At 40.8% G+C, this 140,799-nt stretch overlaps 11 protein-coding genes, 4 non-coding genes and 1 pseudogene across 26 annotated transcripts; 5 read left to right on the top strand and 11 right to left on the bottom strand.

Annotated features, from left to right (window-relative positions):
- Window positions 1-18,022: 18,022 nt before the first annotated feature.
- LOC142968111 (large ribosomal subunit protein uL13) lies at window positions 18,023-21,056 on the bottom strand. Its single transcript, XM_076107862.1, has 7 exons — window positions 20,975-21,056; window positions 20,249-20,321; window positions 19,912-19,977; window positions 19,589-19,690; window positions 18,936-19,021; window positions 18,667-18,726; window positions 18,023-18,277 (listed from the first exon to the last, which is right to left on the bottom strand). Exons 1-7 carry the CDS (start codon window positions 20,993-20,995, stop codon window positions 18,068-18,070), a joined length of 618 nt encoding a protein of 205 aa, XP_075963977.1. The 5' UTR covers window positions 20,996-21,056; the 3' UTR covers window positions 18,023-18,067.
- LOC142968747 (small nucleolar RNA Z195/SNORD33/SNORD32 family) lies at window positions 19,771-19,853 on the bottom strand. Its single transcript, XR_012959072.1, has one exon. It is a non-coding gene; the product is annotated as a small nucleolar RNA Z195/SNORD33/SNORD32 family (small nucleolar RNA).
- Window positions 20,046-20,127, bottom strand: LOC142968749 (small nucleolar RNA Z195/SNORD33/SNORD32 family). The gene has a single exon (XR_012959074.1). It is a non-coding gene; the product is annotated as a small nucleolar RNA Z195/SNORD33/SNORD32 family (small nucleolar RNA).
- Window positions 21,057-23,206: 2,150 nt separating the features above from the next.
- On the bottom strand, window positions 23,207-26,667 carry LOC142968112 (large ribosomal subunit protein uL13-like; annotated as a pseudogene).
- On the bottom strand, window positions 24,101-24,172 carry LOC142968750 (small nucleolar RNA SNORD50). Its single transcript, XR_012959075.1, has one exon. It is a non-coding gene; the product is annotated as a small nucleolar RNA SNORD50 (small nucleolar RNA).
- LOC142968748 (small nucleolar RNA Z195/SNORD33/SNORD32 family) lies at window positions 25,719-25,800 on the bottom strand. The gene has a single exon (XR_012959073.1). It is a non-coding gene; the product is annotated as a small nucleolar RNA Z195/SNORD33/SNORD32 family (small nucleolar RNA).
- Window positions 26,668-32,960: 6,293 nt separating the features above from the next.
- atp5if1b (ATP synthase inhibitory factor subunit 1b) lies at window positions 32,961-34,388 on the bottom strand. Its single transcript, XM_076108259.1, has 3 exons — window positions 34,225-34,388; window positions 33,517-33,629; window positions 32,961-33,276 (listed from the first exon to the last, which is right to left on the bottom strand). Exons 1-3 carry the CDS (start codon window positions 34,291-34,293, stop codon window positions 33,135-33,137), a joined length of 324 nt encoding a protein of 107 aa, XP_075964374.1. The 5' UTR covers window positions 34,294-34,388; the 3' UTR covers window positions 32,961-33,134.
- Window positions 34,389-35,554: 1,166 nt separating this feature from the next.
- zmpste24 (zinc metallopeptidase, STE24 homolog) lies at window positions 35,555-41,877 on the bottom strand. The gene is made up of 9 exons (XM_076108671.1): window positions 41,451-41,877; window positions 40,617-40,763; window positions 40,166-40,369; window positions 39,569-39,721; window positions 39,314-39,455; window positions 38,951-39,126; window positions 37,407-37,511; window positions 37,132-37,275; window positions 35,555-37,004 (listed from the first exon to the last, which is right to left on the bottom strand). Exons 1-9 carry the CDS (start codon window positions 41,556-41,558, stop codon window positions 36,780-36,782), a joined length of 1,404 nt encoding a protein of 467 aa, XP_075964786.1. The 5' UTR covers window positions 41,559-41,877; the 3' UTR covers window positions 35,555-36,779.
- A 2,284-nt stretch (window positions 41,878-44,161) lies between these two features.
- Window positions 44,162-56,368, bottom strand: rlf (RLF zinc finger). 2 transcript variants are annotated; one of them, XM_076108670.1, is made up of 9 exons: window positions 56,145-56,368; window positions 53,982-54,136; window positions 53,050-53,131; window positions 51,755-51,890; window positions 51,439-51,641; window positions 50,173-50,309; window positions 49,844-49,985; window positions 46,616-49,318; window positions 44,162-46,501 (listed from the first exon to the last, which is right to left on the bottom strand). In XM_076108670.1, the coding sequence occupies exons 1-9, from the start codon at window positions 56,322-56,324 to the stop codon at window positions 44,717-44,719; spliced, it is 5,523 nt and encodes a 1,840-aa protein (XP_075964785.1). In that variant the 5' UTR covers window positions 56,325-56,368; the 3' UTR covers window positions 44,162-44,716. The 2 variants fall into 2 exon arrangements, with proteins under 2 accessions (XP_075964785.1, XP_075964784.1); XM_076108669.1 differs by having other exon boundaries at window positions 44,162-49,318.
- Window positions 56,369-56,912: 544 nt separating this feature from the next.
- Window positions 56,913-58,601, top strand: znf593 (zinc finger protein 593). 2 transcript variants are annotated; one of them, XM_076108672.1, is made up of 4 exons: window positions 56,913-57,004; window positions 57,199-57,406; window positions 58,151-58,213; window positions 58,366-58,601. In XM_076108672.1, the coding sequence occupies exons 2-4, from the start codon at window positions 57,207-57,209 to the stop codon at window positions 58,490-58,492; spliced, it is 390 nt and encodes a 129-aa protein (XP_075964787.1). In that variant the 5' UTR covers window positions 56,913-57,004; window positions 57,199-57,206; the 3' UTR covers window positions 58,493-58,601. The 2 variants fall into 2 exon arrangements, with proteins under 2 accessions (XP_075964787.1, XP_075964788.1); XM_076108673.1 differs by lacking the exon at window positions 56,913-57,004.
- A 1,094-nt stretch (window positions 58,602-59,695) lies between these two features.
- selenon (selenoprotein N) lies at window positions 59,696-65,704 on the top strand. The gene is made up of 12 exons (XM_076107733.1): window positions 59,696-60,117; window positions 60,858-60,975; window positions 61,082-61,212; window positions 61,321-61,533; window positions 61,613-61,737; window positions 62,520-62,657; window positions 62,745-62,826; window positions 63,106-63,294; window positions 63,381-63,486; window positions 63,689-63,801; window positions 63,883-63,984; window positions 64,233-65,704. The coding sequence occupies exons 1-12, from the start codon at window positions 59,929-59,931 to the stop codon at window positions 64,398-64,400; spliced, it is 1,674 nt and encodes a 557-aa protein (XP_075963848.1). The 5' UTR covers window positions 59,696-59,928; the 3' UTR covers window positions 64,401-65,704.
- A 63-nt stretch (window positions 65,705-65,767) lies between these two features.
- Window positions 65,768-79,818, bottom strand: LOC142968019 (oxidation resistance protein 1). Of its 6 annotated transcripts, none has more exons than XM_076107729.1 (16): window positions 79,697-79,818; window positions 78,777-78,990; window positions 77,229-77,425; window positions 76,916-76,995; window positions 75,372-75,518; window positions 74,766-74,933; window positions 73,152-73,283; window positions 72,879-73,063; window positions 72,390-72,778; window positions 72,131-72,290; window positions 70,857-71,046; window positions 68,048-68,164; window positions 67,414-67,566; window positions 67,210-67,305; window positions 66,925-66,994; window positions 65,768-66,810 (listed from the first exon to the last, which is right to left on the bottom strand). In XM_076107729.1, exons 2-16 carry the CDS (start codon window positions 78,875-78,877, stop codon window positions 66,635-66,637), a joined length of 2,361 nt encoding a protein of 786 aa, XP_075963844.1. In that variant the 5' UTR covers window positions 78,878-78,990; window positions 79,697-79,818; the 3' UTR covers window positions 65,768-66,634. The 6 variants fall into 6 exon arrangements, with proteins under 6 accessions (XP_075963844.1, XP_075963845.1, XP_075963842.1 ...); XM_076107730.1 differs by having other exon boundaries at window positions 66,921-66,994; XM_076107727.1 differs by having other exon boundaries at window positions 72,131-72,778; window positions 74,766-74,930.
- Window positions 79,819-80,829: 1,011 nt separating this feature from the next.
- On the top strand, window positions 80,830-86,108 carry mtfr1l (mitochondrial fission regulator 1-like). Of its 5 annotated transcripts, none has more exons than XM_076107877.1 (8): window positions 80,830-80,957; window positions 81,760-81,864; window positions 82,034-82,141; window positions 82,251-82,360; window positions 82,616-82,827; window positions 83,462-83,834; window positions 84,012-84,173; window positions 84,391-86,108. In XM_076107877.1, exons 2-7 carry the CDS (start codon window positions 81,850-81,852, stop codon window positions 84,127-84,129), a joined length of 936 nt encoding a protein of 311 aa, XP_075963992.1. In that variant the 5' UTR covers window positions 80,830-80,957; window positions 81,760-81,849; the 3' UTR covers window positions 84,130-84,173; window positions 84,391-86,108. The 5 variants fall into 5 exon arrangements, with proteins under 5 accessions (XP_075963992.1, XP_075963991.1, XP_075963990.1 ...); XM_076107876.1 differs by having other exon boundaries at window positions 84,774-86,108; XM_076107875.1 differs by having other exon boundaries at window positions 84,012-86,108.
- Window positions 86,109-96,949: 10,841 nt separating this feature from the next.
- stac (SH3 and cysteine rich domain) lies at window positions 96,950-120,021 on the top strand. The gene is made up of 12 exons (XM_076108591.1): window positions 96,950-97,063; window positions 98,322-98,354; window positions 99,987-100,320; window positions 106,717-106,850; window positions 110,143-110,224; window positions 110,427-110,533; window positions 111,308-111,389; window positions 112,763-112,830; window positions 115,530-115,627; window positions 117,562-117,613; window positions 118,124-118,261; window positions 119,923-120,021. The coding sequence occupies exons 1-12, from the start codon at window positions 96,950-96,952 to the stop codon at window positions 120,019-120,021; spliced, it is 1,341 nt and encodes a 446-aa protein (XP_075964706.1).
- Window positions 120,022-128,389: 8,368 nt separating this feature from the next.
- On the top strand, window positions 128,390-130,087 carry nkl.4 (NK-lysin tandem duplicate 4). The gene is made up of 5 exons (XM_076108277.1): window positions 128,390-128,459; window positions 128,544-128,629; window positions 129,277-129,354; window positions 129,452-129,606; window positions 129,833-130,087. The coding sequence occupies exons 1-5, from the start codon at window positions 128,411-128,413 to the stop codon at window positions 129,906-129,908; spliced, it is 444 nt and encodes a 147-aa protein (XP_075964392.1). The 5' UTR covers window positions 128,390-128,410; the 3' UTR covers window positions 129,909-130,087.
- A 569-nt stretch (window positions 130,088-130,656) lies between these two features.
- tonsl (tonsoku-like, DNA repair protein) lies at window positions 130,657-140,521 on the bottom strand. The gene is made up of 28 exons (XM_076108530.1): window positions 140,182-140,521; window positions 140,002-140,097; window positions 139,201-139,343; window positions 138,903-139,086; window positions 138,653-138,782; window positions 138,340-138,511; window positions 138,096-138,210; window positions 137,854-138,005; window positions 137,580-137,732; window positions 137,357-137,482; window positions 137,013-137,211; window positions 136,862-136,917; window positions 136,656-136,745; window positions 136,385-136,457; window positions 136,133-136,296; window positions 135,781-135,904; window positions 135,430-135,671; window positions 134,554-135,040; window positions 134,263-134,456; window positions 133,764-133,870; window positions 133,398-133,554; window positions 133,218-133,296; window positions 132,830-133,137; window positions 132,435-132,606; window positions 132,067-132,242; window positions 131,850-131,923; window positions 131,433-131,566; window positions 130,657-131,227 (listed from the first exon to the last, which is right to left on the bottom strand). Exons 1-28 carry the CDS (start codon window positions 140,204-140,206, stop codon window positions 131,028-131,030), a joined length of 4,332 nt encoding a protein of 1,443 aa, XP_075964645.1. The 5' UTR covers window positions 140,207-140,521; the 3' UTR covers window positions 130,657-131,027.
- Between the last annotated feature and the right edge of the window lie 278 nt (window positions 140,522-140,799).

The following is a 140,799-nucleotide window of genomic DNA, read 5'->3' on the forward strand; positions in this document are numbered from 1 at the left end:
TTACAAAAAAAGAAAACAAACCATGGAAAATTGATAAATCTGCTGTCATAATTACCACAAGGATCAAACAAATAAAGGTTCCAAAAATGGTTAAAAATTGAGCTCAAACAAACATAATAAGAACACTGCTGTAGAGCCTGTTTGAGCCTCCATGTGCTCGATTTTGCTACTATTGCTTGTATTTGCAGGCATTGGAAAATGCCCTCAGGGTGTTGGGAGGCTTGGTTAAACATTTTCAATTGTATCGGCTATTTGCATGTCGAACCAGGATATTTCTTTGCTCTGCCTTCCTTTTGCCCTAAATATTGATGAAAATCAGGATATAGTGATAATAAGGAGCAAATAACTCCAAAATGAACCATTTAGCTTTATGCACTCTCCTGTGGTATAATGAAAAAGGACTCCAACTCCACCAGCGCAACCTATATTCAACCCAGACTCGCTGAAATGAATAGACTGAATGCAACAGAGAGATTGCACCAATTTTCACTGGGATTGACCCCTTGTTCCTCTTACAAATTTTGCCATTGCAACAATTTGAATAATGCTATAAACACATAAAAAGAGTAACTCCATATATTATTGGCTATATTATTATTGTAAACAAGTCGCCATTACTGCAATATGTTGTTTACTTTCAGTATTTTCCCAGAATCGTGGATAGTACTAAACTATAGGGCAGGCATCACATAACTCTGGATGATCCTCTGAGCTGATTATGTTTGTGTTGTGTCTTCTCTTCCTGTGTGTTCAGTATACTGTACGAGGCTCACTGAATCATGTATGAGGTTCATACTTAGCCAGTTTCCCACAGCAGGTCTGATTGGCAACCCCAATTTTGAATTGCTCGCACAATTACGCAGCTCCAGTATGACATTGACACTGCTCGTGTAAAAAAAACCTGAAGGTTCAAGCTGGATGCCTGTGGATTGAGCTGTCACATGACAAACATGTAACCAAGTGTCGGACTCATTAAGGCCTTCATTCATTCATTTTCCATACACACTGATTATATAAATGTATTCACTGGAAAATGAAGTCTTGCACTCACTGGCAAATGGAAAAACACATCCTCCCGCTCTATTCCAATGTCAGTTTGCTGTCCGTTTCCAGTACTGTCTCCTCTTTCATGGTGGGGAAGCGCAATTCTCTTCCTTTCATACACAGAGAACATGATTTGCATTTTAAGACATGCTCATTTCATGATATTTCATGAGCCTTCAGGCTGTCAGGAGCAGCAAAGAGGAAGCCTCCCAGCAATGCAAGCTAATTGGCCAGAGGGGCAAATATTTTTTTTAATTGCTATCAAGCTCAAACATTTTCTCTTTTTTGTTTTAAGTCTGTGGTTGGCCTGCTAGTAGAGAGGAACGTTGTTGCTCTATACAGCGCCCTTCCATTCTCCAAACGCATCGAAGTAAATGGTAAATAGACTGTACTTGTATAGCGCATTTCTAGTCTTTCCGACCACTCAAAGCGCTTTCACACTATTTGTCATCATTCACCCATTCACACACTGATGGCAGGGGCTAAGTGCCTATCAGACTAACTCATTCACACACCGTAGGCATAGCTACGGGAGCAATTTTGGGGTTAAGTGTCTTGCTCAAGGACACATGCGACCAGCGGATTCTCTGATTGAAGGACGACCCTGCTCTCCACTTAGCATTGCCCTCTAATGTACATATCCAGTGCAGAAAAACGTGATGCTTTGCACTAATGGGTGCTCTTAAAATGGCGAAAACTGCATTCAGTACCACCTAGCTAAGCTGCCCTATATGCTATAAAAGGTCCGGAACTTTTTCACCACAAAAAAATGTTATCTTGCCCAATGGAGCAAAGTCTATTTGTTTTTTTGCCCCTCTAAAAACTATTTTATTCATTGGTGGTTATCAAATATTCACTTGCGCTTCAGCTCATGAACCTGCCGCCATGATCGCAATCAGAGATGAGTAGGAAGTGGGATGGCTCATTACCATCATCAGTACCGGGGGGGGGGGGGAAATGGTTAATTCTTTTTTACCACTTGCACAATGCAAGATTTACTAGCCCGACATGGCATTTACTTGCCCCAGGCAAGCAGCAATCCTTATTGTTGAGCCTCGAACAATAACACAAATGTTATGCTACTATTCCTTTGTCCCTTCAATTTCATGGTTACATTTTGAAAGAAGAGAGGGTACATATACATGGGATGTATAAATATGTGTCAAATTCAACCTCGTGGAAACATTTCCCTTTGGCAGCGGTGAACTGATTACTTTTTCTTTTTGTCAGTCCCCCCTCTGTCACTGATTCCATCGTTTGAATTGTAAGATAGGAAATGTGGAAATAGGATTCTGTAAGAAAAGCTGCTGCGCAGCAGGAAAAATGCTAAAGTAAAGTGATTGACAGTGGGTGTCCATGTATCCCAGGTGGCTCCAATGTGCAGTCCAAGCCATCTTGTATATCATTTGTCAAACCTGTGTATAATGAAATCGGTGAAAAAAAATGATGGTATAGTCACAGTTCGTGCATCTCCTGGTTTCTCAGTTACAGGCACATTGGAGTTTAACAACTCTTAACTTTTTGTAAACTGCTTTAGTAGTGACTGCTGATATACATGCCTGTGTGATTACTACAGGGAGTTCTCGGTCTTGCCGCTTACACATTGCAGTAGTGCAAAGACAGTTTTTTCCCCCACTATATGTACAGCAGTGAAATTATAGTACGCTTGTAACCATAGAAGGTATGACTAATTCGATGCCAACTTCTTTTTTTATTTCCTCATGAAATTATAAGTAGCCTAAAGTAATTGCACAGATATCGTAATCTTCTCAAGTAAAAGGGCAAATATAGAAAGGCTGAAATGAAGCGGGAAGCTCTGTAGTGATTTGCTGAAAAATTAAAAACTAAACAGTCCTAGATCAAGAAGTCTTTCCTATCTGAGGATAAATGTATGTGGAGGAGAAGGTCACAGCTGTAGTGTCGTTCCTCTACGATTTCAGATACAAACAAAAACGGATCCTGACAGAGTTTCACCAAATTTGCGCAATCCAAGCTCTCATTAGCATGATATAAGCAAAACCAAAAGCAAACACCACACTTGCAGCCCCATGCATGAGCATGCAAGAGTCTTCAAGGACACGGGAATTTATCTGCATCATGTATGTGATAATCATTTCCGAAGCATGTAGTGCTTGCCCCTGGAGTTTCGTCACGGACCATTAAACTGTCTGAGGCTTGTGATGAGAGGAACTAATGTGATTTGTTATTATTCAAGGTCACCCAATGATCTATTGGGTGACCTTGATCCTTGAGCTAACAATGTATTCACCCTGCTTCTTTTCCATTTAGCGTTGGCTCCAGATTGAACTTGCGCCTTTGGTCACCTTAAATGCACTCACTTCAATGCTGCACTGACAATTGTACTTGTCTCCCGTTTCAGGAGATTTGCCTTCAGAGTACATTTTTTTTCATAAAAATTAATGAGATCTTTCATTGAAGTTTAAATAAAAGTGACACATTTTCTTTTCTTATGTGCTCAAGCTTTGATTTTACCCTGCCTTGTAAATTGCTGTGTTTAATCTCACGCTCAGTCATGTCTTGCTCTGGGATACGCTGTGTGTGCGCTTAAAAACTTTCAAAGCTTTGCTTGTTAACACCAACTGTAGTTTCAGTACTTGGGTCTCCATCGTTTGTATCACTGTAGATGACACTGAAAGTCCTGCCAAGCGAGTGTAATTAGTTTTTAACTACTGCGTTACTGACAGGGATTTATTGTACTGTATTATGGGGCAAAAAGTTGTTCTACTGGAAAGAAAGAAAAAAGATTATATAGCTTGTTGGGATCCTTGCTTACCAAATCAAGTCGCATACAAAGAAACAAGAAGGAGAGAGGAAGACGGTGAGAGAAAGCACCGCTAATGAGAATGTCAGAAACAGGAAAGCGATAGGAGATGTTCACAGCGCAGACCACAATCAGCTGTCATGATTTATGGTCCGAATTTCTTTTTCTCTCACTTCTATCTTGACTCCTCCCCTTTCTTGTCCACAGCTTAAATAAATATGTTTAATGTCTCATCCATCCAACCCGTACACCCACTGCAGCAGTAAAGAAGAAGATGTCGCCAACTTGACAAAACACAGAGAAGACTTTGTCTAAAAAAATATTAAATACGACGTTTTCCATACAGGGAAAAATAAATGAGGAATGTATACTATGCTCCACCATATGATGGGTGGATCATATGCTGATGAATTTTGCTCGTCAAATTAGGAAAATCATAACAATGCCAAATAAAACCAAAACTATCTGCATGGCGAGATAAAATAATGAGAAATAGTTTTTGTTTTTGTCATTTGAGTGAATAGACCCTTTAAATAAATTATGACCAGTTCTGAAATCTTGTAAACATATTTGCAGTCTGCATTTTTCAATGTGGGTGAAATAGTACACATAAACAACTAAACAAAGCATTGCTTTACTGTGATGATCCTATTAGTAGCTTGACTTGAAGCCAGAAAAGACCCATTGCTCCAGCAACAAACTCAGAATTTATCTATGCACTATACTAAAACCTTTGTGAAACAACCAACAATATGCCACCTTCAGCAACAGTCTGAAAACAATGAGATGACACTGTGTAAACCAAACCACCCTTCACTTCTATCTCACATCTGTCTCTCCAGGCAAGGGTGGAAAGCAAATTCAACAAAGCCAAACATGGAAACGCTTCTCCTCCTCTTTCCTCGCTACAGTTTCCAGTTGTTTCTTTCACAGACAGAACAACAGACCATTTGTTATTTTTCTCAACATTTTCCTGTTTTAAAGTGTAAGATCTGGCCAGATATTGTTAAAAACATTCAATAAGAAAACTAACATCAACTGAGTGTGAAGAGATTACAGTGATGAGGACTATAAGTCAAAGATGTTTATGCCTTGTGTTGCAGAGATAGCTACTGAAATTAGCATGCTAACCAGCTCGCTCCGGCTAACTGATGACTATACATTTAGAGTGTATGGACCCAGTGATAGAGGTGAAATGCTGCCCCCTGTGTAGCATGTGGCCAGATCTCACACATTGCATCATTACAGTAAATTGACAGTGGATGACTTAAATAGAGCTTGCCTCTCGGGGAGGCCAAACTAAATGTATATTATATAGATTGTATTCTAGGATTTGTTCAAATGCAGATGATAAAGTCGTCAGGGGGAATTTACTTTAATAAGACAGAATAAACTAACAAACACTTTTACTCATGGCACCAGTGTTCGTGTCTCGTGTGAAACCAAAACTTTAGTGATTGTTACTGAGGACATGATGTTCCACGACGTATTGCCACAAAGTCACATGAATCTACGGCCGCCGCGTTACAAGCGTAGCTATTTTACGCCAAACCCATGTTGTTTTTTCTAGTCGTAACTAAGTGGTTTTCTGTCTTTCTGTCACCTCTGTGTTCGAACAACCGCCACAATTCATAACTGGAACCAACAAAGGGCCAAGACTGAAAAGGCGGTCACACAGATGGCTTCGCACTAGGGAATGGGAAACAGGATCCAAACTATTTCATGTACTATAACAGGAAAAGCTACTTACGTTCTAGAAATGAACCAAAAAGGCTGATGCATACAAAATATAGGCTAGGTATCACTCCAGAAAAAAGTAAATACTTTACGGGCGGCTTCAATCGCATGCAGGTTGGCACGCACAAGCAGCCTCTGAACAGAACATAGAGTCCGTCTCAGCTTAACAGAATGACTCTGAAAACGTAAAATTTATGCTTTGACAAATTGGTTTGTTGTACAATAATAAATAATCAAATATCACGTCCATGAGGCTGTTCTCAGCAGACAGATCACAGGCAATTTCATACTCCACACAACTAAAGCAAAGTTCAAGCTGCGTGCAAACCTTATGTTATCAGTCAATCAGTATATATATATGTCACACAAAAGGTACAACTCCAGAAGTTATATATTATTGAGGAAAATATTAATTACACATTCTCTAAAATGTGAACATAGCAGACAGCAAAGCAGAGCTGCTGTCCGAAAGATGCTGTGTGCATGAGGACAGCAGCATAACTTCACTGATTATTTCAGAATCTAAAACTTTAGTTGCGTTTCTTTTCTTTATGTATTATTCATAATAAGCACACGCCGCCTGCTTCCCTTCTGCCAGAGTCTCCTCTCTGCCAGATTGGTACACAGAAAAAGAGTCACCAGGCTGAACTGCGCTGTCCTCCGGTGCTACAGGATACAGCCAAGTCTCAGCGAAACATAAGACACTGCAGCTCATTGTTATGTTGACTGACATACTGTAAATTACATTCTTCTGCCTTAACAATTATTAATACCACCAAAAAACCCACTAGGAGGTTGAAACAATGATCTGGCAGAGAGTGGATGTGGAACCGGGGTAGATATACTTTTGGGTGATGAGTAGATGGAAGGCGGCTGGGTTGACTGGGCAGGTGAGTTGAACGAATGTAATCAGGAGGGAGCCGGGAGGAGACCAGGGCGGAGCCACGCGCCAAGCACACACTAACACACACACACACACACACACACACACACACACAGACACAGGAGGCAAAGACTAATCATGACATGAATTGCCATTTAGTGCTGCAGAAATGAATCCTAAAACCCGAATTTATTTTTGCACAGGACACAAACAGCGCCCCCCTGTGTTAAAGTCCTGTTTTTGTTTGACCCAGCCATCTACCCCGACCTCTCTACACGGACATAATCAACTTTTATTTAAGACTCATGAGTCCATATAGTATCAAAAAAACACATACCGACTATGATCACAAACTTATTTGTGTTACTTAAAAAATAAAACGTAATCCGGGAGAAATTATGTTTCCCTCGAAAGAAAGTCTATTCGTTGTGATGTGAAGTCCAAAATTCAAATTGTATTGAAAAAGGGTGTAATCTTTTCAAAAAATTAACAATATGTTTTTATCTAGGGAAATCTTCTGCTTATCCACATTTCATGGCGGCGTTTAGTAGACATACTAAAAGATGACAACAGACATTCAAAGCTTCATTAATAAAATACAATAATAGCTTTGAATGACATTCCATACGGTCATATCCATGCCTCTAAATATTAATGAATTATACCTTTGTGCTCAAGGGTTCCATGAAATGTACTGAAGATTGAAATGCGGATGCATCTAACTGATCAAACAATATTAATCATGTCCATATTGACAAAAGTTTACCCGGCTCTAACGAAGACCTGCGTTTATTTGTCAAAATGTTTAGACACACCCAGCGGATAAAGGGGATTGAGGCTTGGCTTAATGGAGTTTTACGGTATTTTACGACACTGTCCCGATCTGTTCCACGAATGCAGGATTTTTTACGTTGTTTTGAGAGATCTATGTATGTCTTTATACTTGTATGTGTAAGCATAAGTGTCTTTGTTGCAAAAGAGCAAAAGTGTTTGCCTTCAAAGGTGTGTATAAATGAAATAAATTTGAAACTTATGAATTGTCCTGGTTCTTGAATTGGTGCTCAAGATGTGTTGCAATGAAAGCAGTTTTACAACATAGATTCAAACTTTGTTTTGTCAGCTTGAACTCAACTGAACTTCACTAACCTCAACTCAAAGTAATACTAAGATTTTGATCCATTTCGCAAAATATCTTTGCCAAACAAGAAATGGTTTTAATATTATTTTTATCTCTCCCACTTTCAGTAGAACACAAGCAAGAATAGTGAACGAAAGAGGAAATTGTAGACATCAAAAGCTCTGACTTATTTTGGTTTTATTGGTATTTGTGTTCAAAGAAAATAAATCTTATCTGGAAACTTTCTAACATTTTCATATATATTTAAGTTACACCATATTTTGTGGAAAACCTTGACAAAGGGACCGTATTCTCACGAAATCCACTGAACATTTTCTCATGTTGGTTCAAGGGAAAATCTGTACTTCCATTCAGGGGAAAAGCAAATACTGTTTAACGATTTGATGTGGGGAGGTAATTGGCTTGCTCAATATCTGACTCACTCTTTCTCACTCACTCACATATTTCCAATTACCTTTTGATCACTTCAAATATCTTTTTGTCTTTGCCTTTTGCTCACACTCTCTATGTCTCTCTTCATCGTAACAGTACAGTGTGTGTTGCTACTCTGCAAACATAATACTGGGTTTTTAATGAGGTTTGAAGCAACCAGTAGAACAATTTAGACACCATCATCAAAGAATAATGGAGAAAGAAAAGAAGGTAAGAAAAAAAATGAGGGAAAGCATGTTAGGTTGCTTGTTTGTTTTGTTTAAAATCAATATCTAATTTTAAAACAACTTTGATTTACTCTATTTCATACCCTGCCAAAGACAATCGGTGGTCAAACAAACACAGGACTTTTACGCAGGGGACCAGCGTTCGTGAAACTAAAAGTAAAGTGATTTTTGCTGATGTCACATAGGTCACTGAGTCACACGGCGTTACTTCCCTAGCTTGAGTTACATTACAAGTGTTGATGTTTTTAAAAACTCTAACAAAGTTGCTATGTTTCCTAAACCTAACGGCCTAACGGCCATCGTTAACCCCGTGTTACAACGTTAATCGCGACCATTTCATTATGTTAACCACATGCAACCCTTCTGCGTCTAGATACTGCATAAAAGGCGGCCCCTGGGGGCTTCTGCCCAAGAGGCACAATGTGACGATTAGGGATTAGATCACATTGACTATGAACACAAGGACAACACTGATTATCCTCAGGTCAGTGTGTCCACACCATCCTTGCTGTAACAGTGAATGATCAAAAGAGCAGTTATACTGTGGTCTCTGTCCATTCTTTTTCTACCCCAGTGTCAAATGGTATGACGCTAAACCCTTTTCTCTCAATGTTTTAATCATTAAAAAGAAGTAAAAATAAGGAACATCAGAAAAGAGGATAGGAAAAATAGAAGGTCTTACAGGCTGTTGCGAGACACGCCCTATGCTTATTGGAGAATTGATTAATGGAGGTAAAGCCAGAACAAGGAAAAAGCAGAGTCCCCTGTGACTGTACTGCAGTACACACTGGCGATAGAGACACTATTCTTTCGGACAATCATGAATGATTGTGAAGGAGAGGCTTCATTATGACTGGAGTGTGTTACAGGAGAGAAGATCAATACTGAATGCACAACTCAGTGAGCGTCTATTACTGATTATCACCATCAATTTACAATTCTCGGAGCGCTCCGTCGCACTTCCTTATAGATATCATGTTCCTATTTGTTAGAATCAAGGAAAAATAAACTGGAAAACATACTTTCAAAATCATTTTTGCCAGCTCGCAGGTGCGTATGTGGGAGGACAGCTAGCGCCTTGCTCCGAGTACAAGGATACAGCCTCATTAGAGATGTTCATCACTGTGTGGGTTTCTCTATTCAAACGTCTCTCTTTGCCTCTGTATGTGTCATCTGAGATTCCCCGACAATTTTTTGCAGTGAACAAAATTTAAAAACCCAGTTTGTCAGCAGCTTGAAGTCAGTTAAACTCTTCTCATTTAACTGCGAAAGCTCTCGCTGCTATTTTTGGTTTGTCAATGAAATGTGCCTCTTCTCCTCTGGTGCCTCAGCATCTAATCTAATTAAAATCCCATACAGGATTTAAATACAGATACAGCTCGCTGTCTAGTGAGCTTCTGAATGCCTTAAAGTCACAGTTAAACAGCAGTTAGAGCGTCTTTAGCTTCAGTGAAGTGACATTCGCGTCATTATTAGACACTCACAGCAACGGACAAAGTGTTAAGAGCGAGAAAGGGTGGAGGGGCAGTTGTTAGGTCAAACCAACACAGGACTTTCACCCAGGGAACTGTATTTTTGTAGCCTAAATCTAACGGCGACCGTTTCACAAGGTTAACCACGTGTTACAACGTTAACCATGTGCAAACCTTCTGAGTCAGGAAACTACGCAAAAGGTTTTCGCACAAGTGGCAAAATATTATGAGTAGGATTGAGATCACGTAGTGAAAAATCTTTCTTGCAGGTTTCAAAAAACGATTACTTTGTGAACACAGAAAAAATTACAACTCCCATAATAAAAAATTGACTCGCTCGTGGACTCGTCTCTTCTGCCGAACAATGATGTTCAGCCTGCAAAGGGAAATGCTTTTGGGAAACGTGGTTCATAAAAGGCTAATAAACGAATATATTTATTTTATCTATTAAACAACTATATAAGATTTTTTTTTTAAACACACCGCCATTATCTAAAGATATGAAGCAAACCCCACATGTTGGGAAAGGCTCGGTTTAGGATTTTAGATGTTAGCGTCTTTGCTTGGTATTGCTCTGTTTCCTACCCCCACACTACCGGTCAGGTGCACTTTCATACTGCACGAGTGCACTGCTTGTTCATGTATTCATATTAAACATGTCGATGTCCAAAATTGCACCAAATTTGACATTGCCACTCCCTCGGATCTCCAACAACACAACCACCAAGTGTGCATTTGATCGGATGAACGGTTCTCGAGATAAGTGAAGAACATACAGACAGAGATTCTTTGCTGTTAGACGACGGGCTGAGATTGGTTTTCATGATCACAATAATAGGATATATTTATATGACTGCCCCCAAGTTGAAGATGAGTTATCGAAAATATTAGTATGATTTACAGGAAAAGAGAAGGTTTTTGAAATAAAATACTACATATTAGCATCTAACAACAAATAAATTATTATAAATGAAATACAAATTCAATGTCAGTGTGTCTTGAAATAGCTTGAGGGATCCTTTCGGCAATTTTGTAATATATAAGCCACACGTAGTATATTCAACACCTGCACACAAATTATTTTCTTAAGACAATCTGCTGGCAGAATCCATCACACACTTGGGATGTTATGCAAATGATATGCTTCAAATGGTGTTGAGTGTTTTAGGGATTGAACTTCTTTCAACTGCAGCTTTCAGAAGAAGTTTAACTCTTAATACGTATAAGCATAAGGACGGTATAGATTGATGTCAACACAGAAGAACATCTGAAGTCCCTATCCATCCAGCGGACACAGATATGAGCTGCTTGAGCGGAAAGCAGACGGCTGGAAGTTATGAGGAAGATCATTATATTTGCTGTGGCTTATTATGACCTTGGTGAACAGGGAGTGTATATAAAGAGCTGTTGCGGGTATAGCGTGCTCTGGCAGCGGTGGATAACCAGTACACTCAGGGGGATTTCTACATTGACAGATTTCTTTAGAGCAATTCTATATCTTGCTCATATTCCCAAGTGTGTGCATATATGTTGATTAGTTGGGGAGTAGGAGGGGATGACTGCATATTTGTGTTCGTTGTTTATCCCACAATTCTCTCAAGACTGTTTTTATGTGGCACACATACAGTATGAACCACCTCAAAATCTTGTATGCGCAAAAATGTTACTTGTGTGTTGACTTTCCTCAGCTGGTCTGCACAACATTTGATCTAAACAATGGTGGGGTTTCTCTAGTGAGTAAGGACATATTGGTGTGAAATGTGTCCCCTGACATCAACAGCCCCACTCTGTATCTCTCATTACAGGTGATTTCACACACACAGCCTCTTCAAAACTGCAACAACCAAAATAAAAGTTTTACAGCCCACATTGAGCAGGGTTCAGATCAATTAATTAGAGGTGGAATTTGTTCTGGATGCGCTCCATCAGTCGGGGTGGTTCATGTGTGTGTATGTTTTTTTTTTTGCTCGGAGGTGGATGACTGCATCTGAAGCCTTAATGGGTCATGTGCTGTGCTGCTGAGAGGACCGACACATTCCTAAGTACGTGTTCAAAATGCCAGTTTTAAAGCCCGGTTCGTGCTGAAAGAGACTGAAGTAAGAATGCCTCCCAGATGTGTGTGGAAAGAAGCATTAACTCCACGTGAAATTCATTCGTTTCACGTATAGCTCCAGGGTAAATGCCTTCTCATTTCAAGATCAACCATTTAAGGCGCTGTTTTACAGAATATACCAGGATATTTATTTGAGCAAAACTCATTAAATGCATCAATCCCTTTAGATGTAATATCATTATATATATATTGCCTCTTTGTTTGCAGGTGTAAACAGAAAGATGCCCTTTATATACCCAACCAAGAATCAATACGCAGCAATTGTTTATCAAAGGGACCAATAATGAAAAATACGAGCAGCAGAGCAACTCGTGAGCCCCCCCCCCCCCCCCCCCCCCCCCCAAAAAAAGAATCAAATGTTTCCAAATGATGAGGAATTCAGAGACAATTCAGGCCACATTCTCCTTTTTTGCGTATACCAATATTGCTGAATTGAGAAAGCCATTCCTTACTTATTGCATTCTCATTTATTTTGTTTTTAATGATCTTGTCTTTTCTCTCGTTTATCTTTGTTCTTGTGTCTGTATGTGACTTGATATGATGTCAGCTAAACCTTTGAATCATTCAGCATCCATTTTTTGTGTTTTACCTTCTAAAACTGATTCATTTTCTTTGTCACATACATGTATGTATGTATGTATGTCTGTCATATTTCTTTGGATTTCTGTCAGTTGCAGTTCTTTCATTTGTGAAAAGGAAGGTTAAAGCTGTCCACAAGGCTTCTTGTGATATCTATTCTTTCCTCGGGTAACACCCATTGAATTCTAATATAATGTTAAGCGATATATAAATTCAAGAGGATAACATATCTAATAATTCTTAGTTTAACTCATTTAATGTTCATCTATTGTTTCAAAATACCAACTAAGATGTTCAGTAAAAATGCAAGGTATAGTTGAAACCAAAGCTACAACCAACAGGGCAGTTACACAAGTTCAGTAGATAGCAACATGTCTCAGCTGCAAAATGCCTGAGAGTCAAGCTATTTACATTATTAGACACCCAGAGGCAGTATAATCAATGCCCAAATTAGAGTTGCAACACTCAAAAAGCTGCTAAATCACCTTTTAAAAAAGCCCATAACTAATGATGAAGAAGAAAACTGCATCCACTTCACTGATAAACACAATTAACATGATAATAGATAAATATCACTAAAGACCTCAGAAATTACCAGTGACTTGAATCAATATCTGTGTGAGAAAGACTGCACATTGGGAACTTCACAAAGCTGCCTTTTTTATGTGAGGCGTACCTGGAATAAAGAGAATAAAAGCAGGAGCCTTGAGCAACGGAGAAAAAAGTAATGTAGTACAATAACTTATATTTCCTTTTTCCACACTCATAAAGGGTTTACAGCCAAAGGACGCCTTCAAGCCGTCGGAGGAAACAATCACGTGGGAGTCAGTCCGATCACTCCACTGTTCAAATATATGAGACTATTTTTCGGGACACGGTACACTCGTTTGTTCCCATACCCCAAGATGATAATGTGTTTCAAACTTCAGTGTTTCATACCCACCAGGATGAAGTCAAGAGTCAATCATCACATATAGAGAATAGAAGTATTTGTCAAGTTCATTTACAGGCTGCTCAGAGAAAGAGAATGGAAAAGGCCAACTTTCCCTTTCCCTTGTCGTTGGTTATGAGCTTATGTGACCGTTGTATTGTGTGTGGGCTTGCGTCCGAGGTGTTTCATTACAATGAACTTGATAAAGGTTCCCTGTGATTGGTCGTTCCCGGATCTCCATTTCTGAATTGGTGCCTCTGCGAGCCCAATTGCAATCTCTCACCGCAGCAGTCTTGTCTGAATTGTACAGCTGCTCTTATCTGTAAATAGATGTAATGACTTCAGCATGACTGAATGAATCGAGTTGCACTGCTGTCATTCTAAATCAATTCTATTACACTCAGAGGTCAGTGAATATAAACAAGGCGGGGACATGCCTTACTCCATCCCATGCTTCTAAAAATGCATTACAGTGCTGCACAAGTGCATACATCATGTAAAGAGGTTGTTTGAAAGGTGCTGATGACCTGCCGTCAACAGCTCTGAAAAATGTGTGTTTGTCTATAATGAAGGGAAAAGCAATCTCGTTTTCACATTTTTCAACATATGTAGGTGCATTAATGTTTGTGTTTACTATGATTCCCAACCGAGGGTCTGGTATCCCAGTTACTTCTTCACTTGCCAGAGGGTACATATTAAAATATAGTGTGATAGTACAGATAAACATGATTAAACCAACATTGTCAATTCAATGGAATGGAAAAAACATTGTGTAACAGTATCCACTTTGATATAATCAGTGGTATTAAATAGGCAGATCATTTTACAGAGGTGTTATTTGTGAAGAGTTTAGGTCAGTGCAACATCACAACAAGGAAATATAATAGACACTTTAGACATCATGATTGATCATCGTCATATCAAGGCTGAAGATGAGAAAGTGACAAAGGACTGTACCTCAGCGACCGATGAGGGCAATTCTCTGTCTCTTAATGTGAGGGAAAGCAGAACAGGAGCATGAATAAATTGTATTAATCTCCAGAACCCCATACTGAGGAGAAGAATCAAAACTATTGAGCTGAGTGCAGTGGCCGGTCTATCTATGAATGATGGGACTTGAATTCAATTCTTGTGGCAGTTTTTGTTTCGCAGATTTATGGACACCGGAAGTTTGCTTCTCAGTCAGGTCTGTAATTTTCTGAATTTTCTCTAAGGTCTTATTTGTGTGACCAAACTCCAACTCTTTTGCTCGTTATCTTTTTGTTATACTTTCTCAAAGCCAGTCTTCGAGACCCATTCAAGGGTGACATCAGCAGAGACCGGAAAAACTTTACTCTAACTGTTGAAAAGAGGGAGTCAGCTCGTCTGTGGCACTTCTTTATAGACCCACACACAGAAATTTTGCATATTTTCATGAGGAATAAATTAGATATAATATTCAAACTGTGCACCCCGATGTGCTTCTCTTCGCTCATCTGATTTTAAAGCTGTCTTTGGTACCATAATGGCTCAAGAGCTTAAGCTTGAGACCGACTCTGTAGTAATGAGACATTGCTGAAACATCAAATAAAGGCTTAAAATCTAATCAGCTGGCATGTGGGAAATCCTTTACATCTTGCCATTACTCACACCTTTATGTTTAGAAAGCACACTTTGTGGTAAAACCTGCATCAGATGTGGTATAATCTTTCAGGTGTGTCACAACAAGAGCAGTTAAATAAAGGTTAGTGTGGTTAGGCTAAAATGAAGAGACCTGAAAGTTAAAATTAGTCTTCGCTAGGAAATCAGTGTAGGCTGATGTGTAGGCTACTTCTACTTGATTACCCAAGAACAAATTTAAATTTTCTTTTCTTTTTTTGCCACGATAGTGTTTGACTACACACATTAGTCACTTCACGTTGCGATTCAAATCACAGAATAACAGGAGCTGTCACTGTGGGTTTTGACAGCCTTGAATGAAATACAGCTAATGCTAGATTAACCCCTCTTTGTATGATATGCTATAGGGCAAACACAGTGTGTGGGAGCTAACAATGACTCAGCAGGTGTTGATATAACATGAATGACTGTAACATCTGTTATGATTAGTGGTAATATTAGCAAGCTAGGCTAATTAGCCTATTCTTAGCCTAGCTTGCTAGCTTTTTTGAGTGAATTACAGACTGCACGAGCACAGTCTTTATATTACATATATGAATGTCGTGAAGGAACAGTCTTCAACTGCTGACAGTAGATTGTCAGCACTACGGGCTTGCTGGATGACAGATGCTGTTTCTACTAATATGAACTAATATTTCAAATTTGAAAAATATGCATCAGTATATTTGATATTATCCTTCAAGTTTCAGTTTGGCTTTTAATCTCATCCAAATACGAGACTGTCGTATCTCCCACACAGATGGACGCTCCCATTCTGGAACTGAACACCAAACACCAGCCAGTCAAAGGACGAGGAAGAGGAGGAAGAGGAGGAAGAGGAGGAAGAGGAGGAGGAGGAGAACGTCTCTAGCCTATGATTGTTAGAGCCCGTAACAGGCTGGGCCCACGGGACCAGTTTCAGACAATCATGGTCTTTTCAGCCTGTCTCAGATTGTGTGATTATAGAGAGCCATCTATTGAAAGCATCATCCAAAAATCTCATTTTTGGAGCCGTCACAGTGATTTCTCCATCTGTTTGCTGAAGACACAGCTTCCCTCCTTAACGCAGGTGGACAGGCGTCAGATTGGCCTCCCTCCTGATCCTAAGTGGGCCTGCTTTTAGGAAGAGCATGTGTGTTTATATAGTATATGTATATCTATGACACAGAAAGAGGGGAGACAAACATAGAAAGTATGGGATGTCTTGCCAGCTTTGGATAATACAAGCAATCCTCCATACAACACAGGCTTTAATCAGAAGATAGCCAACGTTTCGCCTCAGTTGGAGTCACTCAAAATGAGAAATGCGATATGACATAAACACAATGCCCACACATGCGCAACTAATTACTTTAAGACATCGCAAGATGCTTGGAGGAAGTGCAGAGGCAGGCGCATCGTGAGGTTTTTGTTGAAGGATGTCTTTCAAGCTTTCGTCTCAGTAGCAGAATCCAACTTTAACCAATAGAGAGGATACATGCTGGGTCTGAATGCGTCATGTTCGGATATATTAAAACGATTCTTCAGATCTTCTATTATGTCAAAATGAGATAAAGAGGAAAGAGCAAAAAAGGGAAAGTGAGGAGGCGACCTCAGAATACAGATCACCAATTTAAAAAGAAGTCTTCAGAGTTTATTGGGATAACATACTGAGCAGTTATGAAGATTGACAGTCAAAAGACAAATGATCTCAACAAGGCGTTTTACACATCAAAAAAAGAATTAGCTTTTTTTGGAGGGTAATCCCTAAAACATATCATTGTACATGTAGTCAAACACATGTAAAGTCCACATCATCAGAATTGTGTTTTGGATTATTTAACTCATTCATTTTCAAGCACGTTATTGAAGGATTGCATCATATTTCTAATTTCAAAAGTACACACTTTTTTGACAGCGATCAATCAGTAGAAAGCAGGAGAAAAACAGTCATCTGTGTTAGTTTCTTTAATTTAGTGCTTTTGTAATCAAATTCTGAGTTAATTTTCTTTTTTTTCCGAATGATTACTTTGAAGAGACTTTCTACAATGATCCCACCACATGAAGTTAAGTGCAACACTGCTCTCTGCTGGTAGGAAGGTTCAACTGCAGCAGGAAAGATGAGTTCAGTTCATGTCAGCTAATTTTGACTAAACCACAGTTCCCTTGAAAATGATTGAAATTAGTGTCATTATCTTGTCAACTGTCTTTAATGTCTTGTCATCTGTAAAATAAAACAATGCAGCAACCATATAACTGCAAAGGTCAATATACTTTGAACTTCCATAATCCTATTCTCATGTTACACTACATCTGTAGCAGATGGTGAAACTATTGAAACTGATTGAGCCAGATGGCAAATATTTAGAGATAGAGGGAACAATATTGATCAGTAATCACACTCAAAGCACCTAAAAGAATGGTTACTCTTGATTCACTCATTTTATTGCAATCATTTGAAGCTCAGATTTCTTAAAGAGCGGCTCTCACAGATGAGAATTCTTTACTTGCAGCCTTGAGAACTCAGCATTCAGTGAATCATTTTATTTCTGAAGAACATCAAACCCTCTCATGCCTGAAACAATTATGTTCACACATCTCATGATGCAAGGTTTCAGTCATGCTCCTCAGAGAATGCCTTTGGCTTAAAGACTAAACTAATTATTTCCTTTGCCAAGAGAGCAGAAATAAAATATTGTTCAGCCGAGTCTGGCAATATGAAGCATCTTTCCAATTACATGCACGATAAGGTTTAGAAAGAGTGACTGAACTGCTGCAGGGTCTCAAAAGTAATGCTGTACATTACACACTTTAATTATTCAAACCCATGCATGAGTGATGTGATCATGGCTCTTAATGCTTTGTAGCTTAATTGCAGGACAACTCAGTCAAAAGTGTTCTACATTTCTTAAGTATAACTAAACTGACAGCATTTTGAAAACTAGGTCCATGTTAAGTGTCCCCACACCAAGATCCAGATTTATATCCAAAATTGCTTTTATCATGCATGGCACTTTATATTCAACTTAAGTGCCATGTTTTTTAGCAAAGAAATAATACAATACACTTTTTATAAACATTTATTTATCTTTATTGGCCAAAGACAACCAGCTCAAACAAGGACTCCATATTGTTTCAGAACATCTGTGTATTTTGTAATTTTGCTCTCGACGTTCTTCTCTGCCACCTTGGTCAGCTTGATCTGTGTCTTTTTCTTGCCGTAGCGGAGCTTCGCCTTCTCCTTCCTCTTCTCCTCCAGGGTGGCTGTGATGGCCTGGTACTTCCAGCCGACCTCGTGTGCCAGACGCCCAAGGAGGGCGAACTGAGAAAGAAACGAGAGTCAGAGTCAGTAAGGGCACGGTGCGTCACTGGCAGGTCTAAATTTACTGCAGCAGATATTTCTAAAAGTTAAGGGGATAGGAATTCCACACAAAACCACATTCTTTGATGTTGAATTTAAAAAGTTTACGTTTAAAGATGTAATATATAAAAAGGCACAACTTGTATCCAACTCAACTCAGTAATCAGATCCGAAGGTTTGTCTCATCAAAAAATGATCAGTTTCGGTATAAAGTGCTCATCACCATCAAGAACTAACAGTTGTGGTAGGTAAATTTAGGCATCTCTCGATATTTGCAAATTGAAATCAAAGTGTGTCCCCCAAAATCATATTTATCAAGTCAGCACTGAAATCAGTTATTTGAGGCTCACCTTGCGAGTGGGTTTCAGGCGCACAATCTTAAGAGCAGCTGGAACAACCATGCGCTTCCTCTGTGGAACAAAAGACAAAATCAGACAAAGAAGAAACCGGCGCGTGTAGCCACTGATAGGGCAGCATGTCTCAGATTATAGATTTCTTTTCAGTCGTTTTTCAAATAAGGCTGGTAAGGGTAATATGTAACATCACAGACAGCAGAGTTTAACATGTATGGGCCAAACGGACATATTGTGGCCCTTTGTAGTTGATGTAGATTCATCACCTTGTCATAGGGCGGGGGAATCCCGTCAAACACCTTCAGCCTCTCAAGAGCAGCCTGTCCTCTCTTGGTTTTGTGGGGCAGCATACCTGTTAGCAGAGGAAATACTTGTAAGTTCAATACATTTTCAAATAGCAACAATTGCAGTTGTATTAAAACTTTAATTTGTCCAAGCACAAATGTCCCCACTCAGCAATCAGATCCGAAAAGATTGTCTCATCAAAAGCTGATCAGTTTTGCGATAAAGTGCTCTTCACTGTCGAGCAAAGAACTTGTGCCGGTTCAAATAAATCAAATGAAAATTTTAAATAAACACATCAACTCAGTACTGAGAATGATTTCAATCCAACACTGGATCATTGTTGGGTTCTCTTTAAGGCCCACTACTGGACCAATGGGGCATTTTAGCCACAGTTTTACATTACAGGAATAATAAATATTTCATGGATTATGTTAAATTAAATGCTCGTTCTAAATGCAGTCTACACTTAACAGCATTTTACTAATCTTGAACTGAGCTCTGCAAAGTACGTTTGAGCACAATCTACCAAGTGATGGTAAACTACATTTACACTCTATATGTATGCCACATGCTCTGTAAGAATTTTTTGTCAGTATTGCAATAATTAAATTTCCCTGCGAGTTCACAAACTCACCTCTTACAGTCCTCCAGAAGATCCTGCTGGGAGCTCTGAAGTGGAACGGTCCACGAGAGGGGTTGGTGTTCATCCTCTTACGCAGGAAGGCCAGGTACTTCACTGTAGATGGGCGCATAATAGAGACATTTAATCTGAGTTACAAATACTTTTAGGCACTAGCAGCCATTACTTTAGTATGCAATGTCTCAGATGGTAGTGCATGTAAGGTTGTCTCATGGTCATTGAAACTCGAATAAAACAGTGGTAAAACATCACTGACAAGCATATCAATCGAGGAACAATGAAAGAAGCTTAATTTAACTGGCATGTAGCCTACTTACGCTTGTTGCGGTAGAAGTTTCCAGAAATATTGATTCCTTCACATCTCACCACCACCACTTTGTGTCCTAAAAGACGACATTAGTTTAGCGTTTGGACATCAAACAAATCCAGTCATGTTAGTGATAACTGTCATCCCGTCTCAGATGGTAGTGCATGTGAGTTTTCTCATGGTCGTTAAACTCAAGCAAAGCTGTAAATGTATCATCATTGACTTCTGAGAATACTGTGATGCTCAGTTTTTTATTTCAGTATTCACATGGCCAGTATACACGGCTTTAGCAAAAACTGTTAATCACATATTACCGTTACACACGAATATTCATATTTAAAACTTACCCAGCAAAACCTGTTTAGCCACAAGGGCAGCAAGCCGCCCCAGAAGGTGGCCCCTGCCATCAAGTAGCAGAACCTGCAGGTTATAAAGAAATACAAGTTTAACTGTACAGTTGTGTTTTTTCACATAACGCTTTCAACTTAATTGGTTACATTGCCTAAGTCAGACGGGTGCTTCACACTGTTGCTCAAGTTCCGGGTCATATTTAATACAGAATGCACATTTAAAGCAATTACACTTTCAAGGACTTTGAGAAACGCGTGTTTCCTACATGAGCATTGTAATAACTGCCACATGGAACTTCCCGATGAGGACATAGCATTAGCTTAGCATCAACGTAACTGCACGACACGTTAGCTAGTCATTATTTAGATAACGAGGTTGAGCACAAGCGTTCAACAAAATGGTAAACAAAAGGAAAGCTTTACAGTTAATATTACATTAGCGCGTATATCACCCAGACCTAAACTTCACCAAGACACAAGTTTAAGCTAGCATGCTAACGACGTTGGCTCGCTAGGGAGGCTGCCATGATGAAGGCATGTACTCGGCTTCCACGAGCCGTCTCAAACATGTCTTGAAATCTAGTCTTAGGAGTAACACCGAAATAAACTAAGATAACACCAAGAAGTACCGTAGTTATCACCTCTAAATGATCTATAAATTACCGGATTCAACCACCACTAAATAGCATAAAAATACATTATGATTCCGCAGCGGTTGCACACCTTATTGAACCGGTCCGCCATGACGTGCGAAAAGAAAGACAGACGGGGTTGCCCGTGCTAAAAGGCAGGGGTAGACGGAAGTGACGACATATATATTTCTGTCTCGTGGGAAGTGTGGACAAACGTTCCATCGCCGCCGTTCGGATGGAGGGAGAAGTTTACATACAATATACTATATTTTTTATTAATGCAAGTTTGATGCTCTATTGATTCCCAACTGATAATTTATACTTTTCACTATTCCTAATTTGTGTTTTCAGATTTAAACCTGGACCTTTGGTGAATCGAGTTGTTCATGCTTGCCAATATTGGGCTACACTGCTTTCACACTTTAGAGGTCGTGCTTTGTTTCTTGTTGGCCATGAACTGTAGGTTATCATGGGTTCTACACTGACAGGTTTCACGATCAGCCTCTGTGGGCACCACAACACAAAATGGTCTTACGGTGCAGAAACAAGAATAGGAGACCTGATGTTCATTTTCTGAATGGTGCATATTTTTCATTGTGTCGGTTAGCAAACATTTCTGTCTTTTCATCTTATTTTGAGTGACAGTTTGCTTTCTTCCTGTTGTCATACAGCTGACATCATCCCTTAAAAAGAAAGCCTTTACTTTCTCTTTGCATTCAGCAGGTAATCTGTTGCTTGCCTTCCTTTCCAAGGTTATGAGCCCTCCACTTGGTCTGTGACCTCGCTTCTTTAAAAAGCCCAGTCACTTGTGCAGCCCTCTGCAAACTGTATTTCTTTAAAATGTGTCCAATTGTTATTTTTGCAATAATGTGTTTCTCTCATTCCTTGTTTGTTTTTATGTATTTATTTCTGATGTCCTCAATTATTGATTCCTGCAATAACAACCATCTCCTAATGGTGTTAACTGTTTGATTGCGCAGCAGTCCATCCACTATAGAATGTGCCGACCGCTGGTACCTCTTCTTCTATTTCTTTCTTTTTTTAATTTTCCTTCTCCAACAAGGCCTTTAGTTCAATTTCATTCTGCAGCCTCCTTCTCCCACGCCTGACGTTCCTCCGTCCAACAATATATTGTTACAATTTACAATCAAACAGATATTTGGTTCCGTAACCGCTCTACTACCTTTTTAATGTAAAACCATCCCTTTCTTAACCCCCTAAACTCCCCTAACCCTAAACCTTATTTATTCATTATTTTATATATATATATATATATATATATATATATAAAATTGTTAATGTGCTCCCTGTCTCATGTTGATTTCGCTTTACAGTGGCATCTAAAATAATTATAAAATATTATCATGAAAAAGGTTAGAAAGTAGATTGCATCTTTAAAGGCAGGGTTAAAAACATTATTTAAATGTAATCTTTACATCCCGACAGTTAATGCTCTGACAAATAATCTGGTGTCTCTCAGGACTAAGAAGCTCGTTCGATCATTTTATTCAGCTCGTATATAATGATCGGACGGCCACCTGACCCCTTCCTGCCTCCGTATTCTCATTGATCATACCCAATTATATATATACTGTATATACACTCACCAGCCCCTTTATTAGGTACACCTTGCTAGTACCAGGTTGGACCCCCTTTTGCCTTCAGAACTGCCTTAATTCTTCGTAGCATAGATTCAACAAGGTGTTGGAAACATTCCTCACATTTTGGTCCATATTGACATGATAGCATCACGCAGGTGCTGCAGATTTGTCGGCTGCACATCCATGACGCGAATCTCCCGTTCCACCACATCCCAAAAGTGCTCTATTGGATTGAGATCTGGTGACTGTGCAGGCCAATGGAGTACAGTGAACTCATTGTCACGTTCAAGAAACCAGTTTGAGGTGATTTGAGCTTTGTGACATGGTGTATATGATACAAAAACATTTTCACTCCGCCTTAAAGGTCAGTGGAGGTCCTCTTGATGCAAGATCATGTTTACTGTTCTGCACTTTAATGTTATAAGAAAAGTCCCATCTTTACAGGTCTTTGAATGTACTGAAAATGTAGTCAAACTCAACTTTAATTGAATGAAATGACATGAATTGATACAATTATTTTAAAAGGAAATAATGGACTCCCAACACTAAAATATGGACGTCATGTCAGTGACCCACATGCCATATCACATGATTGACATCTAAAATTCATCAAGGTGTAGGCCCATTACTGAAAATGGTCTTGTAAGACCTGAATTATGTAAACAATGCTCGGTCATGTTTAGATCCACAAGATTACTTATTTAAAATAAAACAATAAGGAATGCTTTGAAGGATTTTATTCAATGCAGTAAAGACAGTACACATTCACATCATACTCCAACTCATTTAAGTTACACATGTACAGGTATGGTTGTAACTTTATCGGCAAAAATATGCTTTAGAAAAAATAAAACAATTTCCCCGCAGTGCATGTAAAAAATGACTACGCATCTACATAGTTCCTTCGCAAAATTGAGAATTTGCGTTGATGACTAGATTAATGTTTTTACTCTCGATTAACCACTTTATAAGCCGAGTTCTAGCCAACTCAACTCTGATCAGCTTCGGGATAAAGTTATCACCATCAAGAAAGAACTGTTGCGGCAGGTACATTTTAATGTCTGTCCATATTTGTAAATTCTACATTTCAAATCAAAATGTGTCCCCCAAAGTCACATTTATTAAGTCTGCACTGAAATCAGTTATTTGAGGCTCACCTTGCGAGTGGGTTTCAGACGCACATCTTAAGAGCAGCAGGAACAACCATGTGCTTCCTCTGTGGAACAAAAGACAAAATCAGACAAAGAAGAAACCGGCGCGTGTAGCCACTGATAGGACAGCATGTCTCAGATTATAGATTTCTTTTCAGTCGTTTTTCAAATAAGGCTGGTAAGGGTAATATGTAACATCACAGACAGCTGAGCTTAACATGTATGGGCCAAACGGACATATTGTGGCCCTTTGTAGTCGATGTAGATTCATCACCTTGTCATAGGGCGGGGGGGATCCCGTCAAACATCTTCAGCCTCTCAAGAGCAGCCTGTCCTCTCTTGGTTTTGTGGGGCAGCATACCTGTTAGCAGAGGGAATACTTGTAAGTTGAATACATTTTCAAATAACAATTGCAGTTGTTTTTTAAAAGTTTAATTTGTCCACGTGCGAATGTACGTCCTTCTCAACTCAGCAATCAGATCCGAAAAGTTTCTCATCAAAAAATAATCAGTTTCGGTAAAGTGCTCATCACCGTCAAGAACTAACAGTTGTGGTAGGTAAATTTAGGCGTCGGTCGATATTTGCAAATTCAAATCAAAGGGTGTCCCCCAAAATCATATTTACCAAGTCAGCACTGAAATCAGTTATTTGAGGCTCACCTTGCAAGTGGGTTTCAGGCGCACAATCTTAAGAGCAGCTGGAACAACCATGTGCTTCCTCTGTGGAACAAAAGACAAAATCAGACAAAGAAGACACCGGCGCGTGTAGCCACTGATAGGGCAGCATGTCTCAGATTATAGATTTCTTTTCAGTCGTTTTTCAAATAAGGCTGGTAAGGGTAATATGTAACATCACAGACAGCTGAGCTTAACATGTATGGGCCAAACGGACATATTGTGGCCCTTTGTAGTCGATGTAGATTCATCACCTTGTCATAGGGCGGGGGGGGATCCCGTCAAACACCTTCAGCCTCTCAAGAGCAGCCTGTCCTCTTGGTTTTGTGGGGCAGCATACCTGTTAGCAGAGGGAATACTTGTAAGTTCAATACATTTACAAATAGCAACAATTGCAGTTGTTTTTTAAAAGTTTAATTTGTCCACGTGCGAATGTACGTCCTTCTCAACTCAGCAATCAGATCCGAAAAGTTTCTCATCAAAAAATGATCAGTTTCGGTAAAGTGCTCATCACCGTCAAGAACTAACAGTTGTGGTAGGTAAATTTAGGCGTCTGTCGATATTTGCAAATTCAAATCAAAGGGTGTCCCCCAAAATCATATTTATCAAGTCAGCACTGAAATCAGTTATTTGAGGCTCACCTTGCAAGTGGGTTTCAGGCGCACAATCTTAAGAGCAGCTGGAACAACCATGTGCTTCCTCTGTGGAACAAAAGACAAAATCAGACAAAGAAGAAACCGGCGCGTGTAGCCACTGATAGGGCAGCATGTCTCAGATTATAGATTTCTTTTCAGTTGTTTTTCAAATAAGGCTGGTAAGGGTAATATGTAACATCAAAGACAGCAGAGTTTGACATGTATGGGCCAAACGGACATATTGTGGCCCTTTGTAGTTGATGTAGATTCATCACCTTGTCATAGGGCGGGGGAATCCCGTCAAACACCTTCAGCCTCTCAAGAGCAGCCTGTCCTCTTGGTTTTGTGGGGCAGCATACCTGTTAGCAGAGGAAATACTTGTAAATTCAATACATTTTCAAATAGCAACAATTGCAGTTGTATCAAAACTTTAATTTGTCCAAGCACAAATGGATTATGTTAGAAGTAATGCTCGTTCTATGTGCAGACTATATGTAAGAGCATTTTACAACTATCTACTGAGTGATTATAAGTATGCCACATGCTCTGTAAGAATCTTTTGTCAGTATTGCAATAATTTAATTTCCTTACGAGCATCACAAACTCACCTCTTACAGTCCTCCAGAAGCTCTGAAGTGGTACAGTCCACGAGAGGGGTTGGTGTTCATCTTGCGCAGGAAGGCCAGGTACTTCACTATAGAGAGGCGCATAATAGAGACATTAAATCCGAGTTACAAATACTTTTAGGCACTAGCAGCCATTACTTTAGTATGCAATGTCTCAGATGGTAGTGCATGCGAGTTTTCTCATGGTCGTTAAACTCAAGCAAAGCTGTAAATGTATCATCATTGACAGACTGAGGCCACACAGCAGCTTCTGTGAATACTGTGCTGCTCAGTTTTATTCAGTATTCATATGGCCAGTATACATGGCTTTAGCAAAAACCATTTCCAATATTCCCATATTAATATTTAAAACTTACCAAGCAGAACCTGTTTAGCCACAAGGGCAGAAAGCCGGCCCAGAAGGTGGCCCCTGCCATCAAGTAGCAGAACCTGCAGGTTGAGGAAAGATATTTTACTGTACAGTTGTTTTTACACAACTTTAACTTTCCCTAGCTTTCAACTTAATTGGTAACGGAATGCAAATTTAGCGCAATTACACGTTCAAGGACTTTGAGAAACGCCTGTTTCCTACATGAGCATTTTAATAATTGCCACATGGAACTTACCGATGAAGACATAGCATTAGCTTAGCATTAGCTTAGCATCAACGTAAAAGCTCGACACGTTAGCTAGCGTCATTATTTAGATAACGAGGTTGAGCACAAACGTTCAATAAAAAGAAAACTTCAGTTATTACATTAGCGCGTATATCACCCAGACCTAAACTTCACCAAGACACAAGTTTTAAGCTAGCATGCTAACGACGTTGGCTCGCTAGGGAGGCTGCCATGATGGAGGCATGTACTCAGCTTCCACGAGCCGTCTCAAACATGTCTTGAAATCTAGTCTTAGGAGTAACACCGAAATAAACTAAGATAACACCAAGAAGTACCGTAGTTATCACCTGCCCATTATCTATAAATTACCGGGTTAAACTTCCACTAAATAGCATAAAAAGACATTACGATTCCGCAGCGGTTGCTCACCTTATTGAACCGGTCTGCCATGATGTGCGAAAAGAAAGACAGACGGGGTTGCACGTATTTAAAGGCAGAGGTGGACGGAAGTGACGACATTTATATTTCTTTCTCGTGGGAAGTATGAACAAACGTTCCACCGCCGCTGTTTGTATGGAGGGATAAGTTTATTTACATTAAACCATATTTTAAACCTAATCATTTGATGCTCTATTGATTCCCAACTGAGAATTTAAATATTTAACTTTATTTCCAGACACATGAGTCCATATAGCAACAAAAACAAAAACGAAATACAATACGAGGACACCAAGATGCAGGTATAATCATTGCAGCTCAAAAGTCACACGTGGTTGAGTTAAGGCCTTTATGATTAGGCCTACATTTTTTGATTCAGTCAATCAACATTTAAATGTAATTCCTCAACACAGCATGAAAGGTGGGAACATTACGAGTCACAAACATATTACTAGCACTTGTCCATCTTGGCTTGAGCAAGATTCTAAAAGCATCATTAAATGCCACCTGAATCTTTTTCATTTTTGCTTTACTATAACTGCACCACAGGTGGGCTGTATAGAGTGGAGTAGCCTACAGTAGTCTCTGAAGAGAGCTGTTTTAACATCATCTGTACACATATGAAATTTACGTGCCAGCATGTTTGCTTGTGCATACAGTTTGCAACACTGGCGCTGCACATCGTCATCATCACTTAGGTCATTCCTGATGATGTGACCCAATTATCTCATTTTGTGCACCACATTTAGCTCTTGGCCTGCCATATAAAACAAAGGAAAAGTTAGCTTCTGATCCTCCTTGGTTTTAGTGTGAGAAATCTATGTTTTAAAGCATTCCTAGTGCTGGATATTATGTGTCACAGTGTGTTTACTTGTAGAAGTTTAAACCAAGGAGTGTGGTCATTGCATGTATGAGTGTCTGTGAGAGGGGGGTGAGGTATGTGGTAAGAGCGGGGGATGGACGAAAGTGGCTGTAAGGAGGGGTGTCTGACCAGAACAAGAGGTCAAAGGCCAAGGAGGAGCATATTGGATTTCAGCCAATCATTGAGCTGATCGATGGGCTAAAGAATGTGAAACATGAGACTTTTCCATGGGACAAGGGGACTGTGAATTGCCGGACTTCTTCGGACTTCTTCTGGGGGCCATCAGGCAGACACACCATTCTGCCGGGTGCCCCGGATTGGGCCTCTATTTCATGAAATATTATGTTATTAATAGTTTGATTCGGTTTGTAATTGCTTTTGCGTTTGTTAGTATATTAAATTCCTTTTGATACCGTGAGCAGACTCTGAGCAATTGCTGTAAACCAGCGCTATAAGGAGACAGGACCACTAAGTCATCAGCGTACATCAGATGGTTAATAAGACTTTCCCCCACCATACATCCTGTCTTACACTCTTCTAACCTTTTAGAGAGATCATCCATATATAGATTGAAAAGAGCAGGTGGCAGTATTCCACCTTGTCGGACCCCATTGGTCACTAGGAAGGGTGCAGATACACTCTTACCCCATCTAGCTCGGGTGGTTTGATGCGAATACCAAAAGTGCAAAATCCTTATCAAATATGGAGGGACCCCTTGCTCTTGTAGTTTGAAAAACTATTTAGAATGATTAATTCGGTCAAAAGCTTTAGATGCATCCAGGAAACACATACATATTGTAGTGTTATGTCTCCTATACTTTCATATATACATATGTCTGTACTATGTTTATTTAAAAAAAAACGAATTGATTGTCAGTGGTTATCATGTATTCTTTAAGCCTATCTAAGAGAATGTGTTCTAATACTTTAGAAAGTACGCTAGCCAGAGCAATTGGTCTGTAATTTTCAATGCTGGATATGTTACTGGTTTTATCTTTGATTACTGGCACTAATAAAATATTCAGAAGAGTCAGGAAGTATGTCAGGCATTAACAATTGTGATGGAAGATTTCTATGTTAATCGGGAGAAGAGAGAGTTGTTCACAAATCGATAACAAAGTCTTCAAAAGTTTCAAAGTTGTCTTTGTCCATTTATTTGCTTGCAAGGGAAGAGTGCACCACAGATACTCATTCAGCAGTCTGTGGTGTGAGCTTCAACGAGATACAACATTCAACATCCTTTTATACCTACAGAGGCCTCCGCCCCACATGACTCCCATGCAGGAAGTGTCTAGTCTGGTCTTATCTGGTTCATGCAGGTAGCTCAACTGTGAGTCGGTTGTGGTGTCCATGTTGCTGTTTTAAACTACCCTTCCGAGAAGCTGCTCTTGTTTCAAACGACCTTTCCGAGAAACAGAGTATGTGAACATGTCTTCAGGTCTTTAGGTGCAGACATCTGTGTCTTGCAGGGCCTGTTTTTACTTCTCCATTATACCAAGATGTCACACTATGTTCTTTGAAAACGTTCCATGATGCTAATACATATTTTACCATTACACAATCCAGAAAAACACACAGCAAGTAACACTAGATTTCTATGGCTAGCATGCTTCAGATGTTCTGCTGTTATTAGGTCAAGGCCACATGCTTTGTTCACTGCCAATTTCTCAATGGCATACAACACTTCATCAGGTCTAATAAACACACCACCATCATTAGGAACATCACCAACATTAAATTCATCACTGTTAAAAATATCCCTATAATGTTTACTCCACAGATCTGCAATACTTTCTGAACCAGATGGGCTCATCAATATTGGATAGCAAGGGCATCTTAATGTTATTGGCAACCTTAAATCATATAGACATTATTCTGCTGAAGCTTTTTGGCCATGGAGTTTGCCCTCATGGCCTGCTCATTTCTTTTAATAAAGCGCACAGCATATTTAAATCTAGCATTTGCGTGTTTCTTGTGTTCACTCTCTGGACCATGTCTTGCTTTTCCTGATAAAACCCAGTTTTTAAAAGCTTCTTTATCCTCTATATCAGTGATAGCCAACACGGTGCCCGCGGGCACCCTGTCGCCCGCAGGGACCACGTGAGTCGCCCGCAAGACATGTTCTAAAAATAGCACTAGTCATTATGGAGCTCCATCTAAAATTGTAGTTGCTGTTCTTTTTTAATCAAAAACGCTTGCAGAGAGTTAAGAGAGTTGGGTACCTCTGACTTTCAAATGTTGAAACAGATTAACAGAAATAAAAGTTGCATGTTTAAATATGTATGTGTAGCTATACCATCATTGTTGTGGAAATCATTATTAATAATTATTGTGAGGAATAATTAACTGACATGTGATCAAACAGTCTCTTCACATATATTATTATTATTATTATTAAGGTGATCTGTGCAATTTTGTTATTCAGGAAGTTCGTATCAAATAAGTAGCCCTTCGTCCTACTCGGTACCCTTGAAGTAGCTCTCAGTTTAAAAAAGGTTGGTGACCCCTGTAGTAGAGCATGTCGAAAAGTCAAAAACTATACTGACCGTTTTTGACTTTTTTACGACATGCTGATTTTACTTTTAAAAATAAAGTAACTTAAAAAGTAACTTAAAAAATAAAGTAACTTAAAAAGTAACTTAAATAATAAAGTAACTTAAAAAGTAACTAAAATAATAAAGTAACTTAAAAAGTAACTTAAATAATAAAGTAACTTAAAAAAGTAACTTAAAAAATAAAGTAACTTCAAAAGTAACTTAACAAATAAAGTAACTTAAAAAGTAACTTAAAAAATAAAGTTACTTAAAAAGTAACTTCAATAATAAAGTAACTTAAAAAGTAACTTAAATAATAAAGTAACTTCAAAAGTAACTTAAAAAATAAAGTAACTTAAAAAGTAACTTCAATAATAAAGTAACTTAAAAAGTAACTTAAAAAATTAAGTAACTTCAAAAGTAACTTAAAAAATAAAGTAACTTAAAAAGTAACTTCAATAATAAAGTAACTTAAAAAGTAACTTAAAAAATAAAGTAACTTAAAAAGTAACTTCAAAAATAAAGTAACTTAAAAAATAAAGTAACTTAAAAAGTAACTTAAAAAATAAAGTAACTTAAAAAGTTACTTCAAAAATAAAGTAACTTAAAAAGTTACTTCAAAAATAAAGTAACTTAAAAAGTAACTTCAAAAATAAAGTAACTTAAAAAGTAACTTAACACATTAAAGTAACTTAAAAAGTTACTTCAAAAATAAAGTAACTTAAAAAGCAACTTCAAAAATAAAGTAACTCATTGAAAAAAGTCAAAAACAGTCTCAGTATAGCATGTCGAAAAAAGTCATTCAATCAGGAGCAACTTCATTAGAATTTCACAATCATTTATTACACATTGTACAAATTTGAATAATGCAACGTCTTTGACGATTGGACTCCATCCTGAAGGAAGGCAATCGAGGGCTGATGATGCTGAGGTCAGATAAGGCATAATCCCGCTGGAGTCCAGCCACTGGTCGTGGTGTTGATGAAGGGAGTTGCTGCAGTTATAAACGTCATAGTAGAGCAGAGGTAGCCAACACGGTGCCCGCGGGCACCCTGTCGCCCGCAGGGACCACGTGAGTCGCCCGCAAGACATGTTCTAAAAATAGCACTAGTCATTATGGAGCTCCGTCTAAAATTGTAGTTGCTGTTCTTTTTTAATCAAAAACGCTTGCAGAGAGTTAAGAGAGTTGGGTACCCGGAGGCGCACGGCGGACAGCCAGGACGAGGCTGCTGCACCGCACTAGGTTTTCAGGTTCTGAACGGCGGGCGCATCCCGTTGGTGCCAGACGCGCGCCGCGAGCGCACCCCGTCGTCAGGTCCGTAATTCCTGGGAACAGGCCGCGGGGCAACAACTCAGGGGTGGCGGGGGTAGTAGGCGAGGCAACGCAATCCGACCGAAAAGGCCCAGACTAGAGGTTTGAACGCGGGCGCCCGAAGACGCTCGCGCGCCTCGGAGGGTTGGATCCCCCGCTCGGCTATAGACAAGACTGGTTACTAGTTTCTTCGTTGAGAAAAAGGTACCATTGGAAAAGCTGGTGTCGGTGACTACAGACGGGGCTCCCGCGATGACGGGCCGGCATGCAGGCTTCATTGCGCAATGCAAAGGTGACCCAGACTTCGCAAAATGTCTACATTACCACTGGATCATTCACCAGCAGGCGCTATGTGCAAAAGTAACCGGCTTTGATCATGTGATGATACAAAAATATCAGAGATGTGATACCTCTGACTTTCAAATGTTGAAACAGATTAACAGAAATAAAAGTTGCATGTTTAAATATGTATGTCTAGCTATACCATCATTGTTGTGGAAATCATTATTAATAATTATTGTGAGGAATAATTAACTGACATGTGATCAAACAGTCTCTTCACATATATTATTATTATTATTATTAAGGTGATCTGTGCAATTTTGTTATTCAGGAAGTTCGTATCAAATAAGTAGCCCTTCGTCCTACTCGGTACCCTTGAAGTAGCTCTCAGTTTAAAAAAGGTTGGTGACCCCTGCTCAATATGGAGTTCAGACACATATTCATTCCATCCTGGCCTAAGATTATGCTGTTTAGCCTTTTTTTGTAGAATGATTCACTGCCATTATTTAGACAATTCACAATTGTATCACACATTATGCATAGGTCACTACTGTGGGTTTGGTTTTTAAAGTTAATGTTGCCACACAGAATTGCATCAAGTGGTATATCAATATTACTTAGGCTCTTATCAGTTAGTGAGTTGTAATGTAAATCATCTTCTGTGAGCTTTGACCTACTTTGTTCATGGTTATCATAGCTGGTCAACTCAGGTAGACTCTCAACATTAAATATCATAGTGACATCTATGTGATCTGTTTTAGCCAGCTACTTTTCACTATTCTTAATTTGTGTTTTCAGATTTAAACCTGGACCTTTGGTGAAACGGGTTGTTAATGCTTGCCAATATTGGGCTAAAATAAATACTTGTATGGGCTTTTGCTGAATTGAGGAAACGACTTTCCTTGTCTTGGGTCATGTATTTATAGACCATGCACACTGGAGTTATACTTCCGTGTGATTTATCCAGTGTATGTGACCGCTGAGCTTCAAGGACAGATTACTACTCCAGGGGCCTCACTGGCCCCATATTCACTGTGCAAGTTAGTTTGTAGTTATTTGATTAAATTGACATTTGGTTTGCGGTATGCTCCACTAAAGCAGAATATTAACTGAAATGAAACACAATCACATATTCACAAAATGCACCAGAGCACTAAAAGATAGAGCTATCAATGCCATTTACAAATGTATTTATACATCACACAAGGAAATAAGTTGTTGCCATGTGAAGCATTAAAATATTTAGTTTTCTTCACTTTGGTGTTTTGCATGCAACATACATCACACTGTTCCACCGACTACCAAAAAAGGGAAACGGCTTGAAGAAGTTGTACAACTTGATTCACAGCATGCCATGGAAACAATAATCAGTCTATGAACGGTTTTAATTGAATTGAACTCTCAAGCATTTACAGAACAATTACCCATAAATTCATGACCGTCCTGGTGACACAGTGCATGCAGCAATCGGAGTAAATAACGGTGTCTGGCTGTAGGTGAGCACACTGGAACTTTTCTTCCCCCCCCCAGAGGGTTTCACTCAGTCGTCGTGCTTCAACTTCCTGATCTTTCCCTTGTGGCGGTCGATCTCGCGTTGCATACGTTCAATCTCCTTCTTGTGGTGGTCGATTTCCTCCTGGTGATGCTGCTTCAATGCAGCCAGCTGCTCCTGCTCCTTACGCCTGGTGTGCAGATGGACGGATTAAGTGGTGGGTGACAACAGAGGAGCAAAAGGATAAAGAGTGAGAAAAGAGAGGGAGGGAACAGAGAATGGACAAAGAGACACAAACAGAGAGAAATCAGGTCAGTAAGAGATGCTCTTAATAAACAGACCCTTATACGGTTGTGGTCAATGATCAATAAAAAGATAGCAGAGCTATTTTAATCCGCATTTTGTTGCCGTAAAGGAAAGAAATGCATACTTAAAGTACATCTCCTCCTCAGCCGCCTGCTTCTTCCCCATGGCTCCACCTGCCTCTCTGATGGAGCCTCCACCGCCACCACCTTTTCCTGCACCTTTACCCAGCTCACCCAGCTGAAACAGGGCAGGGAGAAGTTTAGTACATGAACAAATGCTCTGTAGAGATCATTTTAAGAGACAGTATAGCTTCAAATGACACAATTACAAAGTTGATTTCTTCCGTGGGGTTTGTTAACAAGACTTGCCTGTGTGATATTAAGGCAGAGGCAGTTGGACCATGTGAAAATGACCCTATTCTAAAAGGTCAGTAGTGCAACAGGATTCTTTGTTTACTAATAATAGAGGCACTAGGAACAGACCAGAAACTGTTTGTGTAACAATGCAAAAACATCAGAGGACAAAAACAAATAACAGAACTGGATTCCTTTCCAAATAAGGTAGTTTGACACAGTTACTGGTGTTATATTTAGACAAAACTTGCTATGATCTAAAATAATCATTTGTAATTGAGGCCATTGTTGTAAATCGGTCCCTGAACTGCATTGCTACAAAAGTCTTCTGACCTACAATCATGTGACCAACAGTTGTTTCCCTACATGTCAGGCAAGCTTTCAATTAGCTGAGATTATTAGGCTAATTTATTTAAAACGCTTCTCACACAGCAGTAGCCTACGACGCTCAAATGATGTGTTTCCAGGTCGTGTTTTACCTGGTCGGACGACATTCTCAGCTGTGAGGTGACAAAACTCCTGATGTTAGGCCTCAAAAACCTCGCCATGTTTAATACTAACGTGTGAAAACACTTCTGACAGTTATTTTTCAACGGATCGTGTCCTTGTCCTCAAAATACGCCACAGGACGGCGCCATTATTAGCCAGACAGGGGGCGGGGCGACACCAGCAATAGGTTGGTCTAAGAGGAAATCGAGAGAAGCAACAATTCATATTTTACCATACATACACCACGTAACCAAATACATTTTAATATGAGTAACAAGTCATTTAATATAGTGTAAGGGAAAACACGCTGTCCCTTTTTCGAAATGGTATGGTCTCAAAAGTGGGCAGCGTGTTTCCGGAAGTCCGCACTGATGACATCACGTTGATTTGGCGTTTCATTTTTTTTTCATTACCTTGTAGATTTGACCAAATATTACCATAAACATATCTAAAATGTTCCTGTTTTCTTAAAGCAATCAATATATTAAAACCACTGAACTACTGAATCGTCTGTTTATTTGAATGAATGTCTCTCATCTATAGTTTTATGGATACTTTTTTTTTAATTTTCAACAATAAATTCTTATTTTTGTCTACATTACGATACTAATAACTGTCACGGACTTTGATTTTACTTCTTCATTATGTTCATTATTTTTCCAGGCTTTTTTTTTTTTTTTACGTTATTTGTTATAATTACATTTTCAAATAAAGTTGTGGGGACAAAAGAAAAACACTGAAAGAAAAAGAAAAACCTTGGATTTTGAAAAAATGATGTCTTAACTTGTAATTAGTTAAATATGAAAAAGCTACAATGAATTCAGGAAAAATAATTTCAGTTCACAGGCCTAAAGGTAGATGAGCCTTAAGTAGCACAAATAGTGCATTCATTTAAAAGTATATGCCATATCACATGATTATTGACATTAAACTAAAATTCATCATTTAGTGAGAGACTCAGGATGCCTGTGTTCTGCTGAACGACTCAGAAGGTCTTTCGTTCCAACAGTTCGATTTTTTAATGAACACCTTTAGATGTGGTTTTTAGACTGAACATCTTTCTGTCAATCATGTTTCATATGGCATTTTCTCATGTTTTTTGTCTGTTGTGCACTGTGTCTATTGTTGTCTATGAGTTTTTGGTGGCAAATTCGTTTAATAAAGTTTTCTGATCTAATCTAATCAAGGTGTAGGCCTATTACTGAAAATGGTCTTGGTAAGAGCTAAATGATGTAGCAATGCTCGGTCATGTTGAGATACACAAGATTACTTTTTCTTTTTATAACAATTTAAAAAAGAAAACCATGAAACAATCAGGAATGCTTTGAAGGATTTTATTCAATGCAGTAAAGAGAGTATGCAGTCCCCTCCCTGAACAAACCAAACACTGGCTTATGTGGTGAAAGGAACCTCGCGGACCCCCTTCCCCCCCCCCAAAGTCCCCTTAAAGACTTTGCTTGCCAGGCAACTCCGGCCCAAAACCAAGAGAAGAAACTAAAACACAGCATCAACTTAAAATTTCAAACCACATTCAACAGTTTTCACAATTCACATCGTACTCCATTACTCTAACTCATTTAAGTTACATATGTACAGGTATGGTTGGAACCTTATCGGCAAACATATGCTTTAGAAAAAATAAAACAATTTCCCCGCAGTGCGTGTAAAAAATGATGTCTAAGCTAAACTCAAATGAAATATTCTGCACTGCTCTGTTCATAATGCGTCCATCATCTGAACAAAAACAGATAATCAGAGGCACTCACATTTGTCTCACTAAGCATCTACATAATTCCTTTGCAAAATTGAGAATTTGCGTCGATGACTAGATTAACGTTTTTACTCTTGAGCTTGCCCGGAGATGCTTTTAAAGAAGCAACGGCTGCACTTGAGAGACAAATCCAATTCTGGCCTGTGTATTTGCAAAAAGCATCGTCTCGAGTATGTTTGTAGTTTTCATGTCTGTTTGTTTTTCAAATCCACAATAAATAAAATCTCAGAATTCTGTAGGATTAACCACTTTATAAGCTTAAAAATAAACTGATGACTTTAACAGTTGGATGTCATGAACACATCACAACAGAAACACATAATTCTGCAAGTTAAATTTCAGGTTTTAGACTTTTTTTGTATTCTAAAAACGAAATGTAAACAAATGATACAGAAATAGAATAATTTCAGAAACTAAACCTTCAGGTCAATCTGCAAAATGTGACCTGTGCTCAAACAATAGCTTTTTGCTAAACGCACATTGCCCAGCTGTATTGCTCTCAGCATGTGCAGACTTAAGTTCAGGCTTAAGATATATTTTTAGGCTGGCTTGTGCTGATATGTTTTGGTTTTGTTTAAAACACAGTTTCAAAAGGGAACAAAACAGAAATTAGGGCAAGTAGAGAAATGACTAAAACAAGATTGGGTGGGGCGGGTTCGGGTGGGGCGAGCGGGCAGATGGTTAGAAAAAGGCCAGGGTGCATCACAGGGCCAGGAGCGGTCTGCGGAGGCCCTTTGGAGGAGGCAGCAGTCGGCCCTCCCCCTTCCAGCCCCGTCAGTCCTGCTTGATGCTGCCCAGTGCTCTGAGGCGCTCCAGCAGGGGAGGGTGGGAATAGTGCCACATGGAGAACAACCAGTCAGCCACGGGGAAGCCCAGGTTGTCCTTGTTGAGCTTGATGAGGGCAGAGCAGAGCTCGGAGGCTTTGCCCATGCCGCGTGCAAAAGCATCTGCCTGGAACTCGAACCTGCGACTCAGGACTGTCAGACAGAAGGACAGGAGCTGCGAAGAAAGATTATATAAAAATCTAAATTCGCAAGGACCTCTTTTGTGAAACAATATATATATATATATAAAACTCAACAGCTCAGAAATGGACGGAAACAATGTAGATAAATGCCACACTCACCTCATTGTACGGGGAGAAGATGAACTGGAAGATAATCATCAAGCCTATTAATGTGGGTTGGCTGTCATTGAAGCCAAAAGCTACAAACAGCTCCTTGCGTCCAATCAGAACAGCAAACAGGGAGAAGCACAAGAAGGAATTCATCTGCAGAAACAACAGAGTCAGCAGATGTTATTTGCATATCAACTGACGTCTAAAATGTCTGCATTTGATCATATGTAATCAGGCCAACTTGTAATGTTGGTGCCAAAAGAAATATGAAGAAAATGAATCACCTGACTGATGACGATATTCTTGACCATGTGGCCGAGTTTCCAGTGGCCGAGCTCATGACCCAGGACAGCAAGGATCTCAGAGTTGTTGCATCCTTGTTTCTTGTTCTGTAAAAGTAAATGTTAGGGAACAACTGTTCAATTACACAGACAGACATGACAATCATATGACTGCCAGGTCCCTACAACATGCAGATTGAACATTAATAGCTATATGTGCTGTTGACTCAGCGTTAATAGTAAATGTAGTCGATTGAGACAATAAATTCCTCAGTGTGCACTTCATTGAGAGAGAAAGCAGAGTTTGCAACTGCAAAATGTGCTGGCCTCTCCACCTCTGGGTAGATGCTCTAGATCAGTGGTCCCCAACCACCGGGCCGCCGACCGGTACCGGGCCGTGGATCATTTGGTACCGGGCCGCACAGAAAGAATAAATATTATATTATTTCCGTTTTATTGATTATCAGAGTCTGAAAGAAGTTTTATTTTGAAAAATGACCGGATTCTCTCGCAATTTCATCCGCCTGTTCCTCTTGACACATGTCAAGACGCTTGTCTCGGTCACGTGATACGTTACCTCAAAAATGAAACCCGCAAACTAGCGAAAATGAGTAAATTACTTTTGGAGAGCTTCTTTGCAAAGGGGAAAGGGCCACTAAGGAGACAGAAGAAGAGCCGACAACTTCCAAGAAAATGAAAGCTTCATTTAACAGACAATATCAGGACTCTAATTAAATATCAGGAGTAATTCTGACGCGCCAAACCCGCTCTGCAGAATATGTGGCGATAGAGGAAGATCAGCTGCTGGAGATTGTAAATGATGGTGGCCTTAAAAGTATGTTTGAGACAACAACTCTGCTGGTGTTTTGGATTAAAATCAAGGCTGAATATCCTGAGATCGCCACTAAAGCACTGAAAACCCTGCTTCCATTTCCAACATCCTCTTTGTGAAGCGGGATGTTCTGCAGTGATGGCAATCAAAACAAAATGACGGAGTAGACTGGACATAAGGAACACACTTCTGGTGTCATTGTCTCCCATTACCCCAAGATGGGACCGTCTCGTTGCAGAGAAACGAGCTCAGGGCTCCAACTGAATCAGCGTTATTGTGAGTTGTATTTATTTATGCATTTTATATTTGTTTTCATGCCGATCGTATCATTTCATTTCGTCGTGTTTTTCCTCCACACCTTGAAGGCCGGTCCGTGAAAATATTGCCTTACATGAAACCGGTCCGTGGTGCAAAAAAGGTTGGGGACCTCTGCTCAAAAACAGAACTTCCAAACCTGTTGTAAGTTCCATTGAGGGCATAAAGTTAAAAAAAAAAATAGAACTTCCTTGCTCTCTTTGCTTGCATTGCATGACATGGCAAATATTGGATGGAGAAGTTCAAAGAGTCGATGCATGTCAATTAGTTTGGGTGCTGTTTTACAAAAATACCAACGAAAACCAACAATTCCTAAAAACCCTTTCCGTGGCATGTACAGAGCCCTGGTTCGTAAGAGGGCAATAAGAAGTGTTCTGAATAAAGTTCATGGATATGTAACCTTGGGCGTGGCTTTGGATTCGTTGGACGTGTCCTCTCTCTCCTGCTGCTCAGGGTGTGGCTCTCCAGACTTGTTAAGCGGCGAGTAGTCTTCCAGCAGAGTGTCAAACAGTACAATGCGTTTGTTCTTGAAGAACCCATAGAAGTATGCATTGCTGTGTGACGAACGCTTAGAACCTGGATATAGATTAAAAAAAACATTCAGGACAATTTAAGAGCGGTTCATCTACAATCATCCTGTAGAAATATTCATCTGAAAAACAAAACATATTTATAATGTGATAATGACAAGTTCTCAAAGAAGAACATGAAACTTTGATGATTTAACAGGTATGTAGCTCGAGATGAAGTTGTCTTACTTTACCTTCAACTACATAGACCTTAGTGAGGGGGAAGCTGATACTCTTGGACATGGACTCAATGTCCGCCTTCAGCTCTCCTTCTGGCAAAGGAGCGAACTTGTCAAACAGGGGAGCAATATAGTCCGCGTAGATTGTGACAAGCACCTGAGAACACAGGAGGAGAGGATTGAGGAGTTTTTAGTACCAAACAACCAGCCAAAGTGCAATTACAGAGCGAGTCCGTTATCACAGAAGAACACTAGTTGAACCCCACTAACCAGAGAAACAGCCAGGGTGAAGAGCCAGGCATAGATGAAGAAGTAGTCTCCACCAATCTTGATGATGTAGAGGAGCAGCGAGGTGACGGGCAGCAGGATACACTGGGTCACAATGAACTTCTTTACAGCATCCTTAAAGAAGAACCCCAACGTCTGAGAGGAGCACAAGACATTCATATTAAAAAGGAAAAAGGTGGAGAGTAGAAAAAGATGTGTGCCTGACTGACTGTAAAAAGTTTTTAGTTTAGTTCCCTGAGAAAGCTGCTTGAATTGATATCAGTTACAATCACTTATAATGGTGAGAAGCTTTCACAGTTAAAAATAATGAGGTCCTGTAGCATTATTTCATCTTTGCTCTCCATCTGCATGCTTTTTATGTTTCCACTATTCATTGTTTTGCCTAATTACAGCTAAAACACAACTTCCATTGCAGCGTTGGACTTCATAAGATGATAGTGTGACACATCTCAAATACATGTTGGTTACGATACATTATAGCTGATGAAACCAAGATGATCGCAGCTGCTGCTCTTCTTCCTGAGAAAGGAAACGACAAACATTTAACAACCACATGTCAGGCCTACAGAGTCAGTGTACCTGCTGGTTAAAGCCATGCTTCTCCTCGATGACGAACGTGTTGTACACACTCCATGGAAGTCCGGTAAAGGCACTGAACAGGGTGGCAAGCGTCAGAAACAGGAGCGACTGGGTGATCTCGTACTCTGAACCAAATCCTACGCGAGTCATCACAGAACCAGCAACGTCCCACAGAAATGGGATTCCACCCAGGAGCAGGATCAACTGAAACATGTTGAGAACAGCATAAGCCCATTACATATCAAACAAGGGGCATTAACATAAATAATGAAAATTGGTGACATAAACAATCTGAGTAATCTGTCCCATTCGATGTCCATTTGAAGTGACATAAGTGACGCACAAATGTGTTGAGACTCACAGCTAACATATATTAAACACATCCTCAGTAACCGACTGTGACAGTACAAGTCAAGCAATCGATAGCTTTCTATTTAAATGGTTGTATTACCGTCCCCTCAGTCTCAGAATAGAGTCCAGACCAGAAGCTGAAGTTGCTTTTATCCAGCTGATACAGACGCGACTTCTCAAATGTTTCAGAATCCATGATCTTCCAGAGTTCCTGTGGCACACTTGTTGTCGATCTGTATGTCCTCCTCTGTGAAGGGGGAAGAGATCAGCACCAACGTTACACATCAGTGTATTTATACGGTTGGCTCAAGATTTATGGGACATCGTGAGGAAAAATATTGTAAAATGACCTCAACGAATATCCAACCTTCTTCTTAATCTTTCTTCATTTTATGGGTTAATATATTGTTGAATTCATTACCATCCAATATTACTTTGCAAAATACACGAAATTAAGCAAATTGCAAATAATTATTGCTTTTTTTTTTTCATTTAAAATGACTTCAAACTGCACTTTTGATTCAGCCTGCCACAATATCATGTTTCTTGGGGAAATACACTTAAATCAGGAAACCACTGCAAATATGCCATTTTATTGTGTCTTCACCAAACTTGGCAAAGAAGAGACTTCAATTACATCATTCAGAACGTGTAGGGTTTCAACGTGTATTGTAGTAGAAACATAAATGTCTGACAACATCTGTCTACAGGACAACACGGATTTAATATAAAAGAGGTGAAATATTACCAAAGAGAACTGTGTGCAGAGGAAATGTTATTATTCATTGTCATAGAGAAATAACATAGCAAAAAACTGCTGATCATTGGTGAACTGACAACGTGTAAGTTTATCTTGTACAGTCACAGTATATTTACACAGGCTCGTGCACAGGCTAGCAACAAAGCAGGAACTTTGAGAGTGATGCTGTCTTACCTGTCTGTAAGAAAGGTAAGCCTCCCATAGATACACCGTCCACGAAAATCCCAAAACAGCATAAAATATCTGCTTCTCCACCGGCAGGTCCAGTATATGTTCAACCATCTTTGCTCTGTTTTTGCTCTATGTTGTTGGAGCAGGGCTGACTAGCTCGCAGGCTAACGATGAGGTTAACGTCACCTAGCCTGACTGCTAGTTTTAGGCTAGCAGCTATTTAGCTTCCACTCTACACACAAACAAACAGACAACTTTAAAGTTGAATAAAGGGAACACCGTTTCCACGTTACATCGACAGATACCGACTCAAAGTGCAAACTACGACATCCATACATCCAGTTTCCATTCCTAAATTCAGGCTTTTACAGCTATCATTCCATTCATGCGAGATGCGACTCTGACGGCGAGGTGCGTCAACAAATTCTGCCCCTGTGGAAACGCCTACTACAGCTTTAGTTCCGCCACTCATTTATTGTCGTTACACATTTGTAAGTAGTGTTAATACGAACTCATATGAGCAGATAGTCAAAATACATTTTTGTTTGATACATGGACTTTTATTTTCGGTGTTAACCAAAACGTTAAAAGACGTTATCCAGAGTCTTGTCGAATAACTTAAACAAGAGAAGTGTAAACGACAGTGGTGGGCCGTCAGGGCCAGCAAGGCCTTCTCTGCTGGCCTAAACAGAATCACAGTTATAACTATTTTATAATTTAATATTTTTTCTTAAATACACTCCATGTATTATAATTTATAAAAATATTTTTCCCATTATCTTATTTTCTCATTGCACAGCTCCTGTCTTCCTCAGTTGCTCTGCTTCCAGTGCAGCTTGTTTTAAGTAGAGCTTTTATCCTTTCAGATTTCACCTCTGTGTCTCTAGGTAAGAAGAGAGGCCCGAGGCCTTCAGACTCACAAGTGAATCCCTTTGCAGTTTAAGTGAATGGGGACGATATTGTTGATTGTCATAGTCTTCAACCAATCAGATCTTTAGTTTGACATGTTGGGCATATTCTTTGACGTGTCAGAGCCTTCTAGCTGGCCTACAAGTACTTCAGCATTAAAGGGCAGCTCAGTTTTAAGGTGCAGCACTGCAGTAAGGTGCAGCGTGTGCTGTGATTGGTCAGTGGGCGAGCACGTGACTATTTTGAAACAAAACTTAAAGCCACCAGAGGCTTAGTCGGAGTAGTAAAAGTTCAAATTGAAAGATATGGAAGAAATTACATTTTTTTTGTATTTTGCTTGGTGTAGATTATTATTTTTTTAACACTCAATGGCTAAAGGAGGAGAAATGGATTTGTGAGTTGGGATTTAACTCTGTCAACAAAGGAGGATGGAGTTTGTCTTTAAATGAACAGCATTTGGTAAGTCAACTGCGTTTGTTTTTTTACATCTAATATCTGAATGGCCCTCGAGTGTATAGCAGAATGCGTGCTCCGCTGCTTTGTTGTCATATGAATATATGCGACTAGTTCTTGTGAGTTTGTTGTCATTGTGTTAATTATATAGATTTGGACGATATGCATTGTCCGTTAATTACGAAGCATACCGTCATGCGCGGAGTTATTGTTTGTTAAGCTAGTTTAGCGTAGCCTCCCAGAAGGGCGGTGCCTCAGCTGTCTTGTTTTGGTTTTTTTTGTTCCGGGTTCAGAGGTCACAAAGCCCGTTGTCTCCTACGTGACTTCAGTCCACCGAAAACATATTTCCCACAATTTAAGCTTCTGCATTTTCCAAATGCACTAGTATTATTCAAACGTATTGTTCGGTTGGTAAGCCTCGTACCGAACTGTTCAATACGAATACGTGTATTGTTACACCCCCTAGAAATAAATAACTGTAGCTGTGGCGCCATCATAAGGTTATTAGGTGGTGTTTCAGCTGCAGGACAGCACTGAAGGCCCAGGTATAAAATGCACGGCCCGCCACTGGTAAACGATTAGGTCTAGTCGCAATCCACTTATAAATTTCAGTTGCTAAACTTCTCTTGGGACTGAGCCACCAAACAAACATATGGCTGGTGTTTTGAGAGCAAGTGTGGCAGAAGTCGTTCACTGTTCAAGGCCTCGATCGTTTCGAGAAAAAAAAAAAAATCCATGTTGAAGGTCAGTGAAGGCTATTATTACCGCCCCTAGAAAACAATCAATGCAAAAGACCAAAAAAATAACCTGCAAGGAGCCTGACCTTAACTGAAAGGTTAATATATGTGTTGGTATCTTATCAGAAACACTGCAGATGATGTGAAATCAATCTCCCACTGTGTACAATATTGCACTGCATGGCTCCAATGTTATATTACATTACAGTCATTTAGCAGACGCTTTTATCCAAAGCGACTTACAATTCAGAGTCTATCACATTTCTACACCGTAGGCACAGCTACGGGAGCAATTTTGGGGTTAAGTGTCTTGCTCAAGGACACATCGACATGCGACTAGCGGAGCCGGGGTTCGAACTGCCGACCCTCTGATTGAAAGACGGCCCTGCTATCCACTTGGCCACAATCGCCCATTATATGTAAAACATTAATTCCACAGAGATACTCTCCTCTGATAATAGCACCTCATTGTGTACCATTAATAGTAAATACTATATTCCAGGCAGTGGAATAACACACACATGATATTAAATTAATTTAAGTGTATTTTAGCAAACAGCTCTTACAATGCCATTCCAGAGACTTTGTATATAAAAAAACAAGTCACTTACACAATTCAGAAACTAAAAGGGCTTTATATTCGTTTCCACATTTATTTATTTAGAAAGTTATAGATACATGTCAACATCTGTCCACTGCATCCCAACACTCATTTCATATAAACTGAAGTGGAAAACAACCAAACATATTCCTCACTATTTCTTTAGTAAGGATATGATTTTTTTTTTTTTAAGTCACATTTTTACACAACTGAGAAGGCCTTGCAATACGCTACTGACCATTTCTAACGATCTGAAAATCTGTACATTGTCTTGGGTAACTACAGTATATACACTTGTGATCATAATGAGTGAACATAACAGGTGTTATCTGAACGCTCTCATTTAACAGACGTCTAAAAAAACAATCCACTTGGATTCAATGTGCACTGTTTAAGCTTGTTTGTATCTTAATGCTAATAACATTTCTATAATTATTCAGTTTGGCAACAAAAAAACAAAAAAAAAAAACAGCCAATACTAATATTTTGGGAGAAAGAAAAATACTGGTACAGATTGTGAAAATACAGAGTCATTTGACATAGCTATGTTAAAAAGGTGCTCAGTTAAACTAACTTCCAAGAAGCAGTTTGCTGCTGTTGGTGTCTGATGGGAAGAGGTCAGGCAGGGTGGTGCTGCACACCGGCCTCCCCAGGACCACCACAGGTCTGAGGTACTGAAGCTGCTTAATAGCCAGGTCCCCACACCCAGCCAGGGCTTTGTCCAAGATGGACTTCAAGTTTAGGATTGATGTGAAGTCTCCCGTCATAGCGTGGGGCTTCAGCAGTGGGGAATGAGTGCGCCTGCTGCGGGTGTGAGAGATTCCCAGCTGGTTGTTCTCCTTAACGGAACAACCGCGTCTGGAAGAGTCTCGCCGTTTCCCCGACACGGCGTTTTTGTCTTTCGGGGTCGTCTCTTGTATGAACCTCAGGAACGAGGACTCGAAGCCAGTCGGCTTGTAGGCGGCGGTGTCGAAAGGGCTCGGAGAAGGGCTACGAGAATGAGTGTCTTTCAAGTTCGCAGGCGGTTCGGACAATTCGTTTTTCCGTTTTAACGGCTGCCGAACAGGAGGTGGGGGCAACGGAGGCGGACCGTTCAACATTTTACCGCCGTCCTTGGTGCTCGACACGTCCTGGAAGCCCTCCTCGGCAGTGAAGCGCAGTGAGCACGGTGGAGAGAGGTCAACGGTGAGGGGACGAAGAAGAGGTTTGATTTTATCCAGGCTTAATCTCTCCTCCGCTTTCTGACTGTTCTGCGGCGCTGCAGCCGTGTCTTCAGGGTGCCCACCGGTGCTCGGCTCGCCGTAGAGCACCTCATCCGCACCAACAAGGACTCCGTTTCTCTCAACGAGTGGTGGCTCCTCCTCTTCCTCCTCTGGGAACCCCAGTGGATCGTGATTAGCCTCCTCCTGTAGGTCTGCCTTGATGGAGTGTAAGCTCACGGGTGCTGGCAGCCCCCCTGTGTTTTCTGGCTCCGCCTGATACTCCATCTTGCGAACTCCATTGGGGGAACACGCTCCCGTGACCGTTGGTCTGGCCGACTTCCTCTGAATCAATTCCTCCAGCTGCTCGGCGTTAAAAACCAGCTCATCTCCGTTCCTAGAAAGATATTCCCGCCGCATGCGGTGAACGCTCAGGTAGTGACGCTCCAAGCTCTTCAAGTACGTGACGACAGAATCGCAGTCCTGAACCATGCATGGGTAGGCCACGCGCATGCAGCGATCTTGGCACATCTGCAGTGCTTCTTCATGAGACCTGAAGACATAACGGATGTGACTACTTCTTCTCTCTCCCTTTTTTGCTCCCGACACCTCACCGTTCTCCTCCACAGCCACCGCCTCCTCGCCCATTTCCTCTGACTGGGGGGTCACTTCGGGCGTTGGACTCGATCCCTCTGCCTGCATGGCGGCTGAACCGGGTTCTTCTTTCGGAGGACTCTGTGGTGCGACGATGAGCTTCTTTTGGCATCCAGTTATTGACTTTTTGTGAGTGCTCTGCAGACGTACCACCAGTGAATCGTAGTACTCGCAGTGACTATAAAGTGTATGTTTCTTAAGTGCATCATTGTGGCTGAACACGCTTGTACATCCTTCAAAGTTGCACCTTATTAGCTCCGGTGGCGGCGAGTGTGTCTCCCGAGTGTGACGCACTAGGCTGCTTTTCAGGTGGTAGGAAGCGTTGCAGTTGGCAAAGTGACACTTATACTGCGGCTGAGGTTCATCGGAGTTCGGGAGAGGCCTCTTCTTGGCGGGCTCTTTTCGGACTTCTGGACCGGGGTGCGCATCAAAGTCCTTTTCCAACAAGAGCTGAGAGCGATTGTAATGATGGATCAGCTGTAGGTGGCGTACCAGGCCTCCCTGGGTGGAAAAAGCAGCGTCACAGTTTTTTGCTACACAATGAAAGGGTTTACTGAATTTATCCAATATATAGCAGAGATTACTTTTGGCTACCACACGCCTCGTAGTTCTGACCTGTTGTGTGCTCGTATCCTCACTCTTTCCCTTCTGCTCGGTGTCCTCTTTCCCTTCTGCTTCGTCCTCTCCTTCCTCCTCAGACGGACAATGATTGTCAAGGTTTTGTCCATTTGCGGTTGAGTTTTTTTTCTCTGGTTGGCGTTGCAACTTGGGGATCTCTTTCTTCCATACTTTCAGACCGTGGTTCGCCAGGTGCTGAGATGTATGATTTTTAGATGCACAGCTGATTTTGTTCACCAAATTCACACTCAGTTTATGCATCTGAATATAGTGAGCCCTCAACACATGTTTTTCTCTGTGACCCTTGGAACAAAGGTGGCACACGTAAGGCTTAAAAGACGTAGTTTTCAAAGAAGTCATCGTTCTGGCCTCCTCTACACTGCGGCCATGTCGGGTGTTATAGTGTCGCTGCAAGCTGTAACTCTGAGCCGTCCTGAAGCCGCAATCTTCACAGACATAAGGCTTAAATGTGGGCATTGATTCAACGCCGTCTTCTTCATCATCCGATGTCGCTTGTTCAATTTTGACTTTGACCGTCTCCTCAGGAGGGGGCTTCTTCTGAATCAACACAACCGGAGGCTTTGCCATGATGGCCTGATGAAGAGATATTTGGGATGCGGTGGACTCTGGGTTGGACTGCTCGCTTTTCACACTGTGAGGCGATGAAGAATTCAGGTCCAGTTTACCGAGCCCAACAAGGATCTCACTCAGAGCATCGTTTTCAGTTTGAAGGCCTAAAGAGTTTGTTCCATTATTGTCGGGATGAGTGGCGTCTTTGCTTTCTTTGGCAGCCTCCATGGGTTCTAACTCCTCTTTTCCCTTCTCCTTACTGCCCGGCTCAGTTTCAGTCTTTATCCCTCTGGACTTGGAGCCCCGCTCTTTGTCATGCTTGTGCTCTCTGTTCTCCAGTTTAAGGTGTTCTGGGTGGGCACATTTAAGATGTCTCTGGACATCTCTGGCTCTGGAGAAAGTCATGCCACACTTCTCAAAACCACAGGTGAACTTACTTCCATCAAAACACACCGCAACTAAGGTCATCGTGGCTTTGGGCTCCTTGCTGTCAGCTTCTTGCAAAGATGAGGCACAACTTTCTGCAGAAGCACTTTGGTCTTCTCCATTCTCAGTCTCTTCTGCATCGACGGACTTGTTAGGGCGGATTGTTGCTTCAGTAACCATCTTGTGAAGTTTCCGCTTCGCCTTCCTCTGAGCCTCAAAGTCTTCTTCGGAGAAGGTGATGTTGTGCGTGGATAAATGCGTCACGAATTCTTTTTTGGATAAATAGTATTTACTACATTCGGCGCTAGAGCAGGTAAACGCTGCGTCTCTGAAATGCTGGGCTTCGTGGTGATAAATCTGTCCCAGGTCGGAGCACGTGACATAACAGTCTTTGAGGCCACACTGGTAGTTCAGGTGGTAGCCGTGGACCTGTTTGTGTGTGACAAGTTCATTGGAAGTCCTAAACTGAGCGCCGCAGCTCATAACCGCACATGTGTAAGGCCGATCGCCGTAGTGAACTCTTCGATGTTTGCGGTGATGGTATGCGGAGAGAAAATGGCGTCGACAAAAAACACACTTCTCCCGCTGGTCCCTCACCTGATGAAAATATTTCACATCGTCGTCGCCGTTGTGCTCCGACTTTAAATGTACATACAGGTACTTGGAATGTTTAAAAGTCCGAGTGCACCCGGTTCCTGGACACGGGTACTCGTCCCGGTTCTGCACACTGAAGTGTTGGTCGATGTATTCGAATGTCACATGCTCGTCATTGTCCACGTTCTTCTCCTTCACCGTTTTGGCTTGTTGCACGATGTGTTGCAGCACTTCTGGATCATGTGTGGATTTGTAATACTGCATTAAGGAAGGGTCAACGGTGATCTCACCTGGTTCTATATCATCGTCCTCGTCCGGCCGCCTCTGCCCGTCCTCTTTCTTTATGTTGTTTTGGTTACGGTGCGTTTCACTCTGCACATGGTCTCTCAGATGAGGAACGAGATCCTTTCTGCGCCTGAACTTTTCCAAACACAGCGGGCAGGGGTGGCTGTTGTCCTCTGCGTGTCTTTTGGAGTGGCGAATGATTTGGGCGTCAGTGACCGACCTCTTACAAATCTGACAGCAGAACCTGTGTTTCTTTGTCTCTGATTGGCCGGGGATTTCTGCCGAGTCAGAAGATTGCTTATTATCAAGCTGCTCATGACCATCAACACTTCCATTTATCCTCATTTCATGCTCAGATTCTACTTTCACCGTGACTCCCCGTGGCTCATGTTGTCTAACCTTCTCTTTTTGGTCTACCACCTCCTCTTCTTCTTCTTCTTCCCCCTCGGACTCCGGCATCACCCCCAGAAGGGAGATGCAGTGACACTTGAGAGTTTTCCAGTCCCAGAATTCCGGGTCAAAATGCCAGTATGCTTTCAGAGCGAGTAGCAGCTCGCAGCGTAGCGAGTTGGGAATGACCTCGCTTTCCTGGTCGTACTTTTGGTCGGGGCGTAAGTAAAGCTCCCGAAGGGACCCGAAGACGTCCTGGCTGGGGCCGAGCAGGAACTCTGTGAGCAGGCAGGCACGCAATACTTCAAGGTCCACTGGAAGTAGGCAGGACACCGTCTTACAGACGGAGATCCTGGATTCTGAGTCATCCTGCTTTGGAAGTTGAAGGGCTTTGACACAAAGTTCTACTGATGCAGGTACCCCCATCGCCTCCGTCTGAAAATAAAGGGATATATTGTTAGAATTAGTCCCTTTAAATTATCATTGGGTATCCTTTTTATTTTAAATCACACACCGTTTAACATTCATCACATTCTGCAAAAAATAATCAGCACATTCTGTGCGGACCGTCGCTCTATATGCAGGTTCACAGCTTTAAAACGCAGATAATCTATTGTGAAGACAGGACGTTTTCAGCCTCCCTTTCCACCTTTTTATGTCTCCCTCATCATTATCCCCAAACAAGCATCAAACAGCAAAGACTCGAATGTGTGAAAATTGTGTGACATTTTCTAAAATAGTTCGCAGACTGATATCTTGACATCTTCAGATGTGGTGGAAACACAAACAGGAAGTGCTTGATAAGAAAGCTTTTAGTTCCTGTGGTCTCATCTTGCGCTAGAGACAATTCTGACTGAACTGACCTGGACAGCCTGGTGGAAACGCGGCCTGACTGGTTCAAAGGGAACCTCATATAACCAAAGCACCGAGTCAAATAGACAGCATGGCTGTTGGGCTCACCTCTGTCTGAATGACGCGGACCAAGCAAAGCAAATGGTGGACGGTTTTGGCAATGGCACCTAGCTGAAGGCATCGTTCCAGGAGAGACATCGATGAGGGGTCGATCCTCTTCTGAAGCTTACTCCACAACAGAGTCAACTCCCTTTGGGTGGAAAAAAGAAGAAAATAAAGTTATTTTCAAATGTTCTTTTTCTTAAAACTATACCCACACCTGACCGACTCTCTGATGACGACAACAATAACAAAAGAAACAACGTATTAGTTCAGACACCTTTCATTTGACCGTAGCCATAAATACATAATGGACTTTTCATGCAGTCACTACTCACCAGGAGCAGTAAAGGCTCTGCTGCTGGAGCTGCTGTGTCAGGAAGGTTGTGCACAAGATGAAGGCGGTGTTCTCCTCCCCCTCCGTCTCCAAAGCACACGTGATCTCCAGCACATCCTTACAGTCAAGTCTGGATATCTGTTCACGGAGGAAACACAATGCTGACAGCTTAGAAAACAACAGGAAAGACAACACACCCAAAATACAGATGACAGCAGCGCAATTCTCCGTTATTCAAGATTCTTCATAATGTGAAGTAGAAAAGACAATATTTAAGCTTTTATATTTAGATATGTATTTAACTCAATGTATTTAACTGTATTTATAATTCAATATATTGGTCCATTATATGCTTTAAAAGTAAGGAAAGGTTAGAATACGGTGTTGACGTGTGATCCTTTAACAGCTCTGAAAGCACAATCATTTAAAACTGGACAAACAAGGTTTTTAACTGATAGCATACCGAGAGATGTGGGGAAGTGGAGACAGACGTTAGTACAGAGGCGAGACCACACCATGAGTCAAACGAGGACTTATAGTGCGAGTATAAGGACAAGTATCTCTGGTTTAAACTAATAACTCCATAAAAACTGCACAGATCGGTGCCTTATGATGAGAAAAGCAGTGGCGATGCTGTGCCTCAGTCTACAGACCTCTTAAGCCTTTTTAACAGAAACCTCCATTTGCATGGGAATTGGGGGCTCTATTTTTGGAGACTGTGCATTGTATAAATAGACACCTTTTTAATAGTTATCTTTAAAAGATTTGACTCGCAAATATGTCCACATTTGAATAAAATCAATGTTATATTACCAGTACTTCAATTGCTTAAGTATATTTTTGCTGCTGTAACAAACTAATGTCCCCTTGCGGGATGAATAAAGTATCTATTCATCTATCTAGGGAGAGAATTACAGTCCCTGTGGGTGTGCGTGTGTGTGTGTGTCTCTGTCTTCTGACAATAGATGCTGCTTCATCTGGACTCCGACAGACTCTGACAGCCTAATGAAACCCCTCAACACATCCTGCCAGAACCATGTGTCTCTTCGTGCATGTTGAGCAGAAGACATTTAAACCATTTAACCGTCACTAACTGTTTAGACCTCTCATGCGATCTAGATCAAAAAAAATGTAGCGAGTAGCTTTCACAGCCAACTCAGTGTGTGGATCCATTTCTCTTCGTTTGCTGTGAGAGCATCACGCCTATAACTGAAGGTCTAGTGCAAGTATTCCTCTCCCTGTTCACAAACACAAAGTGTTGGAATACCTCCATGATGGCCTCTTCATTGGGCAGCAGGTGACAAAGCAGGGAGACAAATGTTTGACGAAACGTAGCTTGGTTGGAGATGACGCTGCATTCGGTGCACGCTTTGGCCAGCACCACTGCCTTGGCCACTTCACCCATCTTCTCCAGGTGCTTCACCCGCATCTCCATGAAGCCCTCGCCCTCCAAGCTGATGTATGCATCCACTGGCGACAGAATGCAAAGAAGATCCGATTAGCAGACGACCATGACACGGACAATAAGCGCTAAAAAGGTAAAGCAGTCATGTCCAAATGAAACGAGTTAACTATGTTCCAACCTTCTTCGAGGTTGGTGGGCTGGCCGGTGAGGAGAGATGTAAGGACAGGGTTGCTCCACGCTCCTCCCTCTCCTGTGATCTGGAGTAAAGCTTGGAGGTCTGTGCTTCCATACTGAAGCAAGGTATCATGGGCAATCTGCAGTGGACACACAATCAATGTTAGAGCTAAACACGACTATTTGTTTAGCTCCTTCTAGGAAATTAGACAAATAATCCTAATACATTTAGCCATATTTTGCAAGCCCTGAGTTTCTCTGCGTCTCTTACAGAGACAGTTTTACTTCCTCATTGATTGCGTCCGTGCACGTATCAAAGGTTCACTGTATGTCACAATCAAAATCCTGTTTCAATAGTTTGTTACTCGGGACTATCTGAAGCTACCGCTTTTATGTGTTGTCAGCCATTTCTTTGAAGGTTTTTTTTGTCATCACATTCAAGTATTACACAGCATCAAGTCACTCTCAGCTGAGACTAACATCTCTGCATGTTCTTTTTGAGAGTGGACGTTGTTTGTTTATATAAACATAAAACGCTGTGACTCTGTGCACACAGACATCTGTCAGTTGACGTCAGCAGTCACTGTCGGAACATAAATACTATATTATTTGAGATTATATGTTAATATTTCTGAGTGAGCAGGATTGTAGTGCAGCTGCAGAATGTAGTTGTAAAGTGAGTTTTATTTAAATAGGCCGTGTGAAGTCTGAATGTGTATTAACAGGATTTCGTTAACTGTTTAAATTTACTACATTTGAAGCTGAAATAAAGCCACTAAATGCCGTTGAGCCAAGATCCAAATAGATGCTGACAAAAATGCAACATCTTCTTATTTGAAATTACATCAAACTATGTAGTTCTTGTGGATAATATACCAATATTAGCACTGTGCTTTATTTCTTACAGCGACCCAGAAGGGCACAACCTAACAGCAAAAAACAGTACATTTTCAAAACCTATATTAATTAGATTAATGTCCGTGTGGCAATGAGTTCACATGGCTCTTCATAGTATGTCACAGTTATGTGCAGGAAGAATGTCTTCATATATAACTGTCTACCAAGGATAAGTTAGATGTTATAAACACTGGTGGTTTAGACTCAACAGAGAGGAAACAGAAATGAAACACCGCAATCTGCACCAGCTCGGGGCAGTTTTCCTCAGCCTGCTATCAGAAGGCTTTTGATAACACCTGCTGAGGCACGAACAGGCTTTTTTTTCTTTGAAACACATTATTTTTCCTCGAGGAAAAGTCTGCAACTCATCGGCAGACAGTGTTTTGACATAAGTTCTTCTACCTGAACAGAGTGGTGGAACTGAACCCAGGCTTCATACGGGATTTCAATCTCAGGCACTGACAGCAGCAGTTCAAAACAGCTCCTTCAAGAAATGACAACAAGATTACAGTCATTTCTATTCATCATCATTCTGGACAGTTTTATTCCTAACCCATGAAAAAAGAAAAAGTGCATCTATGAAGTCTGGACATATTAATCTGATACTACTTAAATGTCTGGTGGTACAACAAAGTGTCCTCTAGCTCTGTATCAACATTTCAGAAGAGTCAACTTCACATATCCAAACATTAAATATGTCAAAAAGGATTGTTTGAAAAAGGAATGAACAGTGGTGACATGTTGTTTAGGTTGCATCACATATACTTTTCACAGCTGTCAGCAGTAGTTAAATTTAACCATTACAAGGCAACTATTAAAAGATCCTTCATGTAAGACTTTGTATTCAGATTAAAACAATAAAACAACCAACATTCCTCACACCAAAACATCTGCATATGTTAGGAGGGTGATGGTAGCAGTAGTGTGGGCTCAGCGATGAACCAATAGACATTATGAACATCTGGACGACCTTATCGGTAAATAATCATTTGCAGCATGAACCCTTCAATGTACAACAAGAATCACATCTAACCAAAAGTAAAAATCCATCACTGTCAGTCTGTGCATGTGAAGAACAGAACCATCTATTATCCAATGTACAGATAAGTGAAATGTTCAAAGCAAATGAATACTACATTAGGTAAACTAATGATTGTAGGCTGGTGTTGCCAGGCTATTAAAGACAATCTTTTATCCTTAAATCCAGATGGTGAACAATTAAAAGGCGCCACAACACAAACTGCTAAGTATGCACATAAGATAAACAATACTCGCTATAATTAATATGCTTTTTTTTTAAAATTTTTTTATTGGATCCATTGTTCAGTACTCACAAAGCTAGTCTCTTCAAAACGAGGGCCACTCTGTCCGACTCTGCGGTGAGGTGAGATCGGGCCGCAGCGAAACAGTTTATGGACAGACAGTAGACCTCCAGAAGAGGCAGACCATGCTCCATGGAGTTCCTGCTCCCAGCATAGTGCATCAGTGCCTACAAAACAAACAACAATGTCACAAAATGTAAACGATAAAGAAAAACAGTTATGGTAAAAGTAAAACGCAGTGAGATCAGGTGAGCGAGACATCTGTCCAGATAAACAGGGCTTCTCCACCTGAGGGAGAAAGCAGTCTGCAGCTGATTGATCCCAGCTGGCACTCAGTCTGGTGTGAGAAGCTGCTGATTGGCCTGAGGGGACTCGACTGTACAGCATGTGACACACCTGCACCTTCAATAGTGAGCCAACATGCACTAAGAATACTCACGTATACGAACACAAAATTAAAAATCTGTTACAGATCACAATAAATAGTACAGGACAGAAAATGTTCTCTTATTGACACTTTACCTTTAACAAGGAGCACGATGCTGTTTGTAGTAAATATTGTCTCAACTGTCCCCAAACGCAGAAGAGTCCACATACGTGTCTCCTGTTCGTAGCCTGCTGCATCACATTAAATCATCATCACTATCAATGTCCCAGGAGTCCTGTTTTCCAGACAGCAGAACCCTCGCTGGTTGCTGCTCGTGTCCACAGAGGCACTACATGAACTCCCTTCAGTCTAAATATATGGTGCCCTCTCAAAGGGAGCCAGGAATAAGGCCTCAACCCTGGAGACCCGAGTCAGTGTGCTAATTACATCCAGACTACTTCCGACTTCAGCAGAAAATGAATACAACACAAACTGTGTTTAATATAAACAACAAAAAACACATTTATCCAAGTTAGTAAGTTACTAAACAATAAGATGTGTCTATTTAAATAGTTATTGCTGTAGAGATTCCTTTCCAGCATGACTCCAGTATATGACTGTACAGTGTAAATGACACTATTTGATATTTATTTGTTTATATCACTGCCAGATATAAATCTAAGCTGCTGTACGTACTGAATAAACAGTGTGCAAGCATATACTGTACATATCCTACTATGTCATTCATATAAAGCAACATTAGTCATTCAATATATATTATTTCTGTGTATGTACAATGAGAGCAAAATAACCAATCCACTTGTTGTGTTAGTATATCTCCACTTCAGCAACAACACACTGTCCAGGAAATTACAAAGTGAGAGTTATCTCAGTAGAGATCAATACCTCTTTCAATAAGTGCATATTTATGCAGAAAGTATCAGTTTAGGCAAACGTAATATCCTTTAAACAACAGCCACCATCCTAACACAACTACCACAGTGAGCTGGCTCATGAAGAACTATTATGTCCTGTCAACTTTGGCTGGTGACCAAGTTCTATTGAAAGACAAGTACGTCGCCTTCAGCAGTGGGAATGAAAGAGCTTTGTTTAATAAATCAGGTAAGGGTACCAGAGGAGGTGGAAATCAAGGTACTTCCCCCATTTTCAATGGGAATTTGTTTTGACGCTACTCATGATGTTATGTTAAAGAATAAGAAAGTCTCCATTGTTATCAAGAGAAGAATCACGTCAGATCCACAACATTAACACTATAACATTTGACACGATGACTAAAGCTAGAGAATGCAAATGATTTGGTAACAACTTCTGAAAATGACCGAAATACCCTTTTGAGCGTTTGCATAACGTTACGCCGCAACTAGCGAGTAAATTTGGATAAACACGCCGCCCCGCCCCACACACATGCGATCATGCATGATGTACATGCAACTATGTCATGTGTAAACAAGCATCTGTCAGGTTTATGACAGTGTGTTTTGAAATAAGACGAAGCTACGCGAGTTAACGTAATTTCACTTAGCTTACCGTAGTAACTTAAATCATATTACTCATCTGACAATGTAACGCTGCATTATCATTAGCCCAATGCTATTGAGTTATAGTGTTGAGGCGTGCTATTACACGCATACGTGAGTATGAATAAAAACACACAGTGCAATAGCTCCACGGTTGTAGACCAACCCTAAACGTCGCAGATTAGCTGCGATAAAAACACAACCCCGGGTGAGCTAACGCTAAGCTAACGTGAAGCTAACGGTAGCTTTGGTGCTGCTTGTATACATTACCTGACAGAAGTTGTCGCAGTACTCCGTGGAAGACGCCACGGATATCTCCTGTTGCCTGAGCACGTCTTCAAAGGCTCTCAGTGTGGCCAGCAGAGTTTCCATTGCAACCAGAGTGTCGTCGGCCGTGTCCAGGGCCCGGTCGCTCCATTCGTGCTCCGGTTCGACATTACTCTCCGCCATCTTCGCTCTCCGCCACGGCGCGTATGCAGTGCAGTCTGACGCCGCCTTCAAGTGCCGTCGGAATATTTTATGTGTGTCAATTGAACTTCGCTCAAACATAATGGGGAAAGGGGGCGACTTGTATAACTGGTTGTGTTGAGTTTATTTGGTATTATTTGTTGTTTAGTAAACATTTGTTTCTCATTTAACGCAACCCATGGTCCGTAAACAACCATATACACTTCTGTTACATATATATTTCTAACCATAACAACACCTACATTGGAAAAATAACAAAGAAAGAAACTTAAACTAAGAAAATAAACTTACTTAATAGTCCCATATACATTATTGCACTCAGCAAACGTGTGCAAATCAGTTTGAACAAACACGATATAACTATAAAATCGTCTTCCTAATTTAACGCTTTTTCACTCAATATGTACCTAATTGAATATGAGAGTGAAGAAACATAAAGAGTAGGCTCAAGCAAATGGTAATGTATGTATTTTGTGGTTTAATTTAACCATTAATGTTGTTTACTACTCATAATTCATGATTATAGCACATGATGTTTCTTTTCTTTTTACTATCTTGTTTACTAAATAGTGATGTTTGGCGCCCCCTACAGTCGTTTTTATTATTGTTACTTTCCTTGACCCGGAAGTACAATTCAGTCCTCTCGGCCACGCGTGTGAAAGGTAAGGAAAGCTAATCTTGATATACGAAGGTGTTTTTAAGAAGGAAATCTGCTATATCAACTTGTTTTCTTGAGCTGATTATTTCTGATGGACACACATTTTACTCCACAAGACCCGATTTGATGGCGTAAAATAGCAATTTCGTGTTTAAAGCGTCTACATTGGCTGATATCTGGATGTTTTCTGCTCACCAGGATCTACCATGGGGAAGTCCAGACAAACGGGAAACCACAGTAGTGACAAAAAGAAGCACATTGCAAAGACATGGAAGACCAAACGCAGGACTAAAGACCTGGACCAGATCCACTCAGACATGAAGCCCGAGACAGCAGCCAAGCTGCTACGTCAGGAAGTGGACGTCGATGTGACGGGATGTGCTCAACACTACTGCTTACACTGCGCGTAAGTTGAGATGAATAGTACCCGTTTGTCTTAAAAGAGAGGTTGAATAGAGTCGTTTCCTAAGTTAACTGAAATTAGGCGTTTTTTTGCAAATCCAAGAACGGCACTGATTCTTATCTGTAACAACAAATGATCAGGATAAGTCTTGTTATTGGTAATTTACTCTCATCAGTACAAACTGTATATGAGCTGAACTGACCTATGGTGGAGGAAGTTTTAATTCACTCTGCCCCAAGTAAAATTGCTGCATTCAAAATATTAATAAAATAAAAGTACATGAGCATTAAAATCTTTTTAATGTACTGAAAGTACTCATTATGCAGAATGGCACAAAATAATGTGTATTATTAGACGTTAATTACTGACAGTGTGTAAGCATCACATTTTGCAGCTGGTAAAGGTGGGGCTGATTTGAACTACCTTAGATACTACAGGGTACTACTGCAGGGTTGCTTAATCCTCAAAAACACATCATAGTTTATTAATTAATTCATGTTTTGTATTAATAAGCAGAATAACAAGCAGCACAGATATTGGACTTTCTGAAACGGACAGAATGTTATGCAGATCCTGAAAGAAAGTTTCTGTGTGACTGGTTGTGATTTGTTGTGTGTCTTATCTCTGTTATTATTTCTCCTTCTGTGCTCAAGACCCATTGAGATTGCCCGATATATTTTTTAAAGGCTATAATTAAACTATATGTTGCAGTTAACTTTTAACACTGTGCCACTTCATGTCTTGCAGGAGATATTTCGTGGACATGAGATCCCTGAAAGAGCACTTCAAAACTAAAGTGCACAAAAGACGGTAAGGCCCCATATTTCACCCATGCATTCTAGTATTATACACTCACGTTTCTGGGCTGAAAATGGTTTACCTCATTTCTGTCCCCTATAACTGTGCAGTGGCCAAGTGTCCCTGCGATCTTCAGAGAGTCCCTCTTCTTTTTCTCCATCCAGGTTGAAACAGCTCAGAGAGGAGCCCTACACACAGGCAGAGGCAGACAGAGCAGCGGGTATGGGCTCATATATCGCTGCAAAAAAAGTTGAAGTGAAGACACAGACTGTGGAAGAGGACATGGACTGAGAGCTGCTTACTTGAACCACTAGACTGATCGAGTCAATAGATAATGCTTATGTTACCTCTTGCTGTCACAGATGTTGAGTGCATCATTAAATGTTGTTTTTGTGACACACTTCATTTGTCTGAGTCTTTTCAGCTGTTAGACATCTGGCTATTAAAATAATCAGGAAAGGCTTATCTTAATCTGGTTAATGTCATGCAACATGTGCCTAAATATTGAGTATTTGTGGAATACTAATAAGCTATAACAGTCAATTTTGATTGCATTCATATGGGACTACAATGTTTGATTAAAAGCATTGTTTCCTCAGTTGTTGTGTACATGACTGCTGCGTACCCTGTGCTCATAACTTGAAATGAAAGGTCACACATACACTTAATTTTAAGGAATCACGAATCATAAAAGGTTGGGACCAACAGGGTTAAAGATAATTTAGTTGGAGGCCTTGGGTCCATGTTTTGTTATAGGCAACATCACATGTATGGATATATTAATTTAGCATTGTAATGGTCAAACACACATGCCAGATAACGACAGAAGTCTAAATCTATCTTGGAATTTTTATTGCATATGGCTGATATACCCTTTGTTTATGCCCTTATTTATACTGTATGCAGAATAAAAACATCCAACCTACAGTAAATATGACATCAAGTTATTGTCACTACAACATAACACGGCCCCATTGTGGACGTATTGGAATTCTAAAGACTAGTCGAGCAGAAACGGAGCCTTTACTTCCACTGGTAAACATGAAACTACAAAAATAATGGCAGTGTACATTGGCAGAGAAAAAAATATAATTGAGGCTTTTTAGCAGACATTCCTGGGATGAACAATGCAACACTGCCCCTTTAAATGTGGCTTCTGTGGCAGTAACTGTCGCAAAGTTAGAGGGAATGTAAACGAAAACTTCCGGTTAGTTCTTTCAAAATAATGTAATCTAGGTTGAAACGTCAGAAAGCGGGAAAGTTAAGGAGTATGCCTGGCCCAAAACAAACGTTTAAGTCCTTTATTTCCCAAAAGAGGAGAATATTGCAAAGTTGTGAGCTAAGCGATACAATGTGTGGTAATTTGGGAATTTAACCGTTGAATCACGGCGTTCAGGTGTGCGGAGTAAAGCATAGTGCTTTTATTTTGAGCCCATATCCGGGGGTTCGTCCTGGCTATATTGCCGTCATTTGGTCGCTTGACGCATTTTAACCACATCCATATGGTTCTAGATTAGATGTGGGAAATAAGAAATCTATGCTGCTAGCTAACATTTCACAGCTGTTGCCAGCGACTGCAACGGCCGGAACGGACGCGGAACAGAAGTGCCGCTAGATTCTAAACACTTTACGGAGAAAGTTTATACCGTTAACGATTCCTGCTGGTTGCTTTTTTTTGGACGTTTTGGACCATGTCCTCGTCCAAATAGCCGCGTTGGAGGTCGAGGATGGCCGCAGACGTGGATAAAACAATCCCCGAGGATGAGAGCAAAATGTCACAGCGGAATGGGCATCTGAGTCCGGGCTCTGGATCCTGGATCTCCAGGGGGATCTGGACGCTGCTCATAGTCGCCGCTGTCCCTCTTCTCGCCTTCGGGATCAAGTCTTATCAAGATGCCCAGCTCCTCCAACGTCACGTGAGATCTACATCTGTGATACCGTTACACACGTCTTATAATGTAGCAGCGATCTTAACTTGTAAAACAACTGAAAGAAATAAAGGTGCTCAGAAACCTTAAATTAATTGTAAAATGCATGTCTGTATTAATATAAAGTTTGCATTAATTAACCTTTAAGGTACATTCTATGACCTATATTACTGTAACACTACTGTAGGCATATTTAGTTGTTATATTTCAATGCTATTCTCCCAAAAAGGTGTGTTCAGAGTCATTATTTGTCGCCACAAAACACCACATCTGCAGTTTTCCACCCATGGTGTTTTATTAGGGGAGGTGGATGTGAGTCACAGCTGGTGAAACTCAACCCCCTGTGTAAATCCGCTCTTGTTTGGCTACAGAGGGTCTCCTAATTGTTCTTGTACTTCCCTCCCCCCTCTCCCTCCATTGTACAGGCGCCAGTAGGCACGCATCAGTCAGACAAACACATGCTCAGAATCTGTGGCCTCTGGGCTGATCTTTATTCAGGACACTGCTGAGGTTGAATGAGGGACAAAACACTATAATGACACAGATATATATTTATAGTACTCTTAAACGTAAGACCATGCATCTACAACAGGGTTTTCATTTTCTCAAATATCTGTGTTTTATGTGACGAGACAGCTCATTGTCCTATTTTTGATGATTCGTCGAAAATCCCTGAAGCATGCGAAATCACAATAATGATCCGTCTAACGCACATGCTCCACCAATAGGAGGAGAGTGTTCGAACCCTGGGTGCGGAGGGCCTTTTTCTTTTCTCCTCCCTGGACACCGACCATGATCTTTACCTCAGTCCGGAGGAGTTTAAACCTATCGTTGAGAAACTCACAGGTACATCATGTTGTCATTTATTCAATACCTTTTTAACAAAAACCTCCAAGTCTCACTTGTCACACATAACCCCATGTTGCCTGTGATCCCTATGGCTTCCTCGCAGGAATCACACCCCCGGTGGATTTTGAGGAGGAAGAGACCCACGACCCCAATGGAGAGACTTTGACATTGGAGGCCAAAATGCAGCCTCTGCTGCTCGACTCTATGACAAAAAGCAAAGATGGTTTCCTCGGGGTAAGACAAGGCCAAACGGTTCTCTCTCTCTCTCTCTTGACGACTTGATCACAGATGAGTCTGCATCAAGGGTTTTAAATATAGTCACACATTTACTGGGTCTTGCAGGTGTCTCACAGCTCTCTGAGTGGGCTGCGCTCATGGAAGAGCCCAGCAGTGCCTTTTTCCTCCTTCTCCGCCACCCAGTTTAGGGCCCTCTTGCCCCCAAAGAACAAGGTGGGAGTGGGTGACACGTGGTGGGTGATTCCTAGCGAGCTCAACATCTTCACTGGGTACCTGCCCAACAATCGCTACCACCCTCCCTCACCGAAGGGCAAAGAGGTATCCTAAAAACGAATCGTTGTTTAGAGACTTGTGACAATCAGGCTGCATATTGATAGCTGTTCTTCTCCTGCTGCAGGTTCTCATCCACTCATTGTTGAGAATGTTCCACCCGCGGCCCTTCATCAAATCACGCTTTGCTCCTCAGGGCGCAGTCGCCTGCATTCGCGCCAGCAACGACTTTTATTATGACATTGTGTTCAGGTGAGAAGCAATTTAGGAGGAGACATAAAAGGCCATAGAGGTGCTTATTCTCATTTTAGCCCATTAGCTACAACATTATGCATACTTCACATTAGTGCTGGCTAATATCCAGAACACATTATACTTTTTAATGTAGTCCCTGGCAGGCAGCCACTGCTTTCAGTTTAAAATCAGCATGCTCAGCCTGAGTGCACTTTACTTTGTTGTCAATGTTACATTAGTATTGCGTGCTAATGCAGTTTCGAGTACTTTGTTCTTGTGTGTTTTGAAAGCTTTTTCGTTGTTGGAGGCAAAACACAAATGTGAGATTTTAGAGTCAGCTGCTGGAGAGCAACTTTTTTTTAAATGCAAGAAACTTCCAGATCCATACTGCATGCTGAATTTCATGTTTGATCGTTCTTTTTTTGCACTCAAGTTTAACTTTCTGACAACTTGCAATGCTTTTTAGCTGCAGCTTCAAATACCAGATGTCCGAATTTGAAGGCGTTTAAAAAACAGTTCTCACTCACAACTGCATTTCCATGTGACAGTAATGTAGCATTAGCAAATAGAAAGCTGTTTATGAAGCCTATAACTTGCCCTGGAGGTTTGGAATCAATCTAAAACTGATGGTTTGCTCTGGAAAATGGTCAGCAGTAATATTAAGTATAACATTATATTGACATCAAATGGCTGGTTTGGTCTTTTAAAAGGCTACACCAAAGTCTTCCTGTTACATATTGACAGAATACCTTTTGTCTCGCGGTACAAACTCAACTCCTCGTTCTGTTCACTCTCTGCAGGATTCATGCAGAATTTCAGCTCAACGATGTTCCAGACTTTCCCTTCTGGTTCACCCCGGGGAAGTTCACCGGCCACATTGTTCTCTCTAAAGATGCATCTCATGTCCGTAACTTTCACCTCTACGTCCCCAATGACAGGTAAATCCTCCAAACACGCACTACGTTACCTTTGTGCACGCAGTCCCCACTCAGTGTCGTTTAGCTTTATATCCTGCTGTGTGTCAGGTCTCTGAATGTGGACATGGAGTGGCTGTACGGGGCCAGTGAGAGCAGCAACATGGAGGTGGACATCGGATATCTGCCACAGGTACAGCTGCAGTGATTCATTGACACTTCAGAACTATACTTACCGGTATATACAATATTTCCATCCCTCATAAGGACATTTTCCCTTTTTCTGTATGGACTTCTGCCAAAGACATATCGTATTTCACAGGTGATGAATGGACTCATTTCCCCAGAAATATATCAAAGATTACAAAATCATTCCTCAGAGAAAAAATGCCACAGCCTAAAAAATGTAATAATAAAACAAAAAGATGATATTAGAGACAGCTTGTATGAAAAGTCCTGAATGTGTTCACAGTTGGAGCTACAGTCCACGGGCCCGTCCACTCCCTCCATCATCATGGACGAGTCGGGCAACATCATCGACAATCGAGACGGCGGCGATGAGCCGATCCAGTTCGTCTTCGAGGACATCCACTGGACCTCAGAGATAAGTCGGCAAGAAGCCACCCGACGCCTCGAGGTCACCCTCTACCCCTTCAAGAAGGTAACCGTCCACGAAGCATTTAGTCCGACACGTTAAATTCTGTGGTTTCACAACTTTTACATTGTCCTCCTCTTACTCCCTCCCAGGTGTCCTACCTGCCTTTCTCAGAAGCCTTTGAACGCGCTGAAGCAGAAAATAAACTGGTGCATTCCATTCTGCTTTGGGGGGCGTTAGACGACCAGTCCTGCTGAGGTGAGATCATTAACATGGAGCTGATTCCACAGCATTGTACGTCACTGCTAGAATGGACTACGTCCTAACAATGGCATGTTTATTGAAGGAGCCTGGTGGGGAAATATGGAGTTACTGACTCACTCTGCCGACTTTATGACTCTTACTTTAGTTAATATTTTTTAACTTTTTCAACATCTGTCTCCCCTCCGCACCTCTGTAGGTTCGGGGCGAACTCTCCGGGAGACAGTCCTGGAAAGTTCGCCCGTCCTGGCCCTGCTCAACCAGAGCTTCATAAGCAGCTGGTCTCTGGTCAGAGAGCTGGAGAACATGCAGGTGAGCAGTTACGCGCCAACGAACTCAGCAAAAAAAGTTTAATTCTCCATTTACAGTTTCAAATGTTCTGCTTTTAAACAGGCTGATGAGCAGAACCCCGTGTTGAGTGAAAAGGCCCGGTTACACCTGGAGAAGTACAACTTCCCTGTGGAGATGATGGTGGCACTGCCCAATGGAACTATTGTAAATATTTGACTCTTTTATCAGCATGCAGTTTATGAAACATTCAGGGCTCAGTTAAATTAGATGTAGGAACACTCCTGCTGACATGAGTATAAAGTCATTTAGTTTATGCAAGTACAGTTGTGGTTAAAATCATTGTTTAATCTTTAATTTTAAAGAAGGAATGCCTTTCTGTTGGTGGTCACATTTTCGGTGTGGTAAAAAGTCAGACTTAAAAACTTGCATCTACTTCCTGTGTTTGGCTTTAGGTCCACCACATCAATGCCAACTTCTTCCTGGACGAGACGGCCATGAAACCAGAGGAGGAAGGAGCAACTTTCAGCTTCTCTGGTGGGTTTGAGGACCCCTCTACATCCACTTATATCAGCTTCCTCAAGGAGGGGTTGGAGAAAGCCAAGGAGTACCTGGCACAGTAATTTGTGTGTGCGATAGAGCATGAGAGACTAAGAGGGAGGGGCATGATCGTCATTCCTCTGGGTAACGATCAAAGATAAGGAAAAGCCTCCAGCAGTTCTGTAGAGAAGCTTTCTCATCGGTGTTGGCGGCTGCAAAAATATTGTTTGCCTTCTGTCCTCTTTGTTGCTATTTATTTGGGCGTCTCTCTCGTCATATCCAGTGACAAACATAACAGGGAAATATTGCTTCTCAAACCTAATGATACTGTCGATATCGTATATATTTTACTGAGATACAAAGCAGTAACAGATATGTTAACACGTTCAGATCAGCTCTCTGTAGCTGCTGATTAAAGTTTATATCAAATGTAGACGGAAGCTCATCATAACACACCGAAAATCCTATATTTCTTCTTTTACATCCCAGTGTCTCATGTGCAATATTTAATGACTTGAGTGTGGTTTCCTGCTGCTGAGCGTACCCAGAAGCAGCGGGGGGGCTGGTGCAGCTGTTGCCTTTAGTTGTGTTTCAGCAGTTTGTGAAGACGTTGCCTGAAAGCTCTCTTCTGGGCCGGGCGACGCCTGATGTTATTGCTGAGGCTGCTGGAGGGAACACCCCTCTCTGACTCAGGGGACAAGAGCAGCAGGAAAAACTAAACTGGGGTGTGGCAAATAAAACTATTAATTCTGTTGTTTTTTTAAATTTTGAAACCAAATGTTAAATATTTGGAAGAATTGTATTTTTTCTTTTTTTGGGGAAGTTGTAACCACACCAAAGAGCATTGTTTTTAATATGTACAGAAGCTGGCCTGCAGCTAGAACAGCTGTGGAGGTTCATATTTATATAACTAAATGGAACCAAATGGTGTACTGCTGTTTTTCCGCTTTAAGGATCCACTCAAAACAATGTATTTGCTCATGACTTTAGCTAGACAAGAGGAAATCCTTGATGTTTTAAGAAAAAAAAAAGGTGACAATCTGGATCTACCATTAGCTATTTTTTTTCACAATGTCTCATTTTCACTTTTTTCCAGTCATAAAACAAACTGTTTCCTCTTCAGGTCCTAGTCTCTGTTTCTATGGTGAAAGCCCTGAGCTCGGGGATCAACAAAAGTAATTTTAAATAGTAACAGTGAAATTTAATAAATGAGTAACATTAAGTCCGAATGTGACTTTGTGAAAGTTCGTACAAGGTCCTCTACATGTGAAACATCTGACTGATTGGAGCCTTTAGGGTGGAAACACCTATTCTGTAACCTCCCGGTGCCATTTGTTTCCACAAAGGTGAAATAATTCAAATGTTTTGTTATTTTGTACAAACTGAATTGTGTGTTTTTTGGCAACATCTGCAACACGCTGCACAGTTAGACAACAAACCATGCAAAACCTTTTTAGATGTTTAAATGTTCACTTTGTGCTGATTTTATTAACTAATCTATAACACTGTACAATGTAAGCAAATTAGATTTGCTTTGTTCGAGCATGGAGCAAGTTATGGATACAGTTGAATTGAGACAACATTGCGTAAATTCAAAGCTTTTTCTGTCACGTCCAGAATGAGTCAGCACTTGAAATGAAAAGAGTTCAGAATAGTCATGAATGAGACTCTATGATCCATTACAAGTACAGTTTCAATTGAAAAGCTTTTCTTTAAGCGGAGCTCCAAGTATGTGCACATGATTAATTCCAGTATTCATTTATGCCGTCTATGACACTAACTGATGAAAATCCATAGAAATGATCGGTGTCCGATGACAAGAGCTTGTGTTTGTAGGACTTTGGGCTGTGTGTGTGCGTGTGTGTAGTTTGGTTTTCAATAGAGAAATCTATTCATAAGAAGACGAATGTGTGTTTCAAACTTCCAGCATTAATTGAGCAGAGTTATATGAAAGCTTTAAAGACAGGTGTACCGTCGTGTTCACATGTTAAATGATGAGATATCATGAAGCTACTCATTCACATTTAGAGCAAAGTGCAGTTTCTGGGACTCAAAGAATCCAATTCAGGTCTACTCAGTTCACAGTTTTTCTGCCAAACCAACAATGAAACAGTCCACCATTAAACCCCCACTCCGGGAGATCCGGTTGCCTTGTTCAGTTCAGTAAAATCCTCAGCACTTAATCACACAGATAAATCCAGCAGTTTGTAAGTTTTTTTCTTTTTTTTTTTTTTACATGGATGTTACCATGAAATGAATGAGTGGCTGTATTTGTTTCTACCCGGTGATACAGTAAATGCTGTCTTGATAAAGCTGATCAGTGGCAACGCGAGTCAAAGAGAAACTCGGCGACCTTTTCAGGTGAACGTCCACACCTCCAGCTCCATGACCCGGAAGTCGTTGGTTTCTGAGAGGCAACAGTTGTTGAAGGTGTAGCAGGGGCTGCTGCGACCCAGGTACAGATTCTCATCCACCCAAAGACCAAAGTGACCGCTGCGGAAAAGGAGACATAGAGTCGTAAAGGAAAAGAAATGACTGAAATGCCTATCCAGTTTTCTTTTTCTCCAGACAAAATAGAAAGGAAGTTGTAAAAAATGCATTACCTGCCTCCACCAATAGCAAATGAGTCCAAGTCTCCTTTAATAAAAAAGGAGTTCTCTCCAGTCCATCTGAAGCACTACAGAGAAAAGGCAGAATCAATCACCACAAAACGCTAGTATGTTATTGTGAGGAACTTGTCTCACGCAGGCATCAATACCCTTTCTTAATGACTTTCTGACATTTGACCACACACACACAAAAAATGGAATTTGTGATATTTAGCAGGTATTTTACAAATTGGCTGAACTAACAACAGAACCACTCGGTAGGGCTGATTGTTAGGCGCCTCACCTTGAAGCGAGGATGCAACATGAAGAGGAACGTTTCTCCTGTGCCGTAGAACGTCTCACTGGGCCTCAGAGGGTGAGAGAGGAAGGCCCCGAATATCTAATGAAGAAAGGTCACAAGAGAGAGCAACAAGACACAATAAATTAATTAAAAGACATTACAACATCCAAAATTAATATTAGAGGAAACATACAGTGTTTTTTTTACCTCATCGAGTGCATCCTTGATGACAACAAGCACAGGGGAGTCCGTGGCACTGAGTTTCCTGTAGAGGGACTTGAGGCTGGCGCCGTGACGGGACGTACTGTAAGTCAGCTGCCAGCTGTAGCCAACTGTCCTCGGAGGAAGCTCCTTACATAGCTGAGAGAAGATTAAAGGAGGAAGGAAGGAGCACCAATATGAACAGTGCCAGATGCTGAGCTCTAAATCTGCGCAGTAATCAGCGTACTCTTCGACTCTGGCTCTTCTGAATACATGTAAGTGTAGTTTTGAGCACAAGTGTTTACAAAATGGAGATCTACTTATCTCTAAATTAAAACAAGCTGCATTGTGTTATCACTTAAAACTGTTTTATTTTGATGTTGCATATTTATGTTACAGCCGGTAATGTTGCAGTTACTCGATTTATACATTACTAAAGTCTCAAAGTACCATTGAAGTCACAATTAGTCATCTCTTTAGCGGTCACAAATTCCTGTCAATGTGATTTTCCAGTTCATTATCAATATTTGGTAATTGTTAAAAGTAAGAAAGTGGTCTCGGGAGAAATATCAGAAAGAGCTGGTGCATGTGTGTGATGAGTGTGTATATTGCGGTGCGTGTGTGTGTGTGTGTGACCCACCTCTCTGACATGCGAAGCCTCTAAAATGTGGCTGCTCTCTACGATATCATTGAGCCCGTCAGGTTCCCGGTCGATGACCAGCATTGGCTTGTCCCCACTCTCTTCCATCAACACCATCTGCAAAAAATACATTGATTAATTAAAAACAAAGAGAAGGGCTGAGCGTGTAACACTCCCACCCTAAGTTTGTGATTCTTTTTTTTTTTCCATACAAAAAAAACTAATAAACAATGCAACCTAATTATAAGCATGACAATGCATCAGCTATGAGGGAGTGGGCCAACACAGTCAACAACAAGCCCCCTAAAATGGCCAGGATTGGATACAATGGTGCAGGCGGGACCGTCTGATTTGTCTTACCAGTAACCTGACATGTATGACATAACTTACAGTACCGCACCACATCCTTCTTCAGGCCAGGCCAGAAGAAATGGTGCAACACCCGATCATATGTCTTATTTACACCAAGATGGCCAGCGAGCTGATGCTCATGAGACAGGTTCAGGATGTCACGGCGGTATTTAAACAAGACCACAACCTGTGTGACCACAGTCACAAACCGGGGTTGTAAAGGGGTCTCCGTTTACATATAAGCACCCAGTGTTCAACAAAGTGTAACGACGCACCGCCGTTACCTATGCTGGGGACAGTATTTGAGATGTGATGCGATGAAGGTACCAAGGAAAACACACAGGCACACAATTTTATTGGATATATTTTAGTGCTGGGCAACGATTAAAATATTTAATCTCTATTAATCGCATGGATTTTTTGCGATTAATCGCATTGTTATGGCAAAGTTCAATAACTAATTCAAAAGTAGTGTATTGCGCACTTTTATTTTAAAAGTACTGCTATATGAACAAAAGGGCAATAACATTTGATTTACAAACACTTTAAACACATCAGGTGCTTTTTAACAGCAGTATTCCCTTTACACAGTAGCGATCATATTTCTTATATTATATCATTCTTATATCATATGTATATTTTCCCTTTAACTCACGAGATGCAGGTAGCATGTTTTATACTTAATGTGAATATAATTCATACTTTGTTGGCATCTTATTCTGAAAACCGGATGTTCATCTCAAGAAACCGGATGTTGTCTCACGTTAATCTTTCCGCTAACTGTCTCCTTCGCTCGCTCCCGACCTGTGCCGTTTGAATGCGTTTACTGTGAATTTCAGCATATAGGTGCACTAAAAGTGTCTGCTGACTTTACCGCAGCAATGTCCGGTCTCCAGGGAGAGCAACAGCTGGTGCACGTTGTAACGCCGTGTATTCCGTGTACTCCCACACGCTGCATCAACATAGTCTGCTGAAGACTTCCTCCATGGACTTTCAAAATTAAAAAAAATGCGTTAACGCGCTATAAAATAATTGTCGGCGTCAATTCATGAATGCGTTAACGCGATAATAACGCGTTAACTTGCCCAGCACTAATACATTTATTGTTGGACTGTGGATGCTGGGAGCCATGTGCACAGCTGGGACACACAGAGATGTTCCTTTTGTTCTCCCTACGAACAAACAGACAACTGCAATGAGTGACTGATTGAACAGGCCAAATTGTAATAATGTCTAATTAGTTATGTGGCAGAACAATAGTGTATATATATATTGCCAAGCTAAAGATAAGTTAGTATAACTATTGCAACAACTCACCTCTACCTGTTTCCTCTTCCCAGGGTGTTCAGGCAAAATAGTTCCCTGGGGTCTCGAGCATCCATTTATAGTTCCGGGAAGTACCAACCACAGGAAGTGGGTTGGGGGGGTTTGTAAATTATTATTGCTATCTTTGGGTTGGTGAAATCATGTAAATATTAATTGTACATATATTGTATATACTTACCCGTAGATGGTATGTCTGGGCTAATTAGAGTGACAAAGTGTATATAATGAGATAATTTTGTTTGGGTAGAGAGACTGGTGCAGACTGGTATGAACTTTGGTGTGATGTTAGAGTATAAAAATAAATGAAGCTTCATCTGAAACCTCTTCTGGACTCTTGATCTGCTCATTTGCCTCCATGGCCGGTCGGGCATCCTAACACAAAGTACCCCTACTTCTGCCCTACTGGACACACTGGGTTGAGACGGCCCGACCGAGGCTTTTGAACCGGTTGTCACTAAACCTGGGTTGCGTAACAGACCACTCACCAAACACTCATGAATGAGTACATGTTCCTCTGCAAGAACTGCAGCGTCAGACAATTTTACAGCTTTCTGCTCCTTCAGATAAGTGGCAGCTCTCTCGGGCACACAGTTTTTAAACTCCTCCATAAGGCCTCAAGATCTGCCAGAATTTGAACCCCTTGTGCCGAGCACCATCGAGCAAACAATGACTCTTCCTCACGAGAAAACTGAAAATACGATTGAGATTCCTGCCTTCTCTATTTGCAAAACATTCTGCCGATAAGTCTCGGGCACGAGCCCATATGCCTTCAAAATGCCAGCCTTGGCCTGCTCATAATCAAGGCTACTTTCAGTTCACTCTCTCCTGAGCTTTGCCAGTTAAAGTTGTCCCAACACGCTCAAAGATAATTAAATATTAATCCACACCTTCCTCACAGATGACTGGAACACCGCAAATATCTACTCACATCCTAAATCAAGTGATCGTCCATCTGATTGCAGAGCCTTTAGTAACACTGTTGCATTAAGTTCTAATTCCTTTGAACACAACACACACTTAGTCTCTTCTTCAAGCTTTCTCATTTTAAGATTACAGTCAATGTCATTCTCCTTTAAATCTAGTGTCCAAGGAACCAAAAACTGTCCTGTGAGACTGAAATGAACCTACTCACCTCCCAGTCGTCCCCCGAGCTGCGGTGCCTCTGGAACACCTCCTCGTCCCCTTCCTCTTCTTCTTCCTCTCTGTCCTCAATGAGTACAAACTCCTCTTCATCACGGTCCGCCTCCCTCTCCTCCGCCCCTCCCTCAAGTATACACAAGTCTGGTCGACAGTGTGTAAGGTAGGCGTACAGCTCGTCAGAGCTGCAGGTGGAAAACAAAGCAGTCACTCAGACATTTTGAAAAGACAAACAATCCCAACAGCTGCGTCAACAGAAGAGACATAAGCAGGAGGAGCTTCTGAATGCTTTTAATTAACGTTCATGAATATATTCTCAAATGAGTAATTCTACTTTAACTGAGGTAGAGTTTTTTATCTAAACTGAAGCTGTGAGTATGAATAAGCTGTGAATATTTTCCTGAAATGTAGTGGAATAATATATTAAGTAACTGTGTTTAGTTACCTCCCAACAGTGTTAAATAGTTACTTTTTGGATGCCATCTCCACCCTTTCACTAACCTTTGTACTTTTACTGAAATGTTCAATGAATGACAAGAGATTAGTAGTCAGAGAAAGTAAATATTCAACTGAAGTGATCGGTTTGAGCATCACAAGTAGATGGAGTATGTTCATATCAGGCTGAAGTGGACAAGTGGTTCAGTTGAGCACCGGCTGTGAAAACTTTTGTTTTTTTGTTCTGTGTCTCTGGCAGAGCTTTCCAAAAAATGACCCAGATGATGTCATAGTGATGTCGTCAGGGTTATTTTAGCTTGGGCTTGAGACGTTAAATTCATAACCAGAGAAGCTGAGGTAACAACTGGATATGTGGGGTTTGAATGAAGTTTGTATTTAATGGTGGGGGGATTCTGATGAAAAATGCCACCAGGTTGCATTGTGGGAGATGTAGGATTAAGTGTTTTAGGATACTAGAGGTGTCTCAGTCATGGTTGCAAACAAGGGTAAAAGCTTTAATCTGACATTAGGGGGGACCAAGCTACATGAGAAGTACGTGGAATCCTATAAAACAGGTACAACAACAAATCATTCACAATTATTTAAGTTTCAGATGAGGAACACCTAAACAACAAAAAATAAAGCACCAATGGTCAAAGATACAGTATGGGAAATGAGGAAAATATTCTGCTACACAGCAGGTCAACTTGACGCTGTATGAAAGTAGCCTCAGCTCACTGCACATAAAATTAGGCTCTTCTGAGTCCCCCAACTATGATATTAAATCGCTGGAGTATCCCTTTAAATCCCATTAGTCATTAGTTACTGCAGTACCTCTCTTGTGAAAGGACAATCCAGGCATCCCTTCTAGGTAAAGGTTTTGACGACCCCAGCTGAAGGCCTCCTGCACCCTTTTTCTTTGCTGCAGACGGCTGAACCCGCAGCCGCACAAACATCAGACTCCCAGGATTTCCTGCTGATGACCTTTGAGGCACTGAATGTAAACAGAGAGCAAGGGCTGACTCGTGGCGAAGACAAATAGAAACAAAAACAATAAGCCATCTTTGAGAAAGATCCCGATTCACATCCGTACCTGCAGTCCGACTCTTCTCAGAGGACATCCCTGTTTCATCAGTGTGAAGCGGCTCCGTCTTCACTTTACTCACCGCCTCTTGACCTCCACAGCAGAAGGTTGCAGCACCGCTCAGGTCAGCCACTCCCAGGTCGCCCTCAGACGCCTCCGACAGCACCTCCAGAGGGCTGCTATCGAGCTCCACTTCAGCCTCCGCCATGTCTCTGCTCTCTGCCTCCTCCTCCTCCTCCTCCCCAGAGACCTCTTTGGTCAGGCTCAGGGCCAGACGGGACAAATCTGATGCAGCCACAGACACCCGAGCCGGGAGCGACTCCCCCTTTGGGTTTGGGAACCCGCCTGCTCGGCTTTTGGCGGTTTTCAAACTCTGGAAAATGTTCTTGTCTTTTCTCCTAATAAGAAATGAATAAAAAAATGCTTGTACTGTCTTTTCATGTAATCTGTGTGTGTGTGTGTGTGTGTGTAGTTTAGGAACAGTGAATCATTGCTGACCTCTGCTGGGACGTGTTGAATCGAACATGTGAGATGTCAGAGAAGAAGGAGACAGATGCCAGATTGTCAACAGAGCAGGACAGGAGGTATTCCTCACAGCCATGTTCCTTCACCAGAACATGTGTCTTACATGGGTCAAAGAAGATCTTGTTAGACGTCACCAACAGGATTCCTGAAACTACACCCTAACAGAGACAGAAAGGGATGATGTTAGCGTCCAAATGTCTGCTGCTGTAGAGAACTAAACGAGACAGAAGTGCTGTTTACACCGACCTTACGGTCTGTGATGTAGCGGCAGAACAGTTTGAGGTACCGCATGGCCTCTGGTCCCTCCCCCTGACAGCACTCTGGTGGCAGAGCCAATAAGCAGAGCTGTCCATCGGGCATCGGCACCGCCTCCACATCCTGTCAGCATCACAAATCATATCAGAGTTAACAACAACAAAATGTGCCTTTTTTCTTTACTATTTTCTGACATTTTAGAGCCCAAATGATGAATCAATTAATGAAGAAAATAATCGGCAAACTAGTCAACAATGAAAACAATTGTTAGTTGCAGTCCTTGATAAAATTCAAATATAAAAATCAAGCTAGTAATACAACTGTAGCCCAGAATAAAAACATAGAAAGTTCTGTTTTTCTTAATTATATCTATCTACTCTGCCTATTAATTATTGTGACTTTTATTTATTCTAACATTGTTCACTGTTGTAATGTTTAGTCTTTATTTTGTCTGTGCTGTTTTAATCTTGCTTTGTGAAGCACTTTGAGCGGCCTGATTTTATGAAAAGGTGCTATTTAAATTAAGTTGAGTTGAGTTGAGATGTGATGAAAAAACGTCTTTCTTTATTCATAAAGGAGCGCCACACTTCCATATGTATGTGCAGAGAAGTTATAACACTAAAGCTAAAGTCAACTTCATTATATTTCGGTAAATTTAGTCCTAACACATCATTTTCAAATGTCAAAGTTTGTTGCTTGTTCGCTGTCTATATCATTTTGGAAACAAAAAGATTCCCGTGTTCCTAAATTCAGTCTGCCCTCAGCGCTGTAATGTTGTGATAACAGTTATTTACATGAAACCATCTGAGAAGTTTAGAGGTGAAATCTCTTTAGTGAACTAATAACAACAGTCATGGTTTGTCTGTCCCTCGTCCTCATTCCCAGTGTCCCCCCCTTCCTTGTGTTTCTTGTTTTGTCCGCTGTTTGTCCTTCCACTGCCTGTCTGGGCGTGGCACTCAATCTCTCTCCTGCTGCCAATCAACCTGCACATCAAGCTCCTGTTGTATATCTACAGCAGCACTACATTGCAGTCTTCTGCCATATTGTTCAGTATATCAACATGGTTCAATGGGGTTTTCTAGTTTGTCTCTAATAGGCCCTTTCCACAGCAGCCTGTTTTGACATGTAACTGCAAGGTAAACACAGGTGTAATTGATTAGCCTGATAAAGATTCTATTTAGTGTCACAGCCATTACAGTGAGCCAGCATGCACAATACCAGGGCCCAAGCCCACCTAAATGGAACAGGGCCATCATGTATTTATTTAATCACACCTGTGTTTGCCCTTCAATTACATGTCAAAATGGCTGCTGTGAAAAGGGCCTAATGATCCTTGTGTCTGCCTGAATCCTGTGAATCCCTGTGTCTCAGGTCCATACTCTGGCTGCCTCGTTCCACCGCAGCCTCCGGATCTACTTTCACCCCTTATTTACTCTGATAAAGTTGCTTATAGACTTTGTTCAAACCTGTGTCCGGATTCTGCTCCGAAATCCACTCAACTTGACAACAACTCAAACTCATTTTTTAATGTACGTTTTTAGGCGCTCTTCACTTCAATTTGAAATGCAGACCATGCAGTAAAGGAAGATGTTTTTTTTTTCTTACCAGTAGTTTGTCATATTCTGCTTCTGGTGAGGGAGGCTGAGGTTGAGCAGCAAGTGTTTCCAAAGTCTCTGGATCCGCCTCTCGCTTCGGTTTAAGATCCGAGTCCAGTTGTTGTTGAGACGATCCTTGAACGGTGGAAGTGTTTTTTCCCTTCGGGACGACCAGCTGCTTCAGAAAGGAAGCCATGATAAGAATAGCTCTGACATTGAAATAGACACAACTCTGTGACAGCAGTGACTACTTCCTCTTTCTACAAGCCAGCATTTCCCTACCTCTCTTTGTTTGTAGTCAAATCTTAGCTCCATGTCACACATGAGGGTTGTGGATGAGGAGCTGGAGGCATATTTTTACAGCTAAAGAAGAGTTTGTTGACAAGGATATGTTTCGTGGTGAGGTATTGATTTCCTGACTTGGTTAAATTTGAAGCAACGCACTTCCTTCCTAAAGCTAAATATTTGCAGCTGAAGTCATAAGACGGACAGGGGAAATGTTTTGTTCTGCATATCCAGTCAGCAACAGCAGGAAAAAAAAAACCTGTTTAATATCTATCTTTTTCCACACGTAACATACACACTGTGCCATCATCTGCTTACAATAAACTCTTACCTCTCTAGGGACGAGGGTAGCAGACGAGGAGTGTAAATCTGAAGTGCAAACGGAGGGACGGTGACCAATTCTGCCCTCTTCTACTGAAGATGTGCCGTTACTGTTGAACTGAGATGAGACGCTGAACACCGTGTCCCCGGGGAGACCCTGAAACACAAACGCAAGAAAAGATTCAAATCTGATCACAAACCAGATCTCAAGAAGTTTTTCGTCACTCGTGCACAATATGGTCTTGCATCCACCTTTATGCATATCAGTTGTGCAGGAGCAAATAATATAGAAGAGCTCTAATAACGGCTACTTTAATATAATTACGGGCTCAAATACCCACTGCTATTTGTTTTGCAGATCTCACTGCATTCACTCTAAATCAGTTCATGTTTCAATCTGATGTGAACCTTTATATAAAATGGATCATAGCTGGTGAGTTGAAGAGTTGAAACAGTGAAAATTCCACAACTGTCATCCACTGACAGATGGACCCATTGACCTAAATTAGATTACTGGCTGCTGACAGATTATGACTACAGAGAAACTGTGTGATTTGAATGTGGCTGCGAGCATGTGGATGTATCTGGAGCTGTGTGTGCGCTTAGGCATAAACTATGTGTTTGTGTGAGTGTACATGTATATGAATAAATGGATGAATATTATCTTAAACATAAAAACATGCACCCCTGAGACAACAAACAAACACAAGCTGCTCAATAGTTAAAAAAGGAGGATTTGCAGCTGTACTCTACTGTCAACCTCAACGTACACAAAATACTTGAAGTTGAATAAACACTTCTCTGAAACAGCTTCAACAAAAACTGGACATTATAACCTTCATGAAGTTAAGACATACTGCAGGGCTGCTGTGTTAGAGTACATTACTTTTAGCTTGGTGTAGCTTGGAACTAAATGGAAACCAAAATGTTTAAAAAGGTTTGTTGACTTTAGGGAGAAGAAGAAGACGGAAAACAAAGGAAATTCAGTAAAGAAAGAAAAGGCAATGATGAAAACTTCCATGCAAAGGTCAAACAAATTAGACGGGAACACTTAGTTATAAGCATTAACGCCCTTTCCACATTCATGATAAAGACAGGGGTTATCTCAGGCAGACAGAAAAAAAAATCCAAAATCCAAAAAAACTTGCTTTCATATTTAGCAGCTCCGCAGAAAAATAAAAAAAAACCCAGCAGAGAAATACCTTTGAATAAACATCTGAATCTACATTCCTCCGTCTGTATTTGTTGTAGAGGCTCTGAAAGAGACTCTGCTTTCCCATGGCGTTCGGGAACGCCATGGCACTCAACTCTGAACCTTGGACGCTCTTTATCAGACTTGTTCATGACCATAAATTGTGAAACCAATTACCAGCCGCAAAAGGCTTGCTCTAGCATACCTCATCAGATGATCTATAGATGCAGCAATAAATCCGTCATCTGTCTGTCGCTTCCCAACTTCCCATATTTATGTCTCACTTGTTCCCACAAGCTGTGTTCCTCAATGCACGCAAGAAGTCAAGAGACAAAGTCAAAAACAAAAAAAATGTGACTCACCCTGCTGCTTGTGCTGTCATCTGACGGTCCTCTCATATGCTCTTGCTTCACTGCAGTATTGTTATGGTCCCATGAAGCCTCTGAGAGAGGAAAAAAACTATTTCTGTCACACAAAAGAATCCTGAGCTCCGATGCCTTATCACCTTTTCCCTGTATGAAAATAACTTTATGCAAAAACATGAAATTGCCAACAGACTCAGTACGAGTGTGATAAAATGTAAATTCAAACTAGAAATCATCCTGCACTTTGCCTCTACTGAATGCAAACCGTCTGTTCCCTGCCCAGGGGATGTGTCAAACACTGTAAGCGCACCTTGCAGGTAGTACTGTCGCAGTTTGGGGTTCCTGATGTGGGGGGTGTGGTTGAGAGGCCGGCTCACGGTGGGTTGGTGCTGACGCTGGCCGCTGGCTGCAGGCCCCTGCATCACTCGCGCCTGAGGTTGAGTCTCCCAGGGCCGCTTGGCAAACTGTGGAGGCTGAGAGACACCGGGAGGAAGCTTGGAACCCAGCCTGAGAAAGAGCAGAAAAACAAAAAAACTGATTATAATCACGCTATATTTATTAAGAAGGTTACACGTCTGCTGAACGTATTCTAAAAAACACTGAGAGTATGTTATAAACTAACTAAGGTAAAAAAAATCCCCCTGAAACTGAATTTGCATGGTAACTAACTATTATTATCATTATTATATTATCATTCTTTGTTCGTTTTTTTTATCAATCAATTAATCTTTTAGTCTAAAAAAAGGTTCCCAAGTTCACCGAACCCGAAGTGATGTCTTTAAATTCATTGGATCATTTACATGTTTTCCAAAAATGCTACCGCAAAGCTCTTGACTGTTGATCCTCAAAAACTTCTCATGTGACTCCAATCTTGATTCCTTGTAACTTTCCATCCAACTATTGATTTTATGTAGCACACAGCCATATATCATAAAATGTCCTCTTGTTCCAGTACAATCACTGAATTATTGCACTGGAATAGCATGGTGATAGTATCATAGGATTTATGTCTTTATTCACTGTCTATAAAGCAGCTGCTAGAGTTCTATATATGATATATGATCTCTGTTGCAGGTTCAAACTCACGAATGGATGCGAGTACTCATTTTCTCAATTCATCAATTATTTGTTGGTCTGTAAAACAAAATAGTCACAAAATAGTGAAACATGTCTATCACAGTACTATGAAACCCAGGGTGGCATCTTCAAAGTGCTTAGTATGTCTAACAACAAGTGAAAACCCTGAAGATATTTAATTTAGTATCATACAAGACAGGAAAAATAATCTAAATTCAAAGGTCCTCTTACTTGTGTTTGTAGCTTTCCACCAAATTGCATTTAATTCATTAGGTTTCCATTATTTCTTGAGTTCAAGATTGAATTGCCACGCTGAAACATAAATATTTCAGGATGGATTCCCCTTTAAAAGCAGAGATCGAGGGATGTATTGGTTTTAAGAATTTGAAGTGTGATTGACTGAACAGAGCAGCGCTCACAGTCTGATCAGAGTTATTTATAGGGGGAGTGGGTGTTGTCTGCGCAATGGATAGTTCCTGTTGTAGCTCTCCCCCACATGATGCTCTTTGATGCAGCGTGGAGTCCTTCAGTGACAGAGGATGAAACCAGCTGATGACAATGTGCATTTTGTGCTCAACAAGCATTACTATTTGTATCGTAGTCTGGCATGACACATTCTTCATGTTTACCGTGACAGGTTACCCTTTTTATGAGAATATTGAAAGACTGAATTGTATCGTGCTTAAATCTGAGAAGCAAATGCCAGCCAAACTCGTCACATGTCTGCTTAGAGCTTTCCCCTTGTTTTCTCTCCAGTAATCCATGTATTTAGAGGCCTGACCTGGTCTTGGCGTTGCCAAAGTAGCTGGTCCTGGTCTTGTCCCTCTGGGGCTCATGGTCCATGGCTCCTTGAGTTTCCGGCATCCTCACGGACTGAGCCATTTTCTGTCTTCCTTTAGTTTGACGCTGGCAGTGGTTGCAGAGGGACGAGGGACTCAGCAGGCATCCTTCCTCCTCCTTTTATTCCCCATGCCTACCTTTTGCCCCAGTTACACCTACAAGACAGGAAGTCATATGACGTGGTGTCATTTTACAAATATCTAGGCAGTGGGAGGGAGAAGGGATGGTACAACTTCTACCTGCAGCCACATGACCGCATAACGAAGTGAGCTATACATCTTGCAGGGTAATGGAGCCAGGTTTTCAATCAATCCATAGAAGCAGTGTGTGTGTCTACAATCAATTAATGAGAGCTTGTGGTCCAAGGTTGCTGACTAGGTACAGTTTACACTTCCCAATAGCTTAATATTTCTGTAATAATGCCTGATATACACATCAATAGGCCTAGGGTGCTTTAAAATGGATAACAGACTGTACTTTAGCTCTTAGCAGCGCACAGCTCTGTTTAGAAATGACCTAAGACTAAGTTCCTATGAGCACACATAGGAATGCATTCTGGCCGCATTCCTGTTTCGGCATCTCATCCGGCATTACAAGGCTCACACCCAGTTATCTCTGAATTAACAGCAACATGCTGTTGCCCTGCATCCTTCACATTATACCCATATGGTCATATGATTAAAAGGACCACAGGCTGCTTCCTGTTAATGCTGGGCGTGCAATAACCACCGTGAAGTAAGCATTTTAGACGACATCACAGAATGATCGAGTCTGCTGCAGAAGAAAATATGACATCAGCGGCTCAACAGAGACGAATAATTCATGGGAGCATCATGTGAACTGAGCAGTATATTTACAGACCTGTGCCTTGCCCAGGGATGGAGACGGGTGGCGGTCATATGAGCGTGTCCTCATATTGCAGTGTTGTGATATCACTGCAGACAACAGTTACAAGTTCAATAATCAAGCTCCGCCCAGTCAAGATGCATCCCGGTCGGTCTGCTGACAGCAGTGAAGGCGGAAGTAGATGGGAGTGATACATCTTGAGTTATATACACTCTATGTTGAGGACCTCTTCTCTTTTATTTACTTATTCTTAAGTTATTCATTTGTTTGTATTAGTTTGGATATTGTGCACTTTCTTTATCTATTATCAGATGTTTTTTTTCCTATGTGATAACTTTCTCATGTAATGTGCCTTGTTGTTTTCCATCAGATCGTTTTCTTTTTTTCCATGCTTGATGTTTATAGATCAATATTTTTACTCTGTTATTTTTATTGTATATATTGTGCATTTTTATACTTAATATATATATATGTATATATTTTACTCTGTTACTTTGATTGCTTACATATATTTGTGCTGCTGTAGCGAACAAATTTCCCTTTGTGGGATGAATGAAGTATCTATCTATCTATCTATCTATCTATCTATCTATCTATCTATCTATCTATCTATCTATCTATCTATCTATCTATCTATCTGTCTGTCTGTCTGTCTGTCTGTGTGTCTCTCTATCCATCAATTACAGAATAGAAAGGTGCTTCTTCTACACGTAGAGCTCCACAGAAGATGGGTCATTTGAGGGTTTACAAGCATAGAAATAGAGATTATGTATTTTATATATTTTCAGAAGCAGCATCTTATGCTGTTGCTGAGGGGTAAAATTGACATTTATTTTTGTTTTACCTAAAATAACAATAATAGTTGATAAACTATGTATTTAATTCATTGATGTATAATTCGGTCAAAATAACAAAAAATAATAAGTTAAAGTGAGGCAAAGATTTTTTGTCATATTTAGTGGATCAAAATAAAATATTTTCAAAGTAAGGTTATAGCCTTTAAACAAAAAATGTTATTTTAAATGTGTTATTTACAGTTGTTTAGTATTCATCATGTAGTATCTGCTCACATCCACCTCTGGGGGGCGCTGTTGTACAGGTTCAGATTAAGGAAGCTCACGGGGCTCCAGCCAATCGGATCACAGGAAAGGGAGGCACAGGTTTTCCGGCCTGATGAGCGAAAACACACAACTCCAAGCTGAAAGACGAAGAGGAGAAGCGGCTGCTCGTGAATAATTTAACCGTTTAGCGTTCCCATTTGCGGGCATAATCTACCGTAAGTTGCGCTTTTTGCAGCGTTGATTGCATGTTCGTGAGGGAAAGGAAGACACGTTGAAAAATAGTGATGTTAGGGTCCGTTGAGGGTCAACCAGGGGTCCGTTATTGGTGCTGCTAAAGCTAGCTAACGGTCACTGTGTGTCTGACACCCGTAACGTTAGATACCGACTAACGTCTAGGTTAACTGAGCAAAGGTATCCACAAAGTACCGCACTAAAGCTGTTCTTCTGTCTGTCATCAGTCTCCATCAACGGTGTCGTTGGTCAAAGCAGCCTGTAGCGGCACCGTCGATACCATTAAAGCTAACGCTAGCTATGTTAGCACGGATGATTGTTACCCTGCTCATTAATATGTTTATGTAGCATTAGTAGTCACAATGAGGTGACAACATGGTACCAACACTGGTTAGAGTTGGTTTGCCAAACATTAGCTAATCATTTCATGTTATTAAAATATGAACTAACCATTTATTTTTAATTTGGACACGTATGTATCATGCTTTTTGTATCTAGGCCATGTTTGTTGTGAAGCCTACCTATTTATTGTCCAGTACTCCGGCCTCTCTAATTTATAATGATAATTTATAACAACAACAAGCTGTATCGGTCCACCTCATGCATTTTACTTGAGATATGACCATAAAAAAGTCACCTGCAACCAGTCATCAAAAACATATTTAAGTTTTGCAACGCTTAGTTATAATTTGTAAGCAACTTCCTTTATGTTGTGGGTGAAATAATGCTTGTGTCTCTCAACAGATGCTCTAACTAATCACTAATTTATATCCTACGGGTTGACAGTCGCTGTGACATGGCATCTGTCCTCTGAACTGCTCTGTGGTCAGCCACCGTCAGCACCGAGCATTGGTGTGCAACTGGACCATCACCATCATGGAAACGGATGCAGTAAGTTTGCTTCATTGGCTGTTAATGATGTCTTTCTAACACTGTTTAACTTAACACTGCCTTTCTCACACATGACTGTGCAGGTATGCAAATTATAGACGAAGAGAATGACATTAAAGTATTTATACTTTGTGTCGAGACTGTGTTTTTTTTAATATATGCTTTACAGGAAGTTATTCCTATCTGGCAGAATAAGCCTCATGGATCCACCCGCAGTGTTGTGAGAAGAATAGGTTCCACTCTGCCACTCAGACCTCCACAGAGGGCGTGTTTCCAGGTAAATATCACATCCTAGAAGTCCTGCATGTCATATTTCAATAATATTCCCCTTTTTTGCAGTAGAAATGCTTGTAAATGCAACATTAACTTGTGTACTTGTGCATCAGGAACTACCAGGCATGCCCAGTCTCCGGCCTATGGATGGCCCCATTGTTCCTACCTTGGCCGACATAGCCTGGATTGCTGCAGATGAAGAAGAGACGTATGCCAGAGTGCGGTAAATATCCAGTCACGCCCTAAGAGACGACCACTAAGGTTATGGAGTAGTGCCAAGTAACTGATCTATAACTGCATTATTCTGTACTCTCTGAGCTGTAGAATACAGCCAAAAGAAATGCAGTGCACTATTCAAGTCTATGCTGATTTGGTAAAGGGAGACATGAGATAACGTTCAACATACTTCAAAAGCCGGACTCAGGTAGAATATAGATTCATGTACAGTAACTCTTATCGCCCACTCTTCTCTTTCCAGGAGTGACAGTCGACCTCTGAAACACGAATGGCGGCCCACGCCTCTCCTGGTGCTCCACAGGAACTCATCTGTACCCAACTTCCGCCGCGAGGGCAAAAGGGTGGAGGTGCTGAGGAAGCCTGGGGTGACGGCGCTGAACCGGACCACCGCCCTGCAGGACGAGCTCAGCAGACTCCGGGCACAGATCGCCAAGATTGTGGCAACTGATTCTGGTAGGAAACCAAAGCAACAATTAAAGTGTACCCACAGCATAGATTTGTCCGCTGTAGATCTTGAACTTAGAATTTAAGTGATAAAAGACTCAGGGACATGAGAACTGGTTTCACACTTAACTCTTTATTGAGACTTCAGACTATGATACCTGAAGCTTCTCAGAACAGTTGTTTCACTGCTGAGCTACTGTCTTTGTGTCACTGTGATCCTTTTGTTGCCAAGTCAGCTGCCCTGATTCTCCTAAAGCCCTTTTGTACTAAGATGTCTTGGCATCACTTTGTAGGTCAGTGGCAAAAGATAATCTCTGCGGTTCAGTGGCAGTTGTGTGTCACTCATTGAAAATTGAAACAGTCATGAGAAAGCTTTACATATTCAAAAACATTGTCTTCCCACTGGTTTTAAAGATACTTTCTGATGTCTAAAAGAGCCACACAAGGACGATCAGACATCAGATTAAAACACTTTTGTTAAACGAGCCTGCTCCTTAAATTCTTTTAATTTTAATGGCATTTGAACTCTGTGCTTTTGATAATTAGATCGGCTCTGTCTGTTTCTCTCAACACTGTCCAACACAAGCTTCATCAAACAACCACAGACTCTTTCTCTCTTCGCTGCTCTTCTTCTCTCCTTCAGACTCCAACCCCGTGACCCCTGACCTGCTCTCCCCCGACGACACAAGCATGAGCTTCTCCATGGCCCCTTTCGAAACGGCGCCCTACCAGCCGGCCGCCGAAGCCGCCGCTTCCTTTGTCATCAGTGATGTCACAGAGGAGGAGGAGGAGGAAGAGGAGGAGGAAGAAGATGTGGTCTCTGTGGTGTCGGAGCTCGTCCCCGACCCTCTGCCGCCTATTTCCATGACGGCATCGGCCACCTTTGACCTGGACAGACCCAGCATGGACTTCCGGGAGGCGGAAGAGGATACGGTGTCGCTATCAAAGTCTACCAGCTTTGCTGATGTTATGGACATCCTGAAGGACATGAACCGCATGAAGATGAGCAAGGACAGGTAAGAGTTGTCAGTTGGACTTTTAATATGCGTTTGTCTTATAAAGTCATGTTTGCCATACAGACACGAGAGTGGTATCCGTCTTCTAATTTCACAGTATTCAAATATTTCTTTATGAATCCAACGTTGTACACCCTCTCAGACGTGGTTTGTGTTTTTTGGTGGGCGTCATTGCAGGTACAACAGAGGCTGTACGTCCCTCAGAGAGGAGAACTCCGCTTCTCTAATTTCAGAAGCTTTGAGGAAAAAGTTTGTCCTGAAGGAAGAAGATACCGACGCTGTGAAACGGAAGTAGCCCCATCGCGTGTTTATCATCAATACCCGATCCCGCTGCTCCATGTAAGTCAGGACAGGGTTGTAGAAAGTCGTTTTTTTTTTTTTTACATTTTGTATAATGAGCCCTTGAAGGCATGTGGTAGGTCATCATTGGTAATGCGTTCAGTGGCAGAATATTTTGGCTCACTTGTGGGTTCTTAGTTGTTGTTTATTTTCTCTCATTATTTTCGGCCTTTGCCTGTGAAATGTGTACCCATGAATCCACAACTTTGCTCCTCAGGCCCAAGGCGACAGCTGTCGGCCAGAGCTAGAACAAAACACTCAATATCTGCTGGTGCAGTGAGGCAGATCTGACAACTCTTTAACAATAATCTCATATTGTATCCACTTTATTTCTCCCTGGAAAACAACACTTTTATGTTAAATATATTTTGAATAAGTTCTCAACGTACTCTGTGTCTGGGCTTTTTAGATGTTAAAGGACATTGTGGAGGGGCTGATATCCAAACAAACATCATAAAGTTTAAAGACTTAAATTCAGGAATGTCCCTTTAAAAAATAAATTAAAAAAAGCCCTTTATCCATCCAGCTATAAAGACAAGTCTTTGTTCCTTTTCACAGAAGAGAAGCAAATAAACTTTTTTTTTTTTTTTGCTTTTTCAGTGTCAAGAAGCCCTCTAACATACTTGAAAATACTTGCTCTACAAATGAAACGGATCTCCTGTACAAGCAGAAATGTACTGTCTTGTATCACATCGTGTGTGTGCGGAAAACGTCAGCTCTTTGCTGTTGATGTTTGCATCACAGGTGTGAGTTTGCAAATGTGCACAGCATCGTGTACACGGTGTTGCTTGCTCCACTGCACCTCTTATGCCTGTCCTCTTGTTTGTGATTAATATACAGATTGATAAGTCACCGAACCACAGGACTGATTTTGAAACCCAAACTGAAATTGTATATAAACGAGTTGGTGGTCGATGGTGTGAAGATCGACGGAAGTGTGTGAATGAAATGTGCACCCATCGTCGTCATCTGTGTTTCCAGTTAAGGCAATGACCGACACAAGCTTACGCGGGTCTTTTTAGACACACATTTCCAGTTTCGCAACCCGTGTACATTAACAGTACTAGCTGAAACCACCTTTTTTATGATGCAGCATTATAGAACATTCTGCCTGCAGAGTTTTGACAAAGCCATGGGTCAAGTGCTCGTGTGAGTCTCGACGATAACGATGAGTATTCTTGTCGACGCCTTACCGCGGATCTGTTGCCTGTTCCAAAGCCTGATTTTATTCCCTGTGCCATGGGTTTGTTTAACCAGCCCACCCCTCATTGCTTGCCCTCTCCTGAATGTGACCTCCATCCTCATCTTTATTAAGATTCCCACGTTTTCCTCTCACAAACAAACCAGTTGTATGTGTGTGCGGTGCTAATGCTGAATCTTTGTTTAAAATGACCCCTAACAAGCGAGTACTTGCTCTTAAGTCACTTTTACCTCCACATGTCACTCTGTTTTCTTTATCTGTCACGTGTATGCATGCATGACTGGGGGTCCTTTGGTGTAGTTTTGCAGTGTGAAAAGATAAGTGTGTGTCGCTGTATGCAGTGGCGTTAAAGTATGTTCTGTCCTGCTAGAGTCTGCCCTCAACGTGTCCTAGGGGATCGTCTCAATAGTTAATTTCCTCATTAAACAGAGTGAAGTATAAAGTGGCTGGATGAGAAAACTACTATATGCAAGTTTAACTATATTAACCGTGTGTCTTTACCTAAGATGTTAAACCTTACACAGCATACTCTGCCAACTGCTTCATAGTCCTGCTAATAAATAGAGAGAATTTAGTTCCACAGGGTTTTCCACAGAGAATTTTTGACTTTGTTTCTCTTGACTTTTCACCATTTTACTTGTGCAGGGTTGAACCTACCACCACCTCATGTATGTGTATTTTATTTTGTCATATTAGGACTTGTAAATAAAGATTGGCTGATGTTTTGAAACTGACCATGTTGTGTCTGTGAGAAAGGTTCATTTGTCTTTGCAGTGCCAACTATCACCACATGGGGACACTGCAGGTGAACCAAAAGAATATTTGCTTTTATTCATTTGTTTCCGTAATAGAGTACTGGGCAACTTACAATGTGTGTGTGATCAACTTTTAAAATTTATTACACACATTTGACACAAACGTCAAATTAAAGCAGTGTTTTCTGTCAGTGACTGGGATTATTAGAAGCGGTATAGAAAGTATGATGGGGATAAAGGCTTTTACTTTGAGTTTAATTATTGTTAACCCACATTCTCTCCCATGATGATCTGGCCCTGCAGTGAGTCACAGTCTATTTTCTGTGAGAGTCCTTGGCCTACTTTTTCACTCTTTACCTTCCACAATGGACTTCCTACCTGTTTTAGATGGAGGGAGCTGTCTGTGGAGAGCTCAGTGTCTTTAACGAGGCTTCATTAAACCTATAAATGCAGGCGTCTGAATATGACACTGAATGATTTACATTGTACTCACTTGAAATCGCGGTGCGTCTCAAACGCTAAAGAGTACCTTGTGTGTCGGTATCAGAAGCCGAGGAGCATGATGAAGCGTCTGTATTTGACGCCCTGTGTTTGGGAAGAGGCTGAACAGACTGACATTGCCATTAGAGCCACACCGCCAGTATGGCTAAAAAACATAAATAATTTCTGTTTTGTTATTGTATCTCGTTGTTTGAACATTTAAAATGGAATTAAATTTGGCAAATTAGTGACTTTATCATTTGACTTTGACTTTAGATTTGACTCACTAATATTTGAGACTTACTTTGTGACCACCTGATGTGTCTCCACCATGTGGGCAGTCGCTCCAGTCGAGTTCCTGCTCTGTAATGAGTGAAGCAGCAAACACACCAACAGGTAGAGTATCTATCTTACTGACTGGTCAGTGTGGCCACTCTATCTCCCTGAGCTTCTTCTTTTTTTTATCAATGTCTCCTTATGTTGCTGGAAGCTCTTCACAAGGAGACACATAAACTTCCTTCGATGTTTTTCTAATGCTGCCCGGAGACTGCTGCCAGGTTTCAAGCCCATTTGTATGATCAAAGGAATTGCTTTTTTGGTTTCCCTTCGTGGAGGGAGAATTGTCTTGTGTCTTGAAGTTTTACTCTGGACAGAAACATTGTTGGGGTTTGTGGTTTTGATTAATCTGCCTGACAAATGTTTTCGAGCAAGGTGGTTGATTGTGAGATACAGCTGAGCTGAAGCGAAACCAGGGGAGCACAGATCACTCTATCACTCTCAAAGAGCAGGTGGTACAGGGAACATGTCACGGTAGGTAGCCTATTATTTATTGGCACCCTTCTGGGAGTGACAGGAAATGCCTTTATTCACGGTTCACATCTTAAAATGCTGCATTAGCATTTTCCGATTCAAAGTAATAGTTGAAATTGCACGGAAATGTTTTTTATCATCAAAGAGAAGCAACTGAACAAAGTCTTATTTAGGAAAAACAAATGTGTTTTTCCAAGATAATAGTTTTACTTTTCCAGATGGCAAAATAAAAAATGAATCACCAGTGAAATATTTTCAGGCAGAAACTTTAAATCTATACTGACGCCTGATTGAAAACAAATTGAAACCACTAGTTTTCATGACCTTTTATTTTATTTGTGCATTTGAACAACGTGTTATTCATCATTTCCCTTCATAAACAAGTCGCATGCATCACAGTACTGTATTTAAAATAGATATTTCCAAACATTCCTAAATGTTTTTTATTTTGTTGCTAGTGTTATAGATTGAGATGACATTGATGAAATGTTGAAAACGTTTGCCTTTATATAATATATATAACATAGAAACCGCTCTGACCATATCTCAATGTTGAATTAACACATTTTGATATCTGGCTACAAGTTTAGAGTTAGTTTCCCCAGTGTGGTTATGAAGTTGTACACTTTTTTTTGGAATAAAGAAATAAAGGTTTTATAGACAGAATGGCCTTCAACTTTGGAAGAGGAAATACCAGAGGCAGAATGCACTGAGCTTCATGATGTTTACACCAGCTCCCAAACTCCTGTCGTCCTCATCATCCACGTGAGATGAAGTGAACCCGAGAGCCAAGAGCTGCCCTGATCACCCAAAATACAACTCATCATGCTCTCCATTTGACCAAAAAATGGCCATCATAATATGCCGACTGCTGCAGCAATTTGTTAAGTGTTCACAGCTAAATGTTTCTGGTTTGACTCTACGCTAAGGCCAGACATTTCAATAGTTTCAGAAATATTATCAAATAATCTCAAAATGTGTAAAAACGTGACAGCTTTTGTGTGTGTGTTTGTCTTTGTGTTTGAGTTTGAGTGTCATCTCCCATGTTGTATCGTAGCAACAACCGGCTGAATGAAGCCGAGACTGAGTGGATGACAAGAGGGTCTGGGGGAACGCAAGCGATGCATCTGCTGCCCCCCCCCCCCGACACCCGCCCACCCATCCCTCCCCCACTGTCACCCACGCATCCGTCCGCGTCATCAAGACACAAAACTAACACTTATGACTCACAACAGGAACAGCGCCTCAATAGCGTCTGCTGCTCCATTGAATTCACCCTGCTGTTTCTATTTTAGGACCTTTGTAGTGTTTCTGTCTTATTAGTGGGTTTGCCCTCTAAACAGGATTGCTTTGTGATGCAAAGTAAATTGCGTCCATAAGTGGAGCTGCTGAAGGCACCTAAGTGCGGCTTTACTCTGCCTCTCACTGGGAACCTGTTGCTGCTATTTTTAGTGCTTTGTTTTAAGATCAACATGTTTCCTGTTAAGCAGATTCAAATATCTGTAATTCAAACATCAGATATGAAGTGAAAACTTTAATTTAGCTTAAACTGCTTTCCTTAATCCTAACACTGTATGTTTAATGAAATACAGTATAGTTTTACATTTTGGGAACTATACTTATTTGCTTCCTTGCTGATAATTTGATTAGAAAATCAAAGCCCCTCTCAACGTCCAATAGCATAAAGACTGAACATGGAAACAGCTGACTAGCCCTGTAACAAAGTAACAAAACCCACAGCACCTCTAAAGCTAAAAGATTAACATACTTTTTCTTGTTTTGAGTGTAAAAATGACATTGTGGTTTTACGTGGGTCTATTTCTTGTTTGGCCGGGAACAATGCTTTCGCTCTTAATGCTAATCTAAGCTAATAAACCTTTGTCAATAGCCTTATATATTCAAATGACAAACATGAGAGTGGTATCAATCCTCTTATCTAACTATTAGCAAGAAAGCCAGTATACAAAATGTTTTCTGAAATGTCAAAATATCCTGTTATGCCTTTAGTTCACAATACACGACTTTAGCCTTGAGTTTTTGTTTCCATGACGAAGCGTATTTTGGGGATTCCTCGAGGTAAAAGATCTTGTAGAGTCTGACCCCCGTGGCCGGTCATGTATTGTGAAAACAACTTTCTAGATTCCCTATTACAAGACAGCAAGTTCGATCTGACGGTTTTTAAAAACGTGTAGTGTGAAGTTGGCTTTAACAGTGGCCTCCAAAATGTACAAGTTTACAGGATGGAAGAAGTGATAAATGGGAAAAAAATAGAAGCAAAAGTCAACGGCGTAATGAAAGGGATTACAGATGAGGCTGATGGGATCTGTATTGGGACAGCACAGCACCCAGATATCTGCGGTGTGTTCATATCCATCATTTTACTTCCTTAACTGGAGCAAGTTATCATCATGGCCTTGTTTCAGACTGCCAGCTCCTCATGGGTGGCAACTGGCATTCATCAGATATAGAAACATATCTCAAAAGCCTCTCAGGGAAAATGGTCATTTTCTAAAATGAGGACCCGAATAGCCTCTAGAAAATGATCAAGGAAAGAAAAATGATCCCAGGTTCATGGCAGTGTTAAAGAAATTCACCCAAAAAGAGGGAGACAAAGAAAATGTGCTCATTCTCCTTTCCTCATCTCTCTCTCTCTCTCTTCTCCCTCAGCTCAGAGTCACGATTTGATAAGAAATGGATAAGAAGCAGTCTGTGAGTCCCAGATGGTACCCCAGTATCATGGCCTGTGTGTCAGCCATTCATAAATTATGCAGTTTTTGTAGAAAAAAACAAAATGACAGAGGCCAATATGCTCTCCAAGTGCTGTAAATACATTTGTGATACACTATTTATATATAGTGGTTCAATCAAAGAGTGGATTTCAAGAGTGCTGTTTTCAGCTGACACTGGTGATTAAATAAACAAGACCGGTGTTGCTAAATCTAAATTTGTTGTTGGGTGATTATTTTTAAGCTGATGAGCTTTGTCAATTAATTAACCTGTCCCATTGTGATAATTTACCCAAATGACCAACAAACCATGGAGCCACGAGCAATCTTAGATGTCTCCACGGCCAGATTAACCTGCCTGCTGTGAGCCCTGTTTCAACACAACATTTCAGTTTATTGTGCTTTAGCTGTGAATATTACCAAATAAAACTGTGATGAGTCAAATAACCACAAGTGCTACAAAGACCACAGGAATCTTAAGACTCTTACTAAAAAAAAAAAAGCCATTATAGATTTGAGGTAATTGGTTTAAAACCACCAGGTGCATCAAATTCTAACATTATAGGTAAATCTGGAATGTGGTGCTTGAATGGTTCCAATCAGAGATGAAACAACTGGTGCCAAATATATGATTAAAACTGATATGATTAAAGGCAAGACCAGAATATAAAAAAACAGCATAGAGTCTTCATCATTTGCACATTTCCTCCAAGGCCTGTGGCTGTGGTTGATTTCATCCCTATTGCATCCGACTGGCAACGCTCATAAATACACTTGAGGAATGTCCTTAGGCCAATAATACGTATCTCCAGAAAAGTGTAAATGTATACTGTATAAGTCAAAGACAGGAAAGAAACAGAGAGACCAGTAAAGCCGAGCTATAGCCACGTTTTATTGGGATTAACAGCACGGTTGGATCCCGTCTTTAATAAATCAGATTGCTTGGCTGAAGCGACCCGTGGTATGAATAAAACAGCTCACTTCAGGCAAACTGTATGAAGAAAAGACTGGTGGTCCTACATCAATTGAATGTTTATTGAAGTATGTAGCCAGTGATGAAATTTGAGTTCAAATACAACAGTCAGATGATGGCTTTTGATCCAGTATTCTTCATGTCTAGTTGCCTAATTCATACAACGACCTCAAAATGATAAAACATTTAAAAATGTTACATTTATAAATGAAATCATATGAATATATAGTTTTACATTTATATATAATGTATCATATATTTATATGATGTTTCTTCTGTCAACCAATAACCAAGAATGAATTGATCCTGTGCAGTTTATTTCTCTGTGCCATTGATCTCCATTGTTGTTCAAAATAAAATATAATATTTCTTCTCCTCAATCCACACAGACAGTTTAGTTTAGTTTAGTTCTTCTCAGACTCTGAGACAGAAATCTCCACTTCAGTTGCACTTAGATACACCAAACTTTCCAGTTTCAATGCTATATTCTGAAGGTTTTTACAGAGGGGTTTGTTCATATAACATCTAGAGCCTCATTTGAACCTGGCTTTATCCAATGTTCAGATTGCTGTTCTGGAAATGTCTGCAAATTAGCCAGTATTCAATAGACAATTTACATATTTAAACATACATTTTCAGAAAACCTATAAAACAAAACACAATTGTCTTCATTTAAGTTATCAACTGAGGAAGTATCCAGTAGTTACATTTTTTACCTTTTTCACCCGCGTGTCTCACATTAAAGAGGGTGAAGATAATAAAACAGAAAAACTTGAAGCATTAAATGATGTCAGCCCTGTCCTTTCAAATTGTGGTGAAGTATGTTTATGTTATCAAGCATAAGACCCTCGGATTATAAAGTTATCCACATAACTCAGTCAACTTGATTCCTTGTACAGGCACATAAGGAAATTAAGGAATTTGTGTTTATTTAGCAAAATATGTTGTGACCACTAACAATTGCCAATCGTGCCACATGTTCAAAAATAAAACGAACAAAAGCAAACCCTCTCGGTCTGACATAAGATCAACCTTTTTGAGACGTGATGCTCCCAGCGAGGCTCAGCTGCGAGGATCAGCTGCTGTTCTGTGCTGTTTTTAGCCTCTGCTGTCTCATTTGTTCTGACCAGCTGCAGACCCGTTACATGGTCGTAGGGGTGTCAGCATTGTGCCATATGGAGCAAGAACGACGCTCCAATCTGAACAGCTGCACTCACTTAAATCAGTGTCCAGTGAGATCAATGGACAGTGATTAACATGTCAGTTTGACACCTTTGAAATTCTGAAGATTCATGAATCAGTCGAGACATGCTGAGAAAAAGTTAGCATTTCATAATCTTTAGAGTGTTAATATCAACCTGCAATGTTCACACACACATTTCAATTATGGTGATTTTGGGAAAATACACATTGTTGCATTCCTTCCAAGCGTTTGTTGAGAAGATCGTATGATGAGGTGGCTCCATCTGAAGATAACAAAATCCACCTTAAAAGTTCTTTAATTAACACATTATGTCTCATTTGATTAATTTGTTACTGCTGGCTGTAGCTTTATATTTAACAGACATGGGAGGGGTATTGTTCATCATCTATAACTCTTGGTGAGAAAACGAATAAGTGTATTTATCAAATTTAAAAAGTTTTTACTAATCGGTGAAGCTACGCTCATTGAAGTGATCCAACAATAGTGCAAACGTTTTGATCAAAGGTGGTATCATTTTGAAATAAAAGCAAGTCTGAGTCGAGAAATTAGAATTTTTTAAAATATTTTTTTTGGGCCATTTTGCCCATAATTTCACATTTTAACTCTAAAGTGAAATCTCTCTCCCTCCAACACACACACACACACACACACACACACACACACACACACACACACAGCATACTTCTATCACTCATTACTTGTTGTGTACCCTGCAGAAACTATTCCTAGGATGTCTCATAATAAGATGGGCTAATTAGCTTTGGTTCTTAGGGAATCCATTTGCCCATTACTGTAACACATGCTGGGAGGTGTGTGTGTGTGTGTGTGTGTCTGTGTATAATGTCAGGCTGGGTCATTGGTAATTGCTAACATTTTTAGATGGCAAGCGTTAAAGGGCAATCTCTACCACTTAATATAGTTTTACTCTTCATACGCATCCATCACTTTGCAGGACATACGATCAAAGTTTTCATTATCGTGCTTCATCTATTTGCTGTTTGTCATTCCATTGACAAACAGAAATGCTTTGCAATGCCTTATGAACCATATCAATTATAAAACTGCTGCAGTGTTAAATTAGAAGGCTCCATGGTACAGAAGCTCCACTGATACAATAAGAATGATAATAACCTCCCAAACTAGAAAGTTACATTCTCATCAATTTCCCAGGGAGTTGACAAAAGGTCAGTGTTGTATTACATCTAAAGAAGAGCAATAATGATAAAAATGGGTGGATCATTATTTATGATACTGCAATCATACGTTAGCTATATGACTTTTGCCATGAATGTGATAACGCTGATGGCAGAAACTGATGCGATCATCATGTGTGTGAGCAGGAGACTTCCCTCCAATCCATGAAATTTCATGTATTTTTAAGACCCTGCATTAACTCCGAATAGTCAGCAAACAATTGTTACCTGAAAAACAAAGGGCAAGATTCAATTAAAAAGTTAGACTGGATCTGCTGAATCCAGTTTGATGAATTCCAACCAGCAACAACTCAGACAGCTGGAGATCTTTCTGATCTTCCAAAGGCAGAAATAAGCTCCAGTGACATGTGTTGTTTTTTTTTAAATCGATTCAACACCTTTACATGTGAAATCATTATATATGCAGCGAGGTACTCAAACAGCCATTTACAACTCTGTGGAAGCGACCTGCAAGCAGCTGGTGAAGCAGTTACTGCAGAGCATTATTCACACAAAGACACACACATTTCAGCACATCCTAATATACACGACCTCAACGGGTCTGCCAACACACGTGCACATCCAAGCGTGATCCTGACAACGTCGTGGTGAACTGCACAAAATAGACATTGTTGTTTTATTTGATGTTACATTTCTACATTATTATTGACATCATCGATAATCAGTTTCAGCTCCTGAATAGCTCTTGAATATGAAAACAATAACACGTTTTAGATTAATAAATCATGATGGAATAGACAACTTCCTCACAGTCTGCACTCAATTCCACTGATGAAGAGGTCGATCTTATGATCTGTTTGGTTTAACATTTCTGTGGCAATCAGACTTTTAAAAAGAAATACCTGCAGGCATTTACATGTTTAATCATCACATTCCCTGAGAAAGTGAATACATTTCTAAGAAGTGCATGAAAACAACCAGAGCAGGTTGTAAAAACAAAACAGAAAGCTGTTTCTGGAAAGTTTGACGAAGATCCTCCAAACGGAAATGTCTGCTGGAATGGAATGTACTTTCTGATATAATCTGCTAAACATTTCAAATATATTTTTTTACAGACTGTCTCATCAGGTGGCAGGTAAACAAGAGGAAATACCTCAAAGTTAGAACAAATGGAGGAGGTCACACTGGTGGCTTTAAGACGTGTATTGTACATAAATAATTATTGTAGTAAAGAAAGAATTCCATAAAAAGACATTGCTGAAACCTCCCGCTTGGAATACTTAACCACTATCGCTCCAATCCTCTGTCCTATTCTCCTCCATCGCTCCGTCTTCCTCTCTCGTCTTTCCATATGATGGGCCAGCAGCTGAGGGTATTAGAATGTTCTCTCTCAGTCTGTCATCCCCTTCTTTTCACACCTAGCTCTCTCTTCTGTCTTCCTGGCACCACTGTTCATGCATTTCTGCTGACACGATTCACAGGAACCACACGCACACACCACGTGGACATACATGCACAAATGCAACATTGACTCATGTTCTGGTATAGTCTGGCTCTCTGACTGACTCGGGGGATTGTCTTATGCACTCTCCAGGTGGTGGGCTACCATGTGAATGCGTACAACCTCGTGGTCTCAATTCAAAACCAGCCTTAGAAAACTCAAAAAGTGCCCTGTGACAAATTAAAAAGTCCAAGGCAGACCCAACTAGTGAGAATAATTTACACAACATTTTCAACAGGTAAGCAGCATGACAGCTCACTCTTGCCCTTTGAATTAGTATTTGGAAAAAAACAAAAAATCCCATAAAAAGGTTCACCTTTTTCCCAGTCTTCTCTCTCAGAATACACTGTGGGTTAATACAACCTCATCCAAGCCTCCTGAACTAACTAAGCAGGGTAAACCACCTGTAGCTTAAATTACATCACTGATTTACTGTAGATATATACACGCCACCACCCATACATCTCTGCGCTTCATTCACTCCGCCTCTCTTTCTCTGATTTATGGCTCTATAACACTAAATGCGTCATCAGCCCCTGAATACTTGTCATTCAGGTGATGCTTTTTTGATGATGCTGTAAATTGTAGTGAGCTTCTTAATCACAAGTGTTAAATTAACAGATCCACCGATTTTTGGTGACATAATCTGACAAAATGATTCGAACAAAAACCTAAAATGATGATTCTTTAGATTATACAAGCTGTAAGTCTCGAGTCAGGGGATGTAGCTGAGTTTTTGAGGGGGGGGGGGGGGGGGAATCCCTTCTGATTTCTAGCAGAAACTGAGCTGGATATGTGGACTCACTTCTTGGGACTGTGTTGGTGTTTGCATCCCTGTCAGAGTGAGGAGGCTGCAGTCTGGCGCCTGCCTCGTTCCTCCCCGCAATATAACTTCAAGGACATCACATCACAGGGGGGCCTTCAGGAGGGCAGCGTGATGTATCTCTACAGCGGGCATCACATCCAATCTGAGGCCGGTGAGACGCCTCATATTTCAAGTGTCATAATAGTGTTTGTGTCCTAAAGAATGGCTTATTGATGTGTTAATATATGTTTGACAGTGTCATTGTTTCCTTGGCTGACTCTTGAGAAAAAAAAAGAATTTCAACACCTACACACCTTCCAGTATATTTATTAATTAAATAATAAACTGACGTTTTGGAGAATATGCCTTATTCATGTTCTTGCTGAGAGTAAGCAAGGTGAGAACATTGGTAACAATCATTTACAATGGTATCAATCTTCTTACATAACCTTTGACAAGAAAGCCAATAAGTATATTTTCCCAAATGTCAAAATATTATTATTATAACATATAGTTTGTGTACTTTCTTACTTTTGCACCTCGAACTTTATATTTTCTATAATTTGTCTTTTGGGGTTCTCTTTTGTGTAGATACCAGATAGGGTTCGCCTTATAGCACAAATACAAACATTTTTTTTTAGTTGTCTTTTGGTTTGTTGTTGTCCTTTTACTTTGCAGTCTATCAATTTGACCATATGGGTGTTTTACACTGAGAGTGTCTTCCATCTGAATTTTGGCAGGACAGAGTCGTTGTGTCACATCTCTCCTCCTTCCACATCCTTCCCTCCCTTGCTCGCTTACAGCTCTCCTCCCATCAGAGTATTGGCAGTGTGCGGAGCGCAGCGTGGACTCGTGGAAATGTCTTTAGCGGCATTACGCACGACGACACGATAAACGCGAAAGCCTCATTTAGAAGGACAGGGCACTTTCAAGCTGAACTGGACTGGCTTTCAACTTTTGATTTGGTGAGCACTTATTTCTCCTCATCTTCTCATTACGGCGGATGGAACTCGGATCTCTCCCTTCGCGACAGCAGCAGTGGGGCTGAATTACTTCCCCTCCTCATATCCGCAGCTCACGGTGACTATAGAGGAATGGAAAATATGTAAAGAGCTTTGGGGGAAAACAAACTCTACAGAGATCGCAAAAAGATCGCAAAAAGAGAGGATGATCCCACCGGCCAATATGATTCAGGACGAAAGTGGGGGCAAAGAGGACGAACGGGACCAGAATGAGAAACCCAAATCCCCGTCGGCGAACGCCAGCCAGCAGGAAACCAAGGTAGGACTATCCTGTTATTTATTATTCATCAAAACCCCCTCAGATAGACGGATAGACTGTGGGATCCGTACTGTTCATCAGTCCAACAACTCTTATTAATAGAGCTGGGCAAACAAACTCTGAAACACTGAAATCGACTCAACAGGGACCAGCTCCCAAAAAGAAAAACAGGCATGTAAACTATGTCTTTTTTCCCATCAATGACTCAGACTGATCACCCCTTTAAAACAGCGTCATGAGCCTAAACTGAATACCTTTAGGGAAAATACCATAGCCTACCAGCTGTACAAATAGGACAGCAAAAAACCCCGTTTAAAGTGCGATGAAGGGTCAATGCAGACTCATTATTAGTATAACAGACCTCAGCGTGTAAGAATACCATTAGAATAACATCATGATAATAAGAAAAAACCCTTGAGATAAACCAGGTTGCACTCACAATCGAGTTCACACACACTCTTTTTATGACTTTAGTGTACATATATTGTGTGTGTGTTTTTCTCTAGGGAAGAGGCCACAAACCTATAACTAATAGGGATTTATGGTATTTAAATTAATTGTTGCGAGATCAATGACGGTGGAACGGCTTTTTAAATCTCTTGAATGAACCTAAACACATGTTCACAGTGTGCTGTAGTGGTAAAAGAAGTACTATGGTGTTACTGATGGTGGAATATGGTATTGTAATTTCAACTTGTGGCTGAGTGGAAAGGAGGCTGTGCGATAGAGATCCACATTTCCTGCCTCAGGCGTTTTGCCATCTATGTCGGTCACATGTTACCCAGACTACTACAACTTGCAGTAGAATATTGGACTAGTCACCATGCTAGTTAATGGCCACATCACACCGAAGCGCATATGAAGGACAGATGAGACACATACTTTATCTTTATTATTCTCTAAATGACAGTTTGTGAAATTCAGAGAAAAAGTTCAAGCTTTCATCACGATCATAGTGATGCCCTCCTCTTTGTATTGGGTCTTTTAAAGCTTGTGCATGTGAGCTCTTGCTTTGGCACATCTGGTCACTATGTATTTCAAGAGAGTCCTGGCTGACATTTCACATAAAGCCTCTGCCAAACAACCACACTCCTTTCCAATATCTCACTTTATTAGAACACATCCCAACAAAAAACGTGATTATAGAATTGTTTAATCATCCTTACAGGCAGTACAAGTAGAATGAGTTCGACAGTAGGCTGAACACATGTTCTACCATCAAGTGAAGCTTTGTTTCTGTTTGTATTCCTCCTTTAAGAATACTGTGAGGCCTGAACATCACAAGCGCAAGGTGAGCCTCCACTCTTGTGTAAACTGTAGCGCACTGCTGATTTTAGTCCATTGTAACATAACAGCATACCTGCATGTACATAAAGATAAAAAAAAAAGTTGTTTCGCGTTACAACTGTTACTGCTCTTTAAGGTAGATCACTTTGGTGACATCCATGCCATATAAGGTTTCATCCACCGTCACTCATGTTTCTAGAGGGCACTCTTTGTTTAGAGACTGCATCATTAACTTTATTTATTAACAATGATTTGATATATCATCTTATGCCATAACTGGCTTTTATTTCTTATTTCTTCTGCATTACCTATAGCCCCGTTAACCCTCTCTGCTTCGGATAGAACTCAGCTCCCACAGATTTGGTGCCATCAAACACAGCATGAGCTCCTCAATGCATGCACACATTGCCTCACTTTGTCTATTTAATATAGTTGTTTTTTTAAGTTTAGATATATAAAACCACCTTACAGGGAAGATGTATAGTACAATTTACCATCACAGCCGTTTAAAATAAGTACAACACATGCAGAATGTCCAGACAAAAATTGCTTATGTATATCATTTACTTATCAAGACCTAACTGTGTTAACATCATTGTTATGTGTTACCAACAACTTTACTTTTCAGGGTGTGTAAAAGCCATGCAAGTGAAGAACTACAAGAGGCTGCAGTAGAATATATGTGTGCTGTCTGTTGTGCGTTCCTGTGTGTGGGTGGTAACGGGAGAGAAAGGGTCCAAATTGATTTTTTTCCAGAGTGACCCGTACAATTGATTGATCTTCACCGTACCAAAGCTTCAATGATAAGCTGCAATTGTTCAGGCGGTTTAGCCAACAACATCATCAGCTAACAATGTATGTTTGTTTTTTCCCTTATTTGTATTGTATAGTTTTAAGTCTGCGATTTCATGTTAGTATCTCAACTCAAAATCTGTTATAATGGTATCATGTATAAACTGTGTCAGTGTGTACATAACTAATACTTTGGAGCAAACCTAGAAGGGGACGGACTGTGTGCTAAGATATAATAGAGTCCTTCCTTACCCATCAGTCACATGAAACATAATATAATTCTTCAATCAGAGACCTGCAGCCACACACCAGCCAGAAACCAGAACCATAAAATCACTCAATACAGTAGCTTAGAGATTCTTTATTGCGTGTTTGAGCCCAGGATTAAGTTGGTTTCACGGAGGAGGAAGTACACACTGAGAGGTTAAATGAGGGGCTGTCAGTGTGGAGTGTTATGAATAGCATTACTGTAAAAGAGGAGCCTAAGGAGATTGATAGAGGCTGCAGCCAGAAATAGCAGCACAGCGTGTGAGAAATAGTGTTGATGTGATGCATTGCTCTAACCAGGAAATCACATTACCTTCCAGGGAATCTCAAAGGTTTTTCATTGCGCAGTGATAAGTTGCCCCTCTCAATGGTCTTTTATCAGCCGTCGGACACTGAGATATTTGCCAGAAGGTTTTAGAGACTATACGTTTGTAATTTATTTAGGTTATCACAGGAATTGATTTACGCCACTGAATTATTCTATGTCCTCTGTCGTTCTCTCTCCTTTTCATTTTCTGTCTGTTTCTCTCCCTTGCTCTATTTTACTTCAACTTTTTTTTAAAATCTCTTTTTTCAGCTGCAGAGACTCAAGCGCTCCTTATCCTTCAAGACCAAGAGCATCCGCAGCAAGAGCGCGGACAACTTCTTCCGAACAAGCAACGACAACAAGACGGAGCTTCTCTCAGATGTGAGCAGCAGCACGGGCCATCTCTGCAACATCGGGATGGCCCCGCCGCACACCACCAACCTCCCCATTCCTCCGGTCCCTCCAGCCATCCCCTCTGCACCTCCACCCACATCACGCTCCCAGTTACGCAACCCGCTGCTGGTAGACTCGGCAGGACACTGCTTCATGGAGCACATCTTCAAGAAGCCCACGTTCTGCGACGTCTGCAACCACATGATCGTAGGTATGGTTACAATGCCGCCCTCCTTCATTAGTGTGGTCAGAATATACCAAACAAAGCACAGATCAGAGGAGAAAGCAAGGTAAAAAAAAAATCCTGCACATTATCTAAGGAACTTTGCAATCACAGCATTGAGAATAACCTTTTCATAATGAGACCTTCATCAGATAACCTGATGGAAGGTATTAGTAAACTAAATAATCAAGTAATGAATATGCAATAATATGCACATATGGTATGGGCACAGCAGGATGTACGTGGTTTTCGTCTCCTAAAGCGCCTACCTTTGTTTTCATATCCTAATGTTTTTTATTCAGAATGAACACACAAGCCATATGTATCGGAAAACTCCCCGACATTTAGGCACCTGACACTGAGCATCCAACCTGACCTGCTGACGTGACCAAAGTGTCTCAGTCGTCCTTTTTTTCCGCACACTGAGCCAGGTCCCTCCATCTGTCCGCTGGGGTGTCAGATAGCCAACAACAGTGCCAGCGCCTCTCCCTGTTCTCCCCTCGCCAGATGTTCCGGTTTCTCTGGCTGCTCCCCTCCTTGTTAACCATCAGTACTGAGGGACCACTTAGTCTTTATATCTCAGGGCCTCTGCAGCACGATAATGACAAGGGCTGCCCGTACCATCTGCTCAACAATCCCCTGATTTCACATTTGGTAGCATGTATACAGCATGTGTATATATACAGTATACTGGAGTAACACCAGCGCTGTATCAGTTTGCCAACAGTCTTTGATTTTCTTTGCATAACTGAAATAATTTAGCTTTGTCCCGTGTATCTTAGAGCTTTAGATCTCACTCTTTAAACCTTACAAAAGCAAATTCAACAGACCCATAAAACATATTTTTACATATCTATGACCATTGTTTCTTTACACTAGTCTGTTGGTGTGGCCAGTGACACGCATCCACTGGCCGAAGCCTTGAATGGGCCTCTGGTGGTCTGTTAATAATGAAAGTATGATGTCAGGCCTCCCTGGCTCTGTGATAGGTGCTGAGCCCTCCGGTCCACTCATGAAAAAGATGCTGCCCTCTTCTTCATTTGTCCTGCTTTAATGAGAACACAGCAGAGAGACAGGGAGTAGAGGTGGTTTTTCTGTGTGTGTGTGTGTGTGTGTGTCTGTGTAATGAGCTTCGATGGCGCTGTCAAAGACTCTGTGTCTCACAGTCAAAGGGCAGCACACAGGAGAGAGAGAGAGAGATACACAGTTGTGGTAGAGGGGCTTGAACTGATAATACAAGCTATGATTATTAAATCATAATGCCCAGACATTAGCTGCATGTTTATGGAGTTAAAATAGTGCAGTAATTGTTTACAAGTGTTTTATAACATTGATAAAGGTGGACACGATTGTGTTAAGTGGAAGATACTTGTAATTGAATGAATGTTAGTGCACAGCAAACTAAATACACGTTTACACATTTCAGTGTGCACAAAACCACATTGTTGGTTCTCTCAAGTACAAAATAACTGTTTTAAATACAGATTTTCATTTGTTCATCTTGTCGATAAAACCGAATAAAATATAGAAATACGCCACTGAAAATAAATGAAAATGATATAATATTTTTGGATTTCTATTCAGTATAATTTAAAAGAAAAATGTTGTGTGTGATATCTGGAATGTTTGTTTGTTTAACTTTACCCAATAAACACAAGTTGAAAAGATAAATAATATAATATGTATAATCTGATATGGTCTTCTTTAATTGGATTAAATGAAATATACACTCGTTTTACCTCTAGGGGCAATCTCATAATCAATGTCACTATTTGAGTCAAAAGGTTTTTCAATTCGTAACGCACCCTAATATGTAGATTAATACCAATATGCAATATATAAATGTGTTTATATTGCAAAAGGCAGCCTAGAAACATTAAACACCCACCTTATTCCTATATGAGGATCCTTTATTGTATTGTCTAAAAGCCTGTACAAATTAATTGTGTCATCCATAATCAAGATGGCTGAATTATATTAAAGTGCTCACTGACTCATTCATTAGGTTTTCTAGATGAAGCAGAACTAGATTATAAATATTTGATAGAGCAATAAATATATTAGCAGTTTTTCTGGAGGCGTTCATCTTTGTTTTGAAACCTCTTGTTTATAGGAGACTAGCTCATACACTATGCTCAGTTGAACAGCCTAGTAAAAACAGTCAAGATGTTTTAATCATTTATTCATTTTCTAACTAAGATCAAGGTCAACACTTCATCTGTTTGACTCTGCTCTGTCACAAGATACGAATAAGAGGAGACTCCTTTTAGGAAACATTGTCATCATTGTTATTCGGTCATAAAGTTAAGCACAGCTGCACCCAACTTCAACCTGAGTAGCCGTCTAATCAGCCAGAGTAATTGCAAACACCTGCGTGGGTGGCGAGAGCCTTTAAGAAGAAGAAGTTAAGAGTACTATTGCAACTTAACCAAAAGGTGTATTCAGTGTGCCTGTCTCACCACATTTTCCTCTATTTATTCCAAGGTTACTCTCGCTGCTATTGTGTTTCACTTCATTACACGGGCTAAGTGCTATGTGCAGTGTTCAGCTTTTGTCCATAAAAGCAAGTGTCCTTATTGTGATGCCCACAGTGAATTTGTTTCACTGTGAACATAAAAATGCTCTGATAGAGTACAGGCTGATGATGAGATATTGATTCCAGGTCTTTGCAGCAAATGGCTTATTAATTAAATGTCTACATGAGTGAATGGGAGAGTTACCTGTGGCTGACAGAGGGTACGATATAATTATTAGGGCAGTCTTTTAGGTAACAAATTCCACACAAAGAGCTTGTAGGACTATACTTTGTACAGTATAAGTACTGTATGAGGGATATATGCAGATGGAGAATACAGAAATGTAAGCTTCTATTACAAAGTATTACAAATTAGTATCACTGTCAGTGAGTAATCACGGATATCCTGCATCAACATTTAGGGATTAGGCAGAGATTTACTTACACAATCCCTTAAATGCCTCAAATCAAGGCATCCAAATTCCTGGATTAATTAATCAGACAAGTTGATATTCACCACGAATGAGAAAGTAATCTCCCTTGATTAACATGCACTAATCCGTGCTATGAAATCCCTGAGATACACATGACAGGTTCGGTGGACCCTAGAGAGAAATAAATCTGGGGGGGTGAGAGGTCAAGGTGGGGTAGTAGACAGATATGACTGCGATGCTAACTGAGGCTTTACGACTTCTCGCTGCATTAAAACACACACTGCACAAACATGTCAGACAAACACACACTTAGTGTGAATGAGGTGTATACTAGCGGGTATCAGTAGTGTTTTCTCTCTTTCTGTCACACAAGATACAACAGCCGTGTGTTGTGACGACCTTGCACTTCCACTGATACCCCCATTGATTAATTTTAGTGTTACAACTGACAGCCAACATTGTCTGCCATGTCTTGAAAATGTCTGTCACACCATTGCATTATTAAAATGTAGTAAAGAATGTCAAACTGTATGGGCGCCAGCGTGGAAAATGTCAGCCGAAAAGAGCCCGTTTATAAAAAGATAAAAGAAAGTGACATGGTTCACATGGTAAACATTATAACTGCAAAGCATCAGCTTGTCGCCATTGTGAAAATGTTAGCATGTAGTTCTAACCATAGTCTCATAGAGATGCTAGCATGATTGTAGACTTGTAGCCTACGTTACATCCGTACCCCTGACAATCCCTGATCTCAGATGGACACATAACAAACAGCTATACTCCACCTTTGTATTCAGCATTCTAGGCCTTAGTTCCCTAATTCTCTAGATGGGTAAATGGGATATTTAGTGGTGAAAAAGAAAAAATCCAATGGCCGTGGGAGAAACTAATTAAAGTATGTAAATGAACCAAAGACTGCTGCTCAGGTCAGTGTTTTGGAGGAGCTTAATAAGAACAGGAGGTGGAGGAGTTTTTGTCATGATGAAGGTTATTTGCACGAAAAATCAGGAGGCGTGAAGTAAGAACAGTGGCTTAATGGATCAATGTGTGGCTGTTGTAAAGAGAGTGTGCAGCGTGAGAGAGATACTGTAGGGAGAAAGATTGCGAAATTAAGGAATAAAGACTGTGTGGGAAAAAAAATTTAGGCAAGAGGTATGGGAACTCTGGCAGGAGTCTTGTCCTTTACTGTTGTAAAAATGAAGAATGGACTTTAAAAGCGGAGTAGCCAAGAAAGAGCAAATGCCATAGAGAGCCACTCACTTTCTTCACAGCTGTAATGTCCTGGCCTCCTCTCCAAGCCTGGAGGAAAAAGCACCTAAACACACACACGTGCACTAACGTCATTACCCAACCATTACTGAAGAAAGTCGACAATGTCAGTTTCTTGTATCAGCCTGCGGAAACACAGCGGTTTGTTCCCTTCGTAAGCTGTTATGAGTTAACATGGAGTTATCTCATTATTCCTCCATGTTGGAGTGAGTAAGCTCAAACAAGCCAATCACACACAGACAAGAACTTGAGTCACGGTGTCTTAAAGATGACTTAGAATGAAACTCACAAGTCTTCATTGAACATCATCAGTTGACCTGATTTAGAGTGACCTCAAAATTTTTGTGTCGATATAGGGGCTAACCGATGAGAGGTTCAGGCCAGGATCACATTTCTCTCGGTTTCCGTCTTAGGTTCTCTAAGTCCGCCAGCTCTGTGGGCAGTCAGGCTCAGCCAAGCAACACAAGAGCTTAAAATGGGGAATATATATCCAGTTTTCCACCCATTACTGAGTTCCTGTCACTGCTGCCCAGTTCCAGATAGCCGTGACACCAGTTCACATTGCAGCACGTGAAGGGCAAGCAGAGATTTGTCCCCCCTGTTGGCTAAGTAAACTACATGAAGGGCTTTGTACCTTAAGTACACAGTATCTTGTGTTTGCTGTCTTGTTCGGGGATCAGGTGTTCTGCTTGGTTTCATAGTTACAGTGTTATCTCTGCTCACTAAACTCAATATGCTGCAGTCGAGACTGAAATGCTGACAGTATGTGCTTGCCGCAATGCCCATTCACAATGCACAAAAAAACTGTACAAAACTTGACAATTGCGAACAACGTCGATAATCTTTCAGTGATGATTGCTCTCTGATTATCCTCTCCGCGCTCTTAGCGCACACTGATGAAGATCGATGAATCCTTTGCACGTCAGAATTTTCAAATGCATGCATGCAGAGTGTAGGCCAGGCCAGGGCTCATGCTCATTGACTGATCAATAAAGAGCTGGAGGTGCATATCTGCCAGATGAACTAATAACAGCACTGGGACTTGTTAGCACTGTCGTCTCTTGTTAATGTGGAATGACTGATACTCCACTGCTGGCTGCAAGTGGTGTTTTTTTTTGTCCTGTTATGTGTACCATGATAATGGTTTAGAGATAAGTCTTCTTAGGAACCCTTCTTTCATTTTATCTTTTGTGAGGATGTCTCATTTGAAACGTTAAAAGGAAATAATTCCACATTTTTATATATTTGGTCTTATACCGCACTCTTCCACAGTCCAGTAACAGCCAGCCCGTCAGCCAAACGTATTGTTATTTCAATGCAGAGCATTTATCAATACTTGGTGTTTTAAGTTCTGGCCACATCGCTCCCTCCAAGCATTGAACAATTGCTAAAATGTAATTAAATGTAAGATGAAAGCTGGATTTTCCTCCAGGGAAAATTGCTCTCCACATTTACTACCCAATCATGACGGTTTTACACACTCACTGCATGCTGAACCTGCCCATTCATCTCTCACCCTTTTGTTGTATTTCGTTCTGTCTCACAAACACTCACAATGACAGAGCCCCAGCCCAGTGATCCCCATTAAAGATTGCATTGATGCAATGTGTTGTGGTTGCCATGTGAGCTTTTATTCTCTGCCAACACCTTTCTCTTTACAATCTCACATCTCCACAATCTAGTCTCCTCATCTATCTCTCTATCCATATTCATTTTTTGCTCCTTCACACACCTCTGTGCATTAATGCGTGGAAGCATGCTGGATGTTTGCTGTTGCAGTGTTGCATAACTTTGGCTCACAGATAAATCAGATTAATCTTAATTTATTCCAGCAACTGTGATTGCGTGTGTATTAATAAGGGAGGGTGAGCCTCACACAGGCAGCAGTTTGAAATGGGTTCTCATGGTGTTGATAGCACCTGCTCAATTACAGTCAGTTTGTTTTAAATGGTTTTGCAGAAATGCACCTCATGCGTCACGTTCGCAAAATTTTGTCCCATCTCTCTTCGCAGGTTTTCGCCAGTGCATAAAGCCTAGGCTACGAATAAGCGCGTAAAGCCAATTTTTCGCCATGTAGTTTGCTGTTCACTTAGGGACACCATTTGAATCCAGTTCCTGCAGGACATAATGTGAACCTTTTTGCCTCTTTTTCTGTGTGTGTATCAGGCACAACAGCCAAGCATGTGGTGTTCCTGGCGGGAAACACGGCAAAGCATGGCCTCCGCTGCAAAGCCTGCAAGATGAGCCTACATCACAAATGTGAGAATGGAGTGGGACAGCAGCGCTGCATGGGCAAACTGGTAAGATGCATGACACCAAATAACACAGACACAAAGACATAATATAGACATTTTTCTCTTTGCTGTCAACAGTTTGGGAACATATACTTACTATGTCAGTATGATAAAAACCAAAACACACATATTGAAATTGGCTTTCTGACCGTTTCCCACTAGAATGTGCTTATTCAGAAATCACACTTTATGTGCGAGTGTGCTGGTACATCTGTCACCGTCCATCCTCGTCATCATCCTCATAATCGTTATATCATCAGTCTGTCCGTCTAAGTGTTAGATAATAGCAATGCAACTCACTATTTACAAAAATGCTGACCTCCTCCGACCCTCTGTTAAATTCTGCCGGGCTGCTGTCAGCATAGACCATTGAATCAGAATCAATACAATCACCCTGAAGCAACTTCATCACCTCTATTGAAGATGTCACATGTCAGAGTGTTATGATGTGTTTGGCATTTCACAGTCCCAGCCTTGATGTCTGCTTTTTAATATGCGAGTGGAGCATTGGCTTCTTTGTGAAAGAAGGGGGTGTAAAATAATATTTGGAACAATTATCACATCATTAATTATTCCATTTTAGCTTTTAAATCACTAGCTGAGGCAGTGCGATTGTGAAAGCCTTTCAGTATCACAAAAATGGGAAAGTTGGCGGTATTGATCGGTGATCAGCTACTGATTTTAAATGTGCGTACGTCTTGACATAAAGAACTAGAGCAAAACTGCCTCATTGAGTAGGGGGAATTTATTTAATTGTTATTTGGTTCAGTCAATGAGTCTTTTCAGTGTTATTACCTCATGACCATGATCTGTAATATAACCTCCTCACTTAAAAATCATCAACTGAGAGATCAAGCCTTGCTATCATCATTGAATATCATTTTCCCTCCCAGCAACAGACTTTCTTGGGGCCTCTCCTCATTTCTGGGTGATGATAATGGAAATCGTGGGCTATTATGTGATTCACAATCATCATCGTCTGCAGTGTAATGAGACCATTTGGTTTTGGACTTGGTCTGTTGGGAAGGGCTGAGCGTTTTCACTGGGGAGGATTCAGTTACACCAGCGAAGGCCAGCTCCAAGAACGTTTTTTTTTAACTTTGATGGCAGTCCAGCAAACTGGCAGTCAGGACTGAACTGGGACTCTTTAGTCATTCACACACATCCCACACTGAGGAGAAAGAGATTGTAACACTGTCAGGGCATATTATGTGTGATTTCCTACCTTTTCTTACCTTGTTCCCAGTATTTGGCTACACCTCTATTGAGAAAATGTGGCTGGAATTAGTTGAGGGAATTTGAAAAAAGCTGAGTTTGTGATAATCAGCAAGAATAAAGTGCGTAGATTATGGAAATGATATGGAAGTACTAACTGTACAGGCAGGCCCTGTGACCTCTCTCCACTAGATGCCTGAGGGATGAGGATTGCAGATATGATCGGCTCTTAGGAGTGGAAAATGAGGTTGAGAGGTCAATAGATAAAAAGGGAAGTTCCCCCAGTGGAGTACAGCTCTAAATTCAATTTACTCTAAACTTGGAGACTTCAGCAGCCATGCTTGTTTCTCTTGGCTTGAGAACTCTTTAGCATAGAAATCAAGTTAGCTCACGCTCTGCATCTTTATACACCATGAAACCAGTGTTTCACCATTTGTTCACTAGGTTTCTGTGCTTACTGAAACAATGACAATGAATTCATAACACATATAGTTTAGAAATGGTGGTATTAACAGTCAGGCCTTTGTGGTTCAGCTATTTGGTTACATAACATTACTTCACCTTTAGCTTTGGCAACAATCAGCTGATGATGCTAATGTTTTATGATTTTCAACGACCGTGGAGGAATAGTTTGGTTTTCAGTGAAATTTTGAAACTTAGAATCAAACACACAAGGTTTTCCTGTTTTTATGGTTATGGACCATTCAGTAAAATAAGTTGCTTTAGCTTCTCCTGACACACAGTTATGGTTTAGATTCAGTCTTTACAACTCCAGCAACAGTTTTTCCATTTTCCAGTTTGCAGCCACAGCTTCATCCAGATTCCTTTGTGTTTCCTTGGTGCCCAGTGTACACGACACAAGTTTGATTCAGTGTTTGACAGAGACAAGATCAGTGGAAACATTCACCATATGCATGTTCTCTCCCAATATCTAAAAGCGTTTGGATGAATCTCTCAATGTATGTGAGATCAAACAGCAGTACCTGAGAACTGATAACAATGTTTTGTACAACTTCGTATGGTTGTAACATTATTCTGCGCTACCTGAAACAGCTGTGCATGAATAAATAATTTAAGTGGAGTTCTCTTCTCCCAGTGACTTTTTAATGAACAGAAAAAAAGCATATTGTGGATTAAAGACACATCAGAATGGCCACCATGACTCTTCCCCAGATTTCCCCAAAACCTACAATCATTGCCGTCACAACATCAGTGTACTCAATGAAGTCACTGACAGCACCAGTGAGTGGTGTCTTTTGTTTGTAGCCAAATTAACCAGATTCCTTGATGAGTTTGCCTCCGAAAAAGCTGACGTCTCAGTTCTCGAGATGGGCCTGAAGAACTCAGGGTTGCATATTTTAGCCTTCTCATCAAAAGTGTCAAATGAAGAATGAATCACGACCACTTGAATACATTAAATGTAAACAAACGGCAGTCCTATGAGATGTAGGTCTCCAACGCTGATCCTCACATCCAGCAAAGATTTGAAATGGACAAATAATTATCGAGGACAATCTCCAGAAAAAAAGAAAATGCCAAAAAAGCTGAAGATATATAAATGATGAATCACCCAATGATTGAGGCGTCTTTCAATCTCCTGTCTTTCTTCTTTACTTAAGAAGGATTCAAAACAGATGGGGAAGTATTGATTGGATAGGATTCAGGTTGGTAATGGATATAAAAATGATAAATGTTTTAGGGCCTTCGGAGATGGAGGGAGGACATGATGAATAAAGATAAATCAGGACAGTGACTTTAATACCATTTTTATCAGTGGAGCACCTGACACCTGTCCACGTTCAACTCTGTATGTAACAAATCAGTTAATATTTATGTTGGCCATGCACGATTCAAAACTGTAGTCCTTAATATTTTTTCATTCGAATAATAATTGGACGTCTGTTTAACATTAACAAGAGTGATGTCTGACTACCAGTGTGGCAGAACCTTATCTCTGTCAGTTGTGCTCAGAAACGTCCGACTAAAGAGAGTTATGTGCAGTATTTCAGTGTCAGGGTGCTGTGGGGCTGCATATTGATTTCTCCGTCACTTAGCTCTCTTTTTCCCCCTCTTTGTCTTTCAGCCAAAAGGCTTTCGACGTTACTACAGCTCTCCATTACTGATCCAGGAACAGTACGGCTGCATCAAAGAAGTCATGCCCATCGGTGAGCAGCTTAAATCTCCATAATAATTCCAACTTTGTGTGGGATGACATGCTCTTAAGCAAACTACACTCTTCTAGAACCACTTCTCCGCTTGAGCTGTTTGACAAGATGTTCCTGTTTTTTTATAGTACTGTAAAGCACCACATGGCTAACTTAAAAGCTTAACATTTGTTTGCCATCATGTCTTCATTCTTTTCTAAAGCCTGTGGCAACAAGGTGGACCCTGTGTATGAGGCCTTGAGGTTTGGGACGTCGCTGGCACAAAAGGCCAAGAGAGCCAGTGGCTCTGAGTCTCCACACAGAAACTCGGTAAGAAAATGATCATTTATCATGTTTGGTTAGCGTTTGTTTTTACACTGACAACACACAATACCGGTCACGAAAACTTTCTGTTTTATTTATCTTATCTCAATATTTTCATCAAGCTATAATGCACATACAGCTTATCACAATCCAGTTAATATATTATACTTGTTATGTTTTGTCCAACTGCAACAGGCATACTGTAGCTGATGGTCTAAATAGATACTGCCACTGCAGGGCTGTAAACACTACCAATAAAGGCAGTCTGGTACGGGCAGTAATGAAGGGAGACGTCGGGGCAAACACTCATGTTACAACTCTAAAGATGAACTGGACCGATTGTACTGTACAGCTACACTCTCCAGCCTCCTTTCTGTCCCTGTGTAATACACAAGGGAATCTGTTTTTCATAGCTTATCACTTTTAATGTAATCTAAACTGTGTTTGCAGTCTGGATACGTCTCTGTATGATGACAAGTGAAAGCTGTTGGGTTTGGGCCATCCTGTCCTCTACAGCTGTTAGTGAATGGACGTGTGTGTCGGTGGAGGCTCACAGAGACAATGTGATCTCAACAGGGGTTTATGATAATAGTTTCCAAATGCAGACTTAAGAACAGCATGTTTGCTACACTGCAGTTTTCTGCAAAACAGCTGTTTAGACTGTGAAAGTGAATGAATTTTTAGCTATTTTAAACTGAATTACTGAATTGAATCTCTGTCTATTTAATCTGTTTTATCTCTTCCATCTGCACTCAAATCATCTTTGAATGATCTCTGCAGACCAGTGACTTGGATAAGGTTCCAGAGGAAGTGGTGGCTCACAGCAGTAGGCAGGAGCTGTCGAGAAAACACAGCGATGATGGTGAGTATCTTTTGCCGTACAATGTGTGCATCTGGATTACGGCCATGTAGTGACACAGGGAAAAAAACACACTGCCATTGCTGTTGCCACAAGAGAGTCTGAGAAAGTTGCAACATCGAATTTTTCTCCTCTGAACCATCAAAGATTCGTTTTCCACTATTTCCTGTATTTTGCTTGCTCACTCTGACCCTGCTATAGAACGTCCTTTAGAAAAAGGCCAAAGAAACATGTGGACCTCTCTTTTTTAATCTGCATTGTGTGTAGCTCTTGATTTAGTGGCAGCTGAGTTTTTTCATCTTAACAATGGTCTCTGTAGTGAAGGGCAAGGCACTGACCCTTTACAACCTGGAGCATTCACTGAGCGGTGAAGGCAGAACTAGAAGGAGAATGGTGGAGTGCACCAAGGAATTCCCTTGCTTTTGAAAATACTATTTGGAGCGTGGATACAATGCTGCTGAACAATTTCCTTCAGAGAATAGCACCTAGCCCAACAAAAACATGAATTAATATGTTCTTAGCCTGGGCCATGTGTCGGCCACGACACTGCTCTAGTTTCTTAAAAGTACTTGGATTCAAATAAATGGGATAAAATAAAGATAAAATAAGCCATTATTGATCCCCAGAAGGGAAATCTTGGTGTAACAGCAGCACAAAAGTAAAATAAATGTAAAAATACACAACTGATATAAGTAGAAACTATACAAAACTATACGAGAATGAGCAAGAGCAATTAAAGACAAAACTTGCGAGGTAGTGACAAGTTAGATTGACAAGTTACACCATAAAGTGACAAGTCTAGTACGTTAGCAGAGTATACCAGAATAATATGTACTGTGATTATGTCATGATACTTTGTGTTGTCTGTATTAATGTAGCAAATAGAACTATACTATAGTATATGATGTTAACATGGTATATATGATATAGTACAGTATGAATTATAAGATATAGTAGAAGGTGCAATGTAACAGTGTAATGTAACAATAATACATTATTGTATAATATATTATAGTATACTGCATGGATATACATAATATAATTTACTGCAGCAGTATAACATAATTGATGAGTCTGATTTAGTGAAGCTAGTGTTTCCAGCTGCAGACGAGCTATCGCACCGGTTAATTGCTATGAAATTTGCCTTTTTGATTTCATGGTAATTAATCATGCAAAAAGATTATAATTTTTGCCACTTTTTTGGCAAGGTTCTTAAAGTAGCAAAGAATCTGAATGTTTTTCTGTGTCCAGCATATAATCTAACAAACATGGCAGCTTTTAGAGGCTGCAAACAGGGCTTTAGACACATTATCTTGTTTATTTAAATGGTTGTTGATATCTTTTAGGAATTAGTCTTTGTTTTTTTTGTCTTTCAGTTTTCACAGTTATTGAGAATGGGACAGATTATTACCTCCAGCCAGAAAGAAAAGCTGATGATTTGCTGGTAAGTAATGAATCTATCTAATTGTATTACATAATACATATCTAAATCTGTCAAGTGTGTGCGAGTGAGTACATTATAGATGCCTGAGCAGGACTGTTCTTCTAACATACACCTGTATTTTAGTAATGTCAGCCATTCAGACTGAATTGAATTGAAAGGAAATAAGATTGAAGTGTGATTTTTACGAGCAAAATATTCCAACAGTTGTAGAAAAAACACACACAATGATTCCTGTCCCTCCAAACAACATGTGGGCCTTTCATTTATGTCAAATACAAATATGAGCAAATTTTGAGGTCAATATTTTTAAGCAAAAAATAAACTGGAAGAATAAGAAAAAGAAAACTGAATGTACCGATTATTATTTTAGAGGAATGGCAAGCTTAAACTGTACTGTCAGCAGCTCTGGGCGTCAACTTTTCACACTGATTGTTATTCTGCAGTTTGTTAGTCTTACAGTAACGTGTATTATTGGTGCACTCTGAAACCCTCTGAGAGCAGACTTTGTCTACTGACCTCTCTGAGAACTGATACCCAGCCAGTCCGTTCTGTGTCCATTAAGCATGCTGCACTTTGCCCTTCGCCTCCATCGTCACTGCTGAATTTCCCAGGACTCTGAGGGAAAACTTCTCTTCCTGCTGCAACAAATCATACCCGCTTTGACAGGACCACTGGCCTGCACTAGTAGAGAGAAGCCTTGACCTTCTGGTTTGGATCTGCAGCTCTGTGCTTCTGTTTTGATTCTCTACAGTGAAGATGCGGTGCTGATGGTGCAAAATTCATGCTAGTGAGAGGAAAAAAGGTGATAAACCTCTGTGAATATCTGCAGAGAAACGATGAATATTTCATGAGCAGATTTCAAAACGGCTCTTTTCCTTTCTATCTTCCATGATGGGGTTTATCGTATTAATGCTATTTGTACCCATTTTCTATGTGCAGCCATCTATTGTGTTTACTTTTATAGTTGGAACATGTTTATCTCCATTGTCAACAATGGAAAAGGACCACAGATACTTGGGACAAATAACCATACAAGGCAAAAAAAACACACACACATGCACACACCTATCTTCTGCAATACAATCTAGCAGTCCAGCCGTCCATTTCGGGGAAGAGACCTGAAGTGCATTGTGCTGTGTTATCAGGCTGGACCGAGCACAGCTGGCAACAGGCTGTTTGTCTGTCAGCCGACAGGTCCATTAGCTCAGGCCGGCGGACAGACAGATGGAGGCTCTGCAGGGTAACGAGCAGAGAAAAACGCTCGGAAACAGCTCCAATTTGAGATGAGAGGCTCACACGCACAAATGGAACACATGCAGTCACACACAGGATCCCCATCTGTTCACGCTTTTCAGGTTTTGTGTTAAACAACCTGAGATCAATTGACAGTAAAATAGTCTGGCTCATGCTGTGATTTCTTTTTGGTTGCATTCTCTGTTTGGGAAGTTTTGATTTTGTTGTTGGTAGCGTTTTTTGTTTTTGTTTTGTTTGTCTGTTCATTTGAGCCAGCTTCTGCTTATCCAAAGAAACGTCTGTTGTTATTGCAGGAAATGTAAAATGTGTAACTTCCAACAGCAAAAAGAAATGAGCTCTTGAAGCTTCACTAATCCTTATTTTTATAAAACAGTGGATCAAATGATTATGTGTAGTGACTAGTTAGTAATTGGATGACACATTCATCATAAAAAAGGTTTTTAAAGTGATAATATGTCGAAGTTGTGTTCACGGGTTACTGTAGATTTAAAGGAATGAACACTTCTCTTCCATTTCCTTTTTTTTAGTTTTTCCTTCACCACACTGTCCCTCACTTTAAATACTGCCTTCTTTTCCAATAGCTCAGTTACAAAGTTATCTCAACCTGCCCGACCTCTCGCTCAGTGTTTTAGGCTCCCGCAGCATCAAGAGCCTCTCAAGGCAGTGAGCAGCTCTTAGTTAGCGGCAATGGATTGCCACAGCTTGATGTTGTTGTTTTCACCCAGAGGCCACAAAGGCAGTTTGCCTCGCGGCTGCTTTCATCCATCAGGCACATTGCCTGTCCACATGGAGGATGCTCGGAGAGCCCCAAAAGACCAGAAACACTTCTCTTCATTAACTACACGGTGCCACAAAGACAGACATTAGTGTATCTTAAAAAGTAATTCTCATATCTTTTGGCCAAAACGTCCAGGCATTGTGCAGGGACAAGTTATCATTTGAAAGGATTTCTGGGGACACAGCAGGCAGGATTCAGACTCAAGGTATTAGTGATGAAATAAGAAGATGCCCACCAGCTTTGTGAGCAGGTGTGAAGAGCCCCAGAATGGCGGCTCATCTCCCTGCTAATTGTGCTAACACCTCTCTGACAACTTCCACTCCACCCACACCCCTGTCCTGTTTTAACTTCCTGAGCGTTGAAAACCTGATCCTGGTTCTCCCACTCGTGTTGACGGTGGATTAAGAGGAACAGATTGCAGAACAACTTAAGCTGCTCCCCGGTCCAGCAGTGTGTTCTGTAAACAAGGGCTTCTCCTACCTATGTGAATGCCAAAAGACTATTTTGAGACACGAGAAAATTGACAATAGAGAATATGTTGTTTGTTTTTTTGTATGTGTGACTCTGAGCTTTGTTTAAATTGTCAGCAATGTTTTCCTTTTCCCAAGAGACTTCTTCAAAACCGAATTTGTGTGTTCATGTCTTTCCGCGTTTGTGTCTTGTCTAGTTGGAGCAGAGCCAACTACAGAAGGATGTCCTTAAACTCAACACCTATGTGGCCTTGTTCAGCTTCACTCCCCAAGACAGCCATGACCTGGACATGAGGTTAGTTTACACACGGGACACATGCAGCATTCATCTGCTTTTTAAAGCCAAGAAATTCTGTTTTCTTTTAATTACCGTGTCTGTGTTTTACCTTATGTAATCAGTGTTCAAGTCAAGAATTAAAAGAATAGATTTAGAACATGAACTAATTAGCCTCCTCTTTGTAGGTAATGGTCCACAAAGATTAATTTCTCTGGAGTGGCCTCATTAATAGTACCTGTGTGTGTGTGTGTGTGTGTGTGTGTGTGTGTCATAATGGTCTATTAATATCAGTCAATCTCATGTATTCTTGGATTTATCTTGAGAGTCTTTGGAAAGTCTATTTATAGCTCCCATGAGGCATACACAGTGTACCAGTGGCTAAGCGGGGATATATTATTTTTTGAGTGCTGGTAAAAAAACCAAACATATTTTACTTTGGTTAAAAGTTTTGGCCGTTGTAATACCGCACACAGAGTTTGTTTGTATGTGGTTTCACTCGTTAAATAAGAAAACACCTTATTTTATATGGCAACACTGCAAAATAAGCTAATTAAGGTATTTAGTAAATCTGGTGTGACTACAAACCCAGCAGTGAGGGTAACCATCTAGCATAGAGTACATATTGGACACATCTGTAGTATGGACTTGAGTCTATGTTATTATCTCCAATACAATCTGAAACTCAGGCTACAGATAGCATCCCATTCGTTAACCATGCTTGAGTGGGCCTCACCTGTAACATGCTTTGAAATAAGCCCTCAAGAGCTGAGTATTCATCATGAGCAGTCCTTCAGCCTAAGTATCCATTTGCTCTTTGTTCTCTTTGAGGATTTGAGGATATGAGAGTGCACTTGTTCTTTCCCTCTTTCTCCTTCACACACACACACACACACATACAGGGATATGTCTTCCATCGTCGGCATAATTTATCATTCATTGACTTCTCCTCTTGGACTCCCTGTCCACTGATACCTGCTAAACTCTACAAGTTTTGTTTCAAATGTATTTCTGTTATGAAAGCTTACATCAATGTTTTGATATTCTGGGTTTCCCTGCAGACAGTAATCAACACATGAAACGCTTCGACAAAAAGCACAAATTACGGGAGAAATGGAATCTTTAATCAAAAGGTTCAGTTTTCATTTTAAGCGAGAAAATCCGGTTTGTGATTAGTTTTAGTCGCAGCCACATGCTCTGATTACCTGATTACTTTCGGCTATGTGGTGATTGTAATGATGATAAGTTCTGCACTTTTAGAATACAGAATTTGGAAACCCACTCTTCCTTTTTGTTATTTAATAGACAATCATTTTACCAATCCTTTTTTCTCACTTTCATGGCTCTCGTTTTCATAATTTACTTGATTTGAAAGCACAGTACTGCTAGGAGACGCTCATACGGTACATTTCCTGTTATTCTTTAAAACAGCATGTGTCTACTTTGTTTTCATCTTAGAAGTTTTTACAATGTCAGGTGCTGTGCTGTTTCTCACCGACAATAAAACATGTTTTCTGAGTCATGGGGATTATACCAAGCAAAGGACAGTCAGGGCTGTAACTGAACCACAAGAGGAAGAAAAAAAGGGGAATTGCGTAAAACAACATTTGGCTCAACTGTGTGGCCCTTTTGATTTTTATTGGATTATAGTACATGCGGCAATGGGGTAAAATGAGTCATTAGTTTCCTGGACAAAGTCAAATTACTCACATCAAACAGGATTAAGGTGTATTCAATCAGAAAAAAACACAAACGCCTTCTCTAATGCTTAACTATACGGCATACGCGTATAAAAGGGTGTCTTAAAGAGATCAAGTGGATACGTAAAGCTCTTCTCATTGTCAACATGCACATTAACTTTTAGGTGTTTGTTAAGCCCTGTACCCCCTTTGCTTACTGTTGCCATAAACATGGGTTTTTGAGTATTTTGTCCTTTGTTTTGCTCTATAATGCAGAGCTGGAGACAGAATCTTGTTGGCTGATGACTCCAATGATGACTGGTGGAAGGTAGGTACGAAACCAGCATATTACCCCACATAAAAAAGATGGATTGATAAATTACAGGAAGTCGAGCTGTAAATTATAGGGGCGAGGCAACAGGCTGCCTCGGGACACAACTGCCTGACAGATAAATTAGGGAGACAAAAGGGCCAAACCGTGACTGCACAGAGGCAGCCGGCTGCCACCAGACCATGAAGAAACTCATCACGCATTTTAACTCTGTTGTTGCTCTCTACAGGCTGTAGATAAACACAGAGAGCTGGCCTGTTTGGTCTTTGAACGGTGATACTTTACCTGATTTAACACATGCATACAGTACAATGCATAAGTACTGAAAGTAAAGACATATACAGTATATCTTCTTCATGTCTATGAATCAGCTATATATAAGTTAGTATGATACAAAATAAAACTTCATACATGTACTGTAACCTACCCCCAGTGTGTAATCCTCTTATGTATTGTGCAACTCGAACATGTGTCAGCTGTTTTCATGTTTGTTGATTTCTTTTCCAGGGGGTAATTGAGGACAGGATCGGTTTCTTCCCAGCAGCCTTTGCTCATCAGCTGCGGGTTGAGGACCAAGTGTTCAGGTGTAGCAGGACGTTCATTGGCTGTAAGGAACAAGGCCAGATCACCCTGAAGGAGGGACAGGTACTGTACAAACCTTATGAAGATGATGAGGATGAGGATGATTGATATTTTAAGTGAAAAGTCTTCACATGAAGTCAGGCTGAACAGGATCCTTCCCTTAAAATGGCAATGTCTGCATCTGCAACGACTTGTTGTGGAATTGTTCACATTCAAAATAAAGACAACTTGTGTAGAATACTTTGTAAATATAAATTAAATTATGCTTTCTTGCTTTTAAATTCTTGTAAAGGTTTTTCACAAATAGGAAAAAACAAACGCTTGCTGAATAACTGCCTGGATGTCTGCAACAGTGTATTTTTTGATGCTACAAATGGCACCAAAGTCAGAAATTGCACATATTGGCTTTGAAAGGGATTTTTGCAAGAAACTCTGCAACCTGTTTGTGAATAAATGCCTTTCAAAAACCTGCCAGATAAACCTGAAAATACCTGACAATCACAAGGGCTAATAACAAGGACTTAGTTAAACCAAACATTAGCAAGCTTCATCACACGAGCCTCCTCTTCATCATGGGTTGGAGAAGCAATGATCTTGAACATTAAAACGTCCACATTACACCTGTGTCTAATTCATGATGGCACCCCAGCCATTAGAGCACGTCCGATTCACATTAGCCAGCAGCTCTTTAGCCATCTTATTACCCTCCTGCAGCTCCCACGTTGCCTTTTACCTCCAGCGACTCTACCCTCGCATGTGCTTATTTACTGGAAAGCTCGACTGGAGTTGGCTGACAGAGAATCCTTCTAAGGAATTACCATTAGATGAGCATTTTTGGTACATTGGCTGTACTTAGAGCCTTTTTCCACAATGCTTTCCAGGGCATGTTGGAACTCATTGGAGACTTAAAGCAAGAAACCCCCAGTGGAGATGAAACCACCAAAAACAAGATGAGTCTGTGACGTGCTGCCTTTCTTTTCCTGTCACACAAACCCAGGGGAAGATATTGAGAGTACTCAGAGCGAGCATGGAAATACAATATGTTCTGGTGCATCACGAGGGTCAATGACTGAGTTGGAAAGAATGGGAAGTTTGATCACTTAATTAGTGATGAAAAAGAACAGATTTCTTTCCTCAGAACATCCCAAACCTAATAATGACCACATAATCATAGCAATAATACCAACAGGTTGCAACTATAGCACCTTTACTGGACTTTAAATGTCATGATATGCCGGTAAAAATAAAAATAAATAAATTGGAGACTAATGCACATAAAAACAGATGAGAGACACATGTTTGTGTTTATGGAGGACTTCATGTATTATCTTTAAAATACTTCTCTGACAGTTATATTTGCACAAGACCATGTTGCAAGTAGTATGTAGACATGCAGTAGAAGAACTTTAAAACATGAAAATAGGTGAACAGGCTGTCCATATACGTTTGGCCACATAGTGTATTCCTAAAAACGAATGCCCCGGTATGTATATGCACTATGACAATTGTTGAATGCAGGAAGCAATCACTTGCATAGGCAATTTAGAATTAATCCGTGCGTACGAGTGGTTCTTGCATGAGGCCCATTGTGTCCTTCAATCAATTACTCACGTATATTGAAATATTCGATCTAATGTTTTGTACTATGTTTAACTGTACTTGTCAACTTTACGTTCTATTCTTTGTAGTTTTCACATTAAAGTAAGTTTAATTTCTTTCCTCAGATCTGTGTGAGCAGTGAGGGCGAACGCAGCGGCTTTCTCAGAGTGGCGAGTGGAAAGAAGAGAGGCTTCGTGCCCTGTGACATTCTGGAAATCATCTGAGACAAACAGACAAATGAGGAGAGAAAGAGAGAGAGAGAGAGAGAGAGAGGGAGAGAGAGAGAGAGAGGGAGAGAGAGGGAAGGTAGGTAGGATCAGTCATCTGGAGGTCAGAGGAGGAGGGAACTGAACCTTCATAATGGCTACAAGAAACCAGTGAGGGCATTCGCCTCATCAGACATTTGGAGTTGGACGTACAAATGATGATGGTTTTGTCAATGAGAACTCCACGTTGTAGCAGGTCAGAGTGTCAGTACCTTCTTTACTCCCTCTCAGCACAGACACAGACCGTTTGTTGTTAGCAGAGAGACATGAGATTTCACTGGATTTGATTTAATTTATAGAGCCAATGTGTGTGTTTCTTTTCCCCTTCGTTTTATTCTGCTACGAGCTGTTTATTTTTTTAAAAGGGGAACTGCTGTCTGGCTGTTGAAGCCAAAGAAAAAGAAACAAGCACTTACTACAATGATTATTTTTCAAGGTTACAGCACATACAATGGCATTCCTCTTGCAAATAGTTTAGTTTCTCATGCTTTTACATTATGTTCCAAGAAGAAGTTGAGCTTTTAATGCAAATTTCATTCCAATAGACTCCAAAATGTTTGATTTTTGTGGACAAGATCCTTTGATGTCAGAAGATGATGAAAACATTAGATCAGAATAAACAATATATACAATGAAAGAAGAACATTGACTTCATTTGAAGCCTCAAATCTCCCTTAAAATCCATTAATAAATATATATATATATATACATGTAAAAATAAAAATACAGTCCTGAGACAGAAGTGAAAAAGGTTTGTGTTTCAGGTGAGAAACAACACATCAGATGCAACAAAAGGATCTGTGGGAGTATATTCAGAGGAGTTTGACGCATTCAAAGTCTTGTCAGCCTCACATTCCAAAGATTTAGAAACACAGATTAAAATCTGTGTTTCTGTGGACACAAAATGTAACGTGTTGCATTGTGTCCAATCTATTAGATTGTGTTAGATTTATCTTTTGAGGCTTATCTTTAATTTAATTTTCTCTATTTTAAGTTGCTTTTGTCAAAGATTTTGCAGCTTTGTTGTTCTATAGAAGTGAACGAGAAGGAAGGAATGCTCTGTGAACACATGATGGCACCTGTCAGACAATGACACATGTTAGAAAATGATACATTTCTAGTTTGCGTGTTGACTTTAAATGTGATCACTTTCATGCGTTTTTTTCTCTTTCTCAGCACAGACAGTTCTGAACAGCACTTGCTGTACAGAGTCCAGTTACGTGCGTTTATGGAGAGGTGTTGCATCATAGTAGATATAGTATATCTCTTGAAGGTTGTTCTGCACTGAAACTTGGCTTTATTGAATGTCCAATAACTCCACATTGTATATACTGTACATACAAAATAAAAATTTCTTCTTTATCACAACAACCATAAGTGTATTATGATGTTTTTTGTCTCCCTTCTTCTCTTCTCTCTGCAACAAAGAGTTACTGCAATCATACAAACTAATATTTCACATATCTCATCCTACGTCTCTCAGAATGATTCCTAAATTTCTCCCGTGGTTCTCTCTCCTCTCTTGGGCATGAATTAGCTATCAATAATAAACTCATCATTCACTCAAGTTGGCCCCTAGAAAATAATGCGTCATGCAATTATGCATATTATGATGTTATTTAGTTGACAGAGAAAACATCTGGATTGTGACTGAGTTAGTCCCAGTGCGTAAAGACCCAAAAGCATTTTTCGCAGAAAGAAAGACCAAAGTGGGGAGAAGACAAGTAAAACATGTTGCTGTAATGCACAGAGATACACAACGATTCCTTTGTCTCAGTTTTCACATCAGTCCCAATCTCTCAATGCTAAATTGTATACTTCTAATTCTGAACTGAGAAGCACATGAAACCTTGACGCCTTCTCGATCAGACAGCCACGATGGAATAATGCTGTCAAAATTCATCAAAATAGGATGCAATGATCATTTCTTAATACTGGGAAAAGGTCTTGAACTCCACTGATAGCATTCCCTTTGTTATTATGATCCCGTATGCTGATACACGGCATTATGAATGTACTAGAGCCCATCCTGATGCAAGTAGGGCTCAAAAAGGAAGACTGCAGCTGTCTGAAACTAAAAGCATCAGCATTTTAAAGTTCTCAAAACAGTTCATTCCAAAGAACCCCAAATAAATAATACAAAAATGGTAATATCAGCCAAAACATATCTCTATTTGAGATAGACAATTCATTCTTGAACTTGTCAAGCAAAAGTGCTATGCAAACATGGATGAGGAGTCCTAGAAGTGGTCAGAGTATTGATTGTATATTTGTATTGTGCAGTTTTGTGCCACACACAAAAGATAAGGTTAATCAATCTATCAACCAAATTTAAACAGTTTCTACAGAACAAAGCAGTAGGTGGAGCTTGTTTTGTCACTATACTGTATCTGTTTTGTTGCAGCCGGTTGTAAAAGCGGGTTTGTACGAAATAATTTGCTCACATGCTCTCTGCTCAATGCAAAACCTAAAAAAAACAAAAGAAACTGTGAAGTGTTGTTTCCTTTTATGACTTATCTTTACATCAGGACACTTTATCACCTCACCATCTCACAGTTCAGTAAGCCTTGCTGATTTTACCCTTTCGATCTGCTAGAGCTTCTGACCACAGTCTGCACCCTGCAGTGCACCATGAGAGAGTCTGCTTCAAACTTCAGAGGCTTTAGCAGCTCCGTTAAACAACTGTTTGCATGTTTAAATTGTCTCTTGATGCACAGCAAAACTATAGAAGTTGAGGCAATCACAGACACTTTGCTATTTCAGAGTTTGCCCATTTTCCTGTTCTATGTCTGTGTAATGACAAATCCCAGGCCCAGGTCTCACATACTTGACTCTAGCACCACCTAGTGGTGCATTAGAGTAATGGCAACATCCGGTTTCCTGAGAGCAGGGGTCTTCAATTAAACTTCCAAAAGGTCCAGATTGAGAAAATCTCCTCGGGCAAAGGTCCGGAACATTACAATAATATCTAATTTGCGCTATTCAGTGCCATATATATATATATATATATATATATATATATATATATATATTCAAGAAGCCTAAACAACGTCTCTGTGTAGTCAACAACTGTCAAATCAAATAAAGAAAGTACACATCAATTATATTTTAACAATTATTATTGTGTTTTCAAATTTAACTGGATGGATTATAAATAATACATAGAAATACATAAATAAATGTTCTTCTTATTTCAAGTAAAATAAGAGCTGCATTAAAGAATAACTGATAGCCTACAACAGAAAAGCTTTTGAAAAATGTGCATCTTAAAATAAAGTAATTCATTTTAGAAAAATGAATTTCACTGAATTGCCCTGCAGCTTTCAATTCAGTTCATTCAGGTGTGAAGTGATGTCAATCAAAAATCAATATTATATTTTTCTCATCTTCTAACAAGATAAATTAGTGTGCAGGGACTTTATCTGTGGCTATTGAAACTTGTTTCAGCTCTATTTCTCTCTGTTTACATCATTGTTGAACAGTGAATTCATGTGTTTCTGATCATATTGGGCTCTTAGGTTTATTTTCTGTCTTCTTTTCAGATGTGAGTGGGTAGCCTACGTTTGCTCAAAAGAGTTGTGCTTTGTCTCGTAGTGTCGCTTCACAATACCGGTTTGAATAATCGTCACAGTCTCTAAACATGTGAGACACACTGGTTTTAAACTGCCTGTGGGAAGAATTAACCTATAAGAGTTTGTTCATTAATGATTAACTACTCTGGACTCTCTGACCGTTTTTCTTTTTTTGGAGAACGTCATATGAAATAACTTCTGTGATTAACGAAACTGTCGTAGTCTTATTCATTGTCTTTCCTCGTCTCTCCCCCCTTTGTCACGGTGTGTGAACATCTCACTCGAGTCAAGAAACTTGTCAAAATGCACATTTTTTGATTGGCTGAGCTGCATCACGTGATGTGATTTAATATAAAATAGAAGCGCTCCGTCAAAATAAAATCGGATTTAGGTCCTGGGTCCGGATACAACGGCCTCCGGGTCCGCCTATTAGTGACCCCTGCCCTAGAGCTTGTTGAACAAGTGCAGCAGCCTCTGAACTAGTGACACAAATAAGTAACACTTGTGACTTTGGAAATTACATTTTCCCACACGTTGACACTTTAACACTTTCACCACACAAGCTGAAGTTGTGAGCGATCCAAAATTGTCGGCTACTTTATGCAACTCTTTTCATTGTATGCACAGCTGTTTGTCTACAGACACAAGAATACAGTCAATTTTAAGTCAGTCTTTTTTTCTTTCTTACAGAACAAACTAACAACAGAGGTACTAATTCACAATGTACCAGATATCACATAATGATTGACACACTTTTGTCTTTTGTCACTTCTGGTCCCATGACAGCAGGACTCAAGGACAAATTATTTCTCGGCAAAAGCTCAACTTAAAACTGCAATAATCAATATTTGTGTACAAATAATGGATTTAAGTGACCCACAGATTATTATCACCCAATTCTGCAGTTCCTCTCTACTCTACAGAGCATCATGGCATCTTCCATCTCATGGATTTGGTTGTATGCCACCACAACTTTACTGTTTTACACTCCAATGAGAAAGCTCTAAAAACCCACTGGACACCTGCTCAGCTCCACACAGCAGACAGACACAGCTATAGCCACTAGCTAGTGAACATTGTTCAGCATTTGGAAGTTAAAGTTCCCCTCTGGAGTTGGTAGAGACCAAAAACAGAGCTAAAATAGAATGAATTAGACTTACATTTGCCAGGTGGCCAGAAACAAGAGTCCAAATGAACTCTAATGTTGCTTCGTGGATGCTGGATGTGTAAATAGGCAATTGTTTGCCAACACATAACAACTTTATAAGGTGGTAATATGTTTGCTTACAGCTTGCTGCAATGCCCTCAAGAAGCCCCCCCAAAAAAGAAAAAAATTCAATAAATGCCGGTTAAAAAAATAATAATTTCTGGTCAATGTAGTTTATTTCTAAATTTAGTACATATCTTAAAAATACGTTGATCATAGGAACAATGATCTTATAGAGTTTTAAACTGTTAAAGGGAAGATGCAGGATATTTCAGCAGGTGTTTCTATATATAAAAAGTGACACACAATACGTATTTATCTACTTAATTAAACAATGAAAATGTAATTTTAAAAAAGACGACATGTTTCTTAAGAAAGACTGCATAGGTTAACTGTGAGTGTTAAATATGATTGAGTGTGAAACAGGAAGAAACACACAGCCAAATGGCGGCTTATAGTGGTATAGCGGTTTCACTCTCAACTGCAAAACAAAAAGAGAAAACTAACTCAATTCTGAAAATGCCCCTGTTCACATTTTGCTGGAACCCTCAGCTGCACATGTGGACAAAACAGCAAATAGCTACTTGTGGTCCTCCAAAGTGAACTGAATTGCAGCAGTTTTCTAATGTGTTTTTCTTACTTAGTGGAACCATGAATGTTAAAAGCACATGTGGGCGAAGTAACACCTAACCTGCTCCACAGCTGCGGTGAGACCAAGGTTTGTACATGAAGCTGAATTTATGCTCCGTCGCATGTTTGCAGAGGGGTTGAAACTTAACTGGTCACTTGATATTGGAGATTCTGTGGTCTTTCAATAATATTCAACCGCAGTCACAGCTCAGTTTGCACAGTGCCGTTTACAAGTTTCAAGTCCCTGACAGCTGATTTCATAGCATATATAATGAATACAGGCCAGTGGTCTGCTTTCAACACTATGGTACACTTTTGGAAATCATTGGCAGCACCGTAAAGTCGTTTTGTCTTGTAGAAATACTTATTGAAATAATTACACATGATAATATCTTACAAATACTCTAAAGTCCTTTTACAGTTACTCTCTCTCTCTCTCTCTCTCTCTCTCTCTCTCTCTCTGTGTCTCCTCACCTCCCTACAATTGTATTTGTGTGAATTTTGGACAAGTTTTCTTTTACTAGTGTGAAACCATTTATCAGATTGGTTGTACTTGGTGCTGAATTAGATTTTAAAATGTGACTCAAAGAGCCATATAGACAACTCTGATGAAACAGAGAGCAGAGCTATTCTCCTGCTCTCTGCAAATAAAAACAACGTCATTCATTGAAAAATGTTTTTCTTTCAGCGGTTAAGTCGTGGAAGTCTCTGACGGTCAAGACTGAAGAGGAGGAGAATTTTCCACACAGACATTTAAAATATGATGTAAAGGAGAGAGCAACCCTCTGTACAGAGGAGGTGAGAAACTATATATACACACACACACACACACACACACACACACACACACACACACACACACACACACACACACACACACACACAACCTGATGAATTCCAGGTAAAAAGCCCTGGGTAAATGCTGGGTCAGCATGATATCATGTGACTGAGTCATCAAGGAGCTGATATTTCCAATAAACACATTATGTCATTATCATTTGGTATGAAATAAAACATTTTACCTAAATATTTCTTTTACCAGATATTACAGAATGGAGCTTTCCCAGGTTCCTTCAAAATAGTAAAGTCTATTCAGAGTCTGACTAAGGCTCCCTTATGGACTCTCACTTATGAACTAGACAAATTTTCATATTTTGATATCTAATGAAATTGCTCAATAACCCTTCAGAGTCCAGATTCATTTTTGGTTCATTTTTGCAGACAAATAGATACATTTGTGTCTTTGATTAACACACATACATGATATCTTCTTTTTCAGCAAAAACCCAGCGACAAGTCTGACCTTTCATTTTATTGAACATATTGTCTATTCTTATATAAATATAAGAAAAATTATGTAGGTGCATAAAAATGTACAACTCTTTAGTGATAATATTTCTCACAACATTGTTATAGAACTCAATATTCAACAACAAGAAACACAACAAAGCTAATATAGTTAGAAAAACAATACTCTACCTCAGCACAGAGAAGGTGTTATCTCGGTTGGTGTGTATAATGGTCCTCTTTTTCACAGATGTTATCCACTGAGGCCGCACATCTTAGTGTGTGACAAATAAAAGCACCTGTCTTAACATGCAACACAACTGACAGTAAAACCATTACAGAATAATGCACATTTAGCATTAACACTGGAAAGTGGAGAATTGCAAAATGTTCGTGAATGAAATGACAAAGATACGCAGGATTCGGACAAACCTTGAGACTTTTCCATAGTTAACATGGACTGTGTAAATACCAGTCCACCTGCAACCACCTATACGATTAAACACAGAATAAATATAGTCAGAATTTTGAGTTGCATTGATTTCAAATTGAACCATGTTGCACCTTGGTGTAAGAAATTCATTAATTAATTATTTTAATACAATCAAGCTTGTATGAAAGTTTGTTTTTAGGACACAAAATTATATATTGTCACAATAATCTCTAGTTTTTGCCTTGCATCATTGGGATGAATTTGACTGCTGGATGGGTTTCTTTATGCTACAATAGGCTAAAGTTAGCATGTTTGTCACAGTAAGAATGGAAGCATATGCTCAAAGCATGTGTGATCATAGCCTCACAGAGGCGCTAAAATGGCCGTCGACTTCTAGGAAACCTCATAGCTCAAAATGTAATTTGTAAGGAACCATGTACAATATTAAACGTTAATGTTACCATCTGCAATCCCTTGGCAGGTCACAAATTAGAATAAACGGAGAATGAAAATCAATCAAAATACCTACAGTTTTTCAAGGTCAAATTCTCAACGGGCAACACACATGAACTGCTGAGTGATCTTTTGATTCAGTTTGCAAATAAAGATTTTGATCTTCATACAGATGAAAGATTAGATTGTTGTGCAACCAGTGTGTGAAATACGGGGGGTCTCTGGGGGACCGAGACCCTTTGATTGACAACTCAGACCCCCTGAAAGCCTCAATAGCAACATTTTGAGGGGCTCTCTAAAATCATAAGACAAATAGTTTGTCACTTGTAATCGTCACTAAAATGTGTTTTAAAAACGAACTAATGCCCAGCAGTTTTCATTATTCAAACAGCAAAACATGTTTTCACAAATATAATTAGTGAGTGCAAGAGACGTTATTTTGCGTGACCCCCAGATTGACAGCAGGCATTTCACACACTGTGGGTGCAGCACAAAATGTACTTTCGTGCCAAAGAGTGAGTGCATTAACTGGAAGACATGGGTCTAGATGAGTGGGATGTGTTAAAGAAGGCTTCGTGTGATTGTGGTCTCAACAAAACCACTTAAAAGTTAGAGACAAACTGCTGGTTGTGGTTTGAATTTCCGTCTCCGGTTGCTTGTGTGAGAGTTGTTCTGCAGCCCCTCACCTCTGTTGTGTATAAAAGGTGTGATATCACCAGACACACACACTCACACACACTCAGAGATCACCGCTCACTGCCAGCAATGGAAACATCTTCAGTCCTCCTTGTGTGCATTCTGGTGACATGTTCAGGTGAGCTGATGTGTTTTTGATGGTAACATTGTCTTTATCATGTGAAGTGTTCTTCACCATTGTTTTGTTTTTGTCTCTTCACAGTTTGGACAGTCCACGGGAGAAGCTTCAGAGTCAACATTGATGATCAGAAGGAGGTGGAGGTGGAAATCTCCGTGAATGCCGGCAAGGTAATGTGGCTGTTTTAAACACTCCGATAGACTGCATTGATCTTCAAACATGTCAAAATTTGATATGAACCACAAAGCGTCACTTACCTATTTGGTATGTCTCTGTAGACTGTGTGACTGCTAACCAGCTTAAACCCTGACTGTATTTCTTCTCCCAGCCCAAAGCCAACCTGAATAAACTCAAACTTATGATCAATGGTGATGGAAGTGCTCAGATCTTTAGCTTAAGTAAAAGAACCACTGCAACAAGTCAAAATACAGAAGCAGAATGTAATTAAAGTATCAAATTTTATTGTAGGATTGTTAATACTGATGCATCATAAGTGGTATTTTACTGTTGTAGCTGGTCAAGGTGGAGTTTTAATTACTTTATATACACTCTGGTACAGTGGTGCACAACCTTGTTAAGGCCCCTCCAAAGATCACAAGATAAATCTCAGGTTAGTGTAATGGTTAACAAGGTTGGAAAGAAAAAACAAACTTAAAATGCCCCAATATGGGCTTACAACTAAATTTCCCCTAATGAAACCAGTTATTATTTTTGGATTTTCTGCTTATGTAACACTTTTCCATCACTGAGAGTATTATTTTTAGGACTCATCATCCCTTTGCTCAGTATTTAGAGTATGTGTCACTTTCATCTGCAGCTTCCAGGTGTGTGCTGGGCGTGCAAGTGGGCTTTAAAGAATGTGAAGAAAGTCATCGGACCAAATGCCACAGCAGAGGTAACATACAGTCTAAACGTCTGACAGCTCAGTGAGCAGGATGATCTAGTTGCTGCTTTGTGTTATGAACAATAATGATAATCTTCTTCTCTCACAGAGCGTGGCATTGAAGTTGAAGTCCATCTGCAAGCAAATTGGCCTCTTAAAACCTCTGTGCAGCAAATTTGTGAAGACGCACCTCGGAGAATTAATTGAGGAGCTCACTACTACGGACGATGTGAGGACGATCTGTGTCAACACCGGAGCCTGCAAGTGAGTTACCGGCCCGCCATTATATTATTAACTAACAACATAATGTAGATATAGTGTATCTTCACAAAGCCCTTCCACAATAATTATTATTCTGCTATTACAACAATTCATAAATGCTCTTTTTTGAACCCTGAAAATGAGCATAATAGGTCACCTTTAAGTAAATAATTTCAATACATTTTAATATTTTTGTATCTTTCCCTGTTTTTCTGATGTGTCTCTTTAGGCCAAAGGAGTTGTTGGACCAGCTCTTTTATCCAATGGACGAGGAGTCATCAAATGAAATGAATGAATATCGCTAATGTCGTATGCATGAACAATAATCAAGATGCACTTAATTTGTTTGACTGATACTCAGTACATAAAAAGTATATGATCAAGAATCTCTTTCAGGGTTCTTTCTACTTTGCAATGTCTGTAACGTCTATTTCTATTTCTATTTCTGTGCACAGAAGATATCAATAAATGTTTGCATTTCAAATTTTCAAGAATATTCTTTGTCGGACGAGACACTGTGTCAATCCAGACATCTTCACCCTCAACCCTCGTTAAAATCTCATAAGTCCAATTTTGGTGATTAACTATCACTCCAGTTGAAAGATTGCATGCATCTGAATGGTTTGAGAAAATTTACAGAGAAAAAACTGGGCTTTGAAACTTCTTGTTCTACAATTCTAGTGTTTTTTTGTGGCGAAGCGTCTCAGATACCTTTCGTTTCTATACTTGAACTCTTACACCTTATGGCATCCAGTCTGTGTGTAGCTTTTAAGGATGGACAGATGGCAAAAACAAGCAACCATTGCCCACTAACCTTCCTCTGCACCAAAGCAATGAAAAGGAGAAAATAAAACATGTTTGAAGTTGGTGTTAAATAGGTGATACAGGCTGGAATACATGTGAAAATGTATGAGCCAAATCTCTTGAAGACAGCACTGTCCTATCACCGCTCATTAGCCTCATCAAACAGCAGATCATCCTCACCTTTCTTTGTGTATATAAACCAGAAAGAATCCCTTCATGGAGATGAAAAATGGACAAAAGCCTCATGAGTCACTTTAATTGTTTTTTTATATTAAATCATACAATCCGGTATCCAGCGGGTGCGTTACGACACAAACACACTGCTGCCAACATAACAAACTTAAGACTTTGACGGACACACATAAACAAGGAGTACAAAATAGAAACACATAAAACATTCACACAGAATGTCCGTGGATGCCATGTCACTGGCAGTTTGCTCCTTTCGAAGATTTAAGTGCGCAGCCTCAAGCGATCACTGCTAACAGAGCAGACCCTCTAAGGAATAGCACCCTTATCATACAAGTTGTGTGTTCATGTTTTCAGACGGCTCAAAAAATCCAGTGTCCGCGATTAACGATCTGCCATTGTGTCTCCGACGCGTTTCACTTTTCCCCTCTTCACGAGGAGGCGCCAGCAGAGAGCAGACACTTGCTGTTTCGGTCAATGAAGTGTCCACGGGGCCGACTTGTGTCCCAGCTCTGCTTTAAGGCCTGCCGGTCCAGCTTGTTGAGTCCCTGAGAGCAAAGACGGAGGTCCTTGACCAGCTCCGACAAGCCATCCAGACCGGCACTGTCCCAGGGGCCGGACACCTCGCAACCTGTGGGAGAAGCAACAAGGAGCTTGTATTAGCTCACCCTTGTATTAAACTATAAATAATAAAAAAATAAAATTAATTTAGTTTTCCAGCAAATTAAATTTGAACAATATTCACATTTTATAATCTTCAATAACCCCTTTGAACCTTCCAGTTCAAATATGTAGCGGCCATGTTAGGTTCAATGCACACAAATACACACTGGTACCTTGAAGGTTTAGAAGGGTCAGAGGTCGACAAGCCTCTCGGAGTGAGATCAGGATGTTGTGAAGTGCTGCTGAGGTAACAGACGGATTTCCTGACAGGTTCAGACTCACCAGAGTCGGACATGAAGGCAGGCACCTGGGAGGAGGAACCAAAAAGTTTCAGAGAGAAACTGGTGATTGCAGACAGAGGCAAACAAAGGACGACAGACCAAACCATAGAAGTCCTAAATTAAAGATTGTGCACAGTGAAAAAGAGGCCGTGGCTTTGTGTTAATGTACGAGGCATGAAATGAATCCAATCATAATTCTGAGCACATGTTCACAGACGTTTGGCAGCACACTTCAAAGACGTGATTACACTGTAATTATGATTCAAATTATGCATATCCTCACAAAACAATGCAGGGGCACACACTCACCTGGCCAAGGTGGCTACACTGCTGTCCGTCAACCCGTTTGCTGCCAGACTCAGGTGGGTCAGTGAACACTCATCCTAGTACAAAGACCAATGATGTGATTAGTTTGTATTGTACCGACGTTACACTTAAAGCTCTCAAGTGTTCCACACGTGAATGATAGCCGAGTATTAAATAGTTTGTGTGCAGAGTACCGAACATGATTTATGTGTGTGTGTACCTGTGACAGGATTTTGGTGAGGTGTTCCAGCGCCGGGTAATCAGCCGGACCCCTGCAGACAGCAGACAGGTCCAGGTGTGTGAGACAGTGGAGAGGCAGAGTCTTTAACACTAGCTCAAAGCCAGTGGAGCCCAGTGCATTGTGGGACAGGCACACTGACTTCAGGTGGCCGGTTCCTGAAAGATCAAAAGGATATTAATTTATCTATATACTTATTGTAAAAAATAAAACAAAAACATCTTTCTTTCAAGCTGAAAGAGATAATATGTTGGTTCCTGATACATATTGACTTGTACATGAAGAATACTATAATATCAGCCTTTGCCATTTCTAGTTACTCATTCACAACACAGTCTTTAGACCGTCACCTGTCAGAGCGTTGGCCAGCAGCAGTCGATGCTGCTGCAGGAAGCGGGCGGTGAGGCCACAGGCCTGCAGAGACAGCTTGGCTAACAGAGGGCAGCAGGACAGCAGACAGGACAGGGTCTCGGACACACCGTCACCCAGCTGGTTCATGCTGAGGTCAAGCTCCTCCAGGCACTGTACGAGGAAACGACCACAAACAGCATTTTGTTGGTAGTACCGAATCCAACAGCAGCACGTCTTTCCATTACTTTTTATAATCTACAGATCTCACTGTGAACAGATTGCCAAAGGACTTTGGTGGAGGAAAAATCGCTGCACAATAAAACAGAAACTATCTGCATGGATAACAGTAAAAAAAGAGTGAGCAAAACAAAACTCGTCCAGCCTGGCTCTTTACCGGAAACGCAGGATGGCTCTGTCCCTTTAAAGCATTTATTAACTTCTCCAGCCCTTCCCCTGTAATGCCGTTGGCAGAAATGTCCAACAGCCGAAGCCGAGGCATGGTGATCGTAGTGGCAACCAGATCGGGAAGAAGGTTGTCATTGAGACGGTTGCCGGAAATATGCAGCTCGGTGAGGCTGGCCTGCAGTTTTAGGGCACGAAGCAGCGGGTTGAGGGAGGAGGCCGCTAAGCTGAGGCCGCAAACCGACACAGAGGAGCTCCCGTCCTGCACCTCACACAGCCGGGTGACACGCTTGTTCTCATCTGCAGGGAGACAAACAGATGCTCCAGGACGGGGTATCAAAATGTGTGTGTGTCTGTGGTTATTTGTGTGTGTCGCTCACCCACTGCCAGGCTGTTACAGGCTTTCTTATAGCGCTCAGGGAGAGGAGGAACAACCCAGGAGCTAACCTCAGCCAGAACCTACAACAGAACACAACACACCTTTATAAGTCTATGAAAATAAGTGAAAGTAATATTAAAAAAAATACTTTTCTTAAAGCCAGCCCTCAAACCGGCCTTACCTCTTCATTGGTGTGTAGGACAGCCAGCAGCAGGTCCTGCGGGGAGAGCAGAGCACCTTCCTTCTGCAGTGAGAGGCGAGGCAGGAGGCCACATTTCTGGTAATAACGCTGAGCGGCCTGCTCACACAGCCACGACACGGTGCAGGAGTCTGCCTCACTGGAACACAGAGGAGTGAGGATATGGATCAAAAAAACAGGCAAAAATGTTAAATCCGCAAAAAATAAATTACTGGTGTCTTTTAAATCACTTCTTCAAACCCATTTGTACACACTGGCTTTTACGTGATGTCGTCGCTTTGCTGCTTTATTTTGTATTATTATTATTATTATTCATTCAGATCATTCAAAAGGTACATATTCACCAACCTTTGTGGAACTGGGATGAGGAAAACATCCTCCTGAACTCTGACCCTCATTCTGATCGGTGGAGGCAGTGATCTCGGCATGGGAGCAGCAAAGCTTTGAGCTGGAAGCTGAAATAAATTGACGAATAAAGAAACAACAAAAACATTAGCAAAACAGATTGGAAATCAGATCCAGATTAGGATCTGCAAATGCTGAAACTGTGCAGCGTGACTCATGCAAAGTTACGATGTAAAAATACACACAGTGGGTTTAGATCCACGGTGAAGATGACGGCATTCAAGCTGCAGCAGTGTCTTTTATTCTATATATTTTATTTGACCACCATTGCGACATACTGTCAGGTGTGTTTGGTTTTGCCGTCCTGCCATGCCGTTGGACTGTGTTGTCCGTCTGCCTGACTCCATGTGAATTGTATTTGTCCAACTGCTTATTTTTCTATAGTAGAACTGACTCCATCGCTAACTTACACAGGGTTTGATACAGAGATTTATTTTCTCACCTGCATGATTATTTGTGGGGGTGGTGGCGTGTCAGGTCTCACGTCCTCATCGTCTGTGACTGTGGGGCTGTGTGACCTGTTCACCTCTCGTCTGCCCAACCTGACCATCCCGGGCATCTGAGTCATTTTGACCTGGTGAGGCTTCAGAAAGCTGCTCTTTTTCACAGAGAGACTCCTGCTGGAGAACGACGGAACTGCAGAACACGACAGAGAAGAGGAGCATAATGACGGTAAAAATAAGCAAAGAAATGTAGAGGAACATAAGATGAGACAAAATAGTGAAGTCATTACCTCTGCAGGCTGTGTCAGAGTTTAAGAGCCTGTATTGGCCTCTTGCTGATGCGGACACAGCTGTGTCCTCCCCTCTCAGCTCACTCTGATCCACTCCAAGCCTCCTCTTCTTCTTCGGCTGGATTTCTCCGAAATCATCCTCCAGCCAGTCATCAGCCAGATACTCCTCCTCTGGAACCAGGGCTGATTTGTTGCTGGATGAAACAGCTGGTGTGCTGGAGAACTGAGGCTGGGACAGACCCTGGAGAAGAGTTTTGGTGCTGCCTAAGCCTCGAATGGCGCTGTGGTACTCCTCTCGGGCAAAGACAGATGGCGCGGGAGCCTCCCTGAGACTTTCTAGACCGGAGTTGGGGATCGGGTTGGTTTCCCTGTTTGGGGGGACTTCCTTTTGACTCGGGGCTGCTGGGAAACTGCGTCGAGGGCGGATGGCATGGAGAGGACTCAGCTGGCAGTCAGAGTCGCTGTCTTCTGAGGAGCTGCTGTTATTCTAAGGACGACATACATACAAATCACGTACAGTACTTGTAGATCTAAAGAATTCAGTTTCAGTGGCAGGGTTTCTGCAGGGAACAACCAAGCTAATCCAAGACTTTTCCTTACATCACATAGAATGCTATTTAATACCCGTTTCACCGTCCGAAGTATGAAAGCATGATGGAAAACCAGTAGTGGTGGCCTAAATGGATTTATTTATATATCAGATAATTATTTTCAGTACATACAGACAGTTGCTCCAGGATTAAACAGCCTCTTGCAGCACAACTTTTAGTTTGAAAAGGTGTATAAAGTCTCCTGACAGGTCGTAATCAGATACAAAAACATTATAGTATGAAGTATTTCTATCTTCATATAAAAGAGGCATCTGGCAGACATTACCCCGTACAAGACAGCAGCCTCTGTTCCTCTGGCTCTGTGCCGCTGTGATGAGCCGTTGCTCTTCCACCGTTTGGGGCTGGCAGCTACTGCCTTCACCTCTGAGCTCCTGCTGGTCCGGGGCCTGTCTTGGCTGGAGGAACAGCCCCTTTCAGAGGACAGCAGCGGCTCTGAGAACTCAGCATCAAACAGCTGGCTGTCCTGCAGCTCATCAAAAGCCTTGGCTGGGGCCGGAGCAGCGGGCACTGTGTTAGACAGAGATAGGTGAAAAATAAAAAATGAAAAACTGTGTCTGAAAGGATATTTTAAAAGGCAAACCGAGGCTAAATTGTTGTGATGATGTAAAGGCCTCACCTCCCCCTGCAAGAGCCTTCCTTAGCAGTCTCTCTGTAGCGATGCACTCCTGCTTGGCGTCCTTGTCCAACTCTCTGCTGTACGTCCTCTGCCACTGGCGCAGGGTGTCCATGGCGGTGTGACCCTGACAGAGGATGGTGGAAGCATGAGACAGATGCACACATGTAAGACCCATCGGAACAGATTTGGTTGGTTGGGACCCTGTTATCAGCGGTAATAACGCAGCGCAGAGAGGCGGCAACTATTTCGCCCAGAAGGACACACGAACAGGGACTCGCATGCACATGCGAACGGCCGGGCAACCAAAAAAAAAAAACAAGAGAGCGGCTCGGATCACAACACACACACACACCTTAGAGTTGCGTTGGGTGACAGAAGCCCCTCGTTCCACCAAGAGTGTTGCAACTTTGAAATTGCCACAAGAGAGGGCGTCGTGTAGAGGTGTCACTCCATCACACGAGGGTCCACCAGGATCATTGATGTTAGCGCCGTGCTCCAGAAGCACAGCCACAATGTCTGCATGAGAGAAAGAGTTGCTCTTTTTTATTTTTTATAAAAGCAACATTTAAAGCAGGTTATATTAAGTTAAGATGAAATCAGTTACCATAGTGGCCGTGGTTGCAGGCCTCATGAAGAGGAGTCCAGCCACAATAGTCTCTTGGGTTCACTGGGTGACGCTGACATACAGACATCATTAGTCATCATACAATCCAGGTTGTCTTTTTTTAGTAAGATATTCAACTGTTAACTGAGGATTTTACTGTCATTTGTCTGGATGACAATTTTGTCTTAATTTAACTTTTTTTGGCCACATTTAACATTAAAAAATGTGCATTATTTCTTGAAACAAAAATTACAAATGTTGTTTTCCTCACCTGTTCCACCAGATACTGGACCTGCTTCAGGTTTCCGTCAATACAAGCCCTGTGCAGAGTCGTCTCGCCCTTCTCATTCCTCTTGTTCCACTAAAGTAGGAAAACAGATGCAGAAAGAGCAGATGGTAAAACACTGAAGAGGGAGGACACATAATACCAAGATCAGATGATTGCTGGGGAAAATGACAACGGATGTAATCACTCACCCTTCCCGTCTTCCTCCTTCCTGACACCATCTTGTCATAACCTTCCAAATCATCATCTAGAAACCACATGAAAAGTCATACGAGACACATATAAACAAACGGAAACATATAATATTGTAATTTGTCTAGAGAGGCAGAATGCCAGTTGTACCTGAGTCTGAGAGAACGACATCACTGTCATCCAGAGGTTCACTGTTGTCCATCTCCTCCTCTTCATCGTCCTCACCATCACTCCCATCTGGACTCCAGCCCTCGGCAGCACACAGCTCCCGCAGCCTCGCCTCAGTGTCGTCAATCTTTGACGAGGCGTGCCGTGTCTGCAACGCCAGCCAGAGCCTCAACGCGCGTTTCTGTTGGAGAGAAGTGAGTGTTTTCACACAGTATCTGCTTTTAGAACCTTTAGAAAGTATTATTCTTTACACATGGCATATAGATTGGCAGCTATTAAAAGGGCAACTGTGTATGTATCAGCCTTTCAAATCCATTTCAGCTCACCTGTAGTCTGGTCTGGCCAGACTTCTGAGCGCAGAGTGAGGCCGCACTGTAGCTGCCGTCTATTTCCTCAAAGCCACAGCCGCTCTCCTCCTGAGCTGTTGCGATGTTCAGCCAGGTACTACACTCCTGATATAGACACAAACAAGTGATTAAAGTGCGTAATAAAGAGAGTAATGTTGGGTGAAGATACATATATATATATATACATATAGTACATGTATACCTCAGTAGCGCTGCCCTGTCGTAAAGCCAGCTCCTGTCTGTAGTGCTCCACTGCCTTGCTGTGCTGTCTCAGGTCGGTGTAGGTCGCAGCCAGGGACACATGGATGACAGCCAGCTCCCTTGCAGGCTTTCCCAAAACTTCAGCGCCCTTTAACTGCAACACATAGAAAACACAACTTAACATAACTCATTATATTATGTGAATAAACTTGACTGGAGAGAGGTTCAAATGCAGTCATGTTGGGTGCTAAAGTAAACACTGAAATGTTCTTTACCTGAGCTTGATACGCATCCAGAGCTTTGCTGTAGCAGCCGAACTTACAGTAAAGGTCCCCCAGCTGCTCTGCCAGCCCCACGGCCTGATGGGAGCTCAGTCCTTTGCCCGGATCCTCCCCCAACTCTTCCTCCAATTTACAACCCTGGTCCGCTATAAAATTCAAACAAACCACGACATCAACTCAGTTATCTTTGTGGAAAAAAACCCCAATAATCAACAAGACTGAGTGGATAAACGAACCATATTTAAACGCTTTCTTCACTGTTTGCCTGTCCAGTGGCTGCTGGGAACCCAGAAAGACAGCTTTCTTCAGAGATCGTCTAGCTGCTACAAAATCAGCCAGAGACAGCTGCACCTGTGGATGAATGTCATGCAGATGCACCGGTTACAAAGTGTACAGCCACAATAACAGAAAACGGGTACTTGTTTGAATGCACAATTTGACTATTTTTGCTAAAGCTTTCTCACGAATGGGTTTTTGTACCTTGCCAATGCAGTGAAAGCACTCGCTCTCACTGAACTTGTCTTTGATCTTCCTTGCACACTCTTTGGCCTGTTGAAGGCAGCGCACAGCATTAGACTGCTGACCGTGACGGAAGTAAATGTTGCCCAGGTTAAAGTTTGCACGGTAGAGATCCTCCAGCAGATGACTCTTCCTTTACAGGACAAGAATGCAGAAAGCAGAATTAACAATAGTTTATGGTCTTTAAATCCCTGTTGTACACGGTCAGTGAAGAGCGCGAAAAAATGAAACTTTTTTTCTATTTTTACATTATTATAGTTTAGGATGTTCTTACTCTGCAATGAAGACACTGCGTCTGATAAACTCGCTGCAACGTTTGTGTTCCCCTAGATGATCACAGACCAGACCAAGATTGAGGAAGAGGCGAGCCTTCATCTCTCTGATCTCTCGCTCTGGCACAGTCCCTGGAAGAAAGAAAAACATTGGAACAGACAAACGTTACAAAAACTATGGGCACTAGATCGTTTAATAGGCTCCATAAAAACCCTGAGGATAAAAACCAAGTACATAAAAACAGTGCAGACCTTCAAGACGGTCATCCACGATGGCCAGGCTCTTCCTGAAGGCCTCCTCCGCTTGCTCCAAGCTGTTCCTCGATTGGTCTGATTCATAACGGAAGAGGTAGGTTCGACCAATAGTGGCGAGGGCCCTTTGCTCCTCAGCATGATCTGTGACAGAGCGAGCTAGGTCCAGGTGACATCGCTGGTGCTAAAGAACAAAAATACATACGACCCCTTAAATGCTTTCTAACCTAAATAGTTTTAAGTATTGGTTTAATGCCCACAAAAGGGCATTCTGTATAAGGCAGAACAATCTACTCACTTTCAGAGCAGCTTCAATGTTTCCCATCTCTGCGTAGCATTCTCCTATCTTACGATGGGCCACAGCTCGTCCAATCACATCGTTTAGCACCTCAGAGAGAGACAACTCCTGCTGGTGCTCCCTGATGGCCGCCTCATAATCACCTGAGAGACACAAAAAAACAGGAGGGAGGATGAATGAGTAGATTAAGAACAGGACACAGTAATGTCGGAGCTGCACTTTACATTACTGGAAATCGTTATATGTTTTGTTTTTTTGTGATAAGTGCATAGGGACAGAAAGAGCGTGTAACATACACACAACATGTGACAGAGACACAAGAAATGAATGCAGTGATTAGGACTAAAATAAAAGACAACTAAATTGATTAAACTACTAGTAATTTCACACTTTTCGCAGTTTAATTATTTAAGAGGCAGCAGCAGAAGAAGGCAGTGGTGTGTAGGACTGTAAAGCTTATGCAGAGATGGTGGCTCAAAACTGCTGATTGAAAACAACTAAAAACTCAACAGAATGGTCAATATTATGTGAAGGTATTGTGGGTAAATTGACGTTTAGTTTTTTTAAAATTAGGAGTTGTGTCTAGTGAAATAACCTCCATCTGTATTTATGAGTAACTGTATAATCAGCATTATTTATACACATCACGGCTATCAATTCTGTTTGAAAACTCTATGTCTATTTCACATCATTATGCCTTTATTATACATAATAAATGCCATCTGCACAGATTCCTATTGCTGCAGTACATTTCTTCATTCAAAAGCAACTTTAATATTGTGACTATTATGAACCACTTACCACTCCTGGACAGCAGTTCTCCCAGCTGATTGCAGATGTTTGCTTCCTCTCGTAGATTGTTGCTGTTCTGCGCTTTGCTCTTTGCTTTCTGCAGCTCTGCAGAGAAATCCCACATTGAGCAGATCCCACATCAACAGCGTAAACAATCAAAGCAAAAAAACGTGCTTAATCGAAACTTACGTTTTATCTCCCGTGAGGCGCTCATCTTGATTCGGCACTGATGGGTAAAAGCTGTGTTAGCTAACCGCAACGTAACGCCATCCGCATTAGCTTAGCTATCTGGATGACACCCAACTGGCAAATTAAAAATAACTTTTTTACTTTATTTTCACTTATACTTGCATTTGCATGTCAATCAATGTCCTCGTTGTCATTGTACTTATCCGATCGTGTTCAACATCTCATCAAACAGCGCTACCTAGAAAACATCTCAGTAAACATCTTTGTATTCCTGCTGTCGGTCCTCTGTACACTTTACAATGCCCGCCAGTATTGCGCGAGCCAATGACGACACTGTATCTAATTCAGCGTGTCCTCCCCCGACCACTGCCTGTCAGGCACAAATCCCGCCTGGCTCAATAGGATTATGAAATGTTGTGTTCTACACTGCCCTCAACCTTTATCATCGCTATAATTTAGCACTTAAAAATAACGTATATGATTTGTAAACATGTCTGTGGATGGTGTACTGCAGACAGCTGAGTGTGTCTGTCTGACAGACTAAACTCAGGGCGGAGGAACAACATTTCTCATATGACTACCGTTCATTGGCTAACGCCAGAGCGTGACGTAGTTCTA

The sequence above is a fragment of the Anarhichas minor genome, unplaced genomic scaffold, assembly GCF_050575085.1.
Source record: "Anarhichas minor isolate MPS153535 unplaced genomic scaffold, ASM5057508v1 ptg000040l, whole genome shotgun sequence".
NCBI lineage: Eukaryota > Metazoa > Chordata > Actinopteri > Perciformes > Anarhichadidae > Anarhichas > Anarhichas minor.

Bases quoted from the DNA above. Each gene is read 5' to 3' on its own strand.
- LOC142968111 (XM_076107862.1), bottom strand. From the start codon at position 20,995: ATGGCGGACCGGTTCAATAAG. The intron at 18,727-18,935 runs GTGATGAATCTA...TTTGTTCCACAG, and splicing joins TTCCCCCGCCCTATGACAAG to AGGAAGCGCATGGTTGTTCC. The intron at 18,278-18,666 runs GTGAGCCTCAAA...TTTCTTTCTCAG, and splicing joins GCCTGAAACCCACTCGCAAG to TTCGCCCTCCTTGGGCGTCT.
- atp5if1b (XM_076108259.1), bottom strand. From the start codon at position 34,293: ATGGCGAGGTTTTTGAGGCCTAACATCAGGAGTTTTGTCACCTCACAG. The intron at 33,630-34,224 runs GTAAAACACGAC...GCCCTGTTTCAG, and splicing joins TGAGAATGTCGTCCGACCAG to CTGGGTGAGCTGGGTAAAGG. The intron at 33,277-33,516 runs GTATGCATTTCT...TCTGCACACCAG, and splicing joins GAGGAGGAGATGTACTTTAA to GCGTAAGGAGCAGGAGCAGC.
- zmpste24 (XM_076108671.1), bottom strand. From the start codon at position 41,558: ATGGTTGAACATATACTGGACCTGCCGGTGGAGAAGCAGATATTTTAT. The intron at 40,764-41,450 runs GTAAGACAGCAT...CCCCCTTCACAG, and splicing joins CTTACCTTTCTTACAGACAG to AGGAGGACATACAGATCGAC. The intron at 39,722-40,165 runs GTACACTGACTC...TGCTCCTCTCAG, and splicing joins AGCATGGCTTTAACCAGCAG to ACGTTGGGGTTCTTCTTTAA.
- rlf (XM_076108669.1), bottom strand. From the start codon at position 56,324: ATGGCGGAGAGTAATGTCGAACCGGAGCACGAATGGAGCGACCGGGCC. The intron at 54,137-56,144 runs GTAATGTATACA...TTTGTTTTGTAG, and splicing joins ACTGCGACAACTTCTGTCAG to GCACTGATGCACTATGCTGG. The intron at 53,132-53,981 runs GTGAGTACTGAA...CATTTCTTGAAG, and splicing joins GTTTTGAAGAGACTAGCTTT to GAGCTGTTTTGAACTGCTGC.
- znf593 (XM_076108672.1), top strand. From the start codon at position 57,207: ATGGGGAAGTCCAGACAAACGGGAAACCACAGTAGTGACAAAAAGAAG. The intron at 57,407-58,150 runs GTAAGTTGAGAT...CATGTCTTGCAG, and splicing joins CACTACTGCTTACACTGCGC to GAGATATTTCGTGGACATGA. The intron at 58,214-58,365 runs GTAAGGCCCCAT...TTCTCCATCCAG, and splicing joins ACTAAAGTGCACAAAAGACG to GTTGAAACAGCTCAGAGAGG.
- LOC142968019 (XM_076107726.1), bottom strand. From the start codon at position 78,877: ATGGCTCAGTCCGTGAGGATGCCGGAAACTCAAGGAGCCATGGACCAT. The intron at 73,284-74,765 runs GTAAGAAAAAAA...TGATGCTGACAG, and splicing joins CAGAATATGACAAACTACTG to GATGTGGAGGCGGTGCCGAT. The intron at 71,047-72,130 runs GTACTGCAGTAA...TTCCACCTGCAG, and splicing joins ATTGTCCTTTCACAAGAGAG to CTCTGACGAGCTGTACGCCT.
- mtfr1l (XM_076107875.1), top strand. The intron at 82,142-82,250 runs GTAAATATCACA...CTTGTGCATCAG, and splicing joins CACAGAGGGCGTGTTTCCAG to GAACTACCAGGCATGCCCAG. The intron at 83,835-84,011 runs GTAAGAGTTGTC...GCGTCATTGCAG, and splicing joins ATGAAGATGAGCAAGGACAG to GTACAACAGAGGCTGTACGT.
- stac (XM_076108591.1), top strand. From the start codon at position 96,950: ATGATCCCACCGGCCAATATGATTCAGGACGAAAGTGGGGGCAAAGAG. The intron at 97,064-98,321 runs GTAGGACTATCC...TCCTCCTTTAAG, and splicing joins CCAGCCAGCAGGAAACCAAG to AATACTGTGAGGCCTGAACA. The intron at 115,628-117,561 runs GTTAGTTTACAC...TCTATAATGCAG, and splicing joins AGCCATGACCTGGACATGAG to AGCTGGAGACAGAATCTTGT.
- nkl.4 (XM_076108277.1), top strand. From the start codon at position 128,411: ATGGAAACATCTTCAGTCCTCCTTGTGTGCATTCTGGTGACATGTTCA. The intron at 128,630-129,276 runs GTAATGTGGCTG...TTTCATCTGCAG, and splicing joins TCTCCGTGAATGCCGGCAAG to CTTCCAGGTGTGTGCTGGGC. The intron at 129,607-129,832 runs GTGAGTTACCGG...GTGTCTCTTTAG, and splicing joins GTCAACACCGGAGCCTGCAA to GCCAAAGGAGTTGTTGGACC.
- tonsl (XM_076108530.1), bottom strand. From the start codon at position 140,206: ATGAGCGCCTCACGGGAGATAAAAC. The intron at 138,783-138,902 runs GTCTGCACTGTT...TCTTTCTTCCAG, and splicing joins CGTGGATGACCGTCTTGAAG to GGACTGTGCCAGAGCGAGAG. The intron at 133,297-133,397 runs GTAAGGCCGGTT...GTTCTGTTGTAG, and splicing joins TCCTACACACCAATGAAGAG to GTTCTGGCTGAGGTTAGCTC.